Source organism: Oreochromis aureus, linkage group 6 (assembly GCF_013358895.1).
Source record: "Oreochromis aureus strain Israel breed Guangdong linkage group 6, ZZ_aureus, whole genome shotgun sequence".
Lineage (NCBI taxonomy): Eukaryota > Metazoa > Chordata > Actinopteri > Cichliformes > Cichlidae > Oreochromis > Oreochromis aureus.
In genome coordinates this window covers 12,476,457-12,601,445 of record NC_052947.1, presented here as the reverse complement: position 1 = coordinate 12,601,445, position 124,989 = coordinate 12,476,457, and the positions used below count along the sequence as shown (strand labels likewise).

Genomic DNA, 124,989 nt, shown 5'->3' with positions numbered 1-124,989 from the left:
GGTGGTAATAAAAGAAAAAAAAAAACAGTGATACACGCTCGCAAACAAGGTCCTGCCACGTGCAGTTATATTTACACCATGTGTGGAAGGTTTCTTTTTAATAACAGTCCTGCCACAAAGACCCATTGTTTGATGCAAATACACATGCTCTATAATCTGATGATTAAGGCACACTACCTGTAATTAAAAGCGCTGCTGGCCTTCCAAAAGAAATCTGGAAAGCGCAGGCTGCCCAGTGGTAACTGGCTGTGCGGACCTACCAGCACCACCCTGAGGAAGCTGTCAGTGGTGTGATGATGCGAACACATTGACCTCACAGCAGGTGGCTGGCATGAGTAGACTTTATGTGATGCAAGTAATGGGGTTTTAGAAAACTGTACTCGCTATATTTTTTCCTCTGAAGCGTGTAATTACTGTCACAAAGTCATGGGCGTAACTTTGTGCTGGACATTGGGGGGGTCAAGATCTCTGTCTAAATAAATAAATAAATCCGGGTAAATTCCCAGATGATTAAACAACAACTGTTTTGCTGGTAATACCTGAAATGAGTAAAGGAAATCAACAGCCTATTTATGCAAGATAATTCATAATTTTATTGGGGTGTTTATATTGGCTGGGTCTGATTTTTGGGGGTTCATAACCCCCCTAACCCCCCTGGAAATTACGCCCCTGCACGAAGTACAGAACTCAAGTCTCCGCCTGTGTCTCGCTGACCAACTCTGTCTGGCTGGACGTGGCTATCACTTGGTAAATAGGTACTGCAATAGCTTGTCATTATGCGCGTGTATTTGGGTGAGTGCATTTGCTTCTCTTATCTGTACCCTTGAAGAAGTGTATGCAGTAATATAAAGGAGAAAATAAGACGGGAACAAACTGTAAAAACAGAACAAGCCAACCTTGAAACTGACCTGAGGCCTGCTGGAACTCATGTACAAGTGATTGCAACTTTAAGGGGGGTTCTAAGTGCTTTGGGTCATTCCAGAATCTGGGTAAATCCATATGGTAGCCACGAGGTGAGAAACACGAATCAATACAACAATTTAGAACAACAAAAATAGTAGTGTGAAATTTCTTTTACACAGCCAGCTTTTGTGCATGAAAACATTTTCAGATTGAAAGAAGCAATGGCTTCACTGAAACATATTCCAGAAAGCTGGAAGCATTTATTAACCTTCTGTCTATCCATTTTCTTCTGCTTATTTAATTTGGGATTGCGGGAAGGAGGAGGAGCTGGAGCCTATCCCAGCTGCCGTGGGCTGTGACACTGGGTAAACTCTGAACAGGTCACCAGTCTGTCATAGGGATAAGACATAAAAACACACAACCATTCACACCTATGGGAAATTTAGAATCACCAATTAACATAATTCCACACAGAAAGGCTGTGGACAGGTGATGGATTTGAACCCAGGACCTTTGGATTGTGAGACAATGCACCAGAATACTGCTCCACACATTCACCTAAAATGTAAATATAAATATAAATGTTGCCAGGGCAACATTTGTCTTAATGCACAGTTATAATAATTATTTATCTTAATTAATAATATCACTTAAGGTTATAGTAAGCTAGGAATAACAGAGGTGCCCATATACTTTGGTGATGAAGTGAAAATTCGTTTTAAAGCACTTTTAAATGATGTACACTAGATGGCAGCAGTAGACACATTAAAAAAGCATTGAGACAGTTGGAGTTGCAATTAAAAACTGGGAAGTTGCTGCTGTTGCAAGTATGTGATCTGTGCAGAAGTAACAGCAAAGAGTCATCGATATGTTACACAGGAATCATGGGTATAAATAATGAAATCGGCAACGGCTTCATATCTTACAGTAGCTTACCCTTAAACAAAATCTTTCCTGTCTCTATCTGAGAGGCACATTAAAAGAAAAAGTTTTGATGCAGTTTAGATGTATCTGAAGTGTGTCAATAGTGGGCTTCGCCAAAACACCAGCATCTGCTGCAGTCCTCTGATATATGTGTACATGTTTAGACATCCTTGTGAGGACAGAAAATTGCCATGCTACTGTACTTGTGGGGAACAACAGTCACCTCTCCCCACTAGTTTGAAGGCATTTTTGAGGCTCAAAATGTGTTCTTAGCGTCAGGGTTACAATTAGGTTATAGTTAGATTTAGGCTAAGGGTTAGGGTTAGGCATTCATTTTTGATGGTTAGGGTAAGAGGCTAGGGAAAGCATTATGTCAATTAGATGTCCTCACTAAGACATGAAAATGAGTGAGTGTGTGTGTGTATTTTATTATGGTTATGGTTTTTTATTTCAAGATTCATAAAAGATTTAGTGTCCTTTTATGAGTTTGCATAAAGGCACACTGCTGCTAGACACAGCGTATGAAAGCATTGTCATTATGAGTGTGGTACATTCTAGTATTAGCATGTTACTCAAGGGTTCTCCCACTGGTATGACTATAGACACATTACATATATATATATGATAAAATAAAAACCAAATGTTCTTACAGTTTTCTCAGGATGGTAAAACACTGTCCCATTTCACTTTGAGGAGTTTCTTTATCGCGTTTATTGCCCAGGAGAAATCTGTCCTATAACTGAAGGACAAAGAAAACCTCATTCCTGCTTTGTCTTCACTTCTGCTCATTGCTCTGTCCCTCCGCTCCAGTGGCATGTGAGCTTTTTTCTGGCAGGAGGATTTGGCTCAAACCTGACATGTGCTTTCTCTTAAAGACTTTGTGCACACAGACTGAAAAAGGAATGGGAGGTTATCATATTACCTTGAGCACAGTGGAAGCTCCAGTCCATTTAATAAGCACTCAGGCTTTTAATTTCCACAGTAAGTGTGTGAGAAACTGTGTTTGTAGTTACACAGGGCGGTTCTGCTTTGGTTATTACAAGGTTTGCTGAGATTATTCAGCAATGTGTGTTCCATCTTTTAACAGTCATCTTGCTCAAGCCTCGTTCCTGCATTACTTGTTGCCATAGTAACACGCAGAGACCCTGCAGTGAAAGATGAAGGATGATCGTTCGTCTGCTTTTGCGTGTATTCAAACGCGTGGTAAGTTTTGCACCCATTATAGCGTTCGAGAGTCGAGATTTGGTCTGCAGAAGAGAGAAAGTGGAGTAGGTTACCTCCTTCTCGAGCTCGGCTTCCTTTCTCCTCTACCGTTTTGGCTCAGTGCAATCTCAGGGGGACGTGATGCAGGCTCTTTCTTCCTTCTCCCACACACAACAGCATTTGCTAAATAGCCTCATCAGAACAGGATGGTTGGAGGAAAAAAAAAATCTATGAAAAGAATAATAATGTAGGTCCACCTACTTTTCTGTTTAGGTGTAACATGAAGAAACATGTGACCCAAATGCTCAGCTCAGTTGTTGCACAGAGAGATCAACTGAGCCCTGTTATTGATCCATTTGCTTTGGTCTTTTCACACAATTTAATAACAATAAAAAGAGCATTATTAAGTATTATCAGGTTTATCTTTTTCACTACATGCATTTCGTTCAAGCTGTCATCTCTCGACTCCAGCTGTTCAGTTTTAAAGTTACATCTATCAACCGGATTCCTGTAAAGGGACAGGATGACTTCTTGCTCCTAGAGTAGCTATCTTACCTAATCATGTGATCTGCAATATTGCTCTCACTTCCTTTTGTTTTTATGGGATCAATTCAGTTATATTACAGGCAAGATTAGACCAGAGGCAGGGAACTTGTGAGACTGTACTTTGAGCATGCTCAAAATGAAATTGTAAGCACACTAACATTTTGCAGCAGCAGAGCCAACGGGTAGCATTATACAACATAGAGAGTGTCTAGTCACCGCACACAATCATCATAATTGGAATATGACTGAAACGATCCTATAAAAACAAACCAGAACAAGGAAGTGAGTGCGCTTTTGCAGCTCACATGATTAGGCAAGACAGCTGCTCTGGGAGCAAGAAATCACAGGTGCAACCTTAAAACTGAATAACTTACAAGTTACTGTAAGCACATTGTAAGAACTTTGGATTGAAAGGTCGTCAGGCAATGAGGAAGCGCGTGGTTTTACTCATCACATCCAGTTTGAATAACTCTGAAAAGTGATTTCAGCTCAAGGCTTCATAAGGAGCTATCACTAACCAGTGGGTGACATCAAGGTTCACCACTTATAACTTTTATACTGTCCATGTTTCTACAGTTATTGCTCCTATCAATCCTCTTCTGCTTATCCTTATCAGGGTCACAAGGGGGCCGGAGCCTATCCCAGCTACAAAAAAAGGTAATACTACAACCAACAATTTAAACTGCCATTAAAGAATTTCGTGTTGCATTGAAAAAGTTATTATATGAGTTCTCATGGTGTAGTCCTGCCCAGACAATCAAGGAATAGAGATATTTTGACCCACATAAAATAAAGTAATGTGATACCAGTTTCTGTAACACTCTGATGAGCTCAGCCTGGCAATCCCAGAAAAAATAGTTGTGTTTAACTAGCTTAAATTATGGGTTCATAATTTAGCTAGTTAAACACCAGACAGAACTGAGGGTGAATGGCATTATTTTTAAAAGTCTTAAAGCACCAACTGAATGATTGAGTCACATTGAATGAAGTGGAACATAAATGTAGATGGAAGTCGGTGTGAATCTTTAGAAATAATCCCTCAAATACACAAATGCCCTCTCTTTGTGGCGCTAACCCTTTCAAATAAAATCAACCAGGAGAAAAACAAGACGATCCACTGTTGAGAAGGTAAACTTTATTGGACTTTTCACTTGATTGAAATGTACGAGCATGAAAGGGAAAAGACAGAATACTCTATGGAAGGCACAGCCAGAGAGATGACTCCACCATTGTGTTTACACACCAGCAGCAGCAGCAGCACGCAATCGAAGGCGGGCACTTCATCACCACAAACATGTGCTTTTAACATAGTTCAAAAAGGACGCTGTAATATTGTGCTCATTTTCGGGCGCTGTGTTAGAACAGCTGGAATTAATGCATTTTTATTTATGTGCATTTATGTGCGTTTGAGTGCGTTGTGTGTCATTATTGTGCTAAGGCGGCTCCTTCACTCGGTGGTTGAGTTTCGAAGCTCCTTTCAACTGTTTTTATTTTATTCACCAAGAGTGTGCAGGCAAAAAAAAGACACATTAGATCTGCCAGCCCCTGGCTCTGTGTGTTTCCCATGGTTGCTATGGTTTGAATAATTAAGTGACAAAAAAGAGCAGTATTTACAGCAGACGCGTGTAAATCAGTAACATTCCTTCATCTGATGAGCATTATGCGTTACACTTTGAACGAGAATAGGAGATGTAAGCAGCGTATAGAGGCAGCAGGACAATTAGCAGGAGAAGGTTTGAAGGTTAGATACTGCGAGTTATGGGTTATAGTATTCAACACATTCATTTACACCAGTAGTTACCACAGATAGGCACAACTTATAACAATAACTGTCCTAATGGTTATCAGGTACGGCATGTGTAAAGTTTAACTGGGAGTGAAACAAATACTGTGCAATCACACTACAATGCATTCAGTTAACAGCAAGTCGTTGTAAATCCAATCCTCCAGCACAAAGACCAGTAAGATGAGATCATTACTGAGAAATTTTAAAAAAACAACAAAACAAAATACCTTTAGCACTTTGGTTCCTCTCGTCAGCGTCAGTTTTCCGCCACCCATCCAAACAAATTCAGAACTGCGCACACGCACACAGGCACGCACACATATGCAAAAGAAAGAAAGAACTGCTACCTACAGTAACTATCTCTAGTTTGAAGCATAGTGGAGAAGTCCAGCTGTGCTTTCTCAATATTCCCAGAGGGTGGCGCTCTCCAGGGAGTCTGCACTCGCCTTGAGCCCTCCAGCATGATCCCCTTTGAGATACTTCCCCCTCAGAGTACGAATGGCCATCTTGTTGAGGTCACAGAACTCGAGCAGGAACTGGACAGGCGATGAGTCGCCACACACAATGGCTGTGCCATCTCCAAAACACCAGTACTTCCCCTGGGAGTCTGGACAAACAACACACTTAATGAGGCTCGGCAGACACACAGTACACAAATTTAAGTATATGAATATATTCATTTAGTTTAAGAATTCAAGGATATTTCAGATCATTTTATTTAAATGTTTAAAATACTTTGGAATCAGAATTTGCTGGCCAACAATACAATACCAGATGAAAAATAATGCATCATACTGGCTCACTGTCAGGCCTGAGTATGATGGTTCAAATGGGAGATGGCCCCGGGTGAGTGATCCATACAGCTATAATGGCTTTCCCATTAGATGCTTAAATATTGACTTTCCCTTAAGCAGGGTGGGGTTGAAGAGGGTTGGGTTGTGGAGAACACTATTTTAAACACAATGGCAAACATCACCACATTCATTAGAAAATCAAATCAAAGCCACGAGACAAGAAAATGGAGGCATTGTTCATTGAACCATCTGAATCTGATACAGGCTCTTTTGCTACAGAGGTTTCAGTCAGCTTCTTTGTCTCATTCTAGCACAACTGCTGTGTTGTGTAGATAGCTTCAGTTATATTAAGTACATCTTTGACAAAATACTAAAGATAACTGCAGATTTCCTTTTATCTACATTAGACCTCACTCCCTGGAAAGTATTCAAATGCATTAACTAGTCTCACATAAGTCACGCTCTGTGACATCTATTAACAAAAAAACAGTATGACCTGCCAAAACAACACATTGCATCTAAGTGACACACAATTTTAGTGTTTTATTCAAACCGTTACCCACCTTTGAAGGAGTAAGCACCATTGTGGAACTCCAGCTGAAAAACATCGCAGGATGCTCGGTTGGAGTCTAGGGTCGCCGTTCCAGCTTTTCGAGCCCCGATGAACCCGTGCTCCCCGCGGAGGACGATGATTGGACGGTTGATGAGCTTCATCAGGAACTGTTCAGCCTCCCCTGAAGCGAAAAAACGATTAAGATTGGACCGAACTACTCTTGGCCTCGTTTCTTAAAAGCACCTTATGATGGTATATGGGGGCATTAGAGGACGTGGCATGGGTAACTCGAACATGTGCGGAGGCACCATTAATGCTGAACCATAACATCTTTTTTCACACATATTACATTTAATATGTTGATATGATGTGCATCAAAGTTTTTTTGTTGAAAAAGTTGTATTTGGGAATGTAAGGAGCATGGCTGACCTGCGCTGTCAATGGTAGCAGCCAGCTGGCCGTTCTTCTTAGCAGTCACATACTTGCCGTTGGCTGCACGGATACACACACGGCCATCACGCCACTCCAATTCAAAGTAACTATTGGCAGACCTGAAACACACCCACACAATAAACAAGCCAGTTATTCCACTGAATGTTGGTTATGCATTAAATAAAATGGGTGTTAACCAACATTCAACATTATATGGTGTGTGTGTATGTGTGTTGTTACTTGGTGGAGGCAGTGCACTGCAGTCCTCCAGAAGCTGTGAGTGTCCAGTATTTTCCAGCAGCGGTCCTGAAGGCACACTTCCTGTCCTCACGGCTCATCTCCAGCTGAAAGACTTCCTGGTCCCCTTCCTCATCCTGATTGGCTGACAAGTCCATGCCTAGAAAAGTGGGGCAGACTGCTGTCAGCTTTCATTCTTGTCTCTGGATGTCTGACACTTTCAAACCCTTCAATTTATGAACTTTCTCCTGAGAGACTCTTAAAGACAGAGGATATCGCAAACTCACAAAGATCTGGGCCTTACTGCACCCATTCAGTGGATTCACCAGTCCTGAATGGGACTAGATAAGAGAAGAAGAAGTAGATGTGGTCATGTGAGCAGAGTAACGATAAAGCAGAAAGTTTTTCCTCATCATTAAACGTATGATTGATCAGTTTAATTCTAATGTGTCGTGATTACGCCGTATCCTCTAATGAACATCTCTGCTTATGATCCATTTCTCAGCCTCCTGACTCAAAGCACATACACTCCAACTATATGCTAAAGATTTGAAATTCAAAAGCAAACCATTCAAATCAAGTGCTGTGTAAAAACAAATGTGTGTGTTACATAGCCATATGTTAACACGCCTTTGGAAAAACACTGCTGATCCAGTCAGCTGTTCCATGCAGAATCGTCTGCTGCTGATCACGGGGATGACCATTGAGTTGGAGCCATGTTTGAGGTCAAATGACATGTGCCACTTAAACATTCCCCACTTTAAGCTGCAGTTAATTTCACTTCATCTGCGAGGGGAAATAGCTACTTGAGTTCACCCCTGATCTGGTGTTTTTTTTCCTCCCTTTTTGTTTGTTTTTTTGCTGGACAGCTAAATTAAAGTGAATTTATTGAAGCTTAATTGTTTAAAAAAAGGCAGCCATCTGCAAATATAGGCTCTGAGACTAAAACCAAAACAATGAGCTAAACTGTAGAGCTGAACAATAATTGTGAGTTCATCAAAACAAGAAAGAGTTCAACCATAAATCAAATCATGAATCAAATACATGTGCTGTAATGATATTTGTCTAAGCTTTTTTGGGGCGAGTTGCCAGTTTTGCAGATATAAGCGCTTTTCCTAGAATATAATGGAACTAAATGGCACATAAAAGTGCCAAAAATACATTTTAAAAAGTAAACTGCAATGTATTTTACATAAATCATGACATGGTTGCTCAGAACAAATCCACCAACCTTATAATGAGCAATTACATGAAGGGACTGGTATTCCACCATATCCCTCCATAGAAGGAATCATGTTCTTACATATGAGGAGATGTTGGTGACACCGTGATCAGATTTATTGTATTTGGATATTAAGTTTAAACCAAGCATGAAAATTGAGAAGAAAGGTGATTCAAGTAACCATTTACAGAGAAGATAAATTACAGAGAAACAGCAGTTCTCTGGGCAAAAATGCCTTGTTGATGTCAGAGTTCAGAGAAGAATGGTCAGACTGCTTCAAGCTGATAGGAAGGCAACAGGAAGGGCACCTCTGGACTGTACAGCATAGAAGATCTCACTGAGTCCCAGTCCTGTCAGCTAAGAACAGGAAACTGAGGCTACAATTTACACAAGCTTACCAAACCTGGACAACAAAAGACTGGAAAAAAGCATTTCTTACTCTGTTGAGTTTCAATTTCTGCTGCAACATTTGGATAATTGGGTCAGGATTTGATGTAAACAACATGAAAACATGGATCCATTCTACTGTATATTACCGGCTCAGGCTGATGGTGTAATGGTGTGGTGGATATTTTCTTGTCATACTTTTGGGCCCCTCAGTAGCAACTGACCATTGTTTAAACACCACAGCCTACCTGAGTATTGTAGTTGAGAATGCCCATCTTTTTATGACCACAGCTTACCACCACCACGTCACAAAGCTCAAATCATCTTAAACTCAAATAGCCTCCACAGTCACCAGATCTCAATCCAGTAGAGCACCTTTGGGATGGGATGAAATGGCAGAGGCCCAACATCTCTGCAACCCACATCGAGACAACATATTTTGAATACCAGAAGAAGAAACGTGTTAATATGTTTGAATATGAACTTAGTGCAAGTTTAACACATCTATTGATAGGGAAAAGACAAAGACAAAGAACAAAAAGATTTGACCAGTAGATTTCTTACAAAGACACGAAACTGGACTCAGCCTCGCATTACATAAAACCAGTCCACCTTGGAAGAGTTCAGATAAAAATGTCTCTGTCCTCATTAATGACACCCAAGCTGCCAGCTAACAAAATGCTTGCGCAATGCCCATATTGAGCCCACTGAACCATTAGTGGTTAGTACAAATGCAGCAGCACTGTTATTTCTTTAACAAAGAAAAGAAATTGTGATGAATTATAAGTCCAAGTCCCCTGGTCCTGCTTTCCATCAGCCTTTCAATTATGGTCACAATTGAGGTCACAAGTCACTGCCTTACATACACTGACCTCATTCAAGCAAACCATCCTCTATTTCCCCTGGTATGCTCTCTGTCTCTCTCACACTCACTCACACACTGATAAATCGCTGTTAATGTTGTGCACAGAATCAATTAGAGACCGGGAGGCAACGAGACAATGGGGTTGCATGTGGGATAAAGACCCACATTCAGCAGACCTGTGTAAGGCACACCTCGCTCTTTGTGGCCCGCGTTCTCTGCCTCTCCACCATTTTCCCATTGTCTCCAAAGCAAATCTGCCCTCGTTTTCTGTCTGTTCTGAGATAAAGAACGATGCACAGCTGCAGACTGAAGCTGACCCCGGGCCAGCAACCACAGAGCAGGGGTAGAATTACTGCAGGAAAAATGTTGAGCTGGGCAGGGACTGGCCCAAAAAAAAAAAAAAAAAAAAAAAGGAGGGGGGGAGGGGGGGGCGATAATGAAAAACACATGGTGTGGGAGGAAAATGAGCTAACGGGGGTCTCTAATTCTGCTCTACTTTTTCATACAGACATGCAACAGCTGCCTCCTGCTGTGTCCAGCTATGCGGTGACCTCACGGTGAAACTGCATTTCTTTTACTTGGTGTCTCTTGGCTCTGTGCAGCTGTACAGCCTCACCTTGCCTCGTGGATACGTTTCTCTCGTTGCCTGCAGTCAGGACGACCTGCGCGTGGCTGCGCTCCAGGCCGAACTGTTCATCCTTTCCCACCCGGGTGCTCCTCCCAGACTTCATAGTGCCTGTGGGGCCTACGGGGGCCAGGTAGCGACCGTTACAGTCGCGGAATGCCACTTTCCCGGAGTGGAATTCCAGCATGTAACCGGTATCCTTGTCCGTTTTGGTGGACAGGCTGCCGTCGTTGCGCAAAAAGCGGTTGTCAGAAGTCTCGAGGTGGTAGCGCTGATCGCGGTACACCAGGGTCACAAGCGAGTCGACCCCCCAGGGGACATCCCGATCTATTGACACCTCCTCCCGGGCGCTCAGGTGGGCGAAGCGCTTGCGGGCGAAGCTGTAGAGGTTGACCTGCGGGTGCACGGCCAGGTGCATGCTCCATCTCTCCGCCGGCGAGGCGGTCTGCGCAAAGCAGGTGATCCGGTCCTCGCTGCCGCCGAGGAAGCGGCCGTAGGGCTCGGACTGCAACGACCACCGCCCGTCCTCGTGCACCGTTATGACGAAGCGGCAGTCCCGCTCGCGCGTCTCGCTGTCCGCGGTAACGTTGCCGTCTTTGTCCGTGGCGAGGTAGCGGCCCAGGTGGGACAGGAGGAACACGGCGCTGTCGTCTTCCCCGGTCTGCTCTAGGGTCCACGTCTGCTTCTTCTTCAGGCTGCTGGCCGAGGCATTGATTTTGAAGCCGAATGTTTCCGCAGTCAGATACTTGCCCTCGCTGTTGATGAGGCCCAGAGGGATCTGCAGCAGGTCCCCGTCAGCGCCGTTTGAGGACATGATTGCAGCTTGACAAGAGGAGCAAAGAAAGGAGATGCTGGTCTTATAGAGAGGGATAGACAGACGGACAGAGGGAGGGAAAGAGACTGTGGGGGTGTTTGAAGGAGAGAGAGAGAGGGTGCTGCTGCTGATGGTGCTGATGGTGATCAGTGTCCCCTAACTGGGTAAAAATCCGGACTGGCTCGCTGGAGCTGCAGGAGTTGCAAGCTTGTGAGTTTTTTTTCAAGGCAGTACACGCCCCAGATACAGATACAGGCAGAGGAGCTGAAGGGAGATGACTGCAATTTTGACAAACCACTCCACCCCTGCACTGATCTTCACATAGCCCTACACGTATATAACCTATATAACCAGTATCATCCACACCATCAGCACTAACTTTTCCATTCCTCCTGGTGAGCTCTGCTAGGTCCACGTGGATTCACCACCTAACAGATTTGGTATGTTTGTGCTGGAAAGAGGCAGAGAAAGGCTATTTTCTGACAATTTCAGCATACAGAAGGTCAGGTGCTGGGATCTCTTATGAGTCAAATGTCCCCTCTGAATCTGATGTGGGGTAGTTTTTAGTATAATGTTCTCTTCCCCCTGTAGTTTTCACAAAATCTGTGCTGAAAAAAATTACCAAACAAAAACTACTGAGTGTGAAACAATGCAAACATTGTGTTTTCACACGTGAAAATCGTAGAGATCAGAGACAAAAGTGCGAATTTACTCAGTTGTTTCCCTTCATTGTAATTCCACCCATTTTCCATCCTGTAGTCTGATCAGCCCTTCCGTCCTTCTCCCCCGTGGTTTGTCATAACTTCTGTCTACACATCCACCTTTATTTACTCTGAGAGAGAGAGAGAGAGAGCGATAACAGGCGGGTGCTTATCCTTTCCTCTCGCCCACTACCCCAGGAGAGCTTTCTAAGGTATAAAAAGCTCCACGAAAAGCTATATGAAGCTTTTCTCTTTGCTTCTTCTTTTATTTTCCAGTAGTTGAACATATAATCGATTATGGTAATGGTGTTTTGATTTTGTACTGCAAAGTTATCTTCCTCACAGCTATAAGCCAGTGAAGTTTTCTCACAGCAGCTTTTCTTCTTCCTTGTAAAGCTAAAAACCATTAATTCCTAATGTAATTTGAGGATGTAGTTGAAAGATGGGCTAGTTCATGAACAGTTCACTTTGCATGCATACATTTTCAGTTGCTTGGTTTTAATTTAGGGAGATCAGTGGCTTGCAAAGTTGCGAACGTTGTGAAGAATTTGTGTGCTGCTGCGTCAGTAACCTGATAAAAATCAGGAAAATCTTTGACAACGTTTCACTTTAAGCTTTTAATCTTTGATAACTGTAAAACAAACGGAGGTTTTTTGATTGTTATCTGGACAAGATGAGCATTTTGATGGCACTACTTTTGCATCCCATGCTTGGATCTGTATTTATCATTAGTTATGGCTTATATAGATAAAATAATTAGATAATTGGTTATAAATCGCTAAAATGAGTAGCACGATATACCCTAAACAAAGAGAAGGGGTAGCAACAGAGGAAAAGAATCCCAGATTTGCCCCACCAACAACATTGTCCAATGAAATGAACATGTAGGATAAGCAAACCATGAAAAGCATGGATTTTATATGAGCTTGTGCATATAGTTTGAAGCGGGAGGTTGTGCAGAACATGAAACCTGTGCTGGGACACAGCCTGCAAAGTTAGTGTGGAGGTGGGATATCTCGGGGGGAGGATTTCTTACAGCTTGGACTACATCGCCCCCATCTGGCTTTTTAGAGAAAAGCAGCAAGGACAAGAATCGCGGAAAGAAAAAAAGCAAATTCATCAAGTTAAGGAGAGTTTGGGTGTTTTTCATTACCTAAGAGCAAAGTCCTTGACTCTTGGTAATGAACACTGAGTTTTGTATACTTTTGAAGTATAATGCCCGTTTGCCTGTATTTTAGATAGCTCGTGGTGAGAAAGTGTAATGACTCAGCTTGCTCAAATGATACAGTATTTACTACTCAAGTAATGTGAAGCATGAGTTTTTGGTTCACTTACAGTGCTGCGTTCACCCCCTTCCCATTTAATCACATGCCAGATCGTCAAACAGATTTTAATATTAGACAAAGATAATCCAGATAAACACAATATTTTATATTTTTTATTTCTTTTTTTAAGAGAAAAAGAACCAAACCTACCTGGCCCTATTAAATCATGAATTACCGGGGTTAACTACATTTTTTTGTAAAGTTCAGTTCCACTAGCCACAGCCTGATTACTGGCAGAAGCACTGAATCAAGTTAAATGACAAAATGAAATAGACTAAAAGATCTCATAAAACAACAGCTGAGAAACAAAATGATCTACAACTATCAGTCTAGATGGTGCTACAAATTTACAGTTTACACCATTCACAGGCAGAAAGGTTTTCTATCAGGCAGTTTTCCTTTCATCCTTTTATTTGGATAAAAACAGAAATTCTCTCTTGAGAAGGAGAGACTCCAAAGGGAAATTTTGATATTTAAGATCATTGTTTGAGGACACCGGGCATCATGGTGGTCCAGTGGTTAGGACTCTTGCTTCAAAGCAAGAAGTTGCTGGGTTTGAATTCACTGGCTGGTAGGGGTTCATGGTTTCCCCTGATAATCTAGCTTTCTCCCACAGTCCAATGGTAAATTGACCATACCTGTCTAGAATATACCCCCTTTGCCCTGTGACAGCTGTGATAGTTTCCAGCTTTAGTAGGTGTTGACCAAAATGAAAAGACATCTAGGATTTTATCGTGGATGCCGTGTAGGAAGTTTGAAGTCTTTATTTGATTATAAACTATGTGATTAAGTCAAGTTATTCAGCAGACATCTGCCCCTCCCTGAGCCTGGTTCTGCCGGAGGTTACTTCCTGTTAAAGCGGAAGAAACCGCTGTTGCCACGTTCATGTTCAAAGTGAGTCATCTGATTGTTTTCTCTGTATCATTGTGTTGTTGTATTTTTTGTATTATTGTAGGGTATCTACCTTTGAATATAGAATGCCTTACGATGACTGCTGTTGTGTTTTTTGGTGTTACGTAAATAAAATTGAAATGAATTTTAATTATACCATTATCATCTCTGTGTATATGAGCAAATTAGGTGACTGGTTTTATTCTAAAGATACAGACTGGTGAAGCTCTCTAAGAAAAAACTACAGCTGCACGATTAAATGGGTTACAATGACTTTGCTCTCCCTGAACAAAAATATGCTGGGCTGCCTGGTTGTGTGGCGCTGGGGGTCCAGCACCTGTGTAAACAGTATGAGAAAATGATACAGGAACATGGCTACTCAGCTCGCTGCAGAGTTTGCAGCAAAGAGGAGAATTTGAGGAATGACAAAAAAAGCAACTCCTGACAGTGGACATACAAAAGAGAAAAATTTGATCAGTTTTTTCCAATTCAGGCAAATATTCTAAACAAACCAAACTTACTCAGCATCAGACAGGCTGATACATGTTTGATGTTAAAACAACACCCCTGTGTCATCTATAAGGCAATAGGACTATTAGGTTCTGTCAGCTATTCTTTGAACTTCTCTTATTAGTTTTTCTGACTTTTTCAAACTGAGCTCAAAGGTTACCTTTACATCCTCATCCCCTTGACTCATGCTATATGGAACCAAGGATGGGGTCAAACAACTGGACTTCAGAATGGTCATATCTGGCCAACTGAATGGCTTTGCAAAGTGTGAAAATTCATTAGAAGTCGATAATAATGCTAGCTGTATTGGATATCTCAAGTTTTTTAGATTGTAAAGGAGTAAAAATACTGTTACTCTATAGTTTTAAAATACACGTGACGGTTTTGTGCCTATGTATATCCACTATGATGCATTACAGCTGTGTAAGCTGTAATGCACAAGTAAAAACTAACACACTTCCATCTGTTAATCATCTGTTTTGTAAATTATGGAGTTTTTTTGGTCCACCCGAGATAGGATCAAATTGAACGATTCTGGCAAGAAGAAGCCACTTTCAGCCCCTCCTTGTAGCACCACTCCGAGAGCAGCGGGCAAAACACTACCTGGACTGTTCTCTATCAAGGTAAACAAAGCTAACGAGTACATCCGCCCGGTATTTTCAAAATAAGTTTCTTATTTAAAAAAATGCGCTGCCCTTGGCTTGAAATGGAAGCGTAATTTGCCAACTTAAAACACATTATTTCATAAACTATCAGTAAATTAAGATAAGCATCACGCGCCACGTTTACTATTGTCTGTCACGCGTTTACGTTTTTATTTTGAAGACGTCCTCATGCAGTTCCGGCACCGCTCGGAGTTTTTCTCGGTAAATTGACATCGCTGGTTAGCGGCAGCCTGGTTGCTAGACGACTCAATCTGCGACGCCGATGAGAAAACAGTAAGCTCTGTACGGAAAGACAGCAGCATTTTAACAGTTTTAAGGAAGCTATGCTTTACAGCCCACATTACCGTATGGACTGCTTATTATTAAGGAAAGTTAGCTGTCCTAAAAAACGTAAATTCCCAGTTGTAGCATAGCTAGCGTCTCTTTTGTTGCCCCCCTGTGTATTTTTTTAGCAAGAGAGGAGGCGACGTGAAGTAAGATTTGGGAGTTGTGAAAAGATGACCGAATTAGAAGTGGGAAAAGTCGAGTTTTCCAACCTAACATAACAGTTATTTACAAGCTATGTTCAATGCCAATGCTAAGATGTCTCTGGAGGCGAGTGATGTCCAAACAGATGAAGACTACGAGGAGCTGGTGAGTGTTCTGATATGGCTGGGTTAAAGATACAGCTGTTTACTTAAAACTGACTTTACAGTGGTTCTTTTTGGAATCGCTTATTAAAAGCCTATAAGGTTTTATAATTTAAAGCTATAGTAGTTTATGGCAGTTGTTTTCAACACTTTTGACTTCTCAATCAGAGGGGATTTCTGTCTTAGTATGGGTGTCTTACTCCTCCTAGGTTGAGGATGGCTTCTCGCTCCCTGCTGATGTTCCAGTAAAGGTAAACAAATGGACTTGTGAATCTCATCTGTGCCACATGAACACCTCATCATGTCTTTGTTTTTATGGCTGGCCTACTTCTTTTGCTTTCGACATGCTCTTCCGCATGAAATCAGTTTCATAAATACTCCTGCTCTCTGCTTTGCCCCCTTTGTGTTTGTCCTCTATCAGAAAACGAAAAAGAAAGTCTCTTCTGGCAAGCCTCCTCCTTCTCCAGGTGAGTCCTGCTCGGCTGCACTGTAGGTAGTATTTTCAGACTCTGTAGGAAAGCCCACCTTGAAAGTTATGTTTGCTTTTGTATTTTTAGGGTCTCCATACCTCACCAGTCTGAATGTGAATCCCAGGAGAGCAGCAGTGGGTGCTTGGAGACTACCAAGGGCCTCTCTGGGGGACACCAGATTGGACACTCCTGGGGAGACTGGCCCAGCTCGCCTTACTTCCCTCAGCAACGGCCTTGGTAGGTGTCATGAAGGCACAACAAGCTCTGTGGATGGTGTCTACATAAATACATTCACAGTGAATGGGTTTATCTGCTTGCTTGAAATGAAACAGTTAATGGAAGGCTGTACAGCAAAAACAAGGAGGTAAAGGGAACTATAGGTTTGCAGGGATTTCATCACTCCATCATATCTGAACTTAAATGCATTATTCATGCTCTGCAGCGTGTCCTCGAAAAGTGTGAAAAGGCATGAGTCAGATGCAGTATTGACTCGTGTTGAAACAGTTTGTGTAAGCCAAACTTCTTTTTAATGGGCAACTCTGTTCATTAGCACAGCATCTAGGCTTAAAAACAAGCATGGAACAGACATCTAACACTTCATTATTAAAAACAATAGAAATCTGCCAGATGAATGAATCAGGAAATTGGAGCATTTTGACAGTAGCCTCTGTCTGTTTCTCTTTTTCAGATGTGTCTCAGACTCTGAGATTGGAGTGTGATGCCACACCAGAGCTCCTCATGCAGACCCTGAGCACGAGGAAGTCCAAACATCTCCACTCTGCTTCCAACGGTGAGAGAACGCGTTTGTGTATCAGACTTAGAAATGGAGTGAAGAGGGTGACAGAGCTGAATGTCAGGATTTTATGCTGAACAGGAGACGCTTAAAAAAGGAAAAATACTGGCTGTGAAGGGAGTATGATGTGATATTAGTGCAGTCAGGGTTTTTTTTTTTCATAACGTACAAAGCCAAGAATGTGGTGTCTTCTTTGTGAAATCATTTACCTTCTCCCATCATTTGCAGGTTTGACTTTAGTTACAAGTGATTTCATGAAGAAGGAGGACATGTACGATGAGATCATTCACCTCAAGAAGGTAAAGAGTAACACAATCACACGTTAAAACAACACATGCATGCCTGCACATCGGTGTAGTGACTTTTCCATCTCGTTTTTGTTCTTCTTCTCAAAAAGAAAAATATGTTTTAACATTTTTCTTCTTTCATTTATTCAGGCTTCTTTAAAATGTAAATGCTTATGCACTCTGTGACAAAGTGGGTGAGAGTACCACTTGTCTATACTCTTAGTTAACATTCTTGTTTTGATTTAACCATATTTCACATGTAGTCTGCAATAGGCAAACATCTACTATCCCGGGTTTGTTTATGTTTTGCACTTTTACAGATTATATAATATAACATCTTGGTTTAAATCAATCCCTACAAGTTTAAGTTAACATGTTATTTATTTCAACTGTTAATTTGTATTGTTTAGAACTTACCTTACCTACCTGTCTTCCAGAAACAAAAGGAGGAAATGTAGTTTTACTTCCTGCTTTATAGCGTCTGGATTCATCTGAGGTCACAGGAAGAGACCAAGTGCAGAAGGGGAAGAACTCTTGTAATTTAATAAAGTTGATTTGAGAGGGTTTATGAAGAAATAGATTTATTGTTGTAATATGTATTGATTACACCAAAGAGTTTGTTGCCAGTAAAGAGTAGCAGTAGAGGTTTGAATATTATCATGTTCATCTTACCTACTGAATGGAATAGTCCAGAGGAGAAATCGTTTGGTTCAGTGGACTATTTAAGCAGAAGAACTCAGGTGTTTGAGGGAAAGGTTCAGGTCAGTGTAGCTGTGTGCAGTTTGACCTTAATTTCCATTGATTTGAGTTCAGTTATGTTTATTTGAATTGAGTTAATTTGGAGTTGAGTTTCTTATTTATTTTTTTGTAAAGATTGTTTGGGTCACAAAACGGTGAATAAATCACTTGCTACACTGGACAGCATCAGTCTCCTGCACTTCTTTGACCGCTTAAGTCAAGTCCTACCACACACTCGTTATATGTTTGAGTAGTCACTGGTGTTATTCTCTGCAGAGCCTTCATGAACAGAAATCTGACAACCAGCAAATGAAAGCCAAACTACGACGCCTGGAGGAAGATAATGCCAAGAGAGAGAAACAGATAGAAGCACTGTTGGATCCCACTAAGGTAAAAACAGAAAATTCTTTTTTTTTTTTTCGTGTGTAGTTTTTTTTTTTTTGTCAAAGAAACTAAAATGATGAAAAATCCCCCAACTGTGCAATGTTTTTCCTGTAGGGATCTGAATATACGCGTAGTTTGGTAGATAGGAAAAGAGAAGGGAGTGTGGTGAGTACCCAGTGGATTGGTGAACATGAGGGGAATAAATTTAATTTAGGATGTGTTTATAACAAGAAAAGCTGATCCTCTCTGTCAAGGTTACCAATGGACTGAAGCAGAGGATCCTAAAGCTGGAGCAGCAGTGCAGAGAGAAAGAAAACGCCCTGAGGTAATGCCATCCTCCACCTTTGTCTCTGTATGTTTGGTTTATGTGTAAAACAGAATGATGCTCATGTGATTTATTTATGTTTTTTGCTTGTTCAGTAAACTGCAAAGTGAGCTGAGGGCCACCAACCTGGAAGAACTGAAGATTCGAGTCAAATCATACTTTGAGGAGGTAAAATCAGTCCCACTTTGCCCACTGTGAGCTTGGTGGTGTGTAAAGGAGTTCAGTAAAGTGGGTCTGTCTGCCTTACCTTTTAGATTCAGAGACTGAGGATGCTTCTAGAAGCAGCTGAGAAAAGGTGACTGAAACACACGTGTCTGAGTGTAGCTGAGTTCAGGAGAATCACGGCTCTCCATCGTCATCATTATAAAAGGTTAACAAATAAACAAGTACGTTTCTGGCATTGAGACTTCCTTTCCTGCTCTGTTGCAGCTGTCGAGCCGAGAGTAAATGCTCCCAGAGGCAGCAAAAAGCTTTGAGCTCCACAGTTCACCGTCTGACTGAGAACCTGAAGCAGCTTCAACAAGAGAACGTGGCACTCAGAGAAGAACTCAACACTGACAGTCCTGCTGGAGGAGCCAAAGGTCTTTTCTCACACGCCACAACATAGTGCTGAAAAAACCAGCAAGAGTCAGATCAGTGTAAAACGCCTACAATTCACTGTATATTTTACATACAGTATGTACATATGTATAAAACCTGGAGGGGTGAACAACCAATGATACTGGAACCAGTCTGTTCTATATGTGGATTTAGGGTCCCGTTAAAGGAGCTTGTACTAGAAACATGCCTTCCTGTCTCCTAGTAAAGCTCGCTGCTATAAAACACAACTGTATTGTTTTTAAATCCTAATTGGTTAATACAGTTTTTCTTTATGAGCTACGTAGGCTGCCATTACTGATTACATTCCAGCTACCATTAAGTGCAAGGAAACAAAGGAATTGGTATTAGTCTTTACATCTGTGCTGTTGGGCGAAAGGGGCAAAAATTCCTTGTGGTTGTGAATGCAGGCAGCTTCCAGAAGACTCAAAAGTTGTAGTTTTTAAGCCACAACTAAAACCAAATGCTGTGCCTCCAATTAAACACACAAGGAGACTAAATGCACTTTGGTCATAAGTGAACATCCTGGAGATCAAGAGGACGGTCATAAAGTGGTTACAGTTTTCTGCTGTGTGCGTTAATGTTACTGAAAATAGTGTGTGTAATGATGTGTCCCAGATTACAGAGAGTGGAGTAAACAGAGAATGTTGAGACGGCTGTTGGAGGTGGAGAAGGTGAGAGGAAGCCGTAACCAGTTGTTCATGTAAACACGAGCAGTTGCCTGCCTCTGTTTCTAAGCTCGCAGCTCATAGACTCTCTCCTTCTGTCAGAGGCTGGAAGACAGCAAAAGACACGCCCAGTCACCAAAGAGCAGCATCCTATTGGATAAGGAAGTCCAGACCACGCTCACTGAGAGTCTGGCGTTTACCATGGCAACAGAGGCAGTGGTCTCCGTGGGAACGCTCACTGATGAAAGGGAGGAGGTTTCGGAGTTGAGGGAACGCTTGAGTCAATTGGAGGAGGAGAAAATGGCGCTTGAAGAGTTGCTGTCAAGTAGAGAGTGAGTAACGAGCAGCCTGAGACTGCTCAGTTAAAAAACTAAACACTACTTCTAAATGTAAAAGTCTAATAAATGAAAAATGTGAACCTACAACATTATTACATTCGTAACAGCAGCTGTTGTTCTCTATACTTAATCTGTGTTGTGTCTGTGGTTCCAGTGATGAACTGAAACAGCTGAAGACTGAAAGAGAAAAACTGGAGAAAGCGACAAAACAGTGGAAAGTTGAACAGAAAAAACGACATGACGAAGAGAGACGGCAGCATAAGTACACTTTCACTCGTGCATTTGGTGTTTGACATGGATGTGATTCAGTGTGTCCAGACTTTTCTTGAATTTGCATTGTTCATAACATTGATCATTGTAGTTTTAAGTTAAAAGCCAAGTGTAATTCCATTTCAAGTCTAAGTAATAGATAAATGTAGTAGTAGTAGTAATAATAATAATAATAATAATAATAATAATAATAATAATAATAATCATCATCTACAGGTGGAGTTTGCTTTTCACACAAAGTTGTGTTTATTTATTGCTTTGCACGCGTGTGTTTTGTGTTTCCCAGACAGGAGTTGAAACAGTTGCGAGCTCGGATCCAAAGTCTGGAGGAGGAAAACAGTAAACTTGCACAGGCTGAGCTCTCCTCTCCTCCTCCCACATCGGCAGAGGAGACTCAGGGCAGCACAGGTGTGAGAGAGGGAGAGGAAAGGGACACGGGGAGCAAAGAGGAGGCAGAGGGAGGTGAGGAATCGGTCAAAGATGATGGAGAGAAAGAAGAAATGGAGAAAGCAGCATTAGACATTCAGATATGCTGGAGGGAGCACAGAAACAGGGTATGTAACACGCTTATGCAAAGGAAGTTATTAATATCTGATAGAAATGTTATGTAAAAAAAAAAAAAAATGTCTAGACACTCTGGCCCAGATTTCCCTTTCTGTCCATATCCATCCTCTGCATTCTCTTTAAAGGACACAGTGATGCTGCAGTCAGCTTTAAGAGGCCACCTCTTCAGAGACTCACAGCTGAAGGAGCTACCGGAAGACGCACAGAATCAGGTTTTACCCACAAGCTTCCACACAATACACTCATATCAAGCCGTACTGATAAAGCAGCGAGAACAGTGTACTAATCAAAACAGTAAATGCTACTTTTCATGGATGCTTGAAGACTCATGAATGTTATTTTAAGGTTAATTTTAGCATAACAAGTGCTGATTTTGTTTTTCTAATGCTGGATAATGATCAGCAGGTGTGTGAAGTATTTTCAGCAATGAAGGACTTAAATGTAATTTTTGTTTTTCTTTCTTTTTTTCCCCTCAAACCCTAAGAAACGGGTAAAAAATCGATTAAACCAGAAAGTACTTGTGTGCTGATGTCTTTACTTCCAACAATCCTACTAGAGATCATGTCCTTAATAAGCCAGAGTTGCAGCTAATACAAATAACCACTAGGTGGCTCTAAAAAAGCATTTTTTGGTGGGTTGGCTATAAGCTTTTGTCCCTGCTGAACCTTTCTTATCTCTTCCCCCTTTTTTGCGGTTTCCAGGTTGAAAAATCATCAAACTTCAGCGATGAAGCTTCCTCTGCTGGTGACATGCTGGATGATGACGCCTTGACGACGATACAGTCGGCGTTCAGGGGACATCTGGCTCGATGTAGTCTTGCACAAGAAAGGTGACTCATTTATGCACTGAATTAAAAAACAAAACAACAAACAAACAGTCAAACCAAAGAAAAAAATCCACAATTGCTTGTTTGTGTGTGTGTGTTTGTGTGTTAGGTCTGTGCCTTCTTTAATGGAAAACAATTTTCCCACGCTGGCACCAAGAGGAAGTGCATTACCACACCCACCCAGCAAAAAAGGTGAGGTTCACGCCATCTTTGAAAAATTGTTTATATGCAAACACATCCACAGAAAACTATCAAAATTTTAATCAGAACACAGCAAAAAACCAAACAAAGTCACAGCTCTCCATCCATCTTCAATTCAGGGTTAGGGGTTTATGCACCCAACACGCTGTACAAATGTATTCAGTGCCTTTGTGCTACACTGTAACTGCTCAGTGCTCAGACTTCATATTCACTGATGTATGCACCTCCCTGCTCTCAGGTTCCAAATCACTTATGATTCCTTCCCCCCGGCACTGCTTTGAGTATTGATGGATTTCGCTGGAGCAGTAATGTAATTCTATTGTGCCTGTCTGCTCAGCACCAGCGAGGGCACAGTCTGCCTCAAATAAAATAAAGACTTAAGAGGGCACTCAGCGGACCTTCACACCACTACTTCCTCTACTTTACTAGGAGTAGAAAAGACTGTTTAGGAGCTTAAGAACTGTTTAAACAGAGGTGCAAATGCGCTCACGTCAAGTGATCGCAACATCCGTGATGACTCAGGTCTGTCGCAGGTTCCCATCAGCAGAGCCGTCACACAAACGATTGCAGGGATTTGACTGTGTCATACTGTGATGCAGTTCATTTCAGCGCCGAAATAGAACCATTTTTTCCTGTTAAATGCCAAAATAAGAAATCAGATGATGACGGTGATTAATTATGAACAGATCAAATCAGCATGACCTTTCCATGTGACTGAACTGCTCTGTGAATTATCCTCAATCCTTCCTAAGCAAGAAAGTTAGGAGTTCTCTGAGAACATTGTGCGAAGCTGTTTCTGTTTCAGGAGTCCTGCCTTAACATCTGACTCCCCCATTACTTTCCCCACCATCTCCCAGAGTATTGAGCATGTCACAGCATGCTGGTGCATAGAGCAAAGCCGTGATGTCAGCATTTTTTTTCCCCCCTACATGCTTACAAGAATGCCTCTGCATTTGATACCTTGTGGGCTTCACTGAGAGAGTTTAACCTGCATCGTTCCAGCTTGTTTTCGATCTGAGAACATGTGCTTTCTTATGGATCTTTACAGTGTGTCGTATTGTGTCATGCTTCACTGGGTACATTGTAGTTATATTTTATAAGTTGTAAAGGACAGCCTCCAGTGAAGCTGATGTTTTTTACCATCTTCATATGTCCATTTGATGTTTTTAATAATGTGGTGAAAGGCCTATCATGAGCAACATGAACTCCCTCGCTGAGCATTTCTAGATTCCTACAGTCAGGGTTTTATTTGTTGAAAAGTTTAGTCAATGCCATGAGAGAAGAAATGGTCCATATTTAAATGCATGCTGTTAGCACTATATAATCTGTACATGTGTCTCTGAGGGTGTGGCTGAATGGCATTAATTACTCTTTGCTGTTCTGTTAATAAGATGCTGCATCCCTCAGTGATGATGGTGAAGAGGAAGGTTTAAAGAAAAAAACCCGGCCTGCGTCTAACATCTCTGCCTCCAGGAAGACACTCACAAAAGGTCAGACAGAGGTCACAGCAAGTTCTTTTACTGTATCCTGTGTTTATTTCTTTCATGGCCTTTGCTCTTAAATGTAAGTGTTGAAGGTAATTATAGTGGAGTGCGTCCACACACCTATAAACATGTGCGCTGTATGTCTCCTGCAGCCCAGAGTGAGTCTTGTGACATCGATGAAGACGCCGCTTTCTATTCTGATGATTCTGATGACATCATCGTGTCTCCGTCACGCCCATCGAGAAGCTGAGTAGTCACTAAGTATAGTTATTGAGTATAGTTACTAAGAACTTTAACTTCTTACTGAACCTGCAAATAATAGCTGGGCTGTTCCAATAATGTTTATAATAACAATAACAATATTCACTGTGTAACACGAGCTGCTCCCATGCCAATGCCAATAACAAGAATATTCTCAGAATGTGTCTCAGTGTCGATGTAAGGTTATGAGATGTTTTTTTTCTTTAATCAGTTGAGAACATAAAACGAACAGCCCATTTTTGTTGAGTGTGTTATTCTTGAGCCAAATATCTCTGTTTAATTAGTCAGATTTATTTTTGTTTCTTTTTGCCAAAGTGCCTGCTGCATGGGAATTCAAATTGAAATAGCAGAAATGAATGCATTCATTTCTGCTAACCTAGCTGGAATCACTTTAAATTCATCTGGCTTCATCAGGCTGAAATAATCCATAAAATCACATTTGCACATGCCTTATTTGGTAATACATGAAAGTCAGCACACTAATATATGTTGCATGCTTAGTTCGCTATAGCTGAGTCTGCGGTGTGGTTGAGGGACAGCTCTTAACTGATGCACTATTGAGCCAAACTGTGAATAAGTTATAGATCAGGCTGCTGCAATACTGAAACGGTGAGAGCGGGGGAGATTACACAGGATACACAGGGACTGTGTCTAATGCCAATAATACTTGTGCTTTAAAACAGACAAATGAGTCAATAAAATCAACGCTCGAGTGCATTTGTCTCCACATGATCAGTGTAACTTAATTTCTGATACAGTAAATAAAATGTTTTTCTAATAAAATCTCCAGTCTCTCGTGGTCCTTCCCAGAAACTATTACCTGTACTTAAATTTTGTGCTTATTTTCCCAAACACGTCTGAGAGAAGTAGCATGTATTTTAAAACTGACAATAATTCAAAATTGTTAAACGATATATGAATGGTATCCCCTATTTTTTTTTTTTTTTTTAAGTTGTTACACCCTTTGTGTCCATACACCACTTAATGTTTGAAGTCAGCTAATATCAGTTCCACTGTGTATAAAATCAAGCACATAGCGATGCTGTCTGTCTTTACAAACCTTTGTGAATAATGTGTAGTTTTAAAGAGATGGCCGAGTGTGGTGCTGTAATAGGAACCACAACAAAAGCTGGTTGAGGTGTAGTGTGAAAAAAATCACCAACACTCAGCTGACTTTATAACTGCACAGCTCCAGACCTGCTCTGGCACTGAGGATTGTACAAAAACCTCTAGCAGTATCATGATCAAGAGTTTTAGCTGAAACAAAAGAGAAACTCTTTACTAAAACTCCTCAGAATAGTGACAGAGTTAAGTGTCATTACTCCATAATGTTGTTTATGGACCTCTTCTCATGTAGATAATAAGTCTGAGAACAAAAGGGGTGCCTCTGGGGAAAACACAGAGAACAACCAGTGAAATATAGGATTTTTCCAAAATGTATGTATTTGAAATTAGCTCAGTGTTAAAAGTACAAGTGAAAATATAATTTCTATGTATTTATTATAATGTAATAAATAATTGCCCTGAAGATGTTGTGCATCCCCTGAGTGTGCAACCTTCAACCTCTGATATCATATTTATTTATAATTATTATTGGTAGGAGACATTAATATTGTTTAGGACTTTTTTTTCTGATTTTTTTTTTTTTTTCAAATTTGCAAATATTCCAGGAAAACATTTAAAGCAATTTCTAGTGAAAGACCCATTGTGTTGCTTTCCATCTGTGTCTTTGTCATATAGGCTTTCTAAAATAATCTTCACCATTGTGGAGGATAAAACGTCCTACTGTCTAACGTGTACTTCCACCACTTAAACACCAGGGGGAGGCTTTTTTGCGCATTTGCCCTCTCACATACACATACATAAACTCAGGCGCGCGCGTACTGAAACACACGCGCTCGCACGCACACGGAGCTGCCGCAAAGCCCCGTCCTTCAGGGCTTTTAAAGCACCGTGTTTGCTTCACGCTCCAACAATACCATCCAATTGAAGAGCCGCAACGCTGAACCGGCGGTCACCGTGGGAAGACCGCCGACGAGCACGAACCGTGAGCAGGGGGGGGACAGCAACTGTATTATTATTAAAAAAATAGATAGTGGTTTGCTGGTCAGATAATTTAACCCCTAATCTTCCGTGACGCTTTTGCGGAGGGTGAAGGCAGTCGAAACGGGAGGACGTCCCTGTGAGCGGACCGGGTCGGTGACCGTTATTCCGTTCTTTTCAATGTGGATGGGACTACAAGCGACTCGCTCGTTGCAGCTAGCTCGGTCCGGCCGCGTTGATGCAGCAGCAGCGCACGGCTGTCGTGCTCAAATCTACCGCCGGATTCGGGAAGACAATAGGTGAACTATACGCCGGTCTGGACCTCCAAGACTATACCAAACGAGGGTCTGCATCCGCTTGGGCTTCACTAGGTAGGTCATAACACGGTTCCTACCCACCCCAGCACACGGACTTGGATGTCCACAGGCACGCAGACCTCAAAATGAATTCTTCCTTTTCTCCCTCCTCGTTGCCTTGACGACTCGGTGGTACTGCGGTAGTTTTAATGGACAAAGCGGGATAGAGCTAGCTAATCTGGGTTTGCTAACATTTTATTGAGCGCTGCGATAGATAAATACGGCTTGAATGCTGAATGTGTGAGGGTACCCGCGAAGGGGCTGACCTACATGTGCCCATACAGTAAATTCAGTACAACAATAAGAGTCGTGGTGGTGTGTGGGCTTTGATATAACGGCCATTTCCCCCCCCTCGTCCAAGACACATTTATCTCACGAAGCCTGTGTTTTTGCAGTATGGGCGTAAATTGGGTGACGCTGTCATGGATGCTCTTGTCATGCCATAATTTATGTACAGGTTAAACGTTTGGGCGAAATGTACACTTACTGAATGTCTTTTCGGGCTTTAATTACATTTAATAGGTTATTGGTGATAATTGTTGTGCGGTAGTAATATAGTAATCACAGTTATTATAATGCATTGTGATACTGGCAATAAGCCAAACATACATCACTGTAAAGGAAGGCAACCCCCCAAATAGTAAAGTCATATGTCATATTGCAGTCTTTTTGCCTTTGCAACAAAACACACAGAAACATGTAACCCCTGTGTTTTGCAGCAGGGGTGTTTTAAATTGGTCCAATGGGAAATGATCACGAAAGATTCTGCAGCTATAATTTTAGTGAAATTGATAATTTGTGAAAATATATGCATAACTAATGAATAAAGAGGGTATTCATTATATTGGCATTTTTGACCCGCCCTGTTAGTGGGTATTGATTACTGTTAGGTCATCACATTAGCCTTATGATAACATGCGAATGCTGCGTCTTACTCTTCATCTAATGCATTTGGTGACATTAAAAGTTGCTTCGTGTCCTCCTCAGATGCAGTGATTGGCTGTTTCTTTTACAGTGTCCCTGTGAGGAATCGGGCTATAGAGTGAAGTGAGAGCTGGCAGGCAGCTGCATCAGGATGGCGGCCGTGGTGAATTATTCTCCGCCTTGGTGGGTGAATCTCCTCCACCGGTTGCCTCATTTCAACATCGAGTTTCAGACAGTGAGCAGCGACTTCAGGCCAGAGGACTCTGAGTACCAGAAGGTAAGACAAGTGCGGGAGAATAATTACCTCCCACTCAGAAATTCATCATCTCCTTCATCGTGCAGCATTGCCTCATCATCGTACCTCCTGCCACATGCCCACACTGTAATTTCACAGCAGAGTGGCCAAGTGGTGACTGAAGCCGTCCTGCAGCCAGAGTTGTGGGGTCCCTCCCTGCATCGATCAGTGCTCTGTGTGTGTGTGTGTGTGTGTGTGTGTGTGTGTGAGAGAGAGAAAAAAAGAGAGAATAAAATCTGTGAGCCTATTCTTGTTCCACTGTCATAGACAGATTAATCTATATAAATAGATACTGCATATGAATAGCCTGACTCTGTAGAAAAGCGGGAAGGTAAAGGAATCTTTCTGTCTTCCATTTATTTTCTGCCAAATACATTTGTAGTCCACGTAGAGCGCAAATAAGGGAATAGAAATGCAATCTCAAACCCACTGGTGCTTGTCTGACAGTGGTTTCGCTTTCTATTAGCCTTTTTTAAAGACCTATTTACATTTGTAAACAGTGATTGGTTCATTGAACTGAAGTCTTCCATCCATCCATTCGCTTCCGCTTATCCTTTTCAAGGTCGCGGGGGGCGCTGGAGCCTATCCCAGCTGTCATAGGGCGAAAGGCGGGGTACACCCTGGACAGGTCGCCAGTCTGTCGCAGGGCCAACACACAGGGACAGACAACCATTCGCACTCACATTCACTCGCACATTCACACCTAGTGGCAATACTTCATTGAACTGAAGTCTTGCACCAGATATTTGAATTGCACTGTAAGTCCCAGACCGTGGACACATAACAAGTGGAGAACCTGTAAATCAATGAATTTAGTAATCAGTTAAGAGTTACTTTATTTGCAAACTTTAGTTTGCTGTAGAACTCCAATTCTGACACACAACATATCCAACATAACACAACGTAGTACTAAGCACCAAAGGTACTTATAATTTCAAAAAATAAAATCGAACGAAGTAAGTAAACACTGATTGTGGGTCATCTGTTAAAACCTGTTTCACCTTTGTGGTGGCTGCTGGAACAAAGCTGTTTTTACACAGTTTTGTTTTACACTCTGAAACTATAAACCTTTGTTAACAGTGCTCCTGGTGTTTTTTTTCACCTTGTAAAGCGCGTGGCATGATGCCGTGTTGGTAGACTGGAGCAGCTACACAGAGCTGTGCAGGACCCCGTCTATGTGCTGTAACTGTACTGTCACCTGATGGCAGTGCCAAAAACACATGGAGCAGTCAGTTTGTCCCATTGTTTGTGCTTTAACTCCTGTCATGATCAAACAGGAAAAAACAATGAAAAAAGCCATTGTCTGAGGTCTTGTGATTTTAATTTTTTATATTTACATTTTTTTGCCCTTCTTCTTGCTCATCGAGAACTCTGCTGCTGTTCCCCTCAATCTCCAAGCCAACTAGTCAGCCAATTAGCAGTCAACCTATGAATAGCATGATTGACGTTGGTTAAATTCCCATAATTCTTTCCTCTGTTTAGCCAAAAAGGTACCAGATGGACACCAGCACAGGCCATGAATCCATAGTAAGTCTGTGTAATCATCTGTGGACAGATTGGGTATTTTGTTTTGCCTTTCAATGATAAAATGTGGTGGTTTGTGAAAGTATCATCACTCTTGATGAACTGCTTGCAGCTCATACATATATGCACTCTGTAATATGAGGTAGTGAGTAGGAATTGATTTCTTGGCTCTCTAGATACCATTAGAAGTGTAGGAACCAATGGCCACAAATAAATCACAAACAATTTTGAAAACCTATTAATATGTAAAGTCATTTATCATTGGCAGAAATCCCAACGCGATTGTTCTACTTGTATATCATTATCAGTGTAATATCTGCTGATTTGCGAGGGTTGGTTGGACAAAATTTGCAGTCAGCACTTTGTGCTCTCCGATGGTCCGTTTATCCACAAATCTTCGGCATTTTATTGGATTAAAATGAACCTGATACTTGGAAAAAACGAATGAGGAAAAATCCAAAATTAGATTTCTTTAAAAGCATAAAACTAATTGATAGCATTCTTGGATTAAACGCTGACTGAGTCAGGAACGGTGCATTGGAAAGCAGCTTCATCTTGAAAGGGGGGGATTTGCCCCAGTTTTGCTGCATTTCATTAGAATCCTCAAACAAGGTGACTCCCAGGTCTCTGCAGCAGTAAACCCAGCCTCGCTAGGCCATATAAAGCAAAGGCACATCACTCAGGATCTCACATTTCATGCACCGCAGTCATCCCTCAATGCATTTGCTGACACTATGGGGAGAAGAGGGAGGGCGTGCAAGTTCAAGCGCTGAGCGTGGGAAGGCACCCACAGCCACGAACAAGGGGAGGGAGATGAGAACCGGAGAGAGAAGCAGGGAGAGAGGAGGAGGAGGAAGAGGAGTGAGAAAGATAAAAAAGGGACTGATTGGAGCCGAGAGGAGAGAGAGAAGGCTCCATGAGCCATGGGAGGTGCTTCCAAATTGCCAAATAGCCACTTCCTGCGAGCTATTCAGTGTTTAACTAAGGGCCTTTGTAGATGTGTGTGCCAATGTGTTTGCCCACTGGAATTTTAAGGACCCCCCTTTTAGACTAATTACATCCTGACATATTTTAGCAAATGAGGCGGTTTCTATGTCAGTGAGCGTTTTGTGCTATGGCCATACGTTTGTTTGTACAGCTGTAGACGTTGCGTGCACTGTATTTATATATATATAAACATATATATATATATATATATGTCACGTACAGTATGTTCGCTTTCTGTGTCAGCGCGTATTTAGCGCTTGCTCGTTGAGATGAGGTCACACAGCTCCCTTGGGGGGATTTCGTGTGTGTTATTTCGCAAGTGTGTGTGTGAGTGAGTGAATGTAGGGGTTCCATTCAGGGTGAAATCGTTAATTCTGGCTAGACGCAGAGGAGGGAGAGATAGAGGTTGAGAAGGACAAGGAGAAGGAGGGTGAGTTGGACTGGGGGGAGGGTGAAGGGGAGGGCTGGAGTCTGTTGTGAAAGAATGCTCTCTTTCTTTCTTTCTTTCTTTCACTCTTTCACTGAAGCCCGTCTTTAGATTGGCTCAGTATATCTGTCTCAAAGGCTTTCATGCATCTACTCATCCAGCTGAGAAGCACATAAACACTCGGGCGCACACATAACAAACAAGGTCTTACACAGTGTCTTTCAGCACACGGTGTCCGTCACCGCACCACGACATTTCACACACACACACACACACACTCTCACACAATAGAGAGAGATTCTTCTGTGTAGTGTTTTTCTTTCTGATGTGATTTGGCTCGGGTTCATTTGCATTCAGCTTTTGAAGCTGGTCACAAAAAAGAGAAAAAAGCTCTCCTCTCACACCATGTCTCACTCACTCACTCACTCACTCACTGGTCTGTGATGACTTTGACTTTAGTGGGGATGCTGACTCTGTGGCTTTGTGAAGAAAACCGTTTGCGTTTTTTTTCCTGGATAGCTGAAATAGGAGCTCTTATCCTGAGGTTCTGCATGTGTGTTCATCTGTTTGCGTTATGGTGGAATCGCAAAGTCAGCTCGCAGCCACAGTTAAGCAGCTGCAGAACATTACAGAGGAATCATGTGACCTGTAATAACACACACTTTCATATTGCCAGCTGTGGAAAGTCAGTAATTGGTATTTTGGATGGTTTGCTACAGTTTGCACTGAAGAAGGCATTTCCTCGTAGCAGTTTAGAAAGATGATGCTAGCGTTGAATGTTTTTTGTGTGCACTGTCCATGCCTTTGTGCTTTGGTAGCTCTTTGACCCAGTGGTACAGGTGAATATTAACAGAATGAACTTGAGGTCAGTGAATGCCTCAGGAAAGAAGTTGAGAGGATAGTAGGCCAAATTACAGACTAACACACAGGCAGGGAGAGTGCAAGGACAACTCAGTGAAGTGGAAGTGATTGATCCTGTCATCTCAAACACACACACACACACACACACACATGCACCCACACTTGTGGGAGTGCACGTACACACACTTAAATGGGCAGATTGAAAGTAGATCAGTGTGCCGGGGTGTTTAACGTTTAGCCCCTCCTCCAGCCTGCAAGCTGATCTCTAGTGTGGAGATGTGCACGCACGCACACACTAATGTACACCCAGGCTCACCATGCTTATTAGGGGCTAATTGATCCACGCCTAATCTGCTCTGATGGTTTGTTAGCCTGACAGTTAATCTAACAGCCATCAAGCACACCAGGAGAAGTCCTATGAGTACTAGGTCAGTTATTGTTGCTTTGTAAACATAACAATCATGACTTGCTGATTTTCACTTTTCCCTGGCAGGTGATCATTCAAATCATATTTCAGGCAAACCCTGAGAAATCCTTCATTTCTAGCTGCTTAAACATAAACTTTCACTTCATGACGTCTCTTAACCACAGTAAGCACTGAGTAATTTTGGGGTTTAATAACCTCCAAGACCCAATTTGTGATGGGTTAGGGTTTTCACTCTTTGCTGACTTTTTACTTGAATTAGAGTACTGTGGAGAATCTTGAGCCAGCCCTTATTTCTTTACAGTTTGCTTCCAAGGTGCCAGAATTTGTTGAAACTTTTTAGCGGTCTTTGACATACATCTAAAAATAATGCACCAAAGTGATGATTCCCATATCTCAGCATTTCAGTGCAAAGTGTCCTTAAAAGATCCGAGTGAACTGGACAAGTGGAGGACACAAAACAGATGTATTAAGCAGATGAACAGTATCTGAAAGTCATGTCCTTAAGAAACAGAAAAATAAACAATGACATGACACAGGACCTGTAAAATGCATCTGGCCTTTTAGTTGATCCATCTATTGTTCTCCAAAGCCTTATCGGAAATGGTGTCGGTGGAAGGGTGACTGTGAAGAAGTAATTCTTTAGGAAGGGAAACAGGGAGAGAAAGCTGAGGTATGCCAAGTTACACAAGACCTGCACAAGACCTGTGCTGAAAATCAGTGGCAGTGGGGTGATGTGGCAGGACTTACGGGGTGATGAATCCAAATTTGAAAGTTTTTGTCCAAAGTGCACAGAAGAGGAAGAACAGTGAGCGTCTACAGCCATCTGTAAAACACGGTGGAGACTGTCATTGTTTAAGGAGAATTATGAACAGAGAAAATTATCATCAGATTTTGATCCACCGTGCAATACCATCTGGAAAGCATCTCATTGGCAAATCCTTTATTTTTCAGCATGACAATGATCCCAAACAATGCTATAAAAGCATACCTGGATAGAAAAACACTATCGGGCATGAATACTATCAGTGATAGCATTGGCCTTAGAGGAGCCCAGACCTCAACATTATTGAAGCAGTTTGGGATCATCTTGATGGAACAAAACACGGCCAGCATCCAAAGAAGAGCTTTGAATGTCCTTCAAGAAGCCTGGACTAAGAAATTAGAAGAAAGTTTGCCTAAAACAGTTCCATCTGTGCTGAAGAATAAAAGGGGTTATTCCAAATATTGACTTTCAAGCTCGCTAAAATTGTACAAACTCCGTTTTTGCCTTATATGGTGTGTCTTTTTAATTTACGTTTACACGTGTTTAGGTAAATTTCAGTGGTGTTTCAAGACTTTTGCATTGGATTGTATATGTAATTTTTTATCTGAACAGACTTAATAGTCTGTAGTATAGTTTATCTATAGATAGCTTTATTGTATGTAGTTGATTTTAGTTTCATTTGTTGGAACTAATTGCTTTTTTTGATGATCTGTTTACTAGTTGTTTTTCAGACGCCCAGGTTTTCTGTGAAAATTGCTTTTTTTAATCAAGAATGCACACTCTGAAAATGTGAGTTTATTGATGAAAAAATGACATTTAATTAGTTTTCAAATACTGTTTTGACTAATGCCAATTTTTAAGCCCTGCAGTTTAATTGCAGGACCTAGCCTACGTTTCTCATGGGTTTAAGTGCTGTGTTTGGAGGCTTGGATTTTCACCTTTCAGCCCATCATTGGGGAACAGGAGATTTTCTCTGTGTTCACAGTGAGTTTCTTCCCAATGTTGTAGCAAAGCGTGTCGTAGCCTTGCTGTCTCATTCTTGCTCTGTGTTTAATTGGGTTAACCAAACAATTGTATTAACCCTGAAAGACATGCTATAAACAGTCCAAAAATATTTCCCTGCCTAGCAACAGTAAGGCTGTAAATAAGACTTGCAAACACAAAAACAAGTCTGCAGAAAGAATTACCTAGTCCCCTGATATCTGATGATCTTCTCATTCATTCAGGCCAGTACAGTATTCTTTTTTTTCCATTTGGGCTTAGTCATTGCATGAAACTGTTTCAGTGCCGTGCCGAAGGCTGTCTTCAGACTGCAGGCAGAAGTCTAGTTATTTTTTCTGGTATCTGAACTGAAATTTACATTCACAATTCTATTATGTAGTTAAAATAGCCTGTGACAACCTGAAAATTGTCTCTGTGAAGCAATTCATGGTACAATGCCACCACTCATGGCTCCGACTCTGCACCCACACACGCCACAAGAAATGCCATAATTAAAAAGCTGGCTGTCGTCTTTGTGCTCTTTGTCATCTGCTCACAAATTTTCCCACACAAACTTATGAAGTAGAAAATGTAAACAATAACTGTGACCTCCATGTTTATTTCTGTATGACATGTGACGTCTTTGCCATTGTTCTTTTGGGCATGCAAGTCACCACAGCGTCGTGAGCAGTTTGCTCTGAAATCCGATCTTGGCCACTTGAAAAAAAAAAACCATAATCCAACCAAAATTGAGAAACCGTGAATTCATGTAAAAAAAAATATTACTCTCTCTCTATGAATGTGTCCTACTAGTGACATGTATAATAATGTATATGTGCAGTTTCATTGCAAGTCTGCTACAGTTAATCTGTATCTCCATTTAGTTTAAATCCATTTGTTGATTTTACATACACACATGCCTATACATAATACCACAGACTAAGAATCAGGAAACTCATGTCATTTCCTCTCTCATCATCTTTAATCTGTTGGGAGGAGACAGTCAGGGATAGCTGGGTAATAACCAGATTTCTTCTCCTTTTCCTCCTCCTTCTTTCTGATGAGCAGGGCTCAACATTACTAATGGCCCATTTGCTGAGATGGACCCTCACTAATGAGTGTTTTTTCTCACAGTCAGAGTTTGCACAATAAAATCCTTTTAAAGTAAAACTACTGGGGGGGAAATTTGAGACAGAAAAGGGATACTACCTGTTTGCTTTGTACAACACAGCTATTTTAGGAATGAGCGTGTGGTAGTGTAATAAGACAACTTTTAAAACTACACAAATGGCAGACCATGGCCAAGGCACGTAGTGTGTAAACGTCACCAACACTGCGGACTCCATAACTGCAGAGCTCCAAACCTCCTCTGGCATAACATCAGCAAACAACTGCACCAGGAGCTTCGTTGGCTAGATTTTCAATGCTAAGCAGCTCCTGTAGGTATAAAGTATACCGAGCTCAGTACTTTTGTCAATATACTATAGTTGTAACTTATCTTGTAATGAGGTACATCACATTTAAACATTGCACCAGGTCACAGCCACAACTGTAGGATCTCACACAATATAAGTAGACTGATGCATTTAGTAAATATTGATGCCTGGCATGTTTCACTACACATATACTGTATGAAAAATACTGCTGTAGTATTCTAATGAACCCATACCTGATTAGATTGGCTCTAGCCCCCCATGTGTTGGTATGGTGCTATAGTGCTATAGAAGCACTGCTATTATTAGGGTGCATTGTTTTTCTTAATGTGAAAAGAGATTTGTGCCTTCAAAGACAAGTTATCACTTATGTGCTTTTGTGAGTAGCTAGCGTGAATGATACTGCTTACTGAAAAAAGTCCCATATAAAGAGACAGTGAAAGCAGAAATAGAAGTGAGAACGTTGCAGTTTTAGCTGGCCCCTCATCCTGACATTTTAGACTAAGATACTAAACACGTAAACTTCGCACTGTCTCTTACCAACAGGTTAGCATTGTTTTTTGTGCTCATGCTAGCGTGCTAACATTGGTGTCTAACTCAAAGTAGTGCCATGTCTAGTGGTTTTGACATCGTATTGAATTAATGGTATGTAGGTGCTTTGCAGCTCCTTTAGAGCCATATCTACACATAGCTGGTTCAATCCTTAGGAGGTTGTTCATGTTTCTCCATTATTTTTTCTCGCATCACTGGAACCATTCTAAGAGGCTCAAGGAAGAAGACCTTTAAAACTGCACTGATTGTCTTTTTTTTGTGTGTGTGTTTTGTTTTTTTTTCCTCTCCTATTAATCCTTGCATGAATCCTGTTGGGCAAACTGGCTTTCAGGTTGAGAAACACTGTCCCAGAGATTGCTTTTCCTGATATATTTTAATAAGCTTAAAGATGTAAGGGCATTGGCGTCTGGAAATCAGCAAAAATATGAGGCCAGTAGCAAAAAAACAGCAGTTTAAAATCTTGGGAAGTCAGGAAGTGTTTGTGGAGCTTGGAGGTGGACTCCCATTGTGTTTATCATCAAGGGTCCCCAGAGTAGCACTGTTGCTGTTTGTCACCCTGTAGCTCCGTGGCGGGATTCCTTTGTCTGCCTTAAGTAGTCTAGCAGGTGGAGATTTTTGGTTTTCCAGAAACGTATAATTGTCCCTCATGGCCCTCCAGTACAATGACTTTTCCAGACAGTCCCAGAGGGGGAAGAAAAATCAACGTTTCAGCGTGTGTGTGAGACAAAAAAAGATTTCATCAGTCCCAGCCAAACTGCTGTAACAGCTCTCGTGTCTGTCTTTACTGGCTTCTTCCTTTTTTAGTGTTCACTTCAGTCATTTTTCACATCTCCTTCCTTATACGTCTCTCCAGCATGTCTTTTTTTGTTTCAAATTTACTCCCCCTACTTCTCCTTCTGTCTACCCCCACCACCCCCACCCTCTTTTACACTTCAAAGCTTTTAGAGGGTATGTGATCTGTGTGGTGGGTCTCTGGCGCATACAGCTCCCCAGCAGCCTCGTTCCTCTCACTCCTGGAGGTGTGTGTGCGTGTGTTTGATGGTGTGCAAATACAGTACAAGGTAAAAATTTTATGGTGTCTATCAAAAGCCCATTTAACAGTCACTATTTTGGGGGCCTTAAATAGCAGGAGACAGGAACACAGTTTTGCGAATACATGCACATGTGTCTGGCAAATCATGTGGTCCCTCGGTGTGTCTGGTTTCTGTTCATATCAGCTAATTTGATTCCTTAACCCACATCCTAAATGGCCCACTTCCCTGTGATAAAGGAAACCTCTCAAACACGATGCATCTGAATGAATCAAGACAAAGTTTAATGGAAAACGTGTAACACAAACTGTACAAAAATCACAAATGTCTTGTCTTTGCTAATTGTTTTTTCTCTCACTCTTTCCTCAGTCTGTTTTGCTCCTCGGTGCTGTGGCGTTGCTGTGTTTGGGCCTGGACCTTCTTTTCCTCCTTTTCTACTCTTTCTGGCTTTGCTGCCGGCGGCGCAAGAGTGATGAGTCCTCACACTCCCATATGCACTCCCAGCAGCCTAGCGCCGACTGCTGCTGCACCGCTTGGTGCGTCATCATTGCCACACTCGTCTGCAGGTGAGACGTTATTCCTATGAGGTCGACTCTTCTGTACAATGTGATGAAGCTGTTTGTGCTTGAGTGCGTTTAACAACATCTACCTTTGCATCACAGTCCGTGAGATGAGTGAGTAAGGGAGGATTGTGTCTCATTGACTTTGAATGAAGTGATGTCGTGTGTTGCTGAACTGAATTGTGGATCTGCTGCTTCACTTTACTAATGCTGAAAAGTTGATGAAAGTTCAGAATGTCGAGCACCATATCATCCATGTTTATTCAAATGGTCCAGCATTAGCTAGCTCTCGTTAATGTAAAGGTATCCACAGCAACTTGGTTGGCTTGCCTTAAGAGTGCAAGTGTTGCTAATTCTGTGTTTATTTGAAGTTAGAAGTTGAAAATTTTAACTTCCAAGACTGAACGCCCCCTCAAGTTGGATTTCCAGTTCAGAAAGTCCTTTACTTCAAAATCCATGTTGGCAGAAGTGCACATAAACAGCAGTAAAACTGTAAAACCTCTCGTCTGTACTACTACTGTTTTGTATTTGTGACTTACTAAATAAGTCACCCACAGAGACCCAACCGGGCTCCATCCGTGTGTTTAAGGGCAGAAAAACAGACATTATACTGTATTGCTAGATAGATGATTCTACATTGCTAGGAGCAAAGCAGACCCTCTTCCTTCCTTTCTTTTCTGGCTTTACTACTTGAACGCAGTCAAGTTGGGAGTGATGTCATTCCCTGCTTTGACATCTGACTTCGGAGGTAAATGAAGCGCAGCATTGGACCATCAATCCTGCAAAGAAACAACACAAAACAAAAGTCAGGGATGCCTTTGTTTGGCAGTGCTTAAGTGTGAATACTCCCATAGGGCTGAGCCAGCATAATTAGCTATTCATTTGGAAGAGTTGCCCTCTAGCCCTGCACTCAAATTTTCTCAGGGGATTGCTAAGAAAAGCATTATACAGCCAGTTAGTGTACAGCATGCCACTAAAAAGGGATACCAGGCTTGTAGTGATTGGCTAACAGACTGAGCAGTGATGACTAAAGGCACATGTTTTAATTTTCTTTGATCAGAACAAGTTTCTCTCGTCATTACTTTGGTGCAGTGAGTAGCATGAGCAGAATGACTTTGGATTTTTAGGTCTGTTTATTTGACTCTTACTTGTATTATATGTGTACAACAAACACATGCAGAATATGTCAACATGTAAATAATTTTTGAATTAGTTATCATTAATAACTAATTTTGTCTTAGCACACATTGCAACCAAGGTATACAGAAGAGCATTTCTGAAGCAGCCTTGAAGCAAAAGGTCTACAGCAGCGGAAGACCACACCAAGTGACACCACAGTCAGCAAAGACCAGGAATCTGAGGCTACAATTCACTCAGGCTCGCTGGCCTCAGGCCCTGTGTTAACGGTTCAGGCTGCTGCTGGTGGTGTAATGGTGTGGGTGATTGTTTTCTTGGCACACTTTGGGGCCCTTAGTATCAACTGATCATCATTTAAATACTATGACCACAGTATACCCATTTTCTGATGCAGGATAATTAATCATCTCAAACTGGTTTCTGTACATATTACAGTGACTTCCCTATACTCAGGTGCAGCATTTTGCAGTTATTTGGGATCATGATTGTTTCCCCTCTCTCCACTGCTCTGTTTCCACATGTGTGTGAGTGTGTTTATCAGTTTCACCATATGTGTATATGTGGGGCTAGCCAAGTAGAACATATAAAGTAAAGATAACAAAAGTGTGCAGATCAATGATAACTCGTCATGACACTGCAAGCGCTATAAAATCTTTCCAGAAAGTGTTAAAGCCTGAAATGGTACGCCTGATGGTGGGTAAGCTAGTCCTGATCAGAGAATTAGCATGTCTATTACAGCTGCACGCCCTGACAGGCCAATAGATAAATAAAAAGAGGCCGAGGGTAAGAAGCTGACAGCGAAATGCAAAATAAGTGGCAATGGTGGCAAGTCACCATTCCAGCTGCTGTATCACATGCATGAAGCCCATGTGGCATATGTGGGAGCCAGCCAGGTGGTGACACTTCAGTGTTTGTGTTTATCTGACTCTGAAGGCTTTGTACACTCTGAGTTCTTTAACCAAAGTAACCCAGCGGTAGGATATTTTGACCACAGATACCGGAGTGTGTGTGGGCTCTGCTCTTACTTGGACACAAAGACACAGACGAGCACATTTCTGCCCGCTTAGAGACACACAGACTGTTCCTCTTTCAGTTACCCTCTCATCAATTTTATGCCTCTCCTCTGCTGACTTTTTCCTTCCTCTCTTTCCATTTCTACATCTCTGCTAGTCCTCCTCCTTTATTTATTATTTCTCTCTGTTCGGCCTTCTTCCTGGCCTAGAAAGGTTGCCATGGAGACAGAAGCAGATTTGATGCAGAGACGAGAAATGAATTATACAGTCGGGGAAGCTGTCTTTGTGTATAAGTGTGTGTGTGTGTGTGTGTGTGTGTGTGTGTGTGTGTGCGCATGTACCCACATTAGCGTGACTCAGAGCTGAAGAGTGTTGTTTTGGAGGTTTTCATATGTTATGATTAGCTGTAATATTTCTTATTGAATATGGATCTGAGTATATGTGAACGCATTTGCGTGTGATTTTGTGTGCGTGTGGTTCCATGCGTTTTTGGGTTTTTTTTTGGTTGGTCCACAATTTAATATGACATCATATGTTATTTTTGGCCCAGCTCCAGCTACATGTGGGCTTCCTCCATTTGTGTGCAGCTGTAGTGTGTTTATACAGGAGACTCTGTAGCTTGCTTTAGGTTTTTTTGCTGTTGTTGTGAAAAGATCAGCCAAAAAACAAAAAGATGAACATGTTTTATTATTAGTTAGCTGAGACATTTCCCCAAATAACAAACTGGCTGCCAAGAATGAACTGAACAGTGCATCTAAAAAACTGATTGTAAAATGTATATCCAAAAACACTTAGAGAACAGGTAAGGTAACAGGAACTGCTGAACTGTGGATCAATGTAAATGGATGGATTCCTGTGCAATTTGAATCTAGTAGAATGATCAAAACAATTACATAGCGAGATCATTGGATCAAAAAATATGCATAGCTCAAATGGTTGTTGCTGAAAAAAAAAGTCAGCCATGTGTCTCATTTTCTCATATAATATTAGTGAGAGTCCCCAAAAGCAGGACACAGAGGGAGGCAGGGAAAGCAATAGAAAATGAGCATTTACTGTCAGATCAAACCCAGTCCAGAGTCCAGTCTGAAAAGGTAAACAAGAATCCATAAAAAAGCACCAAAAGAACAAGGAGCAAGGGAACAAACGGGAGAACAACAGGGAACATAAACAGACGAGCCGACACACATTGATCGGTGTCTAGATGCAGGTAAAAACAGTGAACAGCAGACCGTCTCAAAGGAGGGAAACAAAAGCAGGAAGTAAAACCAAAACAAGGCACACGAGAAAACTAACCTTCAAAGTAAAAATGGTAGAGGCAAATAACCAATGACGAGACATGAAGACAGCAGCGCTGAACAAGATGACAGAATCTGTGTGTCACGGTGGTGGACGGACTCAGGCGCAGACTGAGGTAGCACGGTTCTACAATACTTTATTTATCACTCCGGTGCGCTATGTACACGTGAAGGGGGGGAGAAACACCAGGGTCCCGGGGAAACACACTTCTTCACACTTGCTCCGCTCCTTGTCCAAACACTCCTCACACGAACAACCCACTCACACTCACGGGGTCCAGATAAACCTGTAAACATAGACGAGGGTAAGTCGGCGGCAAGCACGGGAACAACTGATTCACAATGAAGCCAGGCAATACTGACGAGGGTTACTCAATATTCCAGCGACGAATAGCTCAGAGCGCCAGCCTTATGAGCCAGAGATCAACTGCAAATTACTCGAGATCAGCTGCAGGTGCGTGGGCCAAGGGCGGGAGCCCAGTCAGAGCTCCGCCCAGGCAGACAGGTAGGGGGGAGAGAGAGAGAGGGAGCGAGAGAGAGAGAAACAACAAACACTTGTGGCCACACTGGGCTGGCCGGGAAGGCACAGGGACCATGACACTGTGGGGCTCACACAAAGGGAGAAAAGAGTAAAACTAATAAAAACCACAGGCACTATGACACTCTCCCTGTATGTATCATACACTTTGTATCAATTTTGATTAATCAAAATGTTTTTGATGACATTATTGTGGATAATGTATGAAATTAGAGTCAGAAAGGAGGCCTGACCAGCACGAATTGGATTGGTGAATCCCCCAGAATAGTCATAATAGTCATCAGCTGCTTTGTTAGTAGCGGTTTTGATTGTCAGAATGCTGTCTGCTAACTGAATGCATTTATTTTGGACTGCAGTGAATCTGTTTGCACTGGAATTGATCATAACCCAGCGTTGTATTCAGCGTTTACTTTCTTATCTTCTGAGCTCCGTCTGACTGCACTTAAGTGTGCTCATTTAGGTAGAACAAAGCATTTTTAGCTCATTAAGTCAGTTCATTTCAGTTGAAAGTGGACTGAAGCAGAAAGTAAGCAGAGCGCAGTCTCTTTGAGGTGACCTCGTTCAGAACAGCTTGCTGTTCCTCAAAGGCAAAAAGATGTTCTAGTAACGTATTTGTATTTGTTCCGTTTGGAGCTTGTTTGTGTTATCAGAACTAAGCTGGACAGTGTTTGCTGTCAGTTATTTGATTTCTCAACTTTTGCCTTAAAGGACGAGCCCTATCTGTTTCATATCCTAAGCTTATGCAATCTCCTGAAAGGAGCAGCTGGTATTAAAACCAGGGAGATAAAACTCATGGAGAGAGGAGAGAGGGATAAAAGGGAACTAAGGGACAGAATGGGTGTTGGGCGAGAAGAAGAGGATGTGTAAACAGGAGCTGAGGGAGGTGGTTGACTGTTTAAGCTGAGATCACATGGAGGATGGAGTGAGATGGTGGGAGGCAGGGATGGGTGGGGAAATGATAACTGATGAAGTAGACAGTGGGTACATCAACGCACAAAGCGCATTAAAGGGCCGCCGTGCTTGTTTTTATCGCCGCTCTGTTTTTCTTCTGTGTTTGCGGTTTTATGTCATGTATGTCGTAAAGCTCTGAAACACACACACAGACACACACACAGCGCAGACCCTGTTGTAAGAGGGGCTACTCAAAATCTAATGGACTAGAATGAATTGCTGTAACAAGGGCCATAAATTTCTCTCTACAAATCTGTCTGGTGTTATTGTGCAGACAGCATCATCAATACAAAAGCGTACAGTCGGGCACACACGCATACAAGGGGAGGGAAGGGAAGCGCAGGAGCTTTTACAGGCTGAGTGAGGACATAAAAGCATAGTGAGGAGGGGGGATGTGGGGGAAAAGGGGTCAGGAGTGACAAAACAGAGAGTGGAGAAGATTTCTGTAATGGTGGTGGTGTTGGGTGGGCGACGGGTTAGTCCTAGTGTGAACATGGTTAAGGAGGACGTAGGCTTGAAATAAAGGAAAGTTGGGGGCCAGCAACCCCAGATATTGCAGCATATGTAATGTGTGAACGTGGGTGCAGAGCTGCAGAAGGATCATATTATTTGCGGTCTGGTGACCCAATTATTGTTTGGGGTCCGTGTGTGTGTGTGAGTGTGTGTGAATCATTCCTGGTAGTCCTGTGCTTGCCCGAGGCTTTAGGGTGACACCAAAGCTAAAAAGCCAAAGTGCTCAATGTCGCTTGTTGCTGGTTGACAGAGCAACTGCATTCAGCAGTTCAGCTGTCAGTGTGTAGTTCTGTATGATATGAATTTAAAGGTTAAATTATGTGCGGTGTTTACATGTGGGATGTCTTGTTTTCTGCCTCCTAGTGCTGGCATAGCCGTAGGATTCTATGGAAACGGAGAGTCGAGTGATGGAGCCGCACGTTTAGCGTACTCCTTCCGTCATGCCAACCGCACCGTGTCTGGAGTGGAGAAACTGGTGAGTTATCCACCGATTGCAAAAAATTTATTTATTTATTTATGGAAAACCTTCCTGATGACAGTTTTTTCTTTCTAGGTGTCAGACAGCGCCCTAGCCTTAAACCAGACTGTGGAGGAGAACTTGGTCCAGTTAGAGACAGCCTTCCAGGATCAGACAGATTATGTGTCCATCGTCCAGAAGCTCCAGGGACAGCTGGATGAGTTGGTGAGGCTGATGGTTGATGTTCCCTTCTGGTCCAATACTGAGATCTCCCTGGAGGACTTGGCCCGTAAAACGGAGGCCTTTGACTTTTACAGGTAACTACTGACCAGCATGGATTTTGTTTCTGGCTCAGACTCAAGACTACTCTTACATTCTCTTGTACACAAAGTGTTATACTGTAAGGTTAAACTATTAAAACCACAGACGATGGGCCATATGTTCTGGTCATATCCTCAATAAAATCAAATCAGATCAGAATTTAAATATTTTATGTGCACAACAGCAGAATTCAACGAATGTTAGCAACAAAAGGCAAAGTAATTGTTGGCAGTGCTAAACTGATCATCTCTAAAGTTGTCGGTCTGGCTTTAGTTCTAACCAGAATGAAGACTACCCGCTTCCTCTGACAGACACACTAGATCAAAAATGTCATAATGTACCTTTAAAGGGAGAGGCTGAGATACATCCTAAAAGGAGCCCTTAAAAGATATTCATGGATTATGTGGAGACTGTCTCCTTCGCAGTAGTTTGTGAATGAATGGGTACTCTGATCTCATTCTGTGTGAATGGCTTTCATCCCTCATTTTTAGGGGCTTCTTTTAATATTACTGCTGTTCCTGTTAACCTGCTTTGTTGTTTTGGGACAATGACAGAAAAAGTGGTTGATAAAAAAAACAGATAGTGATGCTGTTACGTGTCGAGTCTTCTAGTAAAGGTTTAATTAGCTCGTCCTTTGCATCGCATATGTATCTGTTTGACTTGGTGTTGTGTGTTTGTATGAAACACTGTGATAATTATTTTTATTTACAGGTGGTTGGGGTACCTGGGCCTGTTGCTCTTTGATGTTCTCATTTGTCTTCTGGTGCTGTTTGGACTGATACGCAACTCTAGAGGCACTCTTATTGGGTATGCTACCTTACGTCACACACCAAAGCCTGCTCCTATTGGACAGATCAGATTCTGTCCTGCCTCTGTGTATGCTGAGACTGCCTCATGTATGTTGTGTTGGTAAGCTGAATCTTGCTTTAAAAAGATGTTATTTGGGGGGGGGGTTTGTTCTTCAGAGTATGTCTGCTGGGTGTTCTGACTTTGATCATCAGCTGGGGATCGCTGGGCTTGGAGCTGGCTGTCGCTGCTGTAAGTGTAACCATGGCAACACTGCTGAGCTCTCCGGCTCTGCAGTGATGTAATCTTTACCCACTGCTCGAGTGAGTTTGTTCAGCACGTTACTGTAGCCTGATGTGTCATGTGCGCTTGCTCCCCACAGTCAGCCAGCGACTTCTGCGTCTCCCCTGATACCTACATCACTAGGGTGACCAAGGAAAATGATGTCATTAACCAAGGTATGGAGGCGAGAAAATAAATCACCACAAAACCTTTTGTGCTTCTTTCACATAATCATAAAATGAATTCAACAAATTTTATTGCGGTGTTGTTGGCTTTGAAATGATTGCTTTGAAAATGGGGACCAGGTCTGTGACCACTTGCAGTCAGTTGCCCTCTTTTAAAGCAATTTTGGTGCATGAAACAGCAATAAGACAGAGTCTATCTGCTATCAGGTTGCGATTGGATGGAATCAAGTTGAAAATGAGGTCAAATCTGTTAACAGCAATTAACTGATATATATATCGACGCTAGTCGGATATCTGTTGTTGTCTACTTGCACAGAAATTTACTTACATTCAGAGTCCAGCCAGAACCTCATAGATGTGATGTAGTTTCTTCAGGACAGTGAATTAACTGCAAAACGACAGGTTGTCTGTAACCTTGCTTTTATATAGAAATACAACCAGTGCAGTCGAGTCTTCTGTTGGACAGTCACAATCACACACGAGTTACACTCATAGGCGCAGCCGCAGACTGACTCAGACTGTGAGCATGTCTGTGTTTATGAATTATATTAATTTCACAGCTTTGCCAGTCTGTCTGAGAGGGATTGCAGTCAGTCCAAGTTAGGTCGCAATTCTATGGATACATACGACCTGTCGAGTCCCATCGTGGTTGAAAGTAGTTGCTGAGACAAAAAATAAAGAAAAAAACAAAATTAAATGCAATTATAAGGCAAGGTTATTATCCTATTTTTAATGTGGTGTGACTGATCCATAATCCAACTGTATTGGCATTGGCTGCAGTGTGTCTAAATGGTGCTGGTAAGATAGGAATGAATTAATACAGGGCTAAAACAGCCTTTTCCAGTCTTGCAGACCACTGCCATTTATTTCAAGATCTGTAAATCTGCGTGCAGTCCAAACCTTAAACCACAACTGGTCATAAGACGAGCTCATGAAGTGTTTCTGTGTTTTCATTGACTCGTTTTTAATCTTCTAACGATTTACTTGTTGAGGCTGATTCTCATTTAACACTTTTAGTTGCAGCATCCGATAGCCACAGTTCCATTATGGTTTTTACATCCTTAATGAAGGCTAAGGCAAGCATCAAAATATGTCAGATTTTTAAAAAAAAAATTAAAATCTGCTGGCTTTGTGCAAATAGTGATATTACTTTTTTCAAATTTATATTATTTATATATCACACATAATTATAGTTTATATTATAATTTTTCCCATTTATTTATCATATGCAAATTTTTCCTGTCTACTTGCAGTTTCTTCACGGCCCCACCAGGGGTCTGTGGCCTACCATTTGGGAATCCCTGGATAAAAGAATATTTACAGTTATTTATGCTGCTTGTAGACAAAAGCAGCCCACATTTTGTTTTGGTTTTCACCAAATAAAATATCAGAATTTAAAGAAAGAATGCTACACTTTTGAATCCACGAGTCCTGGAGAGGGGATTGTCATGTTTAGAAATTCTCTGTTAATTATAAATCCTGAACATTTTATGGTAAAGGGATGTAGGGAACGACCCTTTATATGCAAATGCAGCGTGTTGACAAATAGTGTGAGCAGAAACGTCTCAAACAGAGTCCATTTCCCTCACTGACAGTTGAATCTCACCCTGACATGTTGCTGCTATTTAAAGAAACAAGTGTGTGTGTGTGTGTGTGTGTGTGTGTGTGTGTGTGTGTGTGTGAGTGTGAGTGTATCCAGCGGGATTGTGTTTGATTGGCACTCTGGTATCTAAAAGCTCTCACTCTCTCTCTGTGCTCACTGCAATGCATCAGCAACCCTGTACTCCCTGCTCGGTCTGCCCTTGCTTGTCTCAGATTCATAGAAAAAAACAAAACAAGCTGAACCATTTTGTTTTTCATTTAATTGCATTTGTTCTCTCTTTCCATCCTGTTATATTCCTCTTTATTTCTCAGTTGCTCCATTTCTTTGTCTCCATTTCTCCCCCTCGCTCGCCTCCTTTCACTCATCTAATGACTTCTGTTCGTCTGTCAGTTGTTTCCGCTCTGTCTGTTTGCTGTGGTGCGCAGATGTTGCCTCTTTAACACACACACACTGAGTTATGCCTGAGTAGAATTGCAATCATGGCTCAATAGATTCATACTGGATATTCTTTTACATGTGGAGTTTTTAAAAGAAACTGTGCATTCCAAACGTTCCCATCCTTATAGTGATCTGTATTTACTGGCATGTTCACAGATATCCTGGAGTATTACCTGAGCTGCAGCTCTGGACAGATTAACCCCTTTCAGCAGGTGAGGTCTTTGTCATTGCTGTTGCATCGTTGGAACACATTTTTCTGCAATTTCTTCCTTTCACAAGCCTTTCACAATTGCTTTGTTTTGTGTTTTTTTGCAGAGGCTGTCGGGGAGCCACAAAGCATTGGTGGAGATGCAGGATGATGTGGCAGAGTTACTGAGATCAGCAACACGTGACTTTGCCAGCACCAAGGTGTGTGCGTGTGTCTAGATGTACACAAGAGCAGATATTTACAGTATATTTGAGCATACATGTGTAACCTTTGCTCTGTTTGTGCAGGGGAGTCTCGAGCAAATCCAGTCTGTGCTGAATTCCACCGAGGTGGGCCTGCACCAGCTCACTGCTCTCGTCGACTGTCGCAGCCTGCACATGGTGAGTTACAGGGTGTGTTGTGGTAAAGATAACGTCCGTTATTGAACCCTAAAGTAGACGTGTGCGGTGACTCTACGGCACGGCCGACACCGTTTTAGGCTGTGCAGTTACATGTCTGTTGAGATGCACACCAAATCATGGCGCAGGCTTTCAGAGGTTAGGGTAGAAATCCCCTGCGACTTCTCTCCTCTCCTCATGTGGTGGAAACATACAAAGCACAGTAGCTTTATTTTTTTTTCTTTGTGCGACTGTAAATAAGGAACTGATTCATTAAAGGACAACTTTAGGGCCAAAGCTCTCCTCTCCTCACCTCTCCTCGTAGGACTACGTCCAAGCACTGACTGGCCTGTGTTATGATGGCGTGGAGGGTCTCATCTACCTGGTTCTCTTCTCCTTTGTCACTGCTCTGATGTTCTCCTCTATTGTGTGCAGTGTGCCGCACACCTGGCCTGGCAAGAGGTAACACACACCCACCCTCACATTCTCTCATTCACACACACGCGCACACACACACACACACACACAAGCCTTTACATCCTTAAATCCATCTCTTCAGTTAACTAATGACTGACACATCACTAGCTCGTTAACATCTTACTGTAACTGTCTAACTGATCTCAGCTGGTGGACTCGATAACAGTGGGAAGACCCATAAAGAATCGACTTGGTGCCCATGCATGTCATTCTTTTTTAAGTGTACCTGCCTCCCAGACTGTCGTATCACTCTGTACTCTGTACTATCTTCTTGCCATCTTTGCATCTATACAGTTTATTTTATTGTTTGCCGGTGTGGCTGAACATTGTTTGTATGTTTGTACATACTTCTCATTTTTCTTTTCTCCTCTTTGGACTTGGAGCACCAGTGTCGTGTTAGACTTTATATCACCACAGTTTTTTTTTGTTTGTTTCCGTGCCCCACTTCCTCCTTATGTTCTTTCCCTTCCTCCTCTCCCCTGTGTCCTGATTTGGAAATGCTTTGGGCTTCAACGAATGGTGATGCATATGACCCCCACGGTCAGATTAACCACCGCTACCATTCAAACAGATATTCGAACGAGCAAATAATTCTGTGGTAAAATCAGAGAAAGAGACAGGTAGACTTTGCTCGCAGTGACCGTGTCACTCCGGTGAAGGATTTGAATATTGAAACAGCTGTGCCATAATAGTTTTTTTCGTTTGCTTCCTTTTACACTTGTTGTTTGTGGGCATGAATCGCCATGAATCGCAGTGTATGACCCAACAGGTATGAAAAATAATCAATCTCTCAGAACAAGTGCTCACTGGGTCTCTTGCCTGTAAAGACCGACTGTGTCGCAAACTCCATTTTGGTTTAATGAGTAACACGTCTCCATCTGGTGGCCAGTTGGGGTAACAACACCTGCCGCTTATTGTCTCTGTTAACACAGGGCTTAGGCTAATTTATTCATCATACAGCTTCCTGCCTCTTTACCTTAATTGAAACTCTTTCAGTCTGATGATATATTCTTAGCATATGGACAGCTGATATAGAGTTGCAAAACAAAAAAAAATCACTGGAAAAAAATAACCTCATAAATAATAAAGCCTACACGTACACATGCATTTCTGTAACTGACCTTACTTAACAGAATCCAGTGCTTTTCTGCAGCCAGAAATCCAACTTCCAAATCAGCACGTATCTTATCTGATGCCTCATTTTGTTACGTTGCTGGCTGTTTTACATTTTTGACCATTTTTTTGTTTTTTTTTTGTCTGAAAATGGTTTGCCCAAACCAGCCATATTATCTTTTTTTTCCTGATGTTTTTGCTTTAATTTCATGGAGCACACAGAGATGCATGAATTATATAAAAGGACATTCTTGAAATCGGACACTGTTTGAACAATGCGACCTGTTAATAAAAGGAGCAAACTCTCTCAGCCAAAACAGTGGATGACTGCATGAAGAAAATGACATGCATGTTTCTACCAATGACATGGAATACCGAAGGGTCTGCTACTTTATTACAGTTGATGATTACTTAACAACACATAGCAATAAAGGGGGAAAAAAAGTGTCTACTCTGGACCTCACTGCACTTGTGGTGGGTCTGTTTAGTAGATGAATGCTGCCCAATGTTCCTTTTCTTCTTGTTCAGCTGCTTTGGGGCCGGAGGGCGTAGCCTTACCCAGATTTTAATATCGGGGAACTCCTGATAGTACCAGTACACCTTCCCCCTTCTCCTAACCTCCTCTTCAACCACTTGTTTACACTCTGTTGTCTCTCTCGGATCTCCCTCTCCCTGTACCTTTCCCTCCCTCCCCCCCTCTTATTCATCATGCCCTTTCGTGCCTGGCCCTTACCCCGACCAATTGAAGGATGGATGAGGAAGACGGAGAGGACGAGTCGGGCGCCTCACGCGGCGGGGTGCACGATAACCTGTACCGCGTTCACATGCCCAGTCTCTACAGCTGTGGCTCCAGCTACGGTAGCGAAGCTAGCCTGCCCGCTACAGCCCACACTGTCAGCAATGCCCCCGTCACTGAATACATGTGAGTTAGCACCCACCGCTAGCTAGAGGCTAGCAGGATCATACACTGCCTGCCAATAGGTAGCTGATGCTTGCCCCCCCCCCACCATGTGATCTAGGCTAGAAGTGCAGCAGTGCTTACTGCTTGTGGTAATGATAAGTTAGAAACGCTGTTTTTTTAAATAGTTTTTTTAAAAATATGTATGGCTTGCATGTCGACTGCAACACACTGTCAGTGATATTTGTTACTCAGTGAGTTAGTACTTATCATCTTTGAGATGCTAAAAGAAAAACAGCTGCTTGCTGTATACAGCCAGCCTGCTTATTAAAGTCTATGATTTTAGCAAAAATTCAGCTTTGCACTCTCATAGTTTAAGTTAATAATTGCACCATGCTTGCTGTTGGCACAGGACTGAATTGCTTGCAATGTTCATAATAGAAAGTATAGAAGATAAGTAAGTATATATCTCTATGTAGACTCTGCACAATTAATAAACACAATGCAGTGTTTGCTGCAAAGGGAAGAGTGATGGCTTTCAAGCCACAAAGAAACCAGAAAGTAAGACATGTGCTAATTTGAGGTTTTTGGACCATCGAAAGACCACATTCACCAACCCTGTATGAGTCTATATTCCAAAGCATACCACAGGGTTTGTTTTGAACTTTTCCTGAAAGTTAGATGGGAAGTCCCATCCAGTAATTACTTTCCTTTTTGCCATAGTTAAGCTGTCATTGCATAGGTACACAGTCTGGTAGTTGAATCTGTTAAATATGACAAGCTCCAGATTGTCATCAATCCTAGAAAATAAATTTCATATCATATAGTTACAAGGTTTAGGAGCTGGTTTGGCAGTAATGCGAATCATACGTTTACAGTTAGAGGAACAAAGCATGCAAATCCATCGTTGTTAAACCGCAGTACACTAAAAAACCCTAAAAACTGAGGGTCGCATGAACGCTGGCTGGCTTTGATTATATCGAGCTAAATAGAAGAAATGCACAAGTGCAGCTTATCCATGCCGGGGTTGTTGGTTTCTGTACCCACAGTGTCCGCTTGCAGTAATAGAATAAACAGTCCTCTCGGCATTTAGCTACCTAATAAATTTTGCTTGCACAGGACATTTACAGCCTGTTATTATGTTAAAAAATATCTCTTTGAATCGTTTAATAGTTGAAATGTTGGCCTGAAAAATCGATTGCTGCAGAGTTCTTTTAAATGTGGGCCTGAGGCTAATCTCCAGTGGCTATCCATGATGATTACAGTCCTATTTCACTGAGTCCCATTGTGAGATTCAATATTTTGCCTTTGTTCTGAAAGTATGTTAATTATGTTGGACTGTGGCCGAGGTGTTTTAAGCCGTTGCCCCTGTAGTACCAAGCTTAAGTCCTACGTTGGCAATAATTATTGAGGTAATTTTTCAGAGGCCATATGTCAGAGTCATTGTGTTTCAGCGATGAGCAGATCCGCACATCAAGAGCTCAGCGGCAGGGTGACGACATGCAGTAACCTCTTATTCTATAATGCAGGAGCCAGAACGCAAACTTTCAGAACCCTCGGTGTGAGAACACCCCCCTGATTGGCAGGGAGTCCCCTCCACCCTCTGTAAGTGCACACTTTCTAGAACACATTCTCCCACAGCTATCTTCCAATAGCCACAGTGCTGCTGGGACACATTTCAAATCCCACACAGTTGGCGTATTATTCATTTAAGCGTAACGAGCAAAGAATGGTGTAAATTATTCACTATCTCAGATGTTTCGTAGCTATGTGTGGATATTGGAAGGTAGCGCCACCCACCCACCCCAAATCCCTAAACCACTGCAAGTGTCCTCCGTGCTCACGCTAGACCGTGATCACGGATCGCCTTCATGTAGGTCATTTTGGCAGCCTGGGAAAACTGGAAGCTTGAAAAAGAAGTAAGTTATAGTACGATGTACACTTGCATCAAAAGAAGGGGGCAGACTGTTTAGCGTAACTGCCGGGTCATGTTCGGCTAAAGTTGTCTTCTATTTCTGATGTAAAACGTCTGGTTGGCGCTGGGTGATGTGCAGACCACATAGATTTTTTTTTCTCCTCAAAGACTTTTTTTTTCAACCTTGAACCTTTTTTTGTAAGAAATGAAATGCTGACTGTTATGGCTTTTAAAAAAGTGCTGCTGGGCCTGTAGTTGTGGATTTCGTTCCATGCAGTATCACCTGTACACTTCTACATTACAATACTGTGGAGTGACAGCATTTATTGAACAAATCTGGTGTTATTACTTCAGGGCTCGGGTTGCATTCCTCGCTCGGTGCAACCTGACCGAACCCTTGCGGGTCAGAGCTCATATAGCTTATATTGCAATTCTAGCAAAACTTGAGCCCAAGCCTCTTAAAAGTTCCCGCTCCTCCTTCCCCTCCCTTGTTCCCACACCGTGTCTATGTGTGCATCTTCTGGTCGAGGTGTATGTGTCCTGTGTTTCCCCCTCACCCTTCACCATTGCACAGCCACAGGAGCACTTATTCCCCCACCTCCACTGTTGAAACGTAGCAGCCAGCAAAACGGCCCGCCGCTCGCCACTCTTAAGACAGGGCCGATGGCTGGGCCGCCGTCCTGTGCACAGCTGCTCTTCTGTCTTCTGCAGCGATGTGGAAACCGCAGACCTCCGACTGTAACTACCTCAGTGCTCCCGAGAGACCACTAACTCATACCAGGCTAACCTACTACATCAGAAGTAGAGCAACTAACTACGAATGAACCACATATGCTAATTTACAATAACATCATCCTGACCTAATCAGCTGTTACACAATGAATAACTGTTGTAATCAAACCCCGGCTGTCCAAATGACTGGTCACAGTATTTCAGCTGTACGTGTGTGTTTGTGTTTACCTTTCATATCGATCTATCTACAAGCATTAATCTTTGTTTGTCCGTGGTTTCTTTGTCTTCTTTTCATCCTTTTCTCCTTTCTCGTCATTTCCCACTCTCGTCCCTTTCTGCTTCTTCTTCTCTTCTTTTTGTGTATCCCCCGTCTCTTCAGTACACCTCCAGTATGAGAGCGAAATACCTGGCGACCAACCGACCAGACCAGAACCGACGCTCCGTTCCTAACGACCAACTGGATCCCGCTAGCCGGCCTCACCCCGCTGCCAGACCACAGTCCTCAGTCCACTAAGAAAGCACTTCAGCCACAACACTGCCTGAATCCAGTTCTCACAGCCAACAGCAAGATCCAACACGGCCCTCAGCACCAGAGCTGGGTGCTTTTTTTTTTCCAGTTCTTTTTCCAGGTCCACTGAATTTAACCAACACTGACCGGTTCATCAGCAGAACTCATCAACCAGATACCACAGCACATGACTGCACTTTTAAAGCTCAACTTCTACTTCTTTCCTACACAAAACCAACATAACTAAAAAGGCAGAAGAGCACATCGTAGAAGATCAATGCTTCTGCTTCTCTTCTTTACGGACACACACACACACGCACACGCACACACACACACATACACCCGCCCAAGCTGCTTGATCCACCACTGCTGCGACGGATCAGCCCTCATAACCACAACGCACGGACCACAAAAGCCACAGTTTCTTCTTCTTCCTCTCAACTTGCATCTGTCCACTGCCGTCCAGTGAAGGCATCTATGCTGCTCTCACTGCTCAACCGCCCCTGACACACTCACACACAGGCAAGCACACACACACACACACACTGTACAGAGCTGTAAATAGTGACCATGTGCTTAATCTGAGTTCATGAAAAGTAGACTGTTGAATCCTTTACTGGTAACGTGGTGTGCTGTGTGTTTATCATGGAAATGTTTGCTGTATCTCTCATACAAACACACACACACACACACACACACACACACACAAGTAGGAAGATAGTCTAACCAAACACTCATTTGTGTAAATAATAAGCCAGTGAATCAGAAAGCCATGCTTAGATGAACTGTACCACCAGATCCCCATTCTCTCTTTAGCTTAACATTGTCGTCTAAGACTTGAATTGTAAGCTCAAAAAAAAGAAAGAAAAAAAAGTGTGCCCGCGTGTCTTTTCCATACTTGTTAACGTGCGCATACGTTTCAGTTACGAGCCAGTAACCCTGTTGTGAAATGACTGCTTTTGAACTTTGGGAAAGCGGAGTCTGAGACAACGGACATACGGAGGCTCCAACCTGTGCCAAAAAACTGAATAATTCAATGAGGGATGCCTGATTCTGCCCTCATTTCCTACTGCCTCCAGATATCTCGAGAAAGGACGGGGAAAAAAGAAACCTCACGTGGAATCTTTTCCCTCCGTCTGTCAACGATAAGGGAAGAGGAGAGACATTTGGAAAAGGGAAGGAGTGGACCGATAGTTGCAACTACACATTTGCCAGGTGCTATGTAAAGCGGTCGAGGATCCGGACTGAGGAGGGACAGAAATGTTTTTGTTACTTTCAATGCTTTTTTTCTTTTCTTTTTTTTTTAATTCAGGGATTTGTTAAAGAAAAGCAGAGCGGCTTTCTGTGATTACTAAATGTAAATTGTGTCCCGAAGCCAGAAAAAACCCATTCCTGAAGTTTGTTTTTATCATAAGCTGACATTGACGCTGTGATACTGTGACCAACTCTAGTAATCTTTTTCTTCCTGTGTTTTTATTTTGGTGACCTCAGATTTAACCTTTTAGCGCAGATATTGAATCTTTTCTTTCTTTCTTTCTTTCTTTCTTTTTCTACCCACAAGCACAAATTCTCTTCAAGGTGACTTTGTGAGATGGAGAAGTAAAACTCACTGCCAGTGACTTTTTTTCCTCCCACTCTGTGTACAGTGTATAAAAAAATCCAAACACAGTAGTCGTCAACCCACGTGTGTGTGACATCACTGCGACGTGATTGGCCGTTGCTCTAAGTCAGCGTAACTCTGTGTGAGTACAGTGATTAAGTGACTGGCAAAGCAAGCAAAGGCTGGCCTAGCCTGAGTCATTCCTACACTGACGTTGCACACACGTTAACGGACACACACATACACACTTTGTGCTTTACTGACACACACCTTCCATACATACTGCAGTATTCTTTAAAGCCCATCTTTCCCTACTTTTATCCTGTTTACATTCATATCTAGAGCGATAGTAGCAGCACGCCCCCCTCCCCACCATGCTGATAACCCCGTGCATTATGGGTGATGTAGTAGGTAGTAACCGAATTAAAGAGCAACCCCCCAATCCTGTAGTCGGCCACCCTGAACTTCCGTACGCTGTTGCACCACCCGATCCTGTACAGCATTTTAATACTGTCTTATTAATCGATGACCACTTCTCGTATTAGCGAGACAATCTTACATGTGTGATTTTACTAGGAAGGAAACGTCCATGTTATGGTAACAATGCTACCTATGGTCTAGTACTTTTACAATGTTTTATTGCACCATGGATGGAAACAGTGTTAAGATCTGTGGGACTAGTCACTGATTAATGGCCTTTCATAATGTTTTTAAACTCTTACAGCACTCTTCATATCACGACATGTCTTCTTCTTCTTTTTTCTTTTTTTTTAATGTTTCGCTGTCTTGTAAAAATCAGACTTTAAAGATAAAATAATAGCTAGCTGTTTTGTAGGAGAATAAAGGCAAGAGCAGCATTTTTCCTCTCTTATTAATGGTGAATGACTCTCTGTCTTGCAACTGTTTTAATAAGACTATTACAGTGTCGTCCGCGCACCTGATGCAATGCTGCGTTTGAAGTTCTGTGCCAGTGCTGTCTGTGATTTGACTGCTCTGGTACAGTATGTCGTGACGGGTGGGAAGAGCCACGCTCACTAAGAGTCAATAACGAGTGGGCGCTTCTCCATGTGGTAATTACAGGACTTCAAATGCACAACTGTTCAGATGCGGCAGACAAACAATGTTTTCTATGGCTGTTTTTATTTTCTGATGGTTTAACTAAGATATTAATGATATACATGTCAAAACTGTGGTAATGATATCATTCAGCCTGGAATAAATGTTTTAAAAAAAAGAAATTAAAGCAACTTTAACGTACTGATGAAGACCGTTTTGTCTGTTTTGTTTTTTTTCTTATCACCAAGTTCCATGAAGGTTTTACCAGGTTTAACACAGATTTAACAAGGTGCTGGAAACATTGACATGACAGCATCACACAGTTGCTGCAAATTTCTCTGCTGCACATCCATGATGGAAATCTCCTGTTCCACCACATCGCAAAGCTGCTCTACTGGGCTGAGACTGCTGACTGCGGAGGCCATTTGAGTGCAGTGAACTTGTTGTTATGTTCGAGAAACCAGTTAAGATTGTGTGAGCTTTGTGACGTGGGTTGCTTTCATGTTTTTTTTTTTACACCAAATGTCTCAACTTCCTGTTCTTATCTGACAGGAGTGGTGTGGTCTTCTGCTGATGCAGAGATGCTCTTCTGCATACCTGGTTATTTGCTTTACTGTTGCTATTATCAGCTCAAAGCAGCTTAGCCATTCTCCTCTGCCCTCTGGCATCAACAAGGCGTTTCCACCCAGAGAAATACCACTGAATATTTTCTCTCCTTGGGACCATTCTTCATAAACCCTACAGATGGTTGTTTGGGAAAATTCAAGCCGATCATCAGTTTCTGAAATACTCCAAACAGTTCACCTGCTACATTCAAAGTTACTTAAATCACCTTTCTTCCCCATCCCAAGTTTGAACAATCTTAGTGCCTTAATGGATTGATTTGCTGTCGTGTCCTTGACTGATTAGAAGTTTGCACTGACGAGCAGCTGAACAAGTTTATCTAATAAAGTGGCAGATGAGCGTCTTTACTGCAAGCTGATATTGCAAATGGTAAATGGCCTGTATTTGTATAGTGCTTTACTTTGTCCCTAAGGACCCCAAAGCGCTTTACACTACATTCAGTCATTCACGCACACATTCACACACTGGTGATGGCAAGCTACATTGTAGCCACAGCTGTCTTGGGGCACACTGACAGAGGCGAGGCTGCCGGACACTGGCCCCACCAGGCCCTCTGACCACCACCAGTAGGCAACAGGTGAAGTGTCTTGCCCAAGGACACAACGACCGAGACTGTCAGAGCCGGGGCTCGAACCGGCAACCTTCCGATTACAAGACGAACTGCTAACTCTTGAGCCACGATCGCCCCACAAATGTTTTAAAAGTGCTGGAATCTCTTCAGTGACACTGAAATATCGGTTTTACAGCCATTTAATTTTGCAGACTCCATCATTTCATTATTGATGTGATGTTATTTACCAGCATCTTCTCCTGCATCATCAAAATCAATACCAGTACAAATCACATCAAGAAGACAATAAAAGTGACCGGACTGATGTCAATGAAAAGAGAGAGCTACTTCCATTAATCTTGACAGTGTAGATATTACAATAATGAGTACAGCTGATGTGAAGCTTTAATCTCTATAGAGCTACATTTGCGTGGGGAATGATTTGTTTTGTCGCTCTATGACCTCTACATTCTTACAGACTAAGAGCAGCAGTTTTTACTGATGAGTAATGAAACCCAGGAGAATAGTATAAGATACATTTAGCCTCCTATATTAATAAACAGCAAGTTTACACTTCAATAAGAGGACTGTCATGGCCACTCTATGAGAAAGTCTCCACCTAGTGGTTGACAGAGGGCTTTCAGACTTCGGCGCAGAAGTAGCAGCAAACACGATTCATGCATTCATGAGACTCCAGATGATGCAGATTACTTTGAGCAAGAAGCAGAGACTCTATCATTGCTACATGTACAAGTTCAGTGTTTTGAGAGAAGTGGCACTGAGATTCTACCATGCATAATAAAATATGCCATGTACAGTTTAGACTTACATACTAAACGCTGCACGTTTAATGCTTCAAACAAAATTCATGAGAGGACAAAACTTTCTGCTTACCTTTTATTTTGCAATAATAACTGGATTCTGGATTAAATAAGGGGAATAATTATTTAATAAGCGGAGCAATTTAATCTGTAATTGCATTTAAAATTAAATCTTGAGAAAGACAGAAATGATTTTGGATCTCACAGGCTTGATGGTGGAGATAAAACCTACTACAGTTTTAGGCTGATAAAAAGACGCCTGACCTTGAAAAGCAGCGCAGTTACACATACAGCCAGCAGGTGTCGCTGTCCACTCAGCTGAGTGTGAAAGCCCAAAGTGATTTTTATTCACTGGCTACTGTGTCACTGTGCAAGTTTTCCTCAGGGTCTACACAGCCTGACACCGGTGGGTTCACAGTGGGAGAGAGGTCACACTCACACACACACACACACGGCCTGCTAATCTTTTGGTTCTGCCTTTATCTCTTGCAGGCCCTTCTGCATGGCTTGATCAGATAAGAGGGCTGTTAGTGTGAATGCGTGAAGGGAATGTCAGAGGGTTATGTGTGCGGAGGTGAGGTCCCTCCAGACAGGAACCCATAGATTCATGAACAAGTAAAAAGGTGAAAGGTCAAAGTGCATTTTTCTTCATAGCTCACAGACTTCTTCAAACAAACAGCAGATATCTTTTCATGTAAGAAGTGTGAGTGTATTTGCATGTGCAATTTTTATCACTCCACCTTGTTTGTGATTGGAGAATTCGACGATAAGCAAACGAGTAAAGAGAACAAATAGCTGATTGATAAAACACTTTTATTATAACCATATAGTCCAGATACTGGAGAGAGCCTTTCTGCTTCAGGAGCAACAGTTATCATATATACATTCATGTGGGGAGGGGCAGGGGTGCACTTTTATTAATTGCACAAACTGCTTTCAACACACAGAAAGACATCAAGACGACTCAACATGAGTCGATGCTCAAAAACAAAAACATTTTAGAAGCAGTGCAGTCATAATCCTTCCATTTGCATCAATAACAACCTTTACAAAGAAGGTTTTGTATCAGGAATAAAGGACAGTTTGACATTTTGGGAAATCTGATTGTATTCTTGGAGAATTAAATGAGAAGACTGACGTTACATCATACCACAGAGAAACCAGGCACAAACAAGAGAAAAAAGTCATTTCCCCAAAATGTCAGACTGTTCCTTTTAGTCTTTTAATCAAATGACAAATTGCAAACAGCAAAAATAAGAGAAAAACGTGCAGTTCTAAAATATATACACACCCAAGAATGGGGTTAATGTTGAACTCTGATGACAAAAAAAAAAAAAAAAACACAAAAAAATCCACATTGTTTAACACTATGGACATTTTTTTTTCTTCATGATGGGGAAATACAGTCATACATTCAAGAGATTTTTTACAGCAGAGAAAGAAGAGAGAGGATGCTCAAAGGAAAGCAGGACAGGCTCCACTACGCAGCAGTTTAGATCCAAGTGGGGCCAACTTCTATAAAAGTTCTAATGGAGCGGTGCTACTGGTACAGAGCATCTCTCTACATTCAGACTGTGTCATATCTTGCACACAAACTCCAGATAACACTGGTGAAATCAGATCGACACATTGTCCAAATTTGCCCTTTCTCGTGTAGCACGCAGCAGGAGAAAATCCGCCTCAGAGCGTGCAGAAACCAGCACACATGACTCATCGTGACTTCAATAGACTAATACCTGCTCGGCATTCTTCCACAGGCACAATCACACATCACACAGACTCTCGTGTTCGTGAACCGGCATGCTAAAGATCAGCCGATCTGACTGCAGCTTCCCCGGGTGATGTTGGCAAAAGTTCAGGCCTTGAGGTGTGTGCCTGAATCATCGCTCCAGGCCTGATAAACTTGAAACTAAAACATCTGAGAGTTTGCTATGAGTAAGCTGGCGTTGGCATTCCCTGTTCTCAGAGGATGAACGCGATGTTATGATCATAAAATGTGTCACAAATCCATGTAGTCAGACAAACATACAGACTTTAAACAGCCCTGCTTGCAGGAGAAAAGCATCTTAGACTTTGACATTTTGAAGGCCTTTTGCATTATTGCAGAGTCGGATAAATAAAATTCATACTGTCGGGGTCAGCATTGTGAGTATGAAGGCACAATAAGCCGTCAGTTAGCACGGCTTAGCAAAAAGACTGGAAAAAAGATGGAAACCTACAGGATGGAGCTGTCCAAAGGCAGCAGCAACACTCAAAAAACTGGACAGTCTACATTTGATCATGTATGATTAAAGTTAAAAAAAAAAGAAAAGAAAAAAGAAATAAGCTACATATTTAAAAAAAAAAAAAAAAAAAAAAAAAAAAAAAAGGACATTCGCCATCAGTTTTCCATGTAAAAGAAATGTGACTTTTACACACAGGGTCAGAGTTCAAGTGTCCTAATAAGCCTGTCTTCTAGTTGAGTTGTTGAGAGGCAAACACAAATCTCCCAACTGCCTCGAGACATTCTCCGGAGTCAGGAGCGGCGGGACTCGGCAGATATTTACGTTTTCTCCCCCATCGGTCCATCCCTTCCTCCCTCTTTTGTCTCTAGATGGGTGTTAAAGTCGCCAGGGGCCGGGGCACCAAGGAGTGTCTGGGTACAGCAGACAATGGACAGACCTAAATCTGAGAGAGAGGGGGGAAATGAGTGTGACAATGCCTGGAAGCTGCCAACTGGGGATTTCAAAATAAGGCCGTGGATACAATCGGTTGCACACACACGCACACACGCAGACAGAGGACAAAGCCAGGAAACTTGTAGTAGTAAAACATGCACCACGAGTGCTTACATAAAGCTTACTACACATGTATTAAAACTATATTTGAAAGCAGGCTGCCAAAGCAGCTAAGCGACTATGATGAATAGATTTTAAAAAAATAAAATAAACTACTGCAGGCTTTACTGATTTTCTATTCCCCTCCATTAGCCGCCAGTGGCTCACAGCGAGCTTATCTCATTACCTCCCACCATCTAGGCACATTGCCATCAGCGCCTGCTAACAAAGTAGATAAATAAAGAGAATTACCTCAATTCAATACACAACAATATAATTACTGGCCAAAGAGCCAAGGGAGGGGGGAAAAGAAGGGAAGGGGGGGCAAAAAAAAAAAAAAAAAAAAAAAAAAAAAAAAAAATCCCCTTAATGTCAGGAAGAGTGTTCTCCAGCCTTTTGTTTTGCTTTGCTTGGATGTGCTATGGTCCTTGAACTGTAAATAATCACAGTGAAGGTGACCTTTTGTTATTTTCTAGTCACTATTTTAGAGATCAAACAATTACACCGTTGTGTCCTGTGCTCAACATTACATAAGGAAGCAAACTATACTGCCAACACTGTTGAGTCACCAATCCAAGCAATCACTTCCAGGGCCAAGTGTAAAGTATGGTAGAGGGGGGATTATGGTGTGGGGTTGTTTTTCAGGAGTTGGGCTTGGCCCCTTAGTTCCAGTGAAAGGAACTCTTAATGCTTCAACATACCAAGAGATTTTGGATAATTTCATGCTTTGGGGATGACCCCTTCCTGTTCCAACAGTACACAAAGCGAGGTCCATAAAGATGTGGATGAGTGAGGTTGGTGTGGAAGAACTTGACTGGCCTGCACAGAGTTCTGACCTCAACCTGATAAAACACTTCTGGGATAAAATGGATGCGAGCCAGGCCTTCTCATCCAATATCAGGGTCTGACCTCACAAATGAGCTTCTGGAAGAATGGTCAAAGATTCCCATAATGCTTTGCAGAAAGTTTTCCCAGAAGAGTTGAAGCTGGTAATATGATGATAATCCCTGTGGAGCGGGATGTCACGTGTGTGTGTGTGTGTGTGTGTGTGTGTGTGTGTGTGTGTGTGTGTGTGTGTGTGTGTGTGTGTGTGTGTGTGTGTGTGTGTGTGTGTGTGTGTGTGTGTAGGCAGACAAGCGAATGCTTTTGGCAATATACTGTCAAACGTTGACACAGAAAATTTACCTGGTGGGATCTTCTTCTATAGAAAACGGGCCTTTCACATTAACAATGTTCCTGCTGTTGTCCACTGTGCCGTAGCTGAGTGTGACCTGATGGGAGGGCGACATATATGAGGCTTGTTAGTTTCTTGTCTGTGAGCAAGATTAGTCAAAAACCACCAAGGCAAAGTTTGTGAAACTCTGAGCAAAAGGAAGAGATCCTCAAATTCTGATGCAGATCTTAATCACGCTCTTTAAAACTGTGATTGGTCTTTGTGCAAGATGTCTCCTCATCTGCCTTTTAGTTTCTTTGGCGTCACAATGAGTCTTTGTGTGCGTGGATGTGTGTACCTGGTTGTGTATGTCTGACACCAGTCCCAGATTCTCCAGGTGGGAGTGAAACAGCCCTGAGCGGATGAGGCTCACGCCGAGCAGCGCCTCCACGATGTAACCAACCGTGCAGTCGTCGGGGAGGCGGATGTGCTCAGCTGTGGTCATGAAAGTGCCATCGCTAGAACAGAGAAGGAAAGAATGAGGGGGAGAGGAGATGAGACCTGCAGCTGAAACAGTGCCAAGAAAAACAAACAAACAAAAAAAAAAAAATCTAATTCATCTTAAGTGAGGGCTTACCTTGCCCAAGGCTTCATCTTCAGGGAGAGGCCACGGCTCAGACAGAACCCCGCTCCTCCGGTGGCGAACCAGAAACGCACTTGCTTCTGCACGCAAACACGCACACGTGTACAGCATGAGTAAGTGGACTGTCCACTTCCTCTTTTATTAATTTATTCATTTTTCACTTTGTTTTGTTTCGCACCTTCCACACATCTCTTTTGCAAATTTCCACATGTTGATAAACAATCTTAGGACCACTGTGTGATCATCAATTGTTCCAGCTTTATGTTTTTATTCTAGAGTAGCTTTCCATGTCCCAGTGTCTGAAACAAGCTGTTGTCGCTGCCTTCCATATAACTTTAAACCAGCTTTATTCTTATTGGCTGCCCCTCTCAAACAGCTAGTGGAAGGGGCTGCTGTACGGTGGCCCTGATCAGTCAAACACTTATAACACCAGCAAATAGACAAGATAAAAGCTGACAAACCCCCACAAAACACAACTGAAGTGTTTTTGGGGAGACGATAACATGAGAACAGCTGGGGAAGTGACAAGCTAACAGTATCCGGCTAATCACAAACATATTGACACTATTATATGAATCATGCAATTAAAAACATAACCCCACCCCACAGCATCTTTTTCTCCCTGAAAATGCTTTAAGCGTGTCTCAGTGCGACCCTTCTCATGTTTTGGTTTCTGTCACTTCTGCAGCTGTTCCATCACGTTACTGCGACGTGTTATTGTGAGATCGTTTTTTCTACTTCTTTTGTTTTATTAAACTCCTGTTGTGTTTAGTGTGCTTTTGGAGCATTTTTCTATTTGCCAGTGTTTTCTGAAGTTGCGGTCTGTTTGACCTCTCAGGGCCACCGTACTCCCGTCCCTCTGTGACGTCAAAGAGAGCCAAGAGTAAAAAGACAGAAAAAAGGTGGAAGAAGGAACTATAAGGTGCAAACCTGCATAGTTACAAACCTAAAACATTCAATATTTCGATTTTAAGGTAAAACTGTTCTAGACAAAAAAAAAAAAAATGAAATCATGCCAAATTACCATTTCGTCAGTGCCGGGCCTCTCCGTGGCCTCTATCGGTCGCTCGAGGCTGGGCCGCCCAATGTAAACGTCCTGTGTGTGGCTGTACTGAGATAAGAGTTTCAGCAGGGAGCCTGTGTTCAGGTAGTTATCATCATCAACGTGACAGAACCACCTGCGACATAACAATGCTGTGGGTTAGTAAACTCTGTATGTGGGTGTGTGGTGCACAGTGTGGTGTGGGTTACGCCTTACTTCTTCCCAGAGCTGATAAAAGCGTCATACTCCAGAGACATTTTACAGGACAGCGCCTGGCGATTGTGTGCCTGCGAGCAGTTGGTGTTGATCAGGTGAGCTCCTGATGACCAATAAGAAGCAGAAATCAATCATCAAGGCAGTGGACCTGTTTAAGTATTGGATTTCATTATATCCTGACTGCTTCAAAACACCCTTATAAAACACCCCAATTACACATTTCTGCACTGTTTAATACAATGAGAAGAATAACTGATTGAAAGTTGAACAATTCCATGAGTAAGAGGAGGAAAGGCCTGTTGATTAAACTGAAGTGACTTCCTGCACTTTGTGGAAACATTACTGCCCAGTCAGCAGCCTGGTCCCTGATTTCCTGCCTCGCACACTGTAGATAAGACTGCAGCTACTCAGCAAAACTGCTGTGCGTGTTTGTGTGTGTGTCTCTCACCTATTCTTTTCCTCAGCTTCTCATCCTCTCCATCAGTGAACACGTACGTCTGTGGAACAAAGGGAGAAAAAAAACCCCCCCGCAAACACAACGGCGGTCATATTATTTCAGTAATCTTTGCCGAGCAGCACAGAAAGAAAAACAGCAACCACGCAGGTGATGACTGCATCAGCATTTCACAGATCACATTTGTGATTTCAGGTGAGACTCATCCCATTTCTACGAAGCAGCAGTAAGCAGCACCAATGCTGTGCTGACTGAGCGCCAGGCCAAAGGTAAGCCTCCCGTCTATCAGCAGCGCAGCAGCTGGCTTCGACCCCCTTGCTGCGCGTGTCTGTGTGAGCGTTAATGTGGTGAGTGACAGGGTTGAGGGTCACTGTGCACTCAGGAAGCTGTGCAGACCTCGTAACCCTCCACAGGAAGTAAAAAACACACATAGACGTCTCTAAATAGTCTGTTGTTTTGGCTTTTTTGTTCCAGGACAATGTGTTTGAAATGAAACAATCGCAGGTATAATGTGCTCACTGTTGGGAGTAATTCTGGACCCGTTTATAGGTCCTGGGGGGGTAAAGAGTTGTCATATTTAGTCCCCACAAATGTTCAGGGGTAGAAATAATGATGTGATCCCCTGCTGAATTTGTAAGTTTGCTCACTTACAAATTCAGCAGGGGATCACAACATTAGTTCCCCCATTGTAGGATGATGCAGCAGGCCATTTAGACAAATCTGATAATTTTACATCCTGTCAGCTCTGTCCAGCTTAAAAGCAGTTGAAGTGTTAAAGAGCCAACTGATGATAAGAACTCTGAAACAAGGGCGTATAGAGCTAAATGCTAACACCCAAAGGTTAAATTGCTTGTTGTGCTAATATGTTAAGGCTCGATACAGACTGTGGGTCTGAAAAGGGACATTCTTTCTCATGGCCAGCAGGGGGCGACTCTATTGAGAAGTGACCCAACTTCTCACTCGAGCCAGTGTCTCAGTAGGAGTTTTCCAAATTCATGTAAAGTCTCAGTTGCTAGCTTTGAATCATTCTCTTGACAGCATGTTGTTTATTTTCTAAATTATGGTCAAATTTCGGATAAACAAGTGTGGCAAGTGCAAGTAGCTAATACATAAGGTCATCACTGTTTGTTTCAGGCATCTCAGATTGAGTGGATTTATTCTGTCTCTCCGTTTTTCTTTCATTGTTGTTCATAAAGAGAATTCTTTATGGTTCATTTATGACTTTATTGTCTATGGTCGAGTGAGGCGTTAGAAACTTAACATCTGAAGTCCCCAAAACTCTTACACAGAACAAAAAGATTCTGCTGCATTTCGATGGGAAGAAGACAAAGAGCTGCAGCGAAATCATTTAGCAGCTAAAGATCATTGAAATGCTGTTAGTGCTACGGCTGTCCTTGAAGTCTAGAGAACTTCCCCACAAAAGTTGCCAAGAAGTTTCTTGTTCTGCCAACGGACAGATCAATACTTGATGGGAGAGGGTGCTGCAGTCCAGACCTGGCAGCAGGGCAGATGTCCAAAGTCTGCTACAACCTCCAGCCACAAACTGAATGCAAAGGACTTCCTAGGACACTAAATAACAAAACCCATCATAGCGCTGCGTTGTGTCCCCTCCAAAAATCTGTCATATACTGCACACTTTTTCCATTTGACGAAATAAATTAAAGTCTTTGCATCTTATAGGCTCTTTGTTTCCAGGCGCTTTCCTTGTTCTTGAGTCAGTCTATTCCACCTCAGCCCTCCTGACATGCAGCATGAATATATCAATAAATCTTTGCTTTAAGTACTACGTGATCAAGAGAGTAAACATGACTGACCCAAAAAAAAAAAAAAAAAAAAAAAAAAAAAAAAAAAAAAAAAAAAAAAAAAAGCTTCAGCCAGCTGTGAGATTCTGTCAGTCTTTTTCCACTCTGAGCCTCTTAAGCCCCCAGAGCAGAGTCAGCTTCTGCATCAGAACGCCTGCGTGAGTGTGTGTCTAGGACATACCAGTGCACGCCTGAGCCAGTCTGTGAAGAAGGCGGCAACGCGGGGGGAGGAGGAGAAAATGTGGATCTTTTTTGCTTTTTGGGAGGTGGGGGTAGGTTGCCAGGAGTTGGGCCGGCAACCCAGGGGAAAAAAACAAAAAAAGCCAGTCCGTGTGTGTGGTGGTGGAGTGCGCGCGTGTTTATCCTTGTGATCAGACACATTTGTAACTTCCCATGAGAAATCCTTCGAGTTCCCAGGGCATGTGTGTGTTTGTGAAGGTCTCTCTGACTGTGTGTGTGCGCGCGTTTCCATTACTCAGCAACCTTACAGTACAGAGGTGTGTCTGGGAAACAGGTAGGGTTACAAACACCTGACTGTGAGAGCTAATGCATGATTATGCGCCACATACACACGCACAAGCTGATTTCCTTCCATATAAACTGTATTTACATGTCAACAGTCTGGGTGTAGCTCTGAACTCCAATGAGCTTCAGCCCCTCAAACACTGAGGTTTAAATGGAAATCAGAATGACCGCCGCACGATCCGCAGTCACGTCTGCCTTTGATTACGAGCTTTGAAGCTGCTGGGTGCACTCAACCGCTGGCCCATGTGTTTTATAGCAACGGATTCATCCTTGACTCACTCACCACCGAGCCTCAGACCAAAAAGCTGTCTGCTCGTCCTGTTTGATCTTAAATATTTATCTGTGAGGCACTGAAACTCCTCCTGTACCAGCCTCTCCCTAAAACTCCAGCACTTCTAAATCCTCATCACAGGACTAAGGTTAAAAAAAAAAAAAAAAAAAAAAAAAAAAAAAAGGGAAACCGTAGTGATCGGCCAGTTCATTAATGACTCATTTGAAATAATTTTAAATAAACGCAATTTTAAAAAATCTGATGATTGATTTTTTTCAGAACATGAAAATGATTAGCTGATGATTAGCCCTGTGCACACCCTCTGAGTGAAAACATTAATAGCACAAGAGACACAAACATCTTGTTTGGGTAGCTTGAGGTTAAAATTCAGCTGCAAGCACAGTTTCATGTTGAATCCTGATGATAATTTGAAATAATTCATCTCAGAAGACTTTTAAAAAATCTGCAAAGTAAGTTACACAACATGTCTTCCTCTCCTTACCCCCGACCAGCCAAGGCAGAATGCTGCCTCTTCTTAAGCCTCGTTCTGTGGCGGTTTCTTCCTGTTAAAAATGGCAGTTTTTCCTTCCCAAGGTCGCCAAAGTACTTGCTCATAGGGGCTCGTCCCACTGTTGGTGGTTTTTCTGTTTTCTCTCTTGTAAGGTCTTTACAAAGTAAGGCGAGGCAGCTGTTGTTGTGATTTGGTGCTATATAAATAAAATCGACAAGACTGATACCATGCCCAGCTCTTTCATGTTAATGCTATCGCAGAGACAAAGAACAAACATGAATTGTCAAGTTAACTTCCTCTCTTGGCTCATGTCCTGCATCAGCGCAGTCTCAGCGCAGTCTCTCCTCCTCCTTTCCTCTACCTGTATCGTGTCAACACATTAGCAGCAGTGTGATCAGCCTGTTTGCCCTCTGATCTCCATCTCATACATTACAAAAGGACCCATCTCCGTTTTACAGCTCCCTGCCTGGGGCATCAAAGAGCCATGAGTGCCGGAGGGCAGGACTGATAATCTGGTTTACAGGGCATTTTCTCGGTGGGCCGAATGTAAAATGTAAAATGAATGGCTACTTTGACATGAGCAACTACTAATAACTAAAGCTTGGCTTTTAATTGTCACGTGCTGTGTGGGCCGCCTAGACCCAAACTGCCAGGGCCATGTTTTTATCCCAGTCCAGCCTGTCCCGGACTCACACAAAGACTTTGGGATGTAAATGGTTATCGCAGCCTTCAGTGAATGAAATCTTTAGGACACACCTTCCTCAATTGTGCCTTTAGTGAGCTTTGACCTGAAACTAAAGGGTGCTAGAAACACAAGTATACAGACTACCGAAGGGCTGAAACCGAAGTGCTTCAAAACCAAATCCTGTGCGTCATGATGTTAAGAGAAGCTGGCCCGTTTCTGAGTAACAGGTGGGCCATCAAACTTACCTGTGGCATGTTCCTGGAGATCCAGGTGTCCAAAAGAAGCTCCAGTCTCTGCCGGTGATACCTGCCGGTGGTTTTCACCGCTATGAACAGATCAGCCGGGGAGAGATGCTCCACCGGTCCGGTTGGATCGCTGCTCCGCGGGGGGCCGCTCACCGCTCTTCTCTCCCGGGTCAGTTTGCTGAAATAGGCCGAGAAAACTTTTCCGCCCGTACCCGCGGCTGGAAGCTCCTCCGGGACTCTGCAGCTCGGGTGTCCGCCAGTCACTACCAGCATCCCGGTCACCAGCAGACAGGTGATCGCAGCGGCAGCAGCGCGAGGTCCCGCGGAGCCGAGGAGGCCTTTTGATACCCACACAGGTTTCCACATCGTGGCTGCGTGGACACTTTTAGAGTGAGAAAGTTTCTGAGAGCGCTTGTCTCCGGATTACAGCATCTCCACTGCAGCACACAAATTACGGCCGTCCCGCGTGTCTCCTTCAGTGGATGACCTCCCACTGAGTGGCTTGCAGCTGTGTTTAACACAGAAGTTATCCACCAGTGGGCGGGACTGTTTTAGGTTCGGTTTGCATCCAGTGGCAGATTTGAGCGTTTAGTGTGGGCGGAGATCCAGCAAAGAAGCAGGGAAAGTCCGCTGCTGAATACACTTTAAAGGGACAGCTCACCCCAGCGTCCAATATACATAGTTTTCCATTGGCCTGTATGTATGTGTATACAGGGGTGAACTGTCTCTTTAAAAGACAAACTTTCTCAAGTTCCCTATAAATCTTGTGGGACTTTGTCTTGAATAAAGACGCAACTAGTGTGATCATCTGCAGAAGAAAAACAACTCATGTAAACAGCTCCCCCATCACTTAGAGGAACAATATTCCTGCTCCAAATATTTCATTAGATTTATTTTTTATTTTATTGGCCATTTGCTGTGTTCCATTTTAAATTTCATACTTTTACAGCCTATTTGGTATTTCTCCAATTTCTGAGCAGAGGGGCAGAGTATCACTTACTGTTCCAACACAAAGTGGTGTTTCTGTGTTGCTTATCTGCTTTGCCAATTTAATTTAAAACTTATATATAACATTTTATTTCATAGTGTAATCTTCACATGCTTTATCCAAAGTACACTACGTTGATTCACTCGCTAATTATTTTCACAGTATTTATGTCTTTAGGGAATCACCGGCTTAGCTTAGCTCATAGCTGACTCGCTAGCAACATGGCCTCTCCAAGAATCTTGGAGTCGTTTTTGACCAGGATATGTCCTTCGATGCGCATATTAAACAAATATGTAGGACTGCTTTCTTCCATTTGCGCAATATCTCCAAAATGAGAAACATCCTTCTCAGAGTGATGCTGAAAAACTAGTTCATGTATTTATTACTTCTATGCTGGACTACTGTAATTCATTATTATCAACATGACCTAAAACCTCCCTGAAAGAGTACTGACAGGGACTAGAAAGAGAGAGCATATTTCTCCTATATTGGTTTCTCCTCATTGGGTCCCTGCCAAATCCAGAATCTAATTTAAAATCCTACTCTTCACATACAAGCAATATCAGGCCCCATCTTATCTTGATTATAGTATTGTATCACTATTGTATCACTCATTAGAGCTCTAGGTTCTCAGACTGCAGGCTTACTTGTTGTTCCTAGAGTATTTAAAAGTAGAATGCGAGGCAGAGCCTTCGGCTTTCAGGACCCTCTTTTGTGGAATCAGCTTCCAATTTGGATTCGAGAGACAGACAATGTCTCTACTTATGCTGCAATAGTTCTAGGCTGCTGGGGGATTCCCATGATGCACTAAGTGTTACTTCTTCAGTGATCCTTTTTGCTCACTATGTGTTTATACACAGGGGTGCACATAAGTGGTCCGCAGGTGCGCATTCGCTGTCAAAATAAAAGACGCGCACCAGATAAGAAGTTGCAACGCGCGTTTGCGTACATAAGATTTTCTGGAGGAGGACAGACATTTGTTTAGAACTCTTAAAGATGTCGAAGAAGCAAGCTCCTTTAAGCAATTACTTTGGTGTTCCTCCACCTCCAAAGAAATGTCAGAGGGAGTCCGAACCGCAAAAAAACGCGTATTCTCAGAAAAGTGGTTGCAGGAGGTGAGCTGGCTTCGAAAAAATGATGAACGCACAGAGATGTGGTGCAGAATATGCCGTGAAAATCCCACTCTAGCGGACAAAAACAGTGCCTTTTATATGTACGCAAACGCGTGTTGCAACTTCTTATCTGGTGCACGTCTTTTATTTTGACAGCGAATGCGCACCTGTGGACCACTTATGTGCACCCCTGTTTATACACCTCTGTTTAACTATTTGTTATAATTAATCTCTGGCTCTCTTCCACAGCATGTCTTTGTCCCGTCTTCTTCCATTCACCCCCAGTTGGTCAAGGGAGATGGCCAACATATGACCCCCTATAAGCAAGCGCTTTGGCAGCAGTGGGAAGGAAAAACTCCCTTTTAACAGGAAGAAACCTCCACCAGAACCAGGCCCACGGAATGGCAGCAATCCATCTTGACTGGTTGGGGGCGAGGGACAACTAGCAAAAGCAAAGCCATCTGTGCTTCTAGAACCAACCAGTCCCAATTAACAGGTTTCTTCCTGTTAAAGGGGAGTTTTTCCTTCTCACTGTCTCCAAGCATTTTCTCATAGGGGGTCATCCAATTGTTGGGGCTTTCTCTGCATTATTGTAGGGTCTTTACCTCTCAATATAAAGTGCTGTGAGGCGATTGTTGTTGTTGATTTAACGTTTAATAAAGAAGACTGAATTGAATTATTAGAAACAGAGCTCTTTGGAGTTTCCTTTGATATTTTTTAGGATACATTTTCCAAATGAAATTCATAATTCCTAATTTGGCAAAGAGTACTGTCTCAAAATATCCCATGGGTGTTAAAGCAAGGTTTGGAATCAAATGATCAAAAAGGACAGTGCCTGAATTACTTATTCACACATTCCTTGTGTTGCGTATGGATGATCCATAAAAGTTTATGCAGGCATTTCATTTTATTTTGCATCTGTCTCATCTGTTTCAGCGGTCTAGTTTTCATTAATCTGACCAATGTTAAATTAAAATCATCCATCCCATCCATCCATTCGCTTCCGCTTATCCTTTCCAGGGTCGCGGGGGGCGCTGGAGCCTATCCCAGCTGTCATAGGGCGAGAGGCGGGGTACACCCTGGACAGGTCGCCAGTCTGTCGCAGGGCCAACACACAGGGACAGACAACCATTCACGCTCACATTCACTCACACCTAGTGACAATTTGGATTATCCAATTAACCTATCCCCTCAAACTGCATGTCTTTGGACGGTGGGAGGAAGCCGGAGTACCCGGAGGGAACCCACGCAAACACGGGGAGAACATGCAAACTCCACACAGAAAGACCCCGGCCTGATGGTGGAATTGAACTCAGGACCTTCTTGCTGTGCGGCAACAGTGCTAACCACCGTGCCACCGTGCTGCAAAATCAGTACCTGAAAAAATGAGGTTCTCCAATGGGACACAATTAATGACCTCCCCTGTGATGCTTGGAAGGAAATATGGCAGGTGTTTCAAATGCAGCATAACACACATGATAAATCAGCACAGCCGTTTCAGTTGTTGGACATAAAAGTGGCATTTTTCCTCTCTGGAGAGTGTATTGAATTCCTCTGTGTGGAAGCCTGGTGGGTCATTCTCCAAGAGGACAGATGTTGAAAAAGACCGTGACAGGGGAGCGTGTGTAGTGCTGCCAACTCTGTGCACTCACACACACACAGAACACAAGACGTGCCAAGCAGACAGGTTGCCAGATCCAGCAACCATCTGAGGAATGTTTCCCCTCTAATAGTGTGCAGTTTGTTTGTGTCGGTCCCTCAAGCAAATTGGTGTAATGTTGCATTTTTGAAAACACAGAAGCCTGTCTCAGTCACTGATAAACGACCACTGCATGTTGTCATACTGTCTTTAGGCACTGTGGATAATAATTATATTCAGCTGGCATCTCAGTTGTATGACATGTACTATTGATTTGATTGAATTTGTTCAGTTACAACAGAGATGGCCCAAAAAAGTTAGTAAAAAAAGATAACATTAAGTTTTGAGTTTGGTGGTCACACTTCTGTTCACTTCTGTGGTCCAAGGAACTTATTAACTTATCTTTGAAGCTACTTTAACCCTTTACAGGAAACACTTAAAAATACATAGAAATTCTTTAAAAAATGTTTTTTCAAAATTTTGAAAAAAACAAAACAAACCCCATCCATGTTCAGTCACAAGCAGAAGCAGAAGTGGTCATAATATCCAGTATGACTAAAAACTGATACTTTTCTTCAAAGATTTAACTTCATTTAAGTTCATCCACTGACAACTGAGCACACTGAGCATGTGTATACTGTGATATGGTGCTGGATGGGGTGCCCTGCATTAAGAGCCAAGTGGACAGCTGCAAAAGAAAAGTACATTTTTGAGTCAATATCCAGCAGGCTGTGGAAGGAAACTAGTCAAAGGAAAGTGTAGATCTACTGAAAACAAAATATATTGACACAAAAATTTTAAATACTTAACAGTTAGTTAAAAAAAGATTGTAACTACTAGTGGTACCTCCTCTTTGTTTTCTTATATGTGATTCAGTCATAACTAAACAAGTATTGAATTGCTAAATCAATTTTAGAGGTAACAGGACTTACAGTAAAATTAAACACTAATGTATGTAATTTAAATAAAATAAAACCAGCTGTAAGGTCATAAAACAAATAAAATCACATATTTCTCAGTTGAAAATGTCTATAAATGGGTTAAGTTTCTCACTGGATCACTGTCTGCTGATATGCAAAGTTGTCACAACATTCAGCCCTATTGACTGCTACGGTCCTATGTTTATAATAAGGCATCTTTTAGAAATATGTGTGGCATATTCATCTGGCGCATGTCTAAAAAGAGGCTTCCCATCTCTTACATATGATGGTGCCGCTGTTTTTGTGCCAAAGAGTTCTAGAATCAACACAAACAACACCTATCTCAAATCTTAGAACAGGTTTCAAATGTATAATTCTCAACATTCATCAGCTTACCACTGTTAGTTCTGATGTTATGACCTGATGTGTGGGAGCAGGTAGGGGCAAAAAACTTCCTGATTTTACAAACAACACTGAAGTTTGAAATCCTCCAATATGTCACATGACCCGATCTTTCATGTGTGGCTGGTAGAAACCAACAACCTCACAGTGAGTCATGCAAAGGCCAATTCGGATGTTTATTTAAGTTATCAAATATGGTTTCTCACCCTTACAGTAGCAGAGAATCAGCTGAATATGTGTGATTTCACAATTTGGATCAGTCCCATCACTCCTATCAGTCTTTTTTTAAGCTAGCTAAAGAACAAGCCTTTCTCAATAGGAGAAAGGAAACAGAGCTAGAAGAGAATAAATATTAAGCTGACACATATGACATATGTGTGTATCTTGCTTCTATAGCTTGTTGTTGAAGTGCTTTAAAGCAAGTGATGGTAAGTCCATTTTAAGACAAACACTAGTTCCATCTAGTGAGCCATACTTAAGTTATTTTTTTTTAAATGTGATAATACAAATGTTTATCAGACATTTCAAAAGTCAAAAAAGTTCTCTCTCTCACACAAGATGCTAGTTTGTGACATGTCTCAGAATGATTTGTGTAGGTGCTATGATGTGCGATCAGTAGCTTGCATCCTGTGGTTTAATACTATTACGATAGGCGTCATGTTAGCAGGAAATCCTTTAGCTGATTAAGTAGGAAAGTGACATTAAATTTGGGGAACCAAATGAAATGTTTTGTGGGTGCCGCCACTCCCCACACAGTGTTACTTTACAGTCATACTGCTGTCATTTTAGATAATAATCACTTTTTATATTTTTCACCTCGGTAACTAAGTCTGAAATAGTCCTCTAGGCTCTGAATGAGGTAAATATTGTCATTAGAGGGTATGTGTTACACTTTATCAGCACAGTCACAGTCACATGACCACCGTGCTGAACGAACCGCGCCTGCAGTGGAAACTCAGACTCGATACTAACTTTGAACAGAGGTTGTGTGAATGGTTGTACTTGTGTTGCCCCGTTATCCTTATCCTGAGGGTACGCATTAATGATCCCGTTCCCTATAAGATACGAACGACTGAACAGAGAAGCCTTCCTCTTCTGGTATGTTAAACATACGGCCTGGGTGCCAGAAAAGGGCCAGCAAGACTAGACCCTTAAGGCATAAATAAGGCATAAATTTTGGACTTTTATCTGTATTTGTGCAAGTTGTACAGCTTTTCCTGCTGATACATCAATATGTGGATATATCGCCTATGTCCATTCATACTAGGTCAAACTAATTAAGTAACAGATAAACAATTAAATGGAAATGTTCTGTGAATTAACAGATGTTTTCTTTTATAATTAAAGGTTAATCTGGGCAATAAGCTGCCAGAACTGTGATTTTACTAATCTATGTATTACAGTTGAAGTCCAATTTTATCTGTGCTGGCATGACTGATATTACTTTATCAAGTGGAAAAACTGCCGTCAGGACTTGAGATCAAAGTGGGCCGTGATGTAAAATGAGTTTGACATTCCTGCTCAAAGGGTTTCTGAATTTTGTTGTGGTCACTTTGGTTTGTCTGTGTTTTGTTTTGGGCTTGGTATCGCTGCTTGTTAGCCACACTGTTTCAATTTTCTAAAAGTATCTTAAAGTGTGTTTGTCTGAGACTTGTGTGAAACAAAGTAAAAGTTTAGTATGCACCAGACTCAACTTGTTGCATATGCACTCAAGATACGAGTGCACCAGTGCGTCTGTTTTCAAGCATTTCTGCAACTTCGTGAAACCAGTGACCCCACATTCACACCCACTTCTCACTGTGATTGCTGTGTGAAGGTGTTAAAGGCTGGGTTTAAACTTCTCTGGCTCCTTTTATTTCACATCAAGAACTTTAAATGAATGTAAACTCTTTTCATGCCTCCTTCCACTCTGCTGGTTTGGATCATATATAAAGGCTTTTGCCTTTCGACACATCTGTTCGACATGTTGTACGAATCCCTTCTTTTGCTGTCTGAAACAGCCCGTGGGCATACTTTTACATTGGGGTGACATGCCCACAAAGACAGTTATGCTGACATGCTGATGTTTTGCAGGTTGTTCTGTATAAGCATCTTAAGCCCTTTTCAGAGATGGGAACCGTAATACTGCTGCCTTGACCAATCTGTTGGAGTGATGCTATTCTGTCTTTAAGACACAGATCTCTTTTCTGTTACTTTATCTAATGGCTTCATTCAGACATACCCATGACAGTGATGGAGAGGAAAATGGTACAAACGAAATTGGACAGTTCATCAAAGTGACATCTAATGTGGTGGTATAGTGTTAGCTTGGAGCTGTGGGAGAAACAATACTGGGTTTTATTGGTCTGTAGAGATGCTGCTGTTGGTGGTGGAGGAGATCAGAACTAGGCTACTCTGATGAAGTGTGCCCTCTGCTACTAGATCTGTATAGTCTCTCTCTTTCAGGCCTCTGTCTCTGTAATCCACCTGGACTTTAGACTTGTGCCAGACTTTATGCAAAACAGGTCATGGTGCTTATTTGGACGTGAAGCTGGCAGGTTCAGGTGGGGAAAAAACACGTGTCTGAAAGAGCTACCAGTTTAGAGTCTGTGCAGTCCAACATTGGCTAATTAGCAGTCAACACAAAGCACAGCTGAGGCCTATTTGAATTTCATGAAGGTTATAAATTTTCGGTCTAAGAAGGAGACTCTTTTAAACCAGATTTTACTTTCAATACATTGTTGAAATATTTCATGCAAATTCTAAATGTTGACTCTAGTTGCTGCATTAAAATAATAGAACAGGGTTTATTGAAAGCATTGATTATATCCTGTTCTGAACACAGAGAGTTGGAGACCCCCAGCTGAGTAGTTATTCCTGTGCTTGCATAGTTGGTGCATTGTAATGTAAATTCTCCACTGACGAGGCAACACATCAAGCAGTCATAGAGATGTCTGCACAGGCCCTTGTGCTCACCATCTGATGATGACCATAGTGAATCTTGGCAGACTTGTGGATGAACTTCAACTTTCAGACAGAGGGGTGAGAGGGGTTCTTACCCATGCGAAACGCATTCCTGTGCAGTCCTCCAAGATCCTGACTGGAAGCAGATGACGTATGCGGCTGCCGAATGTTGACTGGTTGACGAGTGGGCTGGAATAGAGCAGGGAATGATACCAGACTTCACCAGGAATGGGAGAACTGTTAAACAAAACTCCAAATATCAAAAAAATAATGCTTGAAAAGCACAGACAGTGGTTTTTATTGATACTTTTCATTGTTTTCAACATTCGGTTTCACTTCAGCTTTTCGCATGTTATACTTTCGCTCTCCTTCTCAGCTGGCTCATGAACTAATAACAACACAGGCAAGAGTGGCCCACAGACCGGTTGTAACACATACTTTGTACACTGCCTTCATCTGACAAGCTCACTGCAGGCAGACAGGCAGGCCCTGGAGTGGAGCGGACAGCCAGCAACCACCCTCTGCTCACCCATGAATTCTGTTTTAATGCCACTGATTAGAAATAAAGTGTAGTTCAGTAATGGAAACACTGTAACTACAACAAGTAGTGAATCATGTCCATGCACGTTTTCAAAGTAACAGCAGATACATTTTTAATGGCATGAGATGGAAGCAAACTGAACATTTTTTTTTAAGTCTTACTTCTCAGCTGAAAGGCTTCTTCAATTCTAACAGCTAATGAGCTCCAAGCCTACAACACCAACTATCAGCCACCTGTAATGCATCCCTGAGATCCCCTCCCAGTCAATTCAACCCTCCGTTCACAACTTAAACCATGACACCTTAATACCTGCATGATGGCAGGGTGGGGCAACATCTCACAAAGACTTCACACCTTGGGCTCATGTGCCACTAACAACTCGCATTATGAATGTGTGGGTCAGTGACTCTCAGGACCACCTCCAAGATGACAACCTCACTAGGGGTTACATACCTGGGGCTTCTCACCACTGTTTAGAAATGCAGAAGCCTTTTAGATGAGAGGCAAACACCTTTGAAAAACACCTGAAATGTGTAAAATCAAAGTTTTATTTATTCAAATAATGAATCGTTAAGGAGCATGTGCTTGATATAAACTAAATGCACACCAATCAAGTGCATTTCATTTGACCAGATTACAGTGCATTAAATACAACATTTGAACTCATGTAACAAAATTACATAGTGATTCTGAGTACGTTTGCTCCAGGTGGCGGGCTTCAAAGAAGTGTAACAGGAAGCACGTGCCCACAACAGAATATAATCAAAACATGAGATCCTACACAGACAACAGCAGATAAACAGTTTCACATTACCCAAAAAAATGCTCTAGATTTACATTTTCTTCTTGAATATAATGCGACCATAAACAAGAAACAGTTCAAATCTCTGACTTCTCTGAGTTGTGTTTGCATGTTTTTCTTTTTGGTGATATGAGAAGCAGATTTTCTGCCGTGCATAACATACAGAACAAACACAGCTGATGCTCCGAAGAGACACATATTGAGAGAATCAGTGAAGAAAAGAGAAAAAGCAGACTGCTCATTATTCCCCCTCTCTCTGTCCCCTTCTGCCTGTCTTCATCATGAAATCCCTTTTTATTACTTCCCTTCAAAGATAAGGGCAGTTTATTGCCTTCACTTTCATCCTACTGGGATCCTTAAGAGCACAGCATCTGAAACACATACACACTCTTTGTGGTAGCTTTAATTTCTTTCTCTTAAACTGTATCTGTGCAGCCACCATGTGAGCTGAAGCTGTGTTTGTGTGCACGAAGTCTCCAGAGCATGCTGTGGTTGTTGAATGGACTCAAGAAGTCATATCTACAGTCCTGACAGAAGATGTTTTATCTGTGTGCTGCCAATGTCCCCTTTGTCTGTCTGTTCGAAGTAAAAATGAAGGTCTTCTGCAGCACTGTGTGAGTTTTATGTGTTAAACACTTACAAAGACTGTAAAGCATCTTTTTGTTCCTCTCTGTCTGTCTCTCATCTTTCAAAATGTACATTTTTACTATTTTTATTATTTTTATTTTACTTCACCTATCTGAATGATTTTTTCTTTCATTTCTTTTTCTCCAATCTCCCCCTACTGCCTCCTTCTTTTTGTGTTTTTCCTTTCTGCCTCTTCTCTCCTCTCTTGTTTCAACTTGTCATCCACACGCTGCAGAATTCAGAGTCACAGGTCACAGTTTTCCAAGCCTCAACTTGGGACTTTTCCTCCGGTTTCCTCTCGCTCTATGAACTCCATGCATGCACATAAACAGAAAGAAGCCCACACATTCTCGAGCTTTCAAAGTCTATTTCATCTCCAAGTTTGAATTGACAAGTTCAACGACTTCCTAATTGTGCTTATTTATGAGAGGGGGGGAAAAAAAAGAAACAGTCGGGATTGGGTGATTGGAAGCGGGAATTAGAATAAACAATGAGGATGTTTTCTTCCTTCCTCTTTTCCAGAGTGAGCGATTGCTCTCAGACCACATCTAATGGAGAGAAGTCTGGCGTGTGGTGGGTTGTGAGTGGGGGTGGGGGTGGGCGGTAGGGTTAGATGTATCCCAGGTGTCAGTTTGGGATGAAGAATTGGGGTTGCCATGGCGTCACTCGTGGTTTCCGGGGATTCTGATTCACAATGTGATATTGATTAAAGGTTTGGGCTTCCCTGAAAAAAACAGGAAGTATTTCATTTGGTGTGTATTTGTGAGTCCACAGAAGCTTCTTAAACTGCTTCAGCTGCTCCTCACTTCGCCCCGACTGATAAAGCCATCAGACAGACAGACAGTAATCCTCAGAGAAGAAATATATGTGTTGTTGCTGTTGTGTAAACCAATGGTGTGCAACCTATTGTGTATTTGGTAGAAGTCAAGCCACCAAAGTGCATTGAAAGTAAGAGTAATATAATCTGACCACTCTTACTTTAGAAGCACAGCTCAGGACCAAAAGCAGTACAATCGCTATGTGTCGGATGCTTGTTGATAATGGATTCATTTAAACTGTGTTACGAAATTGGCAAAAATGTAATCAAGTAATGTAGCTCAGTATTTAAAGGAATGCATTTTTTTTTATGATGCATTTAAGTATGAAGACTGTATGAAAGACAGATTTCACCATTTAGTTTGTGGACCACTTATTGAAAGTTTGGCTTATTTTGTAAATCTTGTGTAGTGGTAGACAGTTAGCAGCTAAGGGTAGCACTTGTTAGCTAGTGTTAGATGGAGAGACTTTTCTGTAAGACGGTTGCCTGATGGGTAATGTATTTTTGGCATAGGTCCAGTGTTGGAGGGGAAGTGAGGGATAGTTCATTAAGAGGGGCTTTTCACCCACCACAAATGTGCTACCATGCAGTACCAACTGCACGTTGCTGGATAGGGATGACCTATCTGTCTGTAGGTGATGCTGATTGGTTGACAAGTGAACCAGTATAAGGAAGTTCACTGGAAATGGGAGAAATTCAAGAAAACCAGACAGGTTTTCCATTACTGCCCACCAGCTGCCTTGGCGATACCCAGTCAAGCATAAAGCAGAAGTAAATTAGAAGTAGCCACAACAGCCCCAAAAATGTCTATGCGGACCAGTTCTGAGTGAACTGTTAGCAGCCACTGAGGAGCAAAGTCTCTGTGTATTTTTCCACTTTACTGAGTTAACCCAGAGTTAACCCAGTTAGGTTCCAGGTTAGAGATTAACATGTGTGAAATCACTGCATACTGACCAATCCATTCTCTGGGAAGTAGTGGGACTATTCCTGGAAGATTCCTCAGACATCTGTGCGTAGAGATTAAAGTTCTGTAATAACACCCAAAATCTTTGGGTTTCCCTGAAAAACATCAGTATTGAGTATTGATTCTTGTATATGTAACTTTATGCTTTAATTTTTTCCTATTGGCTGCAAACATTTTAAAACAATTTTGTTGCTCAAGCATTAATATATGAGGGCACTTACTTATATAGTTTATGCCACCATGTCAATTATATCATTGTCTTCATTCTTTGCTTTTAGACTGATAAACATAAAAGCAGCTGAAAGAATAAAAAAACCCCTCCTAAACATTAATTTTACTTACTTAATCTAAAGCGATGTCCATCTTTCATATACAGCCTCTGATATAATTGGAAGCTCATCATGACATGTCGTGACAGACCTTTACTTTAATTCAATTTCAGCTTTTGAAATTTAAAGTTCACCAGTCTGTGAACTTTATACATAGTTTATACAAACATACACATATGCTGAAACACTGTTATTTCCCAGTTTCTGGGTATTGGAGAGTAGATTGGCACTTTCTCACACTGGGCTCCAGAACAGCTTACCCCGGCCATATTGAGAATGAGTGCCGATGCATCCAGTAACTCTGGAAGGCAATCAAATGAGCTAGGACTCGTGTATTTGGCTGTAATCGAAAACACTGAATGCCTGGAGAGCATCATATGTCTTGGATTATTATTCGGGATTGAATGGTTTGTTGGTTTTGCCTTTTTTAGAAAGAGAGAGTTTGTTTTATGTCGAGGAGAGAAGACAATGAGAAGCAGATCTTTATTAGTTTGCATGGAGCTCACAGGGCTTCAGCTGGCTCATCACAACATGTTTTTTTCTGTCTCTATTCTATTTTTATCTTCAGTGTTTTTCCCCCCAAATGCTCACCCTTTTGTTCAGTGCTTCATTATCTCAGTTTGTGTCTGCCGCCATATGTTTAATTCTGTGCCATGGTAGGTACTTTCCACTGCAAACCACCACACAGATGAGCGATACCGAGCACTGTGTACTCATGCCAAAACTTCCCTGGCCACTGCTTGTGTTTCATATCATCTGCCTGTTTTCATAGTGTAATGCAATTAAAATCACACTAACAGTGAAAAATATTTGTGTTTTTAGACTATCTGGGACCCTTTGTTTCTTTTCCTGAATGAATAAAACCACATTTTCTTCTGCATGTTATCCAGTTTCCAGAATGTGTGTGGGTGTCTCTGCATGCTCTCGCTGTGTGTATATATGTGTGTATATATGTGTGTGTGTGTGTGTGTGTGTCCAGCTACAAAAAGAGGTCTTGTAATCTTAACCAGGATTGTAAAGTCATGTGCTTCTCATTAAAATACTTCCCTCAGTTATGGATAAAAGAACTGATAGTTTTCAGCGTCAATGAAAAATATATTTGTATACACGCATACAGGAAGTTTGTGTTTGTTTATGTGTGTTGTGGGGACATAAATATATTAAGTCGACAGTGTGAGGACCTATCTTTTTGAAGGACAACAAATTTTCAGGATATAAATCTTTTTAAGCTGAAGATTTGGTCAAAAGCTATTAGAGCCAGGAGAAAGTTGGGTTAGCGTTAAATAAGTAGAGCTTTATGGTTTTGTTTTACTTGATTTGCTTTTGCTGAAGTTGGTGTTGATAGTTGGGATGATAACAAGGCTGCGAGCCATGAAAGGAGAACGCGAGTGATGATCATATGATTAATAAAAACACGAATAAATCTTCATGGATGACTTGGCAGCTAGTTGCCAAAAGCTGATTAAGACCATGTGAGTCCATTAAATGATATCACAACTGCACATACCACCCAGGATGTGTGTGTAATTTTGTGCATGTGTGTGTGCTTATGGGTTAAAAGTGTCTCCTGTGGGTATTTGGAGACGGTGTGTGATCTGCAGGGATTTGAAAACCACAATCTTTGATCACAGGAATTCACAGCAGTCACCCTAACGAGTGCTCTGTGTACATTCTCTATGCATTATTTGTCTATTACATTGTATTTGAGGTTGTCTCATGCACAAAGTAAAATGAGGACAAGCAGATGCTGTAAAAGAGTGACAGATGTGACTTTAACAAGCTTGCTGAAATGTGAGGACATACGATGTGACTGGATTATTATAGCTATTAGATGCAGTGGAGTGCACTTGCTGCTTCAAAGCATAATGGCATAAGCATACTAAATCCTTGTTTTTACTTGTCCAACTTTAGATATAACCATTTCAGAGAAATCTCTAGACACAAGAAAACAGAGGAGATGGAATATTAAAATCAAAGCAGAACATGATTGCTAGCATGTTATGTGCATGTAAACTATATTATTGCTAGGCGTTAAGGTTAGGGTTAGCCACTCCCTTGTGTTCTATGTGTCACGTCGAGTCAGTTATGTTTTCTTGTCTATTCTTTCCTGGTCTCTATGTCCCGTGTCGCCCCAGTCAGTCGTGTCTCCATGTTCACTCTGTCTTCGCTGTCAGCTTTGACAGTCTCATGTGCTGCGTTCAGTGTTTTCGGTTTTGCTTCCGCCCTGTCTCGATTTGTCAGATTAGTCCCAGCTGTGTCTCCCTCCTGTTTCCCATTCGCTCGTTACTCCCTGGTGTATTGGAGCCCTTCGGTGTCCTCTCTCCGTTGTTGCGTCATTACCGCATGTCGCTGTGTGTCTTTTGCTTTCTTGTTCCCATAGCTAAGTGTTTCCTCTGAGTTCCCAGTTTCAGTTTCTAGTTCTAGTTCCGAAGTTTCTGTTTCTAGTTTTGGTTATGTTTTCTTGTATCGAGTTTTGCATAGCTATTAAAGCTGCTTCCTTCAGTTAAACCTTTTGTTTTGAGTCCTGCATTTGAGGCCTGCCACAGCACTAGTCATGACAGGTTCTGGCTCGGGTAAACATCTGATATTTACTTCTTAACTTATTCCTCTTTTCCACAATGGCCAAAAGGTTTGACTCGACTCGGTTTCAGTTATTTTTCCATTACAGTACCACCTCAATGTGTGTGGGGTTGTTGTAAGACACACAACAATGGAAGACACTGAGGCAATGGCAAGTGTATGCATTGGACCATGGTGTTGGTTTTTGTGTAGCCATTTCCCTCGTTGCCGGGATTCAAAGATGGCAGGTTTGATTCACGAATCACTCACTCTTCCTCTAAAATGAAAGAACCCTTGATCAAACAATGCTGAACTCGCCTGCTCGTGTCCCCCACAATCCACTTTCAAGGATTCCAAGTTTCAAGGATAAATAGTTGTTGGGATTGTCGAGGAACAGACAGGTTTCTCCGATTTTCAGTGAGGTATTGGGATAATGTTGTTCATGTTTTGTTCAAAGTAACTGAATACTGAATATCGTGACTGTCCTACCTGAAAGCCGGGTTAAGCTGTTACCCTATACTGAAATAAAGTTTTTGGCCACTAGAGGGGAAAACATTACCATATTTTTCTCTTGTCAACCGATCCAGACATTTTAGTGAGTTAGTAATGTATAAGTGGTATGAAGAACTTTCCAGAACCACATTTCAATTTCCTGTTACCTCAGAACAACTAGTATTATAGGCCATTATGTCTGCGATCTCGTCAGTCTTTTACCTTTGACAAATGTCAAAATAGACAAAGAACTTTTTTGCAGTGATGTTAAATTAAGTGTCAAAAGCAATGAAAGCTGCAGCCGTGGTTTGCTCTTCTCATCTTTGTGACGGGGGGATGCGCATCTCTGAATGAGTGAATGGGAGTTTAGTAGAACCATCTGTGTGATATAATGAAAAAAACAAACCTTATGAGAGACTTGGGAATTATGGAAATGGGTGAATAGGAGGGTGAGAAAGTCAATAAAGGAGTTGGAAAAGACGCCAGGCGTGTTATCCAGCATCATTCTCAGATGGCGAGTCACTCAGTGGTACAGTCATAGTGAGTGAGACTTACGACCTTGTCTGCAGAGTACATGACACAAGATCGAGTCGTCACCTCTCCCACGATTGAGCTACAAGCTGCACTCCACATTCTCACTTACATGAAAGAGAGCAGCGTGATGATAAAATCCACAGTGTGCATGTGTCTGAGTGTCACGCTGAGGGCAAGAGACACAAATAAGATTGAAGAAGACAAACAATGTAAAAAAGACGGAGGGAAATGAACTGTTGTTTAATCTGACTCAAAGCCAAAGCATGTCTAATCAGTCTGACCTGATACTGACACACACGCACACACACACACACACACACACACGCGCACACACACACACAAAGAGAAAATGAAAAGAAAACATGAATACGGAGGCGAGCGAGAGAGATGTTTGCTTACCGACAGCTTTCTCAGGACTAACATGTATTAACAGTAAGAGGCAAATGGTCACTAACGAGCTGTACGACATTAGAAGACTTACCACAACATTATGTTAAATATGAAACCAAAGTACCATAACAAAGGAAAACAGCAACATGGGTCTGAAATCAACCTCCCACTTTCCCCGAAGTTCACTTTTTATCAGTATGTCTTGTTTGTTTGAAACTGGAAAATGACAAATTATGATTTTTTGGATGGTTTTATCCTCTTCTGTTTCTGTGGAAATCCCCCCTGGCATCACAGACCTGATGAAACAACTATAGCTGTCGAAATTCAGTTCAGTTCAGTTCAGTTCAGTTCATTTTTATTTCAAACATATACATTCACCAACATTTCATAAAATCATTAACGCGTTAATTGCGATAATTAAATTTTGGAATTAATTACGTTAGAATATTTAACTATTTAGCGCAACACGCAGATAAGTCGCTCCCATAATTCCACTTGATTTGTTTACCGCGCCACTGAAAATGGAGAAGCAGGAACAGGATGGCCTTCTGGATGGGGAATTTAAATACAAGAAGAACATAGATGGGACAATAAACAAACGCGTTGTAATTTGCACTCACTGTAGTAAAGAGTTTCAATTTCACCGTTCAAATTCGACCTTAAAATACCACCTTAATGCCAAACACGCGTTTGTCGGGGCAGCAGCTTCACCCGGCCTGCGTCAGACCACTCTTAGTGAACGCAGGCCACTCGGTAAGTCTTCTTTGGACAAACTGACCGACAATATAGCCAAATGGATAGCAAAGGACTGTAGACCGCTAAGCATTGTGGAGGACAAGGGCTTTATGGATGTTTTAAAGGTTGCATCTCAGGACGCGTCCTACAAGCCCCCAGCGAGAAGCACAATAACAATTCGAATCCACGAACTGTATGAAACGGAGAAAAAGAAAAAGAAGAGGCTTTAGTTCACACAGAATGCGTGGCTCTGACAGGAGACCACTGGACATCATTGAGTAATGACAATTACCTGGGAGTTACTGCGCATTTAACCACTGAAGCCTGGGGTCTGACATCCTTTGCGCTGACTATAATGAAAACGGAAGAGCGGCACTTTATGGAGGCTTGTGCAGAGCAGTTCCAGACTGTTGCTCGCAGGTGGAGAATTGAGGAGAAGGTGACAACAGTAGGCACGGATAGTGCGCGCAATATGATCGCCGCGGCTCGCATCATGCCATTCAATCACATGCCGTGTACCGCGCACATTCTACAGAGATGCATCACAGTGAGTCTCGCAGACAGTGGCTTTGTCACTGCGCTGGCCAAATGCCGCAAAATTGTTGGCCATTTTAAGCACAGCCCAGCAAACACAGCAGAGCTGAACGCAGAGCAGGTGTCACTGGGGCGCAAGGAGGAGCCGTTGGCCCAGGACGTGCCTACGCGCTGGAACTCCACGCTGGAGATGGTGAAGCGCTTGATCCGCAACCAAACTGCAGTAACCGCGACTCTGGATAAACAAAAGCATAAACTTGTCCTCCTGACGCCTCAGAGTGGGACAAACTCCAGAGACTGGAGACACTTCTAGAGCCCTGCAGGTGAGCCTGTCATTGTGACCATAATTGTAGGTTTAGATTAAATGTATCAAACATACATCTTAAATCAGTTTTGTTATTATGAAAATGTCTTATTTAAAAATAAATGAAATCAAATATTTTATTAATATTACCTAGTATTAAAAAGCTTTTTTTAATTTGCTGTCTTATCTGTGTGTGTGTGTGTGTGTGTGTGTATTCCACTGCAGATATGTGACTGAACTGCTGGGAGGAGAGGCCTACGTCTCCTGCTCTGTAGTTCTACCAGCCTTCTGCCACCTGCGCCCGTGTCATGGAAGTAACTGATGAGGACCCTGCATATGTGGTGAGGTTTAAAGAGAAGTTTAAGGAAGACCTTGCTTCCCGCCAGGAACATACCAACTATGCATGGCTCCAGATCGCAACTGCACTGGACCCACGTTTTAAAGACCTACGCAGTGTGCCCAAGACTGACAGAGAAGCAGTGTGGACCACACTGGCAGGCATGCTGCATGAAGACTCTCCTAGAAGATCACACACTGCAGAAGAAGGTCCAGCCAAGAAGAGGCTGAGCCTGCTGCAGATGGACTCTGACTCTGAGTCAGAGGAGGAGGTACAGCAGGACAGAGCCATACAGCGCTACAGAGCAGAGCCCTGCACTGCCTTAGAGGACTGTCCTTACAGTGGTGGGCAGCTCATGCAGGAGCCCACAGCCAGCTGGCCCGCCTTGCTCGCAGATACCTGGCCACTCCTGCCTCCACAGTGCCCTGTGAGAGGCTGTTCTCTGTAGCAGGGCACATTGTGAACAAGAAGAGGTCTGCTCTGCACTCAGAGAACGTGGACAAGTTGGTTTGTCTCAGCAACTGGCTGAAGGATGAGTAGACCAGAGGACCGTGTGTTTAGAGCTTGTTCTATGGTTGAATGTGATTTAAACAATACTTTTCACTGTTCTTCATATTTTTTTGCACTCATCTACCTTACCCAAAAGGATGATTGGAGATTTTTTCTATTTTGCCTGTTGAATTAGGCCTATGTTCTGTGAACTTGAAGATGTATATGGATAAAACAATGTGCTAGATTTAAACGGGTGGAAAACATTCAGTAAAAATCCCTCACAATTATTTGAAGCCCTGTTCTGCTTGTACTGCTTGTACTCACAATTAATAATAAATAAAACAAACAAGTGTGTTAAAAACCACTATCTGTCCCGATTTTTACACATATATACACATATACACATATATTTCGAGTTGCGATTAATCAATTTTTAGGCTGTGATTAATTCGCTTCCAGCACAACACCCAGCCTACGTCAGACCACGCTGAGTGAAGGCAGGCCACTCAGCGTGGTCTTAGCATTAAATAACACTAACAAGTGTGTAAAAATCCGCTATCTGTCCGTATGTTTGCACACATTTTGGTCATATTTCGAGTTGCGATTAATCATGATTAATTAATTTTTAGGCTGTGATTAATCTGATTAAAAATTTTAATCATTTGACAGCCCTAGAAACAACCGAAACTGGAAGTCTTCTTTTCTTTTTTTGATAAGCAAAGATAATTGTCACTGTGTGGGAGTGAGAAAATATTGCAAGATCTTTGCCAATATCAGTGACCCTTATTGCACAACTGATAAAAAACTACTCTGCGATGTACTCTTCGGGATATTAAAATGGCCTGTAGTGTGGTCTTCTGCTGTCATAGCACATCTGCTTCAAGGTTTGATGTATTGTGCGTTCAGACTGGTTACCTGTTGCCTTCCTATCAGCTCCGGCCAATCTCCTCTAACCTTTGACATCAACAATGCAGTTTTGCCCAGAGGACTGGATACTTCCTGTTTTTGGGCCATCCTATGTAAACCCTTGAGATGGTTCTGTGGGAAACCACAGTAGAACAGCAGTTTCTGAAATACTCAGACCATTTTGCACCAACAACCATGTCACCTTAAAAAGTCGCCTTAATCTCCTTTCTTCATCATTTGCTCGGTTTGAACTTCAGCAAGTCTTCAACATGTCTCTGTACAGTCAATTGAACAGAACCTAATAAAGCGTGAGTGTATATTTAAACCCAGTATCAGCACTCATTTATGTACATGGGGAGATTCTGGATGACTTGTGTATCCGAAATTCTGTGACAGTGAACAATCGCTGTTGGAGTGGCCCTCCAGTTAGTCAGGGCTTTTTAAGAGATTGATTCCCTTCACCTTCAACTCCAGCCTGTTACCTTTGCCTCGGTCGCCTGCTGTCCTCAGTATGATCCCTTCAACCCCTGAAATCTAATGGCTGATTATGTTCCCCTGGTGATTCACTCTTAACTCCTGGTTACCCAGCTCCTAAAATTTACACTGTCTGCCCCGACCTTCCTTCAGACACACATTTTCTAAGCTCAACCCCTCCTCAGGCTCCGTGACACCAACTCTAAGCCATAACAAATTCAGGGGAGCCTCGAATCTCCCCGTCAGTCCTCGGCCTCGTTACGGTGTCGCAGTCAAGAAACTATAACTGAATCTGTGAAACTGACATGATCTTGAAACGGATAAAAGTAAAATATTAAAACAGCCAATGTCGATGCTTTGCCTTCCTTGATCGGCACACAGAAACAAACTAAATAGAGCAAATTGCAAAGCACAGCTTTATTGAGTTTGATTGTTTTTTTTGTACTGTTCACGTTTCAAGTTGCATCTTAATGCTGGACTGAGCAAAAAAAGAAAAAAAGATGATGATGAAGGGAAAAGGGAAAATAAATCAACAGATCAGGTTCTGTTTGTTTCACACAGAGTGATAAATCTACAGCTGTTATTCAATCTTAAACATGCGTGTCTTGTTAAACTGTCTGCTGGCCCTGAGTGTGTGAGAACTGCATTTTACTTGCTAAAAGAGACTTTTCATTTTACAGCACATGACACTTATGGCAGCTGGTGACCTCCCTGTGAGAGAGCGAGTGTGTGTGTGTATTTCAATGTGGAATCCATATACATGTCTAGTATTTCATGCTATAAAAATGTAATCCTTTAAATTTTTTCTCCAGAAATAACATCACCCAATATGTAAAAACAGAGACATCACATAAAACTAAACTTTCTACAAACATATCATAATTCTAGATTACGACAGATCTGACATCTGTATGCTGCCAAGATACTTATTCTCACGGGCCACTTTGTTAGACACACCTTGCTAGTACCATGTTGGAACCACTTTTGCCTTCAGAACTGCCTTCATTCTTCATGTCAGAGATTAAACACGGTCCTGGAAACATTCCTCAGAGATTTTCGTCCAAATTTTAACATCAAACAGTTTCTGCAGATTTGTTGGCTGCACATGATTTGGATTTTCTTCCCTACCACATCCCAGAGGTGCTCTACTGGACTGAGATCTGGTGACTGCGGAGGCCATTTAAGTACAGTGAACTCATTCCCATGATCAAGAAACCAGTTTGCGATCATCTGACCTTTTTGACATGGAGCGTTATCCTGCTGGAAGAAGCCATAAACCCCAAGGAAGGGTGGATCCATGCTCTCTATCATCCATGTTTTGCAGTAGAATTAATTTCCAATCCAGCTTTGGTGAGCCTGTGTAACCTCAGTTTACTGTTCTGGGCTGACAAAGAGGGCACCTGGTGCGGTCTTCTGCTGCTGTAGCTGATCTGCTTCAAGAGTTGAGATGCTGCATTCAGAGATGCTCTTCTGCATGCCTTGGTTCTGTTGGGTGGTTATTGGCTTCCTAATAGCTCAAGTCCCACCATTCTCCTCTGAACCCACCCAGAGAACTACCTCTCCCTTGATATTTTGTCAGACCACTGTCTGTAAACCCTGCAGATGGTTGTAGGTTGTAGATCAGCAGTTTCAGAAATACTCAAACCAGCCCATCTATGACCAAGAACCATGCCAGATTCAAAGACCCTTAAGTTACCTTTATTCTCAGGACACTCGGCTCGACTCGTTTTCCATTACAATTAAGTACCACCTAATGTGCATGGGGTTGTTATAGCAACGACCCCAAGCACCCACCTTGTGACTTTGTTTGTATGCGACAGGAATGCTATGCTATTGTTTCTGTGTAGTCCTTTTGCTTGTTGAGGGGTTTCAAAAATGGTGGTTTTGATTTTGGTGAAGGAGACGCTCTCATGACTCATCGACGGACATCACTGACTAGCCAGTCGGTCGCATGCAGTCTTTTGACGTCACATTTTCACCTTGGATCATTTGGAACCCAAATCAAAGAGGTACTAAAAAGCACCTGGTACCAGGTACAATCATCTCATTTAAAACTCTAAAAAAACGTGTCGAGCCATGTCAGGCCGACCTGAGTAGGTACTAATGGAAAAGGGCAATATATGCATTCTGTTTCTTAACTTTTATGAAATCTTTAGTGTCAATCTGACCTTTGCACAGTTAAATTAAATTAAATTCGTCGGATCATTTTTGAAATTTTGTATCTACTTTATAAAAGCCATGTTAGCTAAATTGCTCCCAGATTATGAACCCTCCAGTGTTTAAATGTAAATCATTGTCAGCCACTTTAGTTTATATGGCCTGGTCACAACCTTTTGTGATTCAGCTGGCATTAGTTCAGCCTCTGCCTTTAGTTATTTGCTTGCTTGCAGCCCTATCCTGTTTAACTGGAATGCTCATAACATGGACCCCATTAATATCTTATTTCTCTGCTGTTACTGGGAAAAACAAATTTAAATGATGAATAGCGCTCTGCTTGTGCAGGTTTGGGCCAATGTGTGTTGCTGTAGGTACAAATCCATTACCATTTCCTGTATTCCCCTCGGTTGCGCACCTCTGTGTAATAGCCCTTATTATTGTCATTGTCATTATTGTTCTGTGGAGAGCTGTAGCCTGCTGGGTTAGAACTGAGGTGCTGATGGATTGGGAGAAATCGGAGGGTCGGAACAAAAAACATTCAATAAAGAGAAATGAAAGTTTTGACAGTTACGAACCTTTAAAAAAAATTTTTTTGAAACAGCGGAATTTAGAAGCATATTTTCCTCTAAAAGCTGCGACTGTGATTGTGGCATTTAGTTTGGAGATTATTATTGTCATCCTCGCTCGGTTATTTCCAGAAATGAATGTGTTTGTGCTTTGTGGGCGTGAAGTGTGTGAGTGATAAAAACGCTTCCACTATGGCAGCGCATTAATCTGTCAGGAAGAAAGGAGCTGACACCTTTCACTTTGTGTCAATGCGATAGCGACAGACACTGAGTCTTATCTTATCAGCGAGGTACAAAAAGGGCCTGCGGCAGAGGTGTGTCACATCAGTCTGACACCTGCAAATCTGCACTCGGACACTGCCAATTACATCACTGACAGGAACGCATCCGTCAGGCACACACTCAGACAGTGCACACACACAGACCCTTTCTGCAGTTCTGGTCATTGTACTGGTTTCTATAGCAGTCGAAAAGGATGTGTAGTTTACGCCACACCGGCAGGATGGATTTTAAAGGCATGTTACATGCTGCCATTAAGAGCAACAGGCTTGGGCTGCACTTTTCTGTTGCCTGTCGCTATCATGCAGTGGTTATTTCAGGAACACAGAAGTGTAATAAAGGCCAGTTTACGGGGCAAAAGAGCATCTGCAGAAAAGGAATACTTTTGTCTTGCACTGGCCTGGTAAATGGTTTGTTAGAATTTGGCCTGGCCATATAGGGTGTTTGTTTAATCTGCACAAAAATAAAAAGGTTTAATGGGGGATTGTCTTTGGCACTCTTTCTCGGCTGGATCAGAGGTTTTCAGTGGATTTTATGTCATCACTGTTACACTTCCAGGAAATATAACAGTGGTGACAGGTGCTTTTGTTGCCTTTGGAAGGCCATGGCCACTTCTATTTAGTCCCCTCTCTTTGTTTAGCTAAGCTGCTGACTGTAGTTCATAGACTGCATGGATTTATGTATGTTATGTGTTGCATGTACATTATATTTAGCGTACAAACTAAAGAAATAGCATTAGCCTAACTTTCTGCAAGAAGGAAATTTGAATTCTCCTAAATGAATAAACTAGCATACTGATGCTTTATGAGTCATTATTAAGCATGTATTGATTCCTATGTAAGAGTGTCCCTCAACAATAACTGTTACTGCTTACTTAATGATGCTACCTAAGAAAGCCTTTGAGAAATTATAGGTGTTTGGCTCATTGTTTCTAATTGGGATTGATCAGTTTTGAAAAATAGACCAATATATTGATGACTTGTGTGTCCTTAATTATGTGAAGGCCAAAATATGAAAACACACACACACACACACGTGCAAAAATGTCACGAGCACTGTCAAGCAATGGAGGGCAATGTAACTCTAACTGTATAGAAATGTTGGCCTATCAGAAATCTAGTAATAGTAACACAGACAAAAGATGGATGTAGCTTTGTGGTTTGAAAAAGGAAGCCAAAAACTCAGTTACAGTGTCCAGACATAAAACGCAGCTCATCTGGTGACAAAAAGCCAAAACGTATAGACAACACCACATTTACCAGAATACTCGTGTATTTGTGGACACCAGAAAAAGCGACAGTGACTACAGTCAAGAGCTCACCGAATAAGAACCTCATAGAGCAATTCATATTTAGATCATGATTTATGTACAACTATTTGTTTAGTAGTCACTGAGCAGCAGTCGCTAAATTATTTAGTAAGGAAAAACACTCAGTTAGCAGCTTATGATATATTAATATAAAGTGCTTTATTATGACTTAATCAGCTAGTTAATGGTAACTGTGTTTCTTCTTATACATTGCTGTGCTAATGTGTAGTGTTTGTGTGGGAGGTGGTAGCTACTGACATTTCTTTTGATTTATAATCCATGACTTTATGAATCCATTAAAGGCCTTTGGTCTTCATGATGGATCAAACTGCTATTTTGTTTTTTTAATGGAGCCCTTTCACACTGCAAAGAGTGAATCAGTAATGGACTATAAATGGAGAGTCTGACAGACGTGAATTCCACTTTCTCCCTCGTAAATCTGTTGCATTCAGAACCGAACACAGAAATGTCTGTATTTTAAATTGATTTGTGATTACATAAAACTCTTATTAGATATAATAAAAGGAAAGTCGTTTATTCGTGGGTATTGCAGATACAGTCAGCCATTTAGGCTGAATATAAGAGAAGGAGAACAAAATGTCATGAGGAAATATGTATGTTTGTGTGTGTGTGTGTCTGATATCCTCTAGGAGAATCCAGGATAAGTGATATTAAAAAGCATCTTAGTGGTGGCTGTTGTCACCAGTGAGTCATCATAGCGTGAGAAGAAAAGCTCTTTCTCACACACAGAGGCATAAAATGCTGCCCTCGCAGTGCAACACTTTCCACTGACACCGATAAGCAAACAGCCCGGGGACGCACACAGAAGAGTTCTTAGCACAGCTCTAACATTCTGTGCGTGTTTGATCTGTTGCTTCGTGCGCACATTATGTGCATACTCATCTGCACATCTGCCTTAAAATTCTTTGAAGCAACCCCCCATTGCCTTCCACAGGTTGAATTCTCCTCACAACTCAAACACGACAAGAAGAATCAGCGGGAACCAATCAGAGGATAACTTTGAGCTTACAGTCAGATCCACAAGCCGATTAACTGACACTCTGACCATATCTGGAGTTTGTGCCAGGCTCTTCACGGCCCTGTAGGCAAAGCTGCCTCAATCCCTTAAAACACTGTGAGCGCTTTGATTGGTGGTAACCTCAGAGATCAGCAGGTTTTTTTCAAGGTAACTCCTTCAAACTGGAGATAAGACTGAGCTCTGCTTACTGATCCAGTGTAAACACGCAGTGTTAGGATTTCCACTGTATCATAAAATGCGAAAAATCAGCTAACCTATTTTGGACTTTCTACTTTTCTGTTCCATCAAAGGTCAGCAGTGCTGAGCCAGCTGGCATGTGGTCAGCGATTAAAGTTGTGTGTAATGTATGCCACTTTACCTTTACCTATATCTACTTTACCTTTACTTATAAAGTTATTCTGATTTACCTTATAGAACTGCATATCCATACAACTTCCTAGATGCTAGGTCTGTCATGTAGTTTCTCTTTGTGTAGTCCTCATGTTATTATGCGCTTGCACAATTTGTCACTCCTCTAGGTGTCAGCAGGAGCCTGTCTGTATATTGCTTTTAGAAGTAATTAGATGACAATTTCCAGTTCACTTTAAGCAGGTTTTCACATTTGCATTACACACATGACTTAGCACTTTGAAATCCCCTGCCGCTTATAGAGTAATTCTTTGCCTGCATGCCATTATTATAATCACTATTTCAGTAAGCAGTTGAGAAAGATGTTCTTATTTTTACACTGGTAGCAGGATGGGACCACCAAACTGAACCCGTCCACAAAGCAGACCTTCAGTGTGTGGACACTTCTGGTGGTTAATTTAAAGGCTGCTTGTGCTGATAATGGTGACAGCATTAAACTGAACCGTTTGAACAACTGTTCAGTTCGATTGAATTCAGTTTTGTTTACATAGCGCCAAATCATAACAACAGTCGCCTCAAGGCACTTTTTGTTGTGAGGTTAAGACCATACCATAATAGAGAGAAAACGCCCACAATCAGATGACCCCCTATGAGCAGGCACTTGGTGACAGTAGGAATGAAAAACTTTCCTTTTAACAGGAAGAAACCTTCAACAGAACCAGGCTCAGGGAGGGGCGGCCATCTGCCACGACTGGTTGAGGGTGAGGGGAGGGAGACAGGACAAAAGACACACTATGGTAGAGAACCAGAGATGAATAATAACTTATGATTGAATGCAGAGTGGTGTATAAATACATGAAGTGACAGATACAGGTGAGTGAAGGAGAAACAGTCAGTGCATCATGGAAACCAGGCCTGTCTCCTGAATCTAAACTGGGAGCTGGTTCCATAGCTGATGTCTCTGCCTCCCGTTCTACTTTTAATGAGCTAACTAACTAGTGTGAAGCCCAACAGTCAAAATGTTTTATGAAATAAAACCAATTGTTTTTGTTTTCTAAATGCAACTTTGAGGAGAAATAGCAGCTGGTTGCCTTCTATGGTTTTGGGGCAGGTATTATGTGCCCACTTTGCTTTATGCAAATGAAGAAATGTGTTGAGTATTTACCACAGATACTTAACCCTTCTCCCTGCCCCCTGCCTTTAGTCCTAACCATAACCACATGCATACAACAAATCACACTTGCTGTATGGACAGCCACAAGGGAGAACCTTTAGTTATTTCCTTTCCACACTGGACGTGTCTTGGCAGCAGAACCCACAAAAGAAGAGTCCAAACCCTGGAGGTCTACAGGCAGACCCCTCCATGAGAAATGCATAGTTTCACTTCGCTGTCATTGTCCACAGTGCATAAACCCATTCATCTCTATCCACGTTTAGCCAAACTAGACTTAATCCACTTGTGTAACTTACAGTTCCCAAAGGACCATTCCAACGTGTCCATAAAAACATAACAGGGCACTATTCCAGCACACAAGGCAGTTTATTTTTTTCATTTTATTATTATTTTTTGAGCTGCTGCTCACATGTGAGGACAAATTCAAGCGTGGAAGAATGCCACAAGATGGTGCTGTAGCTTCTTTCTGCAGTACACCGCCCCTGAGTACTTGATATAAATGCATGTTTACCTTTTTCTAGCCTCCATGTTCAAGACACACACACACAGAGGAATAGAGGCAGTTGTGTATGTGTGACTTCACAGACATTACATCGACTTACTTGCCTAAACTTACCCCCAAGCCTTAGTGTAACCTTAAATCTAATCTTACTACAACCTTAAAGCACGCCTTCCATACAGACATGCACACACAAACAAATGTATGAAAGGGCATTTGTCCATTTATCATTATTAATCTGACCATCCACACAAACAGATCTCCATCTCCTCAGGCTCCTGCCACTTTTTGCCCGAAGCTTAGCATGTCACTGCGAAGGCCAGGGATTGATGTTTCACAGACGCTCGGAGGGAGCTGATGTGATCTGCTCATCATGCAACTCTTATCCCCATGAAATGGACCGGGACTCATTGACGTGTCAGCATGTACCAGAAAATCTAAAGTGAAAAATTAATCTTGTGGTGCCACAGGGAATTACGCTTGCACAGTTTGTCTGTTCTGCACCACCGTTCTCAATCACCTCCTCTTCCATGCACATGCATCTACACCCATATCACCCTTACTCTCCTCCATCTTTTTTCTTGTAACTACACCCCCCGGCTGTTTGTGTCAGCTTTTTTTTTTTTTTTCCAGAAACTGCCTGGTGAAATGAGGGTGGAAAGACTAATAGCCTGTAGCCAACAGATAAAAGAGGCCTGTGTTCTTCCTATGACGCTGTTGGTATGTACCGGACAAGGACAAGGGATGGAGTTCACAGAAGGGTGAAAGAGCAAACACCAGGTTCTCTGCAGAGTGCATATGGAAGCATTCACAGCACTTCATTTGTTTGTTTTTTGTTTTGTTTTTTTGTCAAGTTGCAGCTTTATTTCAAAATGGAACCACACAATACCCCATAATGACAAAATGAAAAAAATATAAAAAAACCCAAAACAAAAATGTTACACGTACAAAAGTATTCACAGCCTTCAGTCAATATTTTGTTGAGGCGTCTTTGGTAACAATTATAGACTCAGGTCTTTTTGAGTCTGATGCTACAAGCCTGGCACACCTATTTTTGGAAATTTTCTCCAACTCCTCTTTCCAGAACCTCTCAAGCGCTATCAGGTTGGGTGGGGAGCACTAAGGCACAGACATTTTCAGATCTCTCCAGAGACGTTCAGTCAGGTTCAAGTCTGGGCTCTAGCTGGGCCCCTCGAAGACATTCACAGAGTGGTCCTGGAGCCACTCCTTTGCTATCTTGGCTGTGTGCTTAGGGTTGTTCTCCTATTAGAAACCGAACCTTTCACCCAGTCCGAGATCCAGCAAGATCTGGAGCAGGTTATCATTAAGGATGTCTCTGTCTATGTCCACCCTGACTTGTCTCCCAGTTCCTGCAGTCAAAAAGCATCCCCACAGAATGATGTTGCCCCCACCATGCTTCACTGTAGGGTTGGTATTGGCCAGGTGATGAGCGGTGCCTGGTTTCCTCCAGACATGACGCCATGCATTCAGACCAGAGTCACTCTTTGACCATTGAGTTCTTGATTACCCCCTAACTACAGTCCTTCTACCCCAATAGCTCAGATTGGCTGGGTGGCCAGCTCGAGGAAGAGTCATTGTGGTGCCAAACTTTATCAAATGACAGATAATGGAGCCCACTGTGCTCACTGGGACCTTCAGTCCCAGTCAATCCTGTCTCTGAGGTCTACAGTGTTGCCAAGTCCAAAGATAGAAGTCTAGACAAGTGTGTGTCTTTCCAAATCATGCCCAATCTGTTGAATTTACCACAGGTAGACTCCAACCACATTATAGAAACATCTGACAGATGATCAGTGGAAACGGGAGGCACCTGAGCTCAGTTCTGGGTGTCATTGTAAAGGCTTTGAATACATGTGAGTGTGTAGATTTTATATACTTTTTTATTTGTAATATTAAGCAAGCCTCAAGCAAACCTTTTTCACTTTGTCATTGTGAGTTATTGCGTGTAGAATTTAACATACCAAATACATTTGATCCATTTTGGAATGTATAAAAAAAAGAAAAGTATAGAAACATTAACCCCAAAACTTTTCACGGTATTTGGAAAGCTTGTAATAACAAAATGCTGAGAAGCACAAAGACGGCAGCCAGTCAAGTCCGCTGGGATTTCCTGACATCTCAGATCTGGAAACAGATTTGTTTTCACACTCCATGCTGCCAAGATCTATAAACTCACAGGATGATTGATCACCAAAAACTTCAAACAAGCTGACTATAAGTTTGAGCACACTTTAAATCTAACTGCTTTATAAACACTGAATAGAACAAAGAAGGTGTAGATTCTTGCCTTTTTATGGCAGAGTAAATCCACTGAAAGCTGTGACTCCGTCCTGCAGCTACGGTCAGTGACTGTTCTTCTTATCTTACATGGTAGCACACGAGCTAACACTCATGCAGCTCTCAAGGTCAAAATTCATTCAAGTCCATCTTACACACAAGCTAAAGACAGCTTAACTCAAAGCAAGGTGAAAGAGAGGAAAAAAGGGATAAAAGCATGAACACTATGATTCATAGTACAGTAATCAAGTTTTTGAAGTTTGTTTCATTCAGATTGAAAACAGCTCTGCTTTAAAGCAGCTAATGTCCTTTCTTTCGTGAAAATGAAACACAGTCCCGGACAAGCACAATTGTATTTTCAATGGCTGTTTTTTTTTTCTTTTTTGTTGCACTAATTGCAAGGTAGCCTTCCACATTGTTCATGTTACAAAATAATTGAGCAGGAAAGCATGTATTTGATTGGCTGCTGCTGTGTCTTGCTGACTGGATTGGCCCCATTCAAGTAAATGAGCAGACAGTGGTTTTTCACGCAGAGATAAGATTATAATTTGTCATTTTGCCCTAAAATTAAATGTCTCTTGGTAGATAATCACATTCACAGCCACAGTGGTTTCCCGTTCATTTAACACGAATCTGCAGAAATCAGTCTTTGAACTGTGGGAAGACCCTGGAGGATCAGCAGGAAAGGCACGCAGACCGAGGCTGTGGTGGCCATGGCCAGAATTGTGTTTGCTTTTTCTTTCTGTAAAACAAAACAAGTGGAAACAATAAAGCATAATGAATGAACCCCATACACATTCAGAAACAATTCATTGAATGAATATGGTTTAATTTATTGGGATCGTACTGTAATCCTTGATCAGATGAACATGAGGGTTAGGCTTTTAAAAAAATCTGTATTCTGTGGCCAATTTTAATCAATTTTTTCAACCACGTCTAATATACAGGAGGTAAAGTTTGTAACGTGCGGTGGAGATGAAGCCAGCCGCGGAGGTGTGCAGGTGGATAGCGAATGAGCAACAGCTTCTGACTTTCCAAAAGTACTCATTTATTTACAATATCAAAAATAAAAGTGTCACCTCTACCACACATTACTAACGAGCACACTAGTCCGCGTACACACGGGAGCATCCATTACAGGGAGAGTACGAAGAAGAACAAAAAGGGGGTGACACACCAGTCATGAGACAGAAGGCGCCGCCATGTGGTGATACACTGCATTACAACAGCAACTGTTACAAGTTTCAGACTCATGCTTTGGAGAAGGGAGCTCGCATGCCACTCAGTGCCAAAAAATGAGGTGAACATTAAAAAAACTGATTTATTCCACACAAAACTGACAAAAAAACCTAAAAAACTGTCTGGTTGCAGTCCTGCTTATCTCTTCCTGTCAGTGTTATAATGTAAAACATCTTTAAATTGTTGCTCCATGTCCTGCTTACATGATTAACTTCTAATCTGACCCTGCTAGCCCAACTACATGCAGCAGTTTCTGACAACTACACACTGTACCACTGCAGGATAGATTCACAGCAGCAGGATGAATTAATGGAGCAAGGCATGTTAAATTACAAAATAAATCCAAATAACAAAGTTCAAACATTACAAATTAAACATTATAACAACATATTTAAAGGTGGGTGAATACATTCAATCAAAACATTGATCTGCTGTGTTGTTATGGCCCCGCAACAGGCTGCGGAAGTGTCTGCGGTGTTCCCAGCCATTCACCCATGGCAGCTTGGAAAATCCCAGAATGTCAGCAGTTTCTGTAATACTCAGACTACCTTTCAACCATGCCACATTCAAAGTCATTTGGATCATATTTCACCCCCATTCTGACATTGTTTTGTCCGTGTCGACGTGTCTAATTGGCTGCAGAGTCTAAAAAATTGAAGGAAAAAGAAAAAGACTTTCCCAGTTTATGCAGCCAATGAGCTGTCTTTTCTTTTCTCTGCCAGGTTTTAGCATTTCTGATAATCCCAGTATTCCAAGCTCTGTAACGGCTCTTTGAAAAGCACTTCTTGGGAAAAGAGCTACATGGTTAAATTTTGCTGGCTATGCTTTTGTGAGCAGAGACACCGTTATCACTGACCAATTCAAACAATTTGTTATAATAAAGACGGGATCTATAGATTCCAGCAGTTTGCTTGAGCAGCAGTAAGGGCAAAAAATAACAAATAAAAATCCCCAATCACACCATCACCGGGCTCTGCTGAGTCTGAGCCTTGCTGTGCTTCGCTCGATATTTCCTGAATACCTGCGTCAAAATCTTCAGACCACATCCCGTGTTTGTGTTTTGAGCTGAACTCAAATGTGACCACAAGAGGGGAAAGCTAGCGGAAGGAGATTGGGAAATATAAATCACGGGGAGTGGAAGTTTGCTCGAGGAGATGAGTTGTATAGCTGCAGCTATATCTTGAGTGATTCTGGAGGGAAAAGGGTAAAAGGCTAAATTTGAGGGATGGCTAGGGGTTGCCCAGCAGAGCAAAGTGAGCATGCCCGGTATACAGCACTGGACCCTGAGAGTGCTTTATGTGCTTTTTGAATCCTATCTCATTTTTTGCATTGTTAAGTGCAAATACTTTCAGCTGAGTGCTCCTTTTTTATCAGTTCTGGATGAAAATAAAAAGGGATTTGAACGTGAATATTTTTTTTAAAATTTAATCCAATTGGGACAATCCAGAGGTAGGCAGAGAGTCACGCTCTCTCTCAGGAAGCCCACACACGAGGAGAGGGGGCAAGAACAAAGGTGACTTAAGAATAATGAAAGATTTATGATGAAAAGCAGAGGGTTGGGAGTGAGGAGCTGCCCCGGGCTCTTTGCTGCACTTCATTTCAAAAGCATCAATTTCCTCTGTAACCCACATGGGTGCAAGGCACACGCGCTCTCACACACAGGTGGACTAACACATCTACCAATATACGATGTCGTCAATTTACATGATGTCTCTGCGGGAAATTGGCTTCATGATGAAGAGGAGGACGGGGGCATAAAATGAGGCTATGAATGTAAAATTATAGCACGATCGTTGATACTGGGTGGTAAGAATGTGACAATATAAAATGTTAGCACATCGAGGCACAATGTAAATCTGGCGCTGACGTGATGCAACAAATGGGTTTGCATTCATAGACTTTACGACTGCCCAAACATCAGTTTGTTTCACCTCATTTAACAGTAACCTGTCAGTGCACAGACACCAATGTAACAGCTATCTGTAGCATACTGAGAAAAATGTTCTCAGATGTCTAAAATGTTCCTGATCAATTTTTTTCCCGAGGGGTGGGGTTATTCTACGTGCAGAGAACGAGACACAATGGATGTCACGTCACGTGTGACAGGGACAAATAGCACTGTGGGGAACATCTTTATGATAACAGCCACGACACCCTGACACCATTCTTCCTCCTGACTGCCAACACCATTCTTGAAAAAAGAAAAGAAAAAGGAACATTAAAAATAAAATAAGTCAGTAGATAAAATGCGAGCTAATAAAAAAGGCCTTTATCAGCGTTCCTGCTATAAATGTATGCATTTTAAACTCACTGAGAGTGCCAGCAGCTACACGGAGTGAGGTGCTTCGGTTTAAAATCCTATTAGAGGGCAGAAAAGATGATAACGCTGTTGTGATTAACAGGTGTCTGAGATATTAACCTTATGTACAGTGTTTGTATATGTTAGTTTTTGCCGAAGTGAATGTAACAGCTCAGATTAGAAACAGACTCTGAACAGTGACGTGCTGCTCTCTGCTCAATTCCAATAAAAGTTATTTGTTGTTTCTACCTCAAGATCTCTTATTCCACCTTAGACAGATTATATCAAGATTTTATTTTTGCACCAGTCACAGTCTGAAGGTAATGTTGTGCGCTAGTTGTGCGCACAGTTTTGCAGAGCATCGTCTACACATTGTGGTTGTTTACTGTCACCAGAAGGCAGAACGACCAGCCTGTCGGCTCGTAAATGTGTGCGGTGTAGACAGTTCTTCTTCTTGTGCCACATTCCATTCATTTAGGATGTAAACTGATTCCCCTTATGTGTCTTTATACATATAAAACATATAATACAGGGTTAGCTTGGTCTGTGGAGTTCAGTGTGTCTGCCAATCAGAATGGTGGTGGATCATTTCCCAGGCTGCTCCAGTCTGCATGTCGAAGTATCGTTGGGAATGATACAGAACCCTGAGTTGACCCCACTGCGTCCATTAGAGTGTGAGTGTTTGTAGTCTGAGCTCTTAGTTAAAGTAGAATGTTGCTGTGTAACAGTTTGTCTCTGCCCATTGTAAAAATTCTTACATTAACGTTAAGTGAGGGGAACAAGGCAATGCTTATCCTCTGTCTTCGCTCTGCTAATGTGCTCATATTATCCTAATCATAGCTCTGTAGGTAGCTCACGATTACATGGAAGCTAGGCCAACTTCAGGAACCCTACAAACACTGCTGTTGTTTAATTTTCTGTCCTCATCATCAGTGTCCAAAGTCATAGCAGAGCTGCACTTTTTAGTTTTTTTGGTTTTCATTTTGTTTTGTTTTTAGATATCCCTCAGTCAAAAACATGTTATATCATCTTTAGATGGAAACTAACAAGCTAACTTTCTGCTAACTTCTAACTGTTAAACCTCATATATCTCCTTTTTCACAGATGCCATGATTGTTAGAGCCAATCTATAGAGAAATATTTTTGATACTGTTTCAGTTATTATGTTACATGTTTGATTTTGTATAATATGTTGTTAGAGAATAAATGCTGCACGTTTAATTTGTGTCGGGTAAAAAAACATTACAGTGCATGTGTGGTAGCAGGTTAGAATGAGCCAGGACGGCAATGGAAATGTGCGCTGTAGCAGCAAATAGTTTTTTTTTGACCGTGACATCATTTGTTTGTATGTACGAGTCAGAAATAAATCTGGACATCTCACATTAAGAAGTGGAAGAATTATTTTTTCAAAGCTTGGGACAGAAATTCGCCACTACAATAATGTTCAACTTTTTTGTAGCACCTGAGAGAACAGGTCATTTTATTGTAGATGAAAGAATTTTGACTGTTTTTAACTCTTAGTGTTTTCTAAATTTTGGGAACCGAAGAAGAGTTCAGACCCAGAAATGGCGAATGACGTCAGACTTAAGAGGCGGATAACCAGATGTGAGTGCAATGATAAAAATAAAGTGCACTAAATAGGAAATTTGGCAAAACATTTTATAACAAACAAATTCTGCTTATTGTTTACAGATGATGTGTGAGGTTGGTAGCTGAGCAGCAGATTTCACCCTCTTCTTTAACAGAATATCGGTGTGCCAGCGACGTCTCTGGCATGTTGTCAGTTAGAGACTGCATAAGAAAGATGGACGTGAGCATCATGATGTCATCCACTGGTTTTGTGAAGTCCTGTTTTCAAAGCTTCAAACTGAGCATTTCTCCATTGCAGCTCTTTGAAAGCAAACGTTATAGGGAAAAAAGGATGTTGCATGCTAATACTGTAGAGACTTATGACTCAGAAGGCAGACCTGGCCCTAAGCATACTCTGTTTTTACATCCTCCTGGACACTAATGAGGACCAAAATGTACAAAAAACCTTCATGTTTCTTACAGAAGACATGAATGCAGTGACCGAGACCATAAAGTCATCAGGCGTTTACTTTGGGATTCAGTCTTCAGGACCATAGCCTAGGTCCATTTTTGTGTCAAGTAATCACCATTAGCTTTGGGCTAAAACACAAATGTAAGAGTTTTTTTTATTTGTCTTCTTTTTTAAATTGTCATTTCATTCTTTTTCTTCTCTTTCTTCACTTTTAGTTTCCCTATCCTTAATTTTCCTCTGTCAAACCATCCCTCTTTCACTACATCCCTGAACCCTCTCTCGTATTGATGCTACGCCTGCTTCTGCTAAAAAAAAATGGGCCAGTCATTTTCTCCTTACAAAAGAATTACTGGCATTGTCATTGGTGGGATGACAGCATAATGACTAAACAATCGACCCTGAGACTCCAGCCGAACAGCAGTTAGTATTACTTATGATTTATGTACTGTATCCAGCCCACAGTGTACTGTCATGACAACAGTAAATACTATTTAAGTGGTGAACTACATAAACCTAATCTTTAACATGGCAGAAAACTGCATCTTCTATGCCAGGCAGTGTAGCTAAAAGCTCAGGTATTTACCCAGAGAAAGTAATAGGTAATGCATGCTGAAGATAAAAATGTGGCCTTCAAGTTGTCTGAGATCTTTAAATGTGTTTTTTGCTAACCTCATTGTAACTTCTGATTTTCTCTCTCCTGATGCTCCATGGTGTAACAGTGTATTTCAGCAAATGTTTTTATAATCGATTTTTTATTATCAAACGTCAACAGGCCAGCCCTCACTGTAAATTGTGTGTGTCATACAAAAACATTATTTCTCCCCAGATGTCCAGGTCTGTCCGTGAAAAGTTTTCCAATAAAGGACAGGCAGCAGTTCTGTCATATTCATTTGTGAAAGTCAAACCTATCCCAAACTCGAATCCCTCCATCTGTTCTCTTCTGCCCATCCAATTCAGGTTCAGGGGTATTTGGGTACAAGCAAAGAATGCCACGACACAGGTTTGAAACATGCTGTCCTGTTTAGCATCTTTTTCCATTTTCTTTGGCAGATACTGGCGTCTTCGTCAAACAATCAGAAAGGTCATGAAAACATGGTCTTAAATTACTCCCATTAAACTGAGGAAGTGACAGGGGGGTGGAAGGAAACAGATCCGAGACACGGTGCTGTGCTGATGTGAATTTTTCGTAAAATCGCTTTTAAGCTAATTGTATGTTTGCAGTCGTTAGTACAGGACAAGCATATATGTCATGGATAAAGGAGAAGGATGCAGAGGCAAATGTCATTACGAGGGAGTCATTATTGGGGAATATGCTTCAACTTTTATGTGCAGAGGGTCGTTAGCGGTGCCTGAAGAGATTGATTGCCCTCAGGCGCTCACACAGATAGCCGAGATGGTTTGTTAAACACTCAGAGATTCAATTAATGCGTGTGTGAGTGCATGTGAGAAGGTGGAACATAATTCATGTGCCTTCAGCTGGGATCCCACTGTTACAGCAGAGAAGCCCTCATGATTAATGACAATCTCTTCCTGTCCCCAGAGAAAGTACAGCATAGATAAATAGGTAGATACATACGTAGATAGATACTCAGCTTGAAGCCAGTCTTCAGGGTGGGACATACCGACCTGTCACAGATGCAAAGAACAGGAACAAGGACGTTATCATAATCATGGCACTCTTAATCTCTGATAGATGTCACAAACTGAGATGTGACATGTTGATTTGACATTTATTTTCACTCCCACAGATTTAGATACTCATCTCATCATCTCCTTCTTCATCTTTTGAGATGCTCACTGAAAAATATGCAGACTTATTACAGGCTTTACAAGTTTTGGACATCAATCACTACAGGATCCATCCATTCATTTTTGTCTGCTTACCCTCATCCGAGTCACCTCTTCCAGCTCATCTGTGAGATATTGAGTCATTCCCAAGGCAGCCAAGAGATATAATCTCTCCAGGGAATCGTGGGTCTAATTCAAGGCAGCCCCCTGCCCCTCTCGTTTCCCGTGGGTGTTGGACTCAACTCTGTCCTTTGTTACTGACCGTGTTCGTAGTCTGGACAGAATATCTAGGCATAGCCAGGTAGAGGGTCTCCAATTTGTTGGAATCATGAGTTTATCTTTGCTTTTTGCAGATTATACAGTTCTGTTAGCATCATAAGGTGGTGATCTCAGTGCAGTTTGCTGCCAAGTGCGAAATGGATTGAGAAATTAACACCTTCAAGACTGAGACATTGTTTCATAGCTGGAAAAGGATGGATGAGTTTAAGTATCTCAGTGTCTTGTTCATGAGTGAGGGGAGAAGGAGAGTAGAGTTGCTGCAGTGTCAAGGATGCAACCTGGACGAGACGAGGTGTTTGGGCATGTCCTACTGCAGCGGTCCCCAACCCCAGGGCCACGGACCGGTACCAGCCCGTGAGTCGTTTGGTACCGGGCCCCGAGAGTTGAGGCTCGGGTGTGAAATTTATGGTTTTCAGGGTTTTTACCGTTTACTCGGTTTCCCTGGGTCTTTTGCCGTGTTGTAGTTGTGTGTCTTATTTTGAAAGAAATATTTATGCGTTACCATAGTGACCAGAGACCATTAAGAGGCAGAGAGGAGGATGTTACTCTCAATGTTGTTGGCGCATTTCAGAAGGACGCTGCTAATAAAGTTACACAATCACACAGTGATTTCACGTTTATTAATATATTTACAAAATACCACAGTTTTTGTCTTGGTTGTATCATTTTATTTTGTTGTATTTATCCGCGACACCTTAAAGGCCGGTCCGTGAAAATATTGTCCAACATTAAACCAGTCCGCGGTGCAAAAAGGTTGGGGACTGCTACTGGACCTACTGGACCATCATGTTTGTTTTGTGTTTGTGATCATCAAAAAAAAAATCACAAACACAAAACAAACACTTGTAAATTCCATTATATATTTTTTTCTCTGACCAATCCATTCTTAAGTCTGTCCCTCGTAAGTCTGACGTCATTCACCACTTCTGGGTCCACGACTTTGTCTCAAAGAGCAAGAACAGAAGAGAAGCGGAAGAAGAAGAAAAACGTGGAACTGCCACAGTGAGACATGTACACAAATCCTTGTGTCTTTTGTGTTTTACTTAAGGAAATTGACCAACGGAGAGTTGTTTTGACAGTTGTGACCTTTTTGGGGACACAAAGACCAAAATGTGTTCAAAATGGACTTACTCTTGCCATTTAGCCCACACAAACCGCTAAAGCAGCTGTACAGTTATGAGACAGGGGTAGGTGGTTCGAGTATTTCTCTTTGTTAAGCTGTTCCAACCTTTTGTCCTGTAATCATCCAAGCTAACAAGCTGGCTAAATGACAGCAAGGGCTGATTTTTTTTGTTCCACTAAAATTAATCTTAAGAGTTTTAACAGCTTACAGCAGCAGCCACCGGTGAGTGACAGCTTGTCGCACAGTAAGGTCGGAAAGCCTGTGAATAATGGAGAGCAGCGGAGGGTTTGAACGTGTGTTTGCCATCAGACAGCGATTGCCGCGTGATATGAATTAATAAAAATATGCCAAATAAATTACAGTACCAGCATTTTAGTCATCAACTCATCATGTATTTATTTCAGTAACCCCACAGGGCACGTGAAAAAAAAAATCTATCTCTACCAGAAACCCACATTACTATAAATTGCCCACTGAAGCAGTTTTTTCTTGAGACTCTATTTCTGTTATTGACTAAAGCAATCAAGTCAGCTTGTTTCAGCTGAGCAGAGAATGAGCACTGCTTTATTCTCACTAATGGATGATACCTTCAGATTGATGAGTTCTGTCAGCAGGATTTTTTCCCTTTCATGGTGAGGACATTAATCCGAGTCACTATTACTGTTCAGAACTCACCTTTTCCCTGAAGGATCTCATTTTTTGGTGCAGCTGTCTCATCTGTTTTACTCACAGATCAATCAGTTACCATTAAATGGTGCTTTTTCTTTAGAAGGACTGTGCTTTTGTCATGGTGGTTCAGGTCTGTCACTCTCTTTAATGACCAATGCCCTTTCCAGTGAATTTTTACAGTGAGTTTCATGTATAGCTAAGCAACTGACACAAATGTCAAGGAAGTGACCTTTTTTAAAAACAAACAAACAAACAAAAAACAACCAAAAACCCAAATGCGTTTAGTCTTGGGTAGGCTCACCTGATTATCGGAGCTCTCACTGAGTCCCAGCAGATGGCGTCGGCCTGAGAGTGATTGTCAGAAGCTGTTTTCTGAACCTGTGTTGGAAAAATCAAGTTGGAATATCGTCCACATTTACAATTTCTCACATGTAGTGCACAGCAGGAAGCAGCCCACTCCGTTTTAGCTACTGGAAATGGTCCGTTTGGTTTAGGCGAAGGTGCTGCCGTACAAGAAGAAAAGAGGAATGACACGCTCTATTCTCACACTGATGGGAATCAGCACAGCTGGACATCACCTGGACTTTGCACTTAATCGGACATTATATCAAACATTTATATTCTCAGGTGCTACTCTATAAAGCTAATTCTTAGAAAAAGTTCAGGCCTAAACTGTGCATCGGTTACGAAGTCCATATCAGAGAGGCAATATGACTGGTTCCATTCAAAACCTTTGTTAGTGCATGGACGTGAGTACACTGCCTGGACTAATGCTATGTTTCATTTGACAGTAAGGTATAAGTTATAGCTATTGTGTGATGACTGCAAGAACTATGCTGTGTTCCATGAGAAGTTTTGGGTTTTCTCTTCAGGTTTGGGATGCTTGCGATTATTGAGAAACAAAGAATTCGGAGACTTACTAGGACCACTGAAGAAATATAGATATATCCATGACTTGCAAATCAGATGGCTAATCGCAGAACTTGCTGAGACCTCCCTTGATTTCCTCCGATCTTTCTTCTTTTGTTACTAAACCTTTATGAACCATGAACGCTGAACCTAATTGCTGTTGTCACCTTGATCTCAAAGTATTAAAAGAAGAGCTTGCGACAGCTCATTGGTCACCACAGATTTATCCACGATGCACAAGTGCAAACAACAACAACAAAAAATGCTGCTGGTCTCTTTTGTTGTCAAGCTAGTTTCTCCAATAGCCAACTGCGGACACAAAGTGTCAGTGGTTTAAAGGATGTATGCAAACACTGATCTTTATCAGTCACAACTCTGTTTATGATAAGAGCGATCTGTCTTATATCCAACTATACCCAACATACTTCATGGGTATGTTTAAACTGATGTCCGTTTATAGATTTCACTTACTTGCTGTCATGGAATGCCACTGATCAGTAATAAATCTGCTAATAATAGCTCTTCTTCCTAAAAAAAAACACAGGTTTTATTTCACCCTGCCATATCTTCCATTAATGAGGTTATCTGGGCGCTATGAGTATATGATAACTTGGCATTTTCCATCTCTACTGTAGAGATTCTGGGGAATAAGGATTTGCAGAAAACAGCATATTGGGGCAATTACTGAAAGCACATTCATGAAATCCTTTAAGGCAGTTCATGTTGATGTAACTGAGTTTGCAGAGAAACCAGCCACAGCTGGAGTGTATTTATCTTTCAGTGGTAGCTCACAAAATCTACAAGGTGTGCATCCTGGTACATTCCTGCAATGTAGAAATTGGCAGACGCGAACCATTTTATTTGATTTGTTCCTGTCTTATCTGTACAAACACGTTCTAAATGTGTGCAGCTGTAACATGCAGTGTTAGAAGAGTGGAGCGACCCCCACCTCCCCACCTCCCCACCTCGTGGTGTACATTTACTTGCCTCTGCAAAATGGACTTTTTCTTTTGAGGCTTGCTCTCCTCTGATAGTAGAGATGACACTATGCAGGGGGATGATCCTGTTCCAAATCTATGCTGATTCATGCATGGCTTTTCAATAGTCCATCAAGCATAACGCTCTATTCCAGCATGAAAAGTAGCACCAGCTAAATGAAAGAGAAATTAAAGGATTCACAGCAGCAGATCCTCACAAAAACACCCAAGAAAGGTTACTCGGAGACAATCACATGTCCAGTCAGTGCGGCCCCACACCGATGTGAAAAGATCAACCCTAACCTGACTGTCAGTCACTGCATGACCCGCAAGTTAGAATTTGCTGTAAAACATACGACAGAGTGAAATCATTTTCAGATATTTATTCACTCTCTCTACTCATTTTTCTCAGAAGTCCAAGGCCTGCTGTTTATCTCAGATGGACCAGTGTTTGCCTGCTTTCCTGTTTGTACATTTTCAGTGCTGTGAGGAGTTGCAGGGCTGCTGCAGGGCACCCCTCCACACCAAAGCAACAAAGAAGCCAGAAGTCCTTCATCAAAGCAGACTTTTTCCTGAGTCTGACAAGGAGGAATGTACTGTAGCTGCCTATTTCTGTAGTTATTTATCTAGATGACAGCAACCAGTTATATGGTGTGCTTTGTCCATTCACTCAGATTCAGACGCATCAAGGTCGATGGTCACTGTGTTCTGTGAGACCTGCTTGCTATCTTTCAGCGTTGGAGTAAGTGCTTCTCAAGAATCGTCACTGATGAGTTCCTTATCTGCCAGTTGATGGCTCTGACCCTATTCTGGGGTCATGCCGCCAATCACTGCAACAGAAGTCAAACCAGCTGTCAAGAAGATGAAATGTGGGCCAGACAGCATCCCAGCTGGGGTGTGAAAACTCCCTGGCTGCCATAATGCCTCAATTCTCGCAAGCCAGTTCAACTGAATCATTAGTCATGACGAAGTGCTTCGGTTTGGATGACCAGCACTACAGTGCCCATTTGGAAGGGCAAAGGTGATGTCATGAAGTGCACAAGTTATCAGATGATTTGGAGAAAGCCTTCAACTGGATCCTGCAAGAGCTAATCTTTGCTCTTCAGGCACACAACGTACCAGAAGACCATGTCCAGTCCAACTGCTTTACCTCACCATCACCAGCATTATACAGTACCCAGGGGAGACCTCGCTGCCTTTTACCATCAATGTTTGGGTCCACCAACGATCAGCCCTTTCGCCATTGTTTTTCATCCTCTGCATGGACAAATCAATGGCCAGTCTCCTGTTGTGGATTGTAGATTATAGAGAAACTAAACCCAAAGACAGTGACATCATCACCACTGACTGCAATAACCTCCTGGATACACAGGCCTGGGTCATCAACTCGCTAGGACCCCCTGTCCCCAGCAGATGCCTGTTTGCCTAAAGTCAAACATTTACAAGATCATTGAGTTCCCAGCTGCTCTTTATGTACCTAATTGCTGGCCAGCAACAACAACACATGTACAGGCATTCCACTCAAGGGGAATTCACATGCTTCAGTGGATTCTAGGCCTCACCCTATGGTACTATGCCGCTAGTGAAGATATCAGAAAATGAAAACGAAAATAAATGGCACTAATCACAGAAAAGATGAAACTTCAATGGTATGCACATGATGCCAGAAGTGATGAGGACTCTGTGTCAAAAAACTCATTGCCAGAGGGATATCTAAAATCCGGTGGCTTTGCTGCATCAGGGAAGACATGCAGCGCTTGAATGTCACGCTAGAAGACGCCTTTGATCGCTCCAGGTGGAGACAGATGTGGAACACAGTGGACCCAGAGACTACGTGGGACAAACGCTAAGATTTGGTTGACAGCATGCTGTGCTTTTGCATTTTGAGGTGATTTCACATTATAGTGAAGTTAAATGGCACAACTGCCCAAATGACGCTGTGCGAAAGGGGATTTAGTTGCGGCAAATCAAAATTGCTATGGTCCCCCGTCCTACCACTGCTGCTTCAGGCTTCTCATCCTCTTGCCTTCTTTCTTTCTTTCTCTCTATGTCGTACATCTATGAGTCTGCATGGGCTTTGTTGCAGGGGGCGTGACGTGCAGCGGATTCCCTCACTTCCTTTGCTGGCACGGCTGCTCATCCTTTCACTACTTTGCTGCAGTTTGAGGCTGTTTCAAAATCTCTTGTTAAAATAATGACTGTTAACTCTTTCCCTGTGTCCTCCTTCGCTCTGCACCAGGCTTAGAACCTTAACAAAAATGGCATTTAAAAATCGCATAAAACTCTCCCAAATCAAACATGCAGAGCTACCTGCTGTGGCGATCCCTTGTGAATAAGGGAGCAGGTGAAAGTAACTCACTCGTATTTGCATTTGATTGCATTACTGGTGTGCAAAATAGGAAAACCGGGACTGAGAATATTCTGCAAATTCATTCATTAATGTTCAAAAAAATCAACAAAATCAAAAACTCTGGTGAATTCAGTGACTGTACCTGTTTAGATGAAGTTTTTTTTTATCTTTAAACACGACTTTGTCAGCAGTGATAAATAACAGATTCGCTAACAGGCTTTGGAGTACTGCTTACAGGCCCACTGTGGTTCCTGGATTATGAAAAAGAAGTTTCAAACACATTTCCAGAAAGTGAATATAATATTAAAAATCCTTACATAGTAAATGGAAGAACACTTTCTATAAGACAGGGCGGTCCAGTTGTTCAGTGGTTCGGTGCAGAGTTTGAATGCTCTCCCTGTGCTTACGTGAGTTTCCTCTGGGTACTTCAGCTTTCTCCCACAGTCCAAACAAAACATGCATGATAGGTTATTTAGTGATACTGAATTGGCTGTGGATGAGAAGCAAACGAAGAGCTTAAAGTGCAACACCTGTATGAATGCATGGTAAATTGTGACTTCTAGTCTGAAGCATTTTGAGTGGTCGGTAAGACCAGAAAACGCAGTGCATTTTCCTAAAGCATTCAAATCTAACATTACTGACTAAACACCTCCATCTGAGCACAGCTCATGCTGTGATTTGATTCAGACTGATTCTGATGTATATAGGTGTACAGAAAGAAGTGGGCGGCCACTGCTGCCCTTTTGTTTTCCCTGCCCTTTTCATGCTGAAAAACAGAAACAGAGTCCCCAAACAAGGTGCTGCAAACACCCATTCTCAGATTAGCCATAAAGGGGCACTTCCTCTGCAGCATTCACTCTATGCAGTGCACATTACGCACCTGGCAAACTCTCCTCCATGGATTTTATTTGTCAGCAATGAGCATTCAAGGTCATGGAAATGTTTTTAATCTTAACAAAAAGCACACTCTCGCTCCTACATTTAAAAAAAGGACTGCAGCTCATTTAAACATCACATACCTGGCAAACCTGCTCACGGATCCTGGACGCGGGTCAAGCCCATCGAATTCATCATTTTAACGTTATACATCATTAACTGTATTACTGCAGTACTTGTTTGGGTCTTAATAATACTAATGTCAGCATAATCATCAGCTAGAGTGCTAATTTGGGAGGAAAGAAAACAAATTGTTCAGATTTTGTGGATAAATGTGATGTCTTTTTGTTTTTTGAATCATGTACGAAAACTTTTTTGGAGGTTTACTTACAAATTATGTGAGCGAATCTCTGGTTTGGTCACAGACCTGCAAGCTTAGACTGACCGAGTGTGGGAGTTGCAGGGAACATAAATGATTTAGTCTTTAAAATGGAGTTAAATAATAAATATCAGGAGCTGACTCATAACTTCATCACCAACTTTTCACGCCAGGAGTCAATATCTCAGCGTCAGATTTTCTTTTCTCTTCTTTATCTTACATGAGTGTTTGATGTGGAGGATTCTTTGGTTTATTGTATGGAATTAATGGAGAAATCTTTTAATGTCACAGATCGAGACTTCTCTTCATGAAATGCAAACTATACTCTTTCTATTTAGTATTTATCTTTTAATCAGATATTTCATAACGGACTGGGTAAATGCGTCAGATGAGGTCAAAAGCCATCATCCTGGATTTAAAGTTAAATTTATCATCTTTGTTCCTCGCACACGCCAAAGAAAATGTGTTGCTTGGCCCACATTAAAAGTGTGAGAAGGGGCAATTTTGCCATCAGCCATGAACTTCATGTTTAAAAATGGACGGGAGATGCAACCTGTCGACCTGTTACCAAATAAATTAGTCCACTGTGGAGAGACTGACAGCAGTGTGTGCATGAATTTCAGCCTTTGATAAAAATGTTTTGTGACAGGCAATTATTAATTCACCGAATAGAAGAAGCCAAGTGATCAAGGTCCATGGCATTTTAATATAACATTCCAAGTTAATTAGATAGAAAAATGGACATTTCTTCCTCATGTGAGCTCCTATTTAGCAGGACAGGCCTTGTGCATTGCTGCAGTCACCACAGAGATCTCTGAGCTCAGTGATTATCAGTTTAACGGGGAGAAGGTGCGATAGGGTCAGTAACACTAGCCTCTCCAATTATTCTGTCCTATTTGATTAATTTGCATAATTTTCCTTCAGCGGTTGTGACCAGCATGTAACTGGTCTGCATGTTATAAAATGCTCTGAGTATACGAAGGGCATGATGAGCAACTGTATGACCCTGTTTGCACAATCATATCTCAATACAGATGCAGACAGTAAGCACAGCAAACTGTATAGGGCCTGAAATGCAGACGCACTTGGTGGCCAACAGAGGGCGAAACCTCTGGTTTCAAAAGAAAAGTAAGACAAGTCTATTAGAAAGTTACCCTGCTGCTGACCCGATTTATTACCTCAGTAATCACTCTTCTGATGACTTTATGGTATCTATCAAGTCTTATTTAATGCAGCACAACCTTAAGTTTGTAATTTATTGTCCCATTCAGAGAGAAATAAACAATAAAAAACACTATATGTTCGGGTTCGGCTCCCTTATGTCTGACAAATACCTGCAATGCAAGCCAATGGGTGATGCAATGGCACAGCAGCATCTTTTTTATGCTGTCTATGCTTGAAAAAAGTATGAAATTAAATCTCAGCATATTTTTTATATTATAAATTTTCCTTCATAGTTATTGGAAAAGTTCCAGGTGATGGGCTCATGAAGCTGGTTCAGAGAACAGAGTTTGAAAGCTGTCACCAAAGCCAAAGGAGGCTATGAACAAACTTGACATTAAAATATACTGCTCAAAAAAATTAAAGGAACGCTATTTTAATCAGAGTACTGCATCAAGTCAATTCCACCTCTGGGTTGTTGATGTGTTCAGTTAAGTAGCAGAAGGGGTTGTAATCAGTTTCAGCTGCTTTGGTGAAGTTAACAACAGGTGCACTAGAGGGGCAACAATGAGACAACCCCTAAAACAGGAATGGTTTTACAGATGGAGGACACTGATATTTTTCCTCCTCATCTTTTCTGTTTTTTTTTTCACTAGTTTTGCATTTGGCTAGGGTCAGTGTCACAACTGGTAACATGAGGCGATATCTGGATCCTACAGAGGTTGCACAGATGGTCCAACTCCTCTGGGATGGCACATCAATACATGTTGTTACCAGAAGGGTTGTTGTGTCTCCAGCTCAGTCTTAGGGAGGAGATTCCAGGCTAGCAGTTACTCTAGGAGAGCTGGACAGGGCTGTACAAGGTCCTTAACCTATCAGGCGGACACATGGAACAGCTTGAGCACAGCCAGAGCTGCAGAAGGACCTCTAGAAGGTGTAAATATTCAGAAACAGACTTTATGAGGGTGTTCAGCATGACCAGTTTCGTGGTACATCAGTGATGGTCTGGGGAGGCATATCCATGGAGGGACGCACAGACCTCTACAGGCTAGGCAACAGCTTCATTTGGTGAGACTATCAGGCAGTTCCTGGAGGATGAAGGAATTGATACCATTGACTGGCCCCCATGCTCACCTGACCCTGACCTCTGGGACATTATATTCCGGTCTATCTGTTGCAATCTGTTTGCACCTTGGACTATCCAGGAGCTCCAGGAGTGATGCCCTGGCCCACATCTGGCAGGAGATCCCCCAGGACACCATCCACCTTGTCATTAGGAGTACGCCCCGATGTTGTCAAAAATGCAGACAAACTACTGAGTATTATTTTGAGTTGCTGCAATGAAATTTGGATTAAATAGACTAACCAGCTGCGTGGTTTGAATTCAGCCCTCTGTAGGGTCATCATTTTCATTTCCATCAAACGTTGTGGCGACCCACTGAGAGCTGATGTGTTTTGAACGTCTTCCTTTAATCTTTTAGCAGTGTATATCTTTGAATTGCTCTTTGTTCTGAATTCCATATACAATAATTATTGGTTTTTGTGTCTTCAGTGATGCTCTGAAAAGTAGCTAGGTAATAATAAGGGAATAATAAAGAAAAAACCTTAAATAAATAGATGTATCCTGTGTTTTGATCAGTACTCCATTTATGTTGATTGAACATAACCATGAACTCCTTCAGTTTCAGGTGCTGTTCTTAAACAAAAACCTTTGATGCTTCTTTGATCATACAATACGCTTCTAATTGAATCTGAGACTTGCCAACAGAAGTGACCAACACACAGGATAATTTTCAGTATCCATATAGCTACAAGCTCTGCCTGCTGCATGTATATTCTCAAACACGGGTGCTGGGGAAGTGGGCTAACATCTGCTTTGCCAGTATTTGATTTTATCCCTGTAGCAGGCAATAAATCTGACCCTGCCATTTATCATTAACCCGTTTGTTTCCAGGGGAGCGTGGTTACTATAGCTGGGCAGATTACAGATATATATAGGATCTAAACACTGAGCTTTTTGAGTCATTTAGTCAAAATCCATCGCTGCTGCCAGAGCGATGGCAGAACTGTAAGCTACAAGTCACTAAGCCATTTGGCTCCTGTAATCAATCAGAAGACAGAATTGAGTTTACCTCTCTTTGTGTGTGTCAAGAGAAGAGGCAAATGTCAATTTTATGGGTTGTAACTGAAACACAGAGTGCCCTCACTTTAGCACACAGGAGCCTGTGGAGTGAAGTGAGACACTTTTTGATTGATTATAGGGTTTCATAAGTGCCATAGGTGCAGTGTGATTGAGTACGAGGCGGTGTATGCGTGTGTATGTGTGTGTGTATGTGTGTGTGTGTGTGTGTGTGTGTGTGTGTGTGTGTGTGTCGGGCAGCAGCTGCTCGCTCCCTGACTCTTTATCCCTTCCTCTCACATATTCAGTCCTGCAGTGGCGGATGGGCTCGGTGCTCCCGCCTGCAGGAGCGCAGACATCTGAGCTCGTTAGTGTTAAAGAAAAGCTGACGGAAACACAAAGAGCTCTCCCAACAACAAAGCACGCTGTCGCTTTGGGACTGAAAGAGGGATTTTACAGCGCGTATACCAGTTGTCAGCGATCCAGGAGCAACTTTGCTACTGTCCTCTTTTTTTTCTTTTTTTTTGCGCGCGTGTGTGTTGCAGATCTTCTGGCTGCCTCTTTAACATCCTCAGGCTTTCAGCATCAAGATGATCCGCATATGCACAGTCAGTAAAACTCTCTGGGTCAGCTCTTTGTATTTATATTGTCATTATTTTACAAACTGCTATCTCATTTTTCCACCTTTTAACTAATTATGGTTTTGATTATGTCTTTTAACAGAAGTGGTTGCTTTGATTTCTAGGTGACGTGGTTACGTGGACTCTGTCTCTGCTCATAGCCTAAATGAAAAGTAAAAAACTAACATTATTATTTTTTTCTTATTCTTAATGAGGTTGTTGTAACTAAAAAAAAAAATGAGAGCAAATACTGACTTACTTACTTAGGTCATTAAATGCGTGTCAGTGGTTTTCTGTCCAGGAACGTGTGATTTGCTGTTGCCAGTTCTGCGTAGCTGTTAATACAGCTACAGGTGAAAACAGCCTCTGATATCTGCCCGGTTTCTCTAAACAGATGGGACTGCATCACTATAACGGACTACAGGTGCGAGGAGGACGAGAGCGTGAGGCAGACGGGGGGTGGTTTGTATGAGTTTTCCCTTCCTTGAAGGTGAGAAAGACTATTAATGTCTGGTGGTGGATTATCAGGTTGAGACAGCCACTCCCTCGAGGAATGAATGTACCACACGTTACATAAGAACTGCACTGGGACCAGTGCTGAACAGCGTCATGACTCCAGCTGACTCATAGGATGTGGCACAAGATGGGAAACCAAGGTTTTCATTTCTCTAAAGAGATTTTTGTCCACGCGCTTCAGAAGGACCTGCAGAACTCAAGGCAAGAATGTGGAACCTGATGTGATGTTTTTGATGAGGATTTCTCCCCTTTTTGGATTTTATTAATGTATGTTTTTGGCTTTTTCTTTTTCGTCTGTCAGAATGGATTTTAACATGGACCAAGGTAAACCCATCCAGTAAGCCATCCAGCTGAGAGATTTCCATATTTCTCTACTGCTTCCACTGGGAAGCAGCATGGATCCTTCCCGTGACCAGCTGTCGGACTGGAGCTCAGTTGAGCCCACCTTCACCACACAGCTGCAGCACGACAGCGCTCAGCAAAAACTCAACCACAGTTACAGCTTCCACAGCGCTCTAAATATGCCCGCCACCTTCATCCCCCCGACTGGCTCTCTTCATCAGCCTCTGCCCTCTCTGCTGCCCACCGCTGTTGTTCCGTACTCCTCTTTCATCGCCTTCCCTTTCTTGTCCACCACCTCCTCCTCAGCCATCAGGCAAACATCATATTCCTCTTTCGATTTATCCTTTTCCAACTTTTCCTCGAATGATTTGGCAGACCTGGAGAGCATGCTGCTCTGGACCCTCCACGAGCCCAGCACCATTGCTTTGACTGTAATGTACAGCCTGTCATTCATTTTGGGATTCGTTGGCAATTTGATGTCCCTTCGAGTCCTCACCAGCCGGCGCAGTCGGCAGCTAGCTGGCGTGAGTGCTACACGCAGTCTCCTGGTGAACTTGGCGGTGTGTGACCTGGCTGTGGTGTGCGTGTGCATGCCCATCACCTTGGGAAGCCAGATCTACACCGCCTGGGTGTACGGTGACCTCTTGTGTCGAGCGGTGCCCTTCACGCAGGCTGTCTCAGTCTCGGCCAGCGTGTTAACGCTGACAGTGATCAGCGTCAACCGTTACTATAGCGTTCGATCACCACTGCGAGCTCGCACCATGTTCACCCGCCGCCGGATCTTGGCAACTGTTGCTGTGGTGTGGACAGTGTCCTCGATGATGTGCGCTCCCATCGCGGTGATGAACCGGCGTCGAGAGATCAGCTTTGAGACTTTCACCATCTTGGTCTGTCAGGAGGAGTGGCCTCAGCATCGTCTCAAACAGGGGTAAGTCATCCAACAGCCTGCAGATTGTACCAGAGTCCAATGACCTAGTTTGTATTACAAGATTCAGACTCAGTTCAGCCGTGATCGACACAAATGGAAATGGAGTCTGAGGGTCCTGACACAAACGCTCAGCCCTGAGTGCTGTTAGGCTATGCTTTTGTACGGATGTCCACCGCTTGTGGGTTTTTCTTACCCTCCAGCTCTGCTGCCAGGAATGAATGTTTAATTGAGCACATCAGATTGGAGGAGGCATCAGAGATGGCTCTCCTATTGGCTGTTCAGACTAGCTTTGTGAGTAAGTTGTAATTTGAGGCAAAACAGTTTCTTTGCCCATGCTGGTTGTTAAAGTTACTATCCTCTGTCAGGGGTCATATATTTATATGCAGGGAGCCACTTATCATGCAGAGGTGTCTGAAGAGTCAAATCGACAATTTCAACATTGACGATGCTCGAAAGAGTCCATCTTCTTTTCTTCTTCTTCTTTGTTTTGTTTCCATTAATCATAGGCTGCCAAGTAGCTCAAAATGACTTCTGTTGTGTGCACTCTCCACTTTCATTTTAGCTTTGTAGCCATTGTGGCGACATTGTCTGTGAATCCATTTAGCAGAAGTGATGATTATCCACCAATACCATCAACACACAGTTTTCAGTTCTAAGACAATAATGCTGGTTATAATCCTGCAATATTTATCCTTGTATTACGTCTGTAAAAACAGGAATAAGTTGAAGTTTTGAGAAGAACCCTCTGTTTTCCTGATATCTATACTTGCACTGCAATTGATATAACTTTGAAATGTTGCTGCAATAAAAAAATATCTTTCTCATTAGCTATAGCTCCATTTGGAGGGTGCCAATGCAAAACAAAATGTGAATGTTAGAATTCCACCACATAAACTGCACATAAAACTGCTGCTACATATTTTAGGGTTTCAGAAAAGATTGAAATTACCATCTCATTGTTTAACGTTTTCACTTCTTCACTTCGCCTCTTCTGCAGATACAACGTGCTGCTGTTTGTGATGCTCTACTGTTTGCCAGTGACCTTTAACCTCACCATAGGATTCCTCACGGGCAGGCGGCTTTGGGGAGGAAAGAAATCCACTTTCTCTGATCTCGATCCTCGAAGCCAAGCTCTTCACACCTCACGCCTTAAGATGCGTCAGAAGATTGCCAAGATGGTGGTGTGTCTAGTGCTTCTATTTGCAGTGTCCTGGCTGCCGCTCTACTTGGCTGACCTTTGGATTGACTGCGAGCAAAGGCCATCGTCTTGGCTCCTGCAGACAAGACCGTTTGCCCAGTGGCTTGGCCTGACAAACTCCAGCCTTAACCCGATCTGCTACTGTTTCATCGGAGACCTGTACCGCTCAGCAAAGGTCATACGGACACGATACTACCAAAAGGTTGCCGCTCTTTTCAACTCTGCGTCATTCTCCAGCTCAGTTACAGTGGCGCCTCCTGCAGCAGGGATTACAGACAGCAAAGTGTCATCTGCTGAGCGCCGCCCTATCGCTGCTGCCGTGGCGGCGTCTGCATCCATGGTTACAATACCAAGGCTCTTGAACTTGGCGAGAGTCCAGGGCCTGGGGCAGAAGGTCAGAGACAGTTCAGACAGCCGAGCGGGCTCCGACCACAGCATCTCAGACTGGTGTCGGTCCAGTCCCAGCGTGTGCGACAGCTCCTTGTTACCCTGCCAGCTCCACGCCCTCCAGCACACCATACAAAAAGCAGACTTCCTGCCAACACGGAGACACTCTCTAAATGAGAAAGCTGGACCGTTACCTTTAGGAATCAGTCCTGTGGAAATAGACGTGCTACCTCCGAGGAGGCATTCGGGGGATAGAGTGCATAGTCTGTCAGCTGATAAGAGAGACATCATTACTTTGGGCAAAGCTGCTTTCTGTTATGCTGGGCAGCACAGGAACAAAACACCACAAGCCTACTCTCTGGTTGGAGGCACGGAGGATGAAACAACGGATATGACCAGCCTATGAAAACTGCACTTTATCTGATGTATCAGCCGGGAGGAATTGTTTCCTTTTCTCCTGCAGGCAGTATAAACACGCACACCGCTCCCGAGTTAAAGTTTGCAGTAAACATTGTAGAATAATCCATGGCAAGAGTCAGTCGTTGCTTTGAGGATAAAGTGACCTGCTCTATACTCTCTCCTTCTTTTCATGTGTAGAAGCCTCTCCGTGTCATCCGGAGCACATGGGACCCGAGACTTGAATTTGCAACAATAAGTTCTTTTATTTTTTAAGGCATGTGGAGGCAGGAGCAATGGACTGATCAACATAAGGCAACAGCCAGAGATTTATTTAGCCCGGGGTGAGAAAACTAGTTATCATTAAGAAGGATAAATTATGGAGCGTGCCATTACATGCAAGTGATATCATAGTTACAACAGCTTCTATCATTTGCCTAAGACAATAACGCAGCAGGAGGTAAAGTGTCATGTGTCGCTGCTTTTCTTTGTTTTTCACTGTTTTTGCTAATGGCTTTGATTGTATTTTGTGCTCACGGGCCATGTGGGAACAAACTGTATTATACACAGACTGTCTGCGAGAGTTTCTGACAGGTCTTCACTGAACAATGTTACCATTAATGTCTGTTTTGCAATGTTAAATCAAGTCGAGAAAGATTTCAGGAAGGAGGAGCAACATACATTAAAGCTCTTTTTATCTAATTCAGCGTGAATCTTGGGAAGTATTATTAAACATGAACTTTTGCAAAGGGCATTGCCCTGCACACGTTTTTGCTTCATGCATTTACATAACTAAGTTGGCTGTAACTAAACCACGGCTTTTATGTGAATATAATATAAATGTAATATAACACTGAATAAAACAGCACTTCAGTTTCTGGAGCCTTAAAAGGACTGACTGACCGGAAAGTGCAAGAAAAAAATTATGCCCGTGAACCTCCATGTGTACTGAACGATAGAGCTCTTTTTAAGGAATGTTGACTGAGAAGGTGAATCCGCATACAGTAAATTCTCACCATTAAGGACAGTAAGGAGACAGTCACTGGTAAAAAAAAAAAAAAAGAAAAAGAAAAAAACAACTTAATATTATTTTCATGGAGTTGAACAATAAAGAAGTAAAAAATAGAGAATTACTAACGTTGTGTAAAACGAAGAATTCTCAGTAGCCCAGATTTGTAACAACAGCTAATTTATTCACTACTTTTATATAAATAACTTTGTTAAGCTTTTCAGTTGTGTAAAGGTAGCATCAAAAACAAGTTTAAGCTTTGAGCAAGATGAAGCTATGTGCTCTATCGGACAATTAATGTCTATTTGCATCTATCTATTTGCACAAAATAGATATTTGCCAGGACCGGGTTTACATTCAACGCCCACTTTGTTAGGTACACTGCTCTGGTACCATTTTGGTACTTTTACTATCAGAGCTGCCTAAATTCTTTGTGGCACATATTCAAGAAGCTGCTGAAAACTTTCCTCAGAGATTTTGGTCCATGATGGCATGATAGCGTCACACAGTTGCTGCAGATTTGTCAGCTGCATATCCATGATGAGAACCTCCCATTCCATCACATCCCAGTGGGGTTCTATTGGATTGAAATCTGGTGACTGTGGAGGCTGTTGGAGTTCAATGAAGTCGCTCTCATGTTCAGGAAACCAGTTGGAGATTTGAGCTTTGTGACACGACACGTTATCCTGCTGGAAACAGCCATTAGAAGATGGGTACACTGGTCCTACAGTGAAGGGATGGACATGGTAGTGACATTGCTCAGTACAAGCAATGGTGTTTAAACAAGCTTAGCTGGTACTAAGGGGCCCAACGTGAGCCACGAAAATCTCCTAAAGCCTTATAATAACAGCAGCCTGAACCATTGATACAGTTGTAGTCATTCACATTCATCACAGACATGAATGTCACAGTAATGTTCAGCTTTTAATAATTTCTTTGAACTGTTCTTTTTCCAAGGAGAAATAATTGTTCAGCATACATCTTTAATGACCAAAAAAAAAAGAAAAATTGATGTCTACAGAGGAAGTTGGCATCAATTTAAGCTGATGACGCCGTTTAGGTTCATTCACCAAATTCTGCCTTGATCCCGTCTATGTTGGAAATCAGCTGTGATCACTCATCTGCTTATTACTTTTTTAAATTCCTGAATCCACAAAGAGCAGTGAAGCTGAGAGCAGCACAGGCTGTACACAAAGAAAACAAATCTACTGGAGCTGACAACACACATTATTAACATCATTTATTTTTAAGTGATTCTTTCTCCCACATGCTACCTCTCACTTCTCACTTTTAGCCTCTGTGGAAAAAAAGGTTCAATGAATAAAAATATTTCCAGGGGGAGCAGAATATCACTAACAAGTATTAGTGCTGCTGAAGTAAAATTAGCTTGGTGTTGAGAATATTAAGGGTATGCAAAAAGAATTTTAATTGCTCAGACATGGAAGTTTGTTGTTCATCAGGTCCTGCATATTTATTTTTCAGTGAATTTCAAATGGTAGAATAAAAATGCCGCCCTACGGCCAGAAGTGGCTACTGAGATTAGAACGGGTGTCTCAATTTAAAAAGGGGAATCAGAAGAAATAGTTGGAGTTTAGCATTATTCAGCAGTTAAAATGCCACCATTTAGTTTTGGGATTGCTCCATTTTTATCGATTGTGTAATTTTGTTAAAAGCAGCCAGTCTCCTGCTGCAACTGAGACACAGGTTTCTGCAGTTTTTCATGCATGAAGCTACGCCGAAGGTTTCCAGGGAACATGAGATACGCTGTGCATAGAGCAGAAAATGAAAACCTCAAAATAGAGTGAAAGATTTAATCCTCTTGTAACTCTTCAGGTTCATTTGATATTTCTTTGAAGGTCCTCAGTCATCCAGGTCATCGTAGTCTAAAGAGCTGGGAAGAAAAAGCGTCTGGACTTCTTTAAGTTTCCTTGAAGATGTTTCACCTCTCATCCGAGAAGCTTCTTCAGCTTCTTCCCGAAACCTTGGCTCATTGTGACCCGAACGCGTTTTCACACCTTGGCTTGTGTGATTAGGTAGAGGATCAATAGGGGGTCCATGACCCTCTTGGGGTCACTCCCATAGGGCTTAAAATCTGCGAGTCTCCACCAGTTGCTCTTAGGACTGAAGAAGCTTCTCAGACGAGGGATGAAATGTCTTCAAGGAAACTTAAAGAAGTCCAGATGTATATCTTTTCAAGCTCCTTAGACTTCATCTGATATTCCAAAATTCCACAATGTTAAAGGGTAAGTTCATCTGATTCACAAGACTAATAATTTATTTTCTTTCTAAGCATGAGGATTATTGTGGGTTAATTCAGGAAGTTTGCACAGATAGCCCTGAGTAGATCAGTTTTGCTGTAGCACCCAACAGGCCTACTCTCAGCATTTTTACAGTTTTTTAAATGAGGTGGGAAAAAAACCTCTTTTCTTTTTTATTGAGTCGTGGCAGATATTTTAAAATGTAGATTAATTAAACCAAACCTATCTGCATATTTAGAGATCACTTCTATTTCTCTCTTAAAAATAGACCAAAAAATGTGTTTGCAATTGTGGTGAGCTGCCACTTGTTATTGTAACAAGAATCATTAGTTTTATAACCTAACTGCCTGTTTAAGCAGTGCGTGCCTTGTTGACTAAAAAAACGAGTTCCAAAAAAGCTTTAAAAGTTCAGGAAACAGAAACATGCGCACAGAAGCACACAACAAAATCAAATCTACCCCAAGGCTGCTTCCAGTTGTGTGTAAGACAGAGGTGGTGAATAGCATGAACTCCTGTGACATCAAGCTGCTAATCACACTCTTGTCCTCACAGCGAAGGCGAAGTGGTAGAACACTCAAGGCATCAGACTGCATTGAAACCGTCCTATTTATGTCTTCGGCTTAGGTTGCGTGTACCTTAGAAAATCTTAATGCCATTATGCTGTGACAGTGTCTTTCATCTCCCCCTCTCTCTTTGCTTTCATCTACCTCTCTCACTCTCTCTCTCTCGCCGTGTTAATGGAGGGCATGTGTACTAAACTACGTGTGTTTAGTCTTTCATTAAAAAAAAAAGCAAACGAGTTTGTGCGTGGTCACCTGTAAGCGAGACGGGAACATCCCTGCTTTGGCACATATTTCAAAGAACTGCAGCACTTCTTCTCAGAACAACCTTAGTTTGAGGATTGTTTAAACTGTTTTCAGCTAACAGGGACATGATAAGTGTGTGTGTGGGTAGGTGTGTGGGTGGGCGAGGGGGTTAAATATACAGATAAAAGTTCCAGGATCCCTCTTCAGCGTTCTCTTGTCCCCTCAGGCTTGATTAATTCTTAATGCATTTCAAACTATCAGAAGGACTTGTTCTTTTATCAAATGAATGACAAAGATGTTGAGGGAAGGAGCCATTCAGGGACAGTCTCATCATAAATGTAAATGCGCTCCGCTGCACAATTGATGAGTGATAGCAGAACAAGATGAACACCCCTAATTTTACTGGTCAATCGCACCCAAAAAGTTCTTTATACAAATTTTTTACCCTTAAACTCTCTGCTAACTCCATCTGTTAAGTTCCAACTTTAACTTCTGCAACTATAAACTGAAACACAAACAAGGTACGGTGACACTCAGCCACATATTCTTGCTTAATACTATGAGTGGTGAAAAACTCCAGTGCATCTTTAACAAGTTATACACTTCATGAGTTAGTAACTGAGATTTTTATTGCACAAAAGGACCAAGAGTGTGATAGTAAAGTGTAAAA

General features: G+C 42.1%; 5 protein-coding genes and 1 long non-coding RNA gene across 12 annotated transcripts; 3 read left to right on the top strand and 3 right to left on the bottom strand.

The window, feature by feature from the left end:
- Positions 1-4,697: 4,697 nt before the first annotated feature.
- LOC116323513 (fascin-like) lies at positions 4,698-14,421 on the bottom strand. The gene is made up of 5 exons (XM_031743861.2): positions 10,469-14,421; positions 7,382-7,538; positions 7,139-7,260; positions 6,720-6,890; positions 4,698-5,969 (listed from the first exon to the last, which is right to left on the bottom strand). The coding sequence occupies exons 1-5, from the start codon at positions 11,289-11,291 to the stop codon at positions 5,764-5,766; spliced, it is 1,479 nt and encodes a 492-aa protein (XP_031599721.2). The 5' UTR covers positions 11,292-14,421; the 3' UTR covers positions 4,698-5,763.
- Positions 14,422-15,580: 1,159 nt separating this feature from the next.
- Positions 15,581-25,001, top strand: iqce (IQ motif containing E). 2 transcript variants are annotated; one of them, XR_005613366.1, is made up of 21 exons: positions 15,581-16,016; positions 16,222-16,263; positions 16,434-16,479; positions 16,570-16,719; positions 17,171-17,272; positions 17,504-17,574; positions 18,577-18,690; positions 18,799-18,849; positions 18,939-19,009; positions 19,105-19,177; positions 19,264-19,304; positions 19,439-19,590; positions 20,225-20,280; positions 20,377-20,606; positions 20,767-20,874; positions 21,169-21,436; positions 21,572-21,658; positions 22,148-22,275; positions 22,382-22,462; positions 23,862-23,963; positions 24,110-25,001. XR_005613366.1 is itself a non-coding variant. In XM_039613318.1 (21 exons), the coding sequence occupies exons 1-21, from the start codon at positions 15,945-15,947 to the stop codon at positions 24,205-24,207; spliced, it is 2,142 nt and encodes a 713-aa protein (XP_039469252.1). In that variant the 5' UTR covers positions 15,582-15,944; the 3' UTR covers positions 24,208-25,001. The 2 variants fall into 2 exon arrangements, 1 of the variants encoding a protein (XP_039469252.1); XM_039613318.1 differs by having other exon boundaries at positions 15,582-16,016; positions 22,382-22,464; positions 23,865-23,963.
- Positions 25,002-26,106: 1,105 nt separating this feature from the next.
- LOC116323524 (protein tweety homolog 3-like) lies at positions 26,107-55,994 on the top strand. 3 transcript variants are annotated; one of them, XM_039613319.1, is made up of 15 exons: positions 26,107-26,265; positions 27,633-27,818; positions 37,192-37,388; positions 43,193-43,304; positions 43,383-43,603; positions 44,319-44,414; positions 44,573-44,645; positions 44,776-44,851; positions 47,058-47,113; positions 47,217-47,309; positions 47,397-47,489; positions 47,812-47,948; positions 49,825-49,998; positions 51,504-51,579; positions 53,001-55,994. In XM_039613319.1, exons 2-15 carry the CDS (start codon positions 27,693-27,695, stop codon positions 53,133-53,135), a joined length of 1,665 nt encoding a protein of 554 aa, XP_039469253.1. In that variant the 5' UTR covers positions 26,107-26,265; positions 27,633-27,692; the 3' UTR covers positions 53,136-55,994. The 3 variants fall into 3 exon arrangements, with proteins under 3 accessions (XP_039469253.1, XP_031599732.1, XP_039469254.1); XM_031743872.2 differs by having other exon boundaries at positions 26,107-26,632; XM_039613320.1 differs by lacking the exon at positions 49,825-49,998 and having other exon boundaries at positions 26,107-26,632.
- LOC120440596 lies at positions 37,416-41,341 on the bottom strand. The gene is made up of 3 exons (XR_005613367.1): positions 41,191-41,341; positions 40,826-41,114; positions 37,416-38,161 (listed from the first exon to the last, which is right to left on the bottom strand). It is a non-coding gene; the product is annotated as an uncharacterized LOC120440596 (long non-coding RNA).
- Positions 55,995-58,576: 2,582 nt separating the features above from the next.
- Positions 58,577-68,674, bottom strand: LOC116323527 (beta-1,3-N-acetylglucosaminyltransferase lunatic fringe-like). Its single transcript, XM_031743877.2, has 8 exons — positions 68,144-68,674; positions 64,099-64,147; positions 63,651-63,753; positions 63,417-63,570; positions 62,387-62,472; positions 62,108-62,267; positions 61,782-61,867; positions 58,577-60,447 (listed from the first exon to the last, which is right to left on the bottom strand). Exons 1-8 carry the CDS (start codon positions 68,507-68,509, stop codon positions 60,381-60,383), a joined length of 1,071 nt encoding a protein of 356 aa, XP_031599737.1. The 5' UTR covers positions 68,510-68,674; the 3' UTR covers positions 58,577-60,380.
- A 47,510-nt stretch (positions 68,675-116,184) lies between these two features.
- On the top strand, positions 116,185-121,012 carry LOC116323532 (galanin receptor type 2-like). Of its 4 annotated transcripts, XM_039612971.1 has the most exons (4): positions 116,185-116,467; positions 116,605-116,652; positions 116,874-118,265; positions 119,263-121,012. In XM_039612971.1, the coding sequence occupies exons 3-4, from the start codon at positions 117,391-117,393 to the stop codon at positions 120,254-120,256; spliced, it is 1,869 nt and encodes a 622-aa protein (XP_039468905.1). In that variant the 5' UTR covers positions 116,185-116,467; positions 116,605-116,652; positions 116,874-117,390; the 3' UTR covers positions 120,257-121,012. The 4 variants fall into 4 exon arrangements, with proteins under 4 accessions (XP_039468905.1, XP_031599746.2, XP_031599744.2 ...); XM_031743886.2 differs by lacking the exon at positions 116,605-116,652; XM_031743884.2 differs by lacking the exon at positions 116,605-116,652 and having other exon boundaries at positions 116,185-116,485.
- Positions 121,013-124,989: the final 3,977 nt, after the last annotated feature.

Excerpts from the sequence above, each read along its gene's own strand:
- LOC116323513 (XM_031743861.2), bottom strand. The coding sequence starts at position 11,291 with ATGTCCTCAAACGGCGCTGACGGGGACCTGCTGCAGATCCCTCTGGGC. Across the intron at positions 7,539-10,468 it reads AAACGTATCCACGAGGCAAG|GCATGGACTTGTCAGCCAAT; the intron begins GTGAGGCTGTAC and ends CCACTTTTCTAG. Across the intron at positions 5,970-6,719 it reads TGGTGCTTACTCCTTCAAAG|ACTCCCAGGGGAAGTACTGG; the intron begins GTGGGTAACGGT and ends TTGTTTGTCCAG.
- LOC116323524 (XM_039613319.1), top strand. The coding sequence starts at position 27,693 with ATGGCGGCCGTGGTGAATTATTCTCCGCCTTGGTGGGTGAATCTCCTC. Across the intron at positions 37,389-43,192 it reads ATTGCCACACTCGTCTGCAG|TGCTGGCATAGCCGTAGGAT; the intron begins GTGAGACGTTAT and ends TCTGCCTCCTAG. Across the intron at positions 43,604-44,318 it reads GAGGCCTTTGACTTTTACAG|GTGGTTGGGGTACCTGGGCC; the intron begins GTAACTACTGAC and ends TTTTATTTACAG.
- LOC116323532 (XM_031743886.2), top strand. The coding sequence starts at position 117,391 with ATGGATCCTTCCCGTGACCAGCTGTCGGACTGGAGCTCAGTTGAGCCC. Across the intron at positions 118,266-119,262 it reads CAGCATCGTCTCAAACAGGG|ATACAACGTGCTGCTGTTTG; the intron begins GTAAGTCATCCA and ends CCTCTTCTGCAG.
- iqce (XM_039613318.1), top strand. The coding sequence starts at position 15,945 with ATGTTCAATGCCAATGCTAAGATGTCTCTGGAGGCGAGTGATGTCCAA. Across the intron at positions 16,017-16,221 it reads ATGAAGACTACGAGGAGCTG|GTTGAGGATGGCTTCTCGCT; the intron begins GTGAGTGTTCTG and ends TACTCCTCCTAG. Across the intron at positions 16,480-16,569 it reads CAAGCCTCCTCCTTCTCCAG|GGTCTCCATACCTCACCAGT; the intron begins GTGAGTCCTGCT and ends TTGTATTTTTAG.
- LOC116323527 (XM_031743877.2), bottom strand. The coding sequence starts at position 68,509 with ATGTGGAAACCTGTGTGGGTATCAAAAGGCCTCCTCGGCTCCGCGGGA. Across the intron at positions 63,754-64,098 it reads GAAGCTGAGGAAAAGAATAG|GAGCTCACCTGATCAACACC; the intron begins GTGAGAGACACA and ends ATTGGTCATCAG. Across the intron at positions 60,448-61,781 it reads ATAGAAGAAGATCCCACCAG|ATTTAGGTCTGTCCATTGTC; the intron begins GTAAATTTTCTG and ends CCTCTCTCTCAG.